Source organism: Mixophyes fleayi, chromosome 5 (assembly GCF_038048845.1).
Source record: "Mixophyes fleayi isolate aMixFle1 chromosome 5, aMixFle1.hap1, whole genome shotgun sequence".
Taxonomy (NCBI): domain Eukaryota; kingdom Metazoa; phylum Chordata; class Amphibia; order Anura; family Limnodynastidae; genus Mixophyes; species Mixophyes fleayi.
Window position 1 is genome coordinate 56,485,533 of NC_134406.1, and position 144,179 is coordinate 56,629,711.

Sequence of the window (144,179 nt, forward strand, 5' to 3'; positions counted from 1 at the left end):
CTATAGCGGTCCAAGATGAGTTTCAAGGTTGACAACGAGGTCTCTGGGCTGGTAACAAATAGAAATATATTGTCTGTGCACAGACACAATTTATGTGTGTAGGAGTGGTGTAAAACCCGGGAAGTCTAGAGCCTGTCTAATTGTGTGTGCTAGAGGTTCTATGGCAAGAACAAACATCAAAGGAGAGAGAGGATACCCCTGCTTATTGCCATTGGTAATAGGGAAAGAGGAGGATAGGAAGCCATTACTAAATACCTTCACGGAAGGTCCCTCTTATAGGGCCAGAATGGAGTGAAGTATATTTCCCTGTATACCAAATCTGAGTAGTACTCCCTTCATGTAGAGCCAGTGAAGCCTGTCAAAGGCTTTTTCTGCGTCTAGAGAAAGCAAGACAAGCTCCTCCTCGGTCCCAGCCAGGAGGTCAACAACATCAAAAATACGACGCATATTATCTGACGCCTGGTGGCCCAAAATTAAGCCAACCTGGTCCGGATGGATCAACTGTGGTAAGAGCGGGTTCAAACGATCAGCTATCAGTCTGGCATAGATTTTCAGGTCAGTGTTGAGTAGTGCTATGGGTCTATAGTTCTTACAATCAGAATGATCTTTACCAGGTTTTGGGATAGTTATAATTTGCGCTTACAGCATTTCAGCTGGGAAGCTGTCGCCAGTCAAGACGTTGTTATACAGGTTGGTAAGAATGGGACCAGCTCTGACCTGAATGTGGTGTAAAAAGCATTAAGAAACCAGGCCAGGGGCTTTGTCTTTCGGGAGGCGCTTGATGACATCTGCTATCTACCGCTGAGGCCAGGGGAGGTTAAGTCGTTCTAAACTATTTACATCTAGGAAGGGGAGGTTCAGGTGGTGGAGGAATGAAGAGATGGAAGTTTCAATCGATTGTACCATTTCTTTGTCCTCCTGCAGGTTATAAAGTCTAGCGTAGTATCTAGGAAAATGGTTGGCTATGACAGCAGAATTATGAATCTTATTGCCCTTTAAAGTCATGAAGCGTTTTTATTAGGCTTCTAGCTTGTTTACCTCTAAGTTTACGGGCCAGGAGCCTACTGGCTCTATTGCCCGTGGAGTAGAATTCCTGTCTCAATTTGGTGAGGGACGATTTCATACGAGATATGAAAAGTGTATTAAGCTGTTTCCTAACATCATTTATTTCTTTTTGAAGAGCTTAGAGGGGCACGTCTGGTTTTGTAATTCCAGAGTAGTCAGAGTGGACTCAAGGGTCCGTTGCTGTGAGGGCTATTGTTTTTTTAATCGGGCGCCTATTTGAATGGCTGAGCCCTGAAGAGCTGCTTTTAAGGTCCACCAATGTGTGGAAAGAGAAGTATCTTCTGGGTTATTAGTCTGAATATATTGTGAGAGTGCTTCTGAGAGATCGATCCTGGGTTCCAAGGAGGTGGAGTAGGTAGGTCGGTCTGAGCCAAGGTCTCGCAGGGACTTTCGTAAGTTGTAGGTTCCAGGACCATTTAATCGGGGCATGTTCAGACCATTTGATGGGGAGTATGTTAATAGTGCTGGTATGTTGGAATGTCCATTTATCTGTCAGAGCCATATTTATTCTAGAGTATGTGTTGTGGACCCCGGAGTGGTAGGTGTATTCTCGTGCATTTGGGGAATGAACCCGCCAGATGTCATAAAGGTCGTGCTCAGTTTGCAGAAAGCAGTAGAGGGGCTGATGGTGGGATCAGGGACCGCCGATCTCTGGGGTCTTAACTTTTCTATTTTGTAGTCTCCCGGAATAATCAGATGGCCTCTGCGTACTTTCTGTATCTAATTGCATAGTGACCCGAGGAAAGGAATTTGGAGGGAGTTCGGTGCGTACAGGGAGACTAAAGTCACCAGTTTGTCCTCTAGAGTTTCAACCAAGATTATAAATCGTCTGGATTTGTCCTCTATTTTTACTTGTAGGTTAAAACAGACATGGGCACTAAACAGCACGGCCACACCATTCCTTTTGAATTATCCATTAGCATGTATCCCAAAGAGTATATTGGGTCTCTCAGTTGGGGGGGGTGCATGGGACGAAAAGTGTGTTTCCTGCAAGACTATAACATCTGCTCTACGCTTGTGAAATGGGGTGAGCGCCAAACGGCGTTTATTAGGGGAGTGAAGTCCCTTAACATTCAAAGAATAAAACTAAACCATTGGTTATGGAACCGGGAAGGGGAGATTTAGAATGAAAGAGCCTGTCCTGTTTTTTAGGCGTGATGTCTGAGTGAGCAAGGGGAAAGGGGGAGGGCTAGGATGAAGAAGTTTAGGGGGAGAAGACAGAGAAAAAAATTAACTGACCCTAGGACTGGGGTCAGAGTTTTTGCCACAGAGGGAAGCGTGTGGCAAACTGGGTATCATGTGAGGGGGTGGTAGAGCAGGATCCCACCTGCGGGGCACCTGGAGAAGGAGGGAGAGGAAAGCAACAGTATATCAATAGTAGTGTGACAACAGGTGGTGGTACTAGTGTATTGTAGGCAGTAGTAGTGGTATATTAGCATAGTGTGAGCAGTATGCCCATTGCGAAGCAGAATGGCTGGTGCATCAAGAACTTAGAGTATAGTGCATTGAACATTAGACACTGAAGAAGTAAACATTCGTCAATAACACCACTAGTATCAATATTTATCTAGTTGGAGTCAGAGGCTGTAAACTCTGCAGCAAAACAGAGAACCTCAATATTTAGTCACCCAAGAGAAAAGGGAGGGGGAAGCAACAGTAATATAACAACAGGTGATGTTACTAGTGTGTTGTAGGTAGGAGTAGTAGAATAACATACCAGGGCTTGTGCATCGAAATCGTAGAGCATAGTACATTAAACATTTAAACAGTAAACATTTGTTATTAGCACCACTAGTATTAATACTTATCTAGTTGGAGGTAGAGGCTGTAAGAACTTCAGCAAAACAATGAACCTCAGTCTTTAATAACAGTCCAATCTGGTTGAGGCGAGGGCTTGCTTGGAGCAGGTCTGGGAGGAAGAGGAATGTGTCATTCCTCTAGGAGTTTAGTACCGGCTTCAAGAGACGAAATGACATAAGTGGAGTCTTTGTGGTGGACCAACAGCTTGACTGGGAAGCCCTACCAGTAGGAGATGACGTTTGCTCGCAGGGCTGTCGTGATTGAGTGAAGAGCTCATCTTTTATTGATGGTAGTGAGTGAAATATCTTGAAAAAGTTATAGATCTGTGAGCTCTGATGCATTAACAGATCTCATGCCGTTTCAAGTATGGCCTACTTGATGTGGCAGAAGTGGACTTGGCGGAGAGTGTCTCCAGTGCAGAATGAGAGCGCGGGAGGCGGTGTATAGTATACGATCAATACGAAGGTCCTTATCGTCCACAGAAGGTAGAAGTTTCTTAAACAATGGGACAACATAGTCTTGTAAATCCGTATTTGAGACAGATTCAGGAATGCCTCTATTCTTGATGCTGTTCCTGCGGGATCGATCTTCTAGGTCCACCACTTTGTTTTTCATAAAGGTAACTTCACTCTGGAGAGAGTCATGTGAGGATGAAAGGTCATTATGGGAGGCGACCAGTTCCCCCATCTTCGTCTCCAAATGGTCCGTACGATCTCAGAGTTCGGCGATGTCCGTTTTTAGACCCCCCAATTGCCGCCCTCAGCTCAGAAGACAGATTGGCTCAAAGGGCAGTTAGCATCTGATGCAAAGTAGTATGCAAAGTGCGAGTTGTTAATGGGATGTCCAATGCCCCGTCGAGTCCCAAATCAGGGGGGGTGGTCGCTTAGGGGGGACCACTGGTTTCTGGGACCATGCCAACGGGGGAGAACTTCTTGATGTATAAGGTGAGCTGGCAGCGGATTTAGTCTTTGATTGAAATTGAATTGGAGGAGCCAAGGTAGTAGGCTTGTTCTTTTTAGGAGCCATGTTTGGCTACCCATTGGATTGGACCTGCAGGGTCTGAAGGTAGGCTCCAACGTTCTGTTGCTTAGGGTGCCACACGGGAGGGATGACTTACATGTCAATTCAAAAGGCTTCCATTAGGAGGCTATTCGCCTCTCGAGGTGACAATATTGAGTCCTGTAGTGTTGTGGCAGGTGGGCCTATATGCTGTTATATCGGATATTCAGTTCTCAAGGCAACACCCCTACCAGTATGGCTGGCATCAGATGCAGAAGTCCCCGTAGGATACTGAGTGTTTGGGATTGCAGTTGGTGCCCATTATTTATGCCGGTCCAGTAGAGTAGAACTGCCTCTGGCTTTTCTTTTCTGCAGCTATTAACGTATTTAAGGGATCCCCTGTGCTGAGCCGCTATATAGAAATCAGCGTGGGGTGCCCAACACTGTTAGCATAGATTAATACAGACGTGTGCAGTCCTCCCACTGTCCAAACTCTCTCAGAGGGAGGGTGATTGCTCTCTATATCGGTAGCATGTAGCTCCGGCAACTGCACCCGCGGACAGGAAGTAACTGGTCATAAACTGGAAGCCAGGAAAGACATTGTGGGTGGGGATCAAAGCGTTGGTCTCAGCAACATTTCAGGCCACTGTCAGCGGGTCACATGGAGCTAGGAAATCTTGACCAGCGTTTGGGAAACAGGTGGAGCAGCAACAAGCCCCAAAAGTTGAAATTTAGGGGTCCCGAGACAGAGAGCTTCACAGCCAGCCATTCGGATAAGATGGCAGTCAGGCCACACCCCCAGGGGTTTAATTTTTAATCAGGATAAGGGAGGTAATGATTATAAAGGCGTTAATGATGTTGAAGGGGTTGTATTGATGATTCAGGAGTTTATAATTTTGAGGAGGTGTTAATAAATGACGAGGGTCAAGGTATCAAGTGTAAGTCTCAAAAATGCTCTGTATTAAATGGCGTTCACTAGAATGCTCTCTGTATTGTATGGCAAACACAAGGATGACAGCCGATCATAGGAATGCTCTCTGTATTTTATTGTGGCCACTAGAAAGCTCTCTGTATTCTATGGCAAACACAAGGATGACTGGTGATCATAGGAATGCTCTCTGTATTTTATTGCTGTCACCTTTGTATTGTATGGGGTTCACGAGGATGCTTTTTGTATTATTTGATGGTGACAAGGATGTTCTTTGTATTGTATATGAATTACTAATACTGGGCAAAGTATCATGCAAAAGACTATAAACCTTACAATACATTTTTTATGGCGCATCCATGGGAGTATGTTTGTTTAATTCGAAAAAGCATCTTTTTGAATTGGTCATGCTAATGTGTTTACAAGTAATCACAGTTATATTTAAAAGTGTGATTTTGGGAGGGTAGAACCTCTTAGGGCAAAGGGCACAACACGTTTTGCATACAAGTAGGGAGAGGCAATTTATTTATTTATAATGCTAGGAAGACTTTTGAACCACTGGGAGACCCAACTACTATTAAATTAATGGTAAACCTGGGAACAGCCTGCTGCTTGATTAACCTGCTCTACTAATATAAGCAATATGTGTACGCAAGCCACTGGTCTGCTGACTCTTCCTGCTTGTGTTTGCTCCACCTAATAGTACAGTGCTTTGCCTACATGTGTGTTAGCTCCACCAACTGTGACAGGCTCCAGCTGCTGTTGCTGTAACTCAGTCTAACATTGTGCATTGTATTGGCCATGACTAAAAGAAATGTGGCTAGAGATAATGTTGTGCTAACAACTCCTACTTTTGTATTACCCCATCTAACCTTGATTTGGTCCCGCCTACATGGGGCCACTTTCAGAATTTTTTCCAGGGTCACTTTTAGTTTCCAATCCACTTCTTCCACAACTGCATGTTATCGTCACGAGTCGCGGCTTCACCTCCAGCCGCCGCGGCTCGCGTCCTCTCAATGCCCCTCGTCTCGGCCGTCGTCATGACAACCAGGACGTCACTACCACCGCTACCTGGCAACGGTCGGACGCTCCTTGAGTCTCTGTACGCGTCCCGGCAGGTAAGACACTGCCGGGCGCGTGATGTAATCCAATTTGTGCTGCGACCCGGCAAGCTGTAACCCGGGCGCAGGCGCAGTATAATCAGTTATCAGCTGGATTCCATTTTCTTATTATGGAGCTTGCCTCCTCATTGGATGCTGTCAGTATTTAAGGCAGGGAAGGCTTAACCTCCGTGCCGGTTATAGCGTCCAGTCTACACTGTTGCTGACCTGCTAATTCCTGTATTGCTGTTGTGACCATTGTTTGTATCTTGGACTCTGCCTGCTTGCCTGTGACCCTGACCCTTTGGCGTGCTACCTGACCATTCTGCTTGCTAGTGACCTCTGACCTTGGCTTACGTCTGACTATCCACTACCATCTACCCAACCTCCTGGCCTACTACTATGGTTCTGTGTTACAAATTTACACTACGTCTGGAGTTAAGTCCTGCGGGCTTCTAAAGCTCTATTGGAAAAGCGGCTGCTAAAGGTGAAGACCTCCACCAACTAGTTCTGTAAGTTTGTGAACAGACCGTCAGCCTAACAGTTGCCAGGAGAGATTATTCACTCCTGGCTGTTGCTACATGCGCTGCCCAGCGCATTCATACACGGCATCGGCGACCCTGTGCACACGCTGTCTACTGCGTGCTGCACTGAGTGGCCATTTCTGTGGCCTAAGCTCCGGCTCATGCAATGACATCTCGTGGGGGCATTTGGAAGTTCCGGAAACAGAGCTCCTATACATATTACAAACACTCACAATGAAAATACTATACTATCAAATGTGTTGAGAGCACTACATAGCCAAATAGAAAAATTTGTCTGGTCGCGCTCTCCTCAGAGGGGCTGCTGGACCTTCCTAACATAGAATAGTATTATATCGCAAACCGATTTAACTTAGTCACACCAGGGTTTGGGTAGATAATGACATTCTTTCTGTACATACTATCACCCTATACTGTGCTGTGGATCTCAATCCCTTCATCAGGAAACTTTACAAGTGAATTTTAAAGTTGTCTGATGAAGGGTCCTCTGTGCTCTGAAAGCTAGCAAATATAATATTTTTTTGGGTTAGCCAATAAAGGTATCACTCCTATAATACTTTTGTCTTTTTTGACACAAAAGTATTTAACATCACATAAACTTTTCATAACTAAAGGTCACGAGTGAGATCTTTTGGGTGAGCTGACCTGGATCCCCTCCATTTATTACATTTAGTAAATTTTACTACAAAATGCCGGTTTAACTAGGGATGTGCACCGGCCACTTTTTCGTGTTTTGGGTTCTGATTAGCTTGAGGTTTTGGGTTCGGATTGGTTTTGCCAAAACACCCCACTAAAGGTTTTGTTTCTGGTTTTGGGTTCTGATTTTTTTTAAAAAAGCATAAAAAGTGCTAAAATCCATATATATTTTTTTTTTTCACTCATACTCTATTATTAACCTCAATAACATTCATTTCCACTAATTTCCAGTCTATTCTGAACACCTCACACCGCACAATATTGTTTTTAGTCCAAAAGGTTGCACCGAGGTAGCTGGATGTCTAAGCTAAGCGACACAAGTGGGCGGCACAAACACGTGGCCCATCTAGGAGTAGCACTGCAGTGGCAGACAGGATGGCAGTTTGAATAACTAGGCCCCAAAGAGCACATAATGGCAAAAAAAGAGGTGCAAGATGGAATTGTCCTTGGGCCCTCCCACCCACCCACCCTTATGTTGTTGAAATAGGACATGCACACTTTAACAAACCAATCATTTCAGCAACGGGGCCTACCAAACTACTGTGGCTGAAATAATTGGTTTGTTTGGGCCCCCACACAAAAAAAGCTATTCATCTCTCCCTGTACAAACTAAACTGGGTCTACTGAGGCAAGATGTCGTCCTCATCCTCATCCTCGGATTCCTCGCCCCCTTCAGTGTGTACTTCCTCATCCTCACACATTATCAATTAGTCCCCGCTGGACTCCACAATCACCGGTCCCTCTCTAGTCTCTGGAGGCCATTGCTGGTCTTGATTGAAGAATTGATAATTAATTTTTATGAACATCATCTTCTCAACATTTTGCGGAAGCAACCTCCTTCGCCGCTCACTGACCAGGTTCTCCGCTGCACTAAAAACTTTCGGAGTACACACTGGAGGGGGGACAACTCAGGTAAAATAGAGCCAGTTTGTACAGGGGCTTCCAAACTGCCTTTTTTTCCTGCCACTAACAATATGAAGTGTCTGACATGTCTATTTGGATGGTGTCAGCAAAATAATCCTCCACCATTTTTTCAATGGTGACAGCATCCAATGCAGCGACAGTAGACATGTCAGCAATGGTTGGCAGGTCCTTCAGTCCGGACCAGATGTTGTCTGCATCCCCGCCAGCGGGTCGTTTCGGAAATCTCAGCTGTTTCCTCGCAGCCACAGGTGTGGAAGAAAATGAAGGCGGAGCTGTTGCCATGTCACTGTCCTCTTCAGATGACAATCTCCTGACCAGCAGGTCTTTGCACCGCTGTAGACTTGTGTCTGCCGGAAACAGAGACACAACATACGCTTTAAACCGAGGATCGAGCACGGTGGCCAGAATGTATTCCTCTGACTTTAAAAGAGTGACCACCCTCGGATCCTGGCAAAGCGTACGAAGGGCTTCATCCACAAGAGCTACACGCTTTGTGGAATCGCAATGGTTTACCAGCTCCTCCCTCGCTTTCTCCAGCTGCTTCTGCAACAGCCTGATCAGGGGAATCACCTGACTCAAGCTGGCAGTGTCGGAACTGACTTCTCGTGTGGCAAGTTCAAACGGCTGGAGAACCTTGCACAACACGGAAATCAGTCTCCATTGCGCTTGACTCAGGCGCATCCCACTCCTTTGCCTATGTCGTAGGTGGCTGTGTAGGCTTGAATGGCCTTTTGCTGCTCCTCCATCCTCTGCAGCATATAGAGGGTGGAGTTCCAGCGCATCACAACATCTTGTTTGAGGTGATGGCAGGGCAGTTTCAGGCGTTTTTGATGCTGCTCCAGTCTTCGGTAGGCAGTGGCAGAATGCCGAAAGTGTCCAGCAATTTTGCGGGCCACCGCAAGCATATCCTGCACCCCCCTGTCACTTTTCAGGTAATACTGCACCACCAAATTTATTGTGTGGGCAAAACATGGCACGTGCTGGAAATTGCCCATATGTAATGCCCGCACAATGTTACTGGCGTTGTCAGACACCACAAATCCCCAGGAGAGTGTAAGTAGGGTAAGCCACCGCAAGATTATTTCCCTCAGTTTCTCTAAGAGGTTGTCAGCGTTGTGCCTCTTACTAAAACCGGTGATACACAACGTTGCCTGCCTTGGAATGAGCAGGCGTTTTGGAGATGCTGCTACTGATGCAGCTGCTGCTGTGGAAGGCGATGCATCTACCCAGTGGGCTGTCACAGTCATATAGTCCTTAGTTTGCCCTGAACCACTTGTACACATGTCCGTGGTTAAGTGTACAGTGGGTACAACCGCATATTTAAGAGCACTGAGGACACTTTTTCGTACTTCTCTGTACATCCCGGGTATCGCCTGCCTAGTGAAGTGGAATCTCTACGGGATTTGGTACCAGGGACACAATACCTCCATCAACCGTCTAAACCCCACTCCACTGATGGCGGACACCGGACGCACGTCTTCCACCAACATAGCTGTTAAGGACGCAGTTATCCGCTTTTCCATAGGAGGACTACTGTCGTACTTCGTGCTCATGGCAAACGACTGTTGTACGGTCAATTGTTTAGTGAAAGACGTAGCGGTCTTACGACTTCCCCTCTGGGAAGATGACCGACTACCAGCAGCAACAGCAGCAGTAGTAGGCGTAGCGCTGCAGGATCCTCCGGAAGAATACCGGATTGAAGAGGACTCAGTCATGCCGGTGACATGGCCTGTAGGACTATCTCCAATCGAGATCGAGGAGGAAATTGACGAGGAGGGTGTTGCTGGTGTGGATACAACGGCAGCAAGGGATTTAGGTGTCCCTGGACTGCTGACGGTCCTAGCCACAGTCCCTGAACTAAACACAGAATTATGAAGGTTCTTCAGGTGACGTATAAGGTAGGATGTCCCTAGGTGGCCAAGATCCTTACCCCTGCTTATTGCAGCTTTACATAAGGTACATATGGCAATACAATTGTTTGGGCTTGGGATAGAATTAATTCCAGACCGAAGAGGTGGATTTTTTGGTCTTCTACCCAGGCATGACAATGGGCTTTTTCCTCCCATGGACAACAACTGTTTCTTCCCTTGGTGCCTCATTTAAGATAACCACATCAGCATTCTCCTCGTCAAGTTCCTCCTCGGTGCCAGCTACATCAATATCCTCCTCCTGGTGTACAACATTGACACCTTCATTATCCAAATCTGGATCTGCACTGTGGGTGATCCTTCCAGCATATGCAGAGGGCGTGCTGCAAATGGTGGAAGGAGCCACCTCTTCCCGTACAGTGATGGGAAGGTCAGGCTTCGCAACCACCAACACCCTTGGACTCGCCTTGGGGATTTGTGATGCCATCTGTTTAGAAGGCAGATTTGTTTGCTGTGTTGTTGATGACGGCTTAACTCTCTTAAATTTTTTTGAGGGGGGGGGGGGGAAGGAGGAGGGCTTAGATCCTTGGGTGAAGCTGAACCACTAGTCCTGAACACGGGCCAGGGCCTAAGCCGTTCCTTGCCACTCCGTGTCGTAAATGGCATAAAGGCAAGTTTACGTTTCCCCTCAGATGATTTTAATTTTCTTTTTTTCTAATTTTAGTGACCTTTAGGTTTTTGGATTTTACATGCCCTCTACTATGAGATTGGGCATCGGCCTTGGCAGACGACGTTGATGCCATTTCATCGTCTATGTCATGACTAGTGGCAGCAGCTTCAGCATTAGGAGGAAGTGGTTCTTGATATTTTCCTACTTTTCCTACTTTATCCACCTATTTTTTTGGTACAGCAGGAACAGTGAACGTAGTTTGAGATTGCAGTACCTATTTTTTGGTACAGCAGGAACAGTGAACGTAGTTTGAGATTGCAGTACCTATTTTTTGGTACAGCAGGAACAGTGAACGTAGTTAGAGATTGCAGTACCTATTTTTTGGTACAGCAGGAACAGTGAACGTAGTTAGAGATTGCAGTACCTATTTTTTGGTACAGCAGGAACAGTGAACGTAGTTATAGATTGCACAGGACACAACACCACTGGACTGAGCAGGACAGAGTACAGGACACAACACCACTGAACTCAGCAGGACACAGCACCACTGGACTGAGCACAGCACAGCACAGCACAGCACAGCACAGCAAGAGAAAGAGCAGGACAGAGGACCACCTAACACACCCTCCCTCTTCCCTGATCAATACCCGAGTGAAGATGGCGGCGGCAAGCGGGAAATATAAAGAATCCGGATCTCGCGAGATCCGACGGCGGGATCCTGAAGTTCAGCCTCGTTTTCAGTTTGACCATCGGCGGGAATACCCGAACAGTGCTCGGATTGGGCTCGGATCTGCACTGTTCGGGGGGGATAGGATTGCCAGAATCCGAGTGCGCTCATCCCTAGGTTTAACATGGTGCTGGTCTGTAATGTTCAAAAACACGATTGGAACATTTTCAATAAAATATGACAAAAAAACAAAACAAAATTGGAGACAAAAAATTAGAAATCTAGGGGTTGATAGAAACAGACATATGATGGCAGATACACATATAGGATGAGACAGACAAACATGGGGGAAAAGGAAGGAGTCAGGGGTGAGACTGGTAGAGAAGGGTAAGTCAAGGCCAATAGTCAGAATGGGCTATGATTGTGACATGGAACATGCACAACCATTGTGAAGGGGTAACTGGCAAGCCCTGAGGTTGGTGAAAAGACTTGTTTAGGGTGTGCTGTTGTACAACCTGAACAATTTTTAAATTTCTACTAACCAACAATGCTCTGTACAGTCCTGGCAAAACACAGAGGAAGTCAGTCACATGCACAGCAATAGACCTGGCCAATAGTAGAATCAATGCAAGAAGAAAGAGGTGCTGAGCCTATGTAGCCTAATTGTGCACAATATGGCCCAATAGACTCATAAGGAGCTGCATAAAGACCGTGGCCCTGTGTAAGCTGATTGCACTATGGGTCTATAGGCTGCACATACCAAAGAAAAGGGAAGGGCAGCCTGAGAGCATGATACAGCAGTGCACTGAATTAATAGGATGAACAACACAGTGAGAAAAGGGGAAGGTAATAAGGCATCCACCTAATGCTTTCTCCTGATTGCCCAATACAGTCACTGGGCCGCCAGGAAACATCTCAATGAGGTCGATTGCCAATCCATCCTGGCAACTGTGCTCATCTTTACTCATAAGCCATTTGGGAACTGTTCAAGCATGTCACATGATACTGGAGCACTTGTTACAACTGTCTGATTTTAGTCAAGAGTCCTCTTTGGAATAGGCATCATCTCTAGCCCATATACAATTACTAGGGAACTCTTCCATAGACTAAGCATTGAACTATTGGGAATCCTTAGTTCAGCCCAGTTGGACAGGCAAAGTTCATCATTGTAGACTATTTTGTAAAAATGTTTTTAAAAATAAACATATATAACATGAGGGGCTTACTATGTCACCCTGTCGTTTATCAGCTTTACTGCGCTTATCACTAACAACTACTGGTGCAGCTTGACCAAACCAGCCACTTGCTGGCTACAACTGGTGCCCACAGTGGTAGGAGGATATCACTGCCACAATCAGGCGCCTTCGTTGGCACTTGGAACCATTTGCATCGGATTAGTGTGTAATTTCTACAAAACCTCTGATGGATCATGAAGGCTAAATTATCCTTAAAACTGACTTTGGACCAGAGCTGCTTGGCCGTTAGTAGAGCACTGAGGCAGAATGCTGGGCTAATAGCAGGACTGCCAGGGAACAGATTAAAGTGTGCCCTTTAATCTGTTTACTGGAACACAGCAGGAGTGTCTTTCAGAAATAACACAGGGTGATAGTAGTAGTGTTGTATATTACTCTATTTGCTACTACAGAAGATGCTATACATTACTGATGATGATTAGAGGTAGAGGGGTTACACAATATACACAGTCTGCAAGCCTTTCTTACTTTAAGCCAAAAACAGTTTCCTCCTCTGCAATAAATTCAGACACTTGAATTTACTAGACCAAGCCGAGGACATAACGTGAAAGGGAGCAAGACTGCGCTGAGCAAAGCAATCAGGGGTTGAATCAACTGTGCCAATGTATAGGGAATGTTTGCCTATGTGCAAATAACTAATAAATATAGCCAGGTATGAAAGGAAAGTATCACCTTGTAAATAGGAAGGCTTTCAACAAAGTAATATAACATACCAAAAGTTATCGTCATGGTGTAGTTCCAAACACAAGGAACTGAGAGTCTAAAAGATGGCGTTTAAAAATGGTTTACAGTCTTTTTCAGGTCACTAAACAAGATATGTTTACGAAGATAAGAATGTTGTTGTCAAGATACTTCCATCTCCCTTTCAAAGTGCTCACAGTAGATACTGATGCCACACCCTGTAGGGTAGACTACCTAAAACATGCTGTGTGTATCATATCAGAAAGATATCAGTATATTTTTCATTTAAATATGAAAGGTGCGCTACAACAATTTAATTCTGTGGGCACCAAAATGAAGTAAAAATAGTTTCCGCGTACAATGCAGGGAGGAGAAATTAGTGCCCAACCACAATTTTATTTCTATACATATAAAATCTATATATATATATATATATATATATATATATATATATATATATATATATATATATATATATATATATATATATATATATTTTACTGTTCAAACCCTTACTGCTGGCATCACACTATTTAGGTTCCCTTTCAAGCTTAAGTAGATATAGGTTAAAAAATTACCCCAGTCAGTATATAAGACAGCACCTCCTCGTCCCCTTTGTTTTTTTCAGTCTGTAGTATAGGTAGGTCAAGTAGTGTTATTTTTCTGTAGTGCAGGGTGCTTACTTTCTTTGTGGTCGCAGCAATACACCATCCATGCTGTAAGAGCTACCTGGGCAAACCAGGCTGCTACCTCTGAGCAGATCTGGGGGTAAACGTAATAACCAGCGGATTCTGCAAGTCACCGATATCCAGCGACTTTGCAGAGGAAATTTAAAACGTCAATGGCTTGCAGAATCCACTGGTTAATACATTTACTTCCTGGTGTAAGGATTTAAAATTTCACTTCAGTTTACGCACCTCAGCCGTTTGCACATGCCCTCACCACGTCATAGATCACAAGGCTTCAATATGAAGACCAGGTTAAATGAGAACTCTGAACCGTTCCCAGTTCTGGGAAAGGATTGCCACTTTCAGTTTTAGTGCAGCAGCCGAAAATCTGCACCGGAATGGAGTCGGAGTCTAACCCCAAACAGCTGAAGGGCACCCTTTAATCAGTAAGCTCCAAATTAGGGATACATTTTTGTTCATGCATTTTAAATTAGTTAGCTATTCGTAACACCATATTCTTTCAGTACTCCTGTAAAGCCTGTGGAAGGAAAGAAGGAGTGTAAAGTAGAGCAATATAGTTTGTGGATCACTTTAAGGCACTTATAGTGTGGATGAAGGAGTATTTTGTGCGTAAGGATGATCTGTGCGCTATACAAGGATTCAAGAGAGCAAGGTCACAGATAAATATGGATGGGATTCTGAGACTCCTTTGGAATGAATCTAGAAACATTAGGGTATTTATAATGTGGATTTTGTGCAAACAAGTCTATGGGTATGGATGAGGAACCAAGAATCTAATTTGAAGATTACCCTAAGAAGGGTAGAGTTTTTCCAGTACATCAACTAGTGAAAGAACTTATTTATATGTAATGTACACAGTCTAACTCAAAGAGATTAAGATGTAGGTATCCATTTAGTAACAAAGAGGCTCAGAAGTGAAGCTTGGTTACAAATGTAGATGCTTCTGTAGCTAGTATGTCGACCAGAACTACTATCCCTTTTGAAGATGGTGATCACTTAAAAGCACCTGTCGCTGGATCACATACAAATTACTTATTGTAGATATTTATTTTAATTAGGAGCGCAGTGCACCTCTGTATATCATTGCAAATATACTTTTTTTATATTGGTATGTGTGGACATGTATTGACATCTGAGACAGTATGTCATGTTTGGGTTTTGAAACTGTCTGGAGACAGGTAATCTCATGTTAATTAGCCCTGTCCATCGGTGAGTGACCAAAACGTCTGCTGAGCCTGAAAGGAGGTTGTAATTTTACTTGCTGGTAGACTCCCTATGGAAGTGATCACAGATGAATGTTAATTTTGCAAGTTAAATTGCCTTCAAATCAAGATTAGAAAAATGTTCTATCCCGATGGTATACATTCAAAGGAAAACCTCAGACGTAGGTGTTAAACCCCTACAGGCTGAATTATGTGCAGGCTGCATGAAGCACCTTGATTGGTTAGAGACTGGATTAGCTCTTGCCAGGGTATCTGAAAATCTGTATAAAAAGCACACTATTTGACCATGTATTAGTATGATACCATCTGTAAATTCTAGGAAAATCGCTAGCATCACAGACTGGCTTGTAAATGTCCTTATTAGGACACTTGAGCTAATAAAACATCATTGCTTCAAGATCCTGCGTAGGCAACTACTTACTTGCTGTATTTCCTGTGACCTGCAGATTCGACCAAATCTAATCCGTTATCCGGCTGTTGAGAGGTTGGAACCCAACATCTTCGTACCAATGCTCTGCCCACTACCCTGCAGCTCTGGTCAATGTGATAGCCAGGGGAAACCATCCACAGCAACCCTGATCTGGAGGCAAGGTCAGGTGTACCAGCAAGGGGTTACTCGATCAGCAACAGTTACCCAGGACGCAGTTTTAGGTGCCACTAAGGAGCCTAGTGTTGTCAGCAGCAAAAGCCCCTCCTACTGTGGTTAGAGGGTGCATTTTGGAGAAAGGGGATGGTAGAAAGGCAAGTCCAGACAGTACCCAGCAACACAATAGGTGGTCCATCTGGTCACAGGACCTTAAAGATAGAAAGATGGAGAGTTGTTTTAAAAAGTTTTACATTTCATCTTGAATCACATTGAAGTCAAACATGACCATGGCTTAGACTGTGTGGAGAGATTTTATACAGAGGTCCAAGAAAACTTAAACAGACAACACATGCTGAAATGCATCGAGAGGCACTCTCCCAATATATATATATATATATATATATATATATATATATATATATATATATACACACACACACATACATACATATATATACATATACATACATAGAAAAATCTAACCCCTTGCCACAAGTTTGAAGGTTGAGTCTTCCTCATCTCCTCTACATGTCAAAATAAGTGTAGGTTATAGGTCAAGGGTGCATATTCCTGTTGCACCCAGACAGTCCTTTCAGGCATTCAGACTTAAGGACTCATGAACAAATCAGAGCCCACCCACAATGACCATTGCCAAGATATGTCCCCATTAATACCAGTAAGGGACATGATTGCACACTTTGCTTAAGTATGGACCCACTATTACAGATGAATGGGTATCTCAAAAAAAAACAAACCCAAAAAAACCCCAAAAACATACAAGTCTGTATTCCTGGGGAAACTGTCCAATCCAGAACTCAGTCAACCCTATTAGAGTGGGTAGCTTTACAAAATAGTCTGCAAACTCTTAATCAGGAAGTCATGAAGTACCTTTCACACAGTTTCAGATTTGAAGAGGCTCAACAAGTTTGTCTATACCAGGCACTTTTACATGGAATGTATGAATTATTTTCCTTATGCCCACAGAAAAGCAGATTTTCTCACATCCATAAACCTTCACAAAGCATATTTTCATATCAAACATGACAGGAAAGTCCCCAAGTTCTGGACCATGGGCGATCACTACCAGTTGACCTACCTTTTGGTCTGGCAAGAACTTATACCAGGGTGCCCTGGAGGCCAAATAAAGTTAGGAGTCATGATATGGCTCTGTTTTGATTGACAATGTGCTCCAAACTCTCCCAAAACAATGCTATTATAGACCAGCACAAGCGATATCCTTTCTGTAAGAATATGACTGGATTGTGAACAGGACAAAAAGTCATCTTTTACCATCACAACAAATAACGTCTTGGGGGGGGGGGGGGGGTTCAGATAAACACCATACAGAACAAAAGCATCCTTTGTGGTTCCCTAGTGTTCAACATGCTCATGTCCTTATGAACCCCTTTGCAAGGGGTTTCTCACCACTAAGGTGGTGTTTTTAACGCAGTTACAGATGCTCAGAGTTGGAGAATTATAGGCACTGTGGCGTAAGAAACCCTTTCTGATTATCTATGCAGATAAAAGTGGAAATTTAATCCAACATGTCTGCCAAAATTAGTATCTATATTTCACATTATTCAGGAGCATGTGCTCTCATCTTTTGGTCCACAACCTAGTGATGAAAAAGAAAACTGCGCTCTGTAAAGGCAGTATCCATATATTTAATTAAGTACAGAAGCATTTAGGAACATGGAATTCCTCCTTGTGCTTTTGTACAGAATATTAGTGTGGCCCTGATCTGATCCATCTGGAAATGTCTTGTTTAGAAGCAATCATACAGGCATACAAGATGAATGGGCATAGTGAGCCACTGATACTGAAAGCCTTCTCAACACAAGCATCAGTAACATCTTGGGCAAGAAGTTCTCAGACTTCAGCGACAGCTTTGCAAAGCAGCTGGATGGATATGTATCCACATCATCTTGAGTCATCATCATCATCTGGATGTCTTATAATCTACCTTTGGGGGTAAATTTATCAAGCTGAAAGTGGAGATGTTACCTATAGTAACCAGATTCTAGCTGACATTTTGTAGAATGTACTAAACAAATAACTAGAATCGGATTGGTAGCTATAGGCAACATCTCCACTTTTTCAAACCCGCAGCTTGATAAATTTACCTCTTAGTTTGGGATACATTCTCCACACAGCCACTGAATTCATGATTTTGCAGCATATGTAGCTGTAGATTTGTGCCTTAGAGCCCTCCCCCCCCACTATATTGCTTGGGTAATTTCCATTGTAATGGCTACCATAAAGGATTGAAGAGGAACAAAAATGTGTAGTTACTGTTTATTCTTTGAAATACTCCATGGCTGCCCAGTTTCCCACCCATGCTGATGTTTAGGTTTCTCAGAGAAAGTGTGTGAATATATATTTTACACACACGTAATAAATAATATACACATTGTGTGCTCCAATGGTATTTGTATATGATATAGTTCTAGCACAATTTTGTTTTTTGTTTAGGTTTTTGTTAGCAGTTGTAAAGTACACCCAGTTTTGTATAAACTGCACCATTTTCCTGCACTCAAATTCTGAAGCTGGCTCCTAGATTTTGGACAAACTTGCTGAGGCCTAACAGATAATCTCCCCCCCCCCCAACACACACACACTTTAATTTTAACAAAAAGAAGGACAACCACCAAAGGTTAGGAGTTAAACTCTTTATTCCATTCAGAGGCATCTGGCAAGTGGAGCTGCTTGGGGGCACATTACAGATGAAAAATGATCCATGCTTTGCAGATATTAAATTCATTTACAGTATTACTTTCTACTGTATCTATTGCCAAAATACTCCAAGTTACCAAGTCTCAATTGAAAATAACATGATTACCACACGAACAGTCTAGAAATTTAAAGAGATATGACAGTATTTAAATCAGCAGATGTAAATGCAGCACCTATCTGTAACATAAAAATCCATGGAAAATAATCAAGTTATGTCTGCTTCAACATGTTAAGAAAAAGAAAGTTGGGTCTATACTTAGGCCTCAACAAAAGTTTAATGTTATTTTTAACAACTTTTCATAGTTCTGTATTTTAATCAATGTAAGAAAAATTCTAAACACTTAATGAAGTCACTCTTGTCAAGAAAAAAAAAAATATTCAGGTTTCTCTCAAACTACAACATAGGTTCTGAGTTATTTATTTTATCCAAATTAGTAAGATATAGTGGAAGAATAATAAGAAAGAAAACACTTTAGACCATTTCCAAAAAAGTAAGAAAAAGAAAAAAAAAAAAAAAGATCTAATCTGTACAACAATGATCTTTGGGAAATTATCTATTCTATGTAGAAATGCCTCTATTTCAATATGAATCTAAGAGGTAGATCAACAAAATGATGAAACAAATGGTTTTTGCTAGTTGTGCCCCTCAAATCAGTGCAGCATGGTGATTGTGATCATCTCATGCACAAAAACATCACAAAAAAAAAATAAAAAAAAAATAAAGGTTCAGAGGTAAATCGCATGGCTCTGTTAAGACCACACATACACACACACAGCAGTCTTTATGCACCATGTGTCGCCACATTTTCAAAACTGAGGTAGACTGAAGTTTATTGTAGAAACTTGAATGTGTAAATATTACCACAATCATCATTCAAATTACATTCTGAAATTAAAAGAATTTGGTAGCTTTCCTTTTATCCCTGCCTTTTGATTTCTTTATCCGCTTATACCCTTGGGTCTGCCAGAAGCATGTAGTAAGTTGCCTACTTGCTACTGGCAGCTGAAGAGTTTATGGTTGGTTGCAAAAAATAAGAAGTGTGCATAAACCCTGCTGTATCTATTTCAAACCAGAATAGACGGTTGTATTCAGCTTTAAACCTTCCAAGTGGCTTTGTGTGGCCCTTTTTTTTTTTCTTTTTTTTTTTACTGCGGCTGGATATGTAAACGTAAGCCTTTCGTTATCAATTGTGTGATCAAACAAAATGTTTAACCATCCCCCGTTCCCTCTACCCCAGTCATGGTAACCGAACATAATATGTATTAATCCGATGGGAAGCATCAATTGATGGTTATGAAAAATAAAATTAAAAAAGGAAATATATTTATATATTTTATATATATATATTTATGCTCCCATAGATCAAGTATGTTTTTTTTGTTTTTTTTTTTTACTTTTTTTTTTTTGTTTACCAAACTGATGAAGCTTGCTCTTTGAACAGAATGGCAAAGTTCAAACGGGCTGCAAATGTTTAAATGTAGCATTATTTAGGTAGTGATGGTCAAAGGCACAAAGGGTTCAATTGCATTCAACCAAGCAGCACAAAAAAAAAAAAAAAAAAAAATTAAACTAGAAAATATTAAAAAAAATAAACCAAATAAAAAACAAAAACTCCAGTCTTATAGCATCCTAAAAATATATTCCCCAAACCCAGCTGGCCTCTTTCCATCACTTCCTTGTGTCATATTCCCAGAAAAAAGTACCGTCAAACTTTTTTTCATCTCATAGTAAAGTAAAAATAAACGGCATTGCTGCTATCTGTATGGTGACGCCTTTCTATATTTTCTATTTTTGAACATTCACTGAATTTTGTAGCAAAATGATGTTGTGGAAGGCCTCAGGGAAACCAAGGCAACTTCCCCATCTTTTACTCCCATCAGCCAGCAGCTAGCAGATGCATTCTCTGACCAAATATTTCAGCTCTTCTAGCTGGCAGCTGATATTTTATTTTTATTAAAAAAATAAAATGCTCAAGAACTATTAGCTTTATAAAGTATACAAAATACCAAAACAATTTAAAATAAAAAAAAAATAAAATAAAATAAAAGCAAAAAAGGAACAATTTCTTATTGAGGTACTAAATGCCTGAGGTAGTTTAGTAAAATGCATATTCATCTTTTTATGCCCTGGCCAACACCTTTCTACACTTCCCTTAGGTTATTCATGGCAGTGTTAAGTAAAAATGCAACCAAATTAAAAAAATGCCACTTGTTCAACACTGGGACTAACACTTAATCTCATCAATATCCTTTAACACTATCCCACCAATAATCCCACCCTCTACTATTTAGTTTTTTCTTTTTACTACAACTGGACGTATAAAGAGCAATGCCTTTTCTTTTTGAACCAGATAACTCATAAGAGAAAGCTTCATTAAATAAAGTTCTAAAATTGTTGGGGGAATAAGAACAATAAAAAAAAAAAAAAAAAAAGACTAACAAGGTTTATGTTAAACTTGTGAGAATAGATCAAAAGGGAAGTGAAGGGGTCCTTATTTTTTTCGCTTTTCTTTTTCCTTTTTTTTCTCTTTTTTTTGTATTTTTTTTTTTTTAAAGCTGGGTTTCAAAAGTTTGATAGCCTAAATAATACATTCTCAGAGACAGTTTTAATTGTTGCCTGGTCCTCAAACAGGTGACAAGCTAGTTGGCATTTTGTAACCAGTTAGCAGTGACAGGCATGGGGTGCCTGCCAATAATGCAGTCTGTCTTTGGTCTGGCATCTGTCTCTGAAGGGCCATTTTCCTGAACCTTTATTTTCTTCTTGGCTGGGGCTGTCCACTTTGCGCCGTCTTCTGCTGTTGCTGCTGCTGTCTTCTTACCTGAGCCAAAATTTCCTGAATTTTTCTCTGTGCAAGCTGTACAAAAAAAAAAATAAGGCAAATAAATAGATATATACATAAATGAACCACTGAGGCGAACACCATATTTTTGCCCCATTAGAAGTTTCAGTGTAGAGGCATGTTAAGATTTAGGCTTTACATATATATATACCTGGCTTGCATAAAAGTGGCCTGTTATTTTAACCACCACTTGATCGTTTTCATCTGGGGTTTGATCACGGGGCACCACAACTTCTGCACTTGTTAGATTTTGAAGCTCATTAACCTGGAAAGAGATAAAATTATAAAAAAAAAAAAAAAAAAAAGCAACCAACAAAATCTGAACATGTTATAATATTTCATTTACCAAAACACTAAGTATACCAGGAAAAAAACGGTCTTTGTTTGACAATTACAAATCATAGCTATAATTTTCTTCTCTCTGTAAAAGACATGAACATTTGGGTTCATGCATCTTCACAATTCACCAAGATTGCAGACAAGGGCAGATCAAATTCAATGTAAGATGATTAGTGTTAAAAATATATCTATAGAGCTAGAATGTTAGGGGACACTACTTAATTCTGATGGTGAACCAATCCTGCCAGACAGTGCACACCACATGACACCATGAGATTTCCTTCATCAGGGCAGTCTTAGAAATAAACATTCACATATTGAGCCAACTCCATGGGATGTTCCCCAGACGTGGTATGAATAAAATTGTGGCCCTAACTGTACACCTGAAGTTGCCATCTTGCCTGCACAAGTGGTATGCACCAGGGCCAAAAGGAACAAACTATATCAGAGACCCTTTAGAATAGCACACTGATCTGGAATGGCCTCTAGTAGTGTCAGGGAAGAAACTTGTCTATGGGATGTGAACCAGCTCACATAGGAATCTATTAAGCGTTGACACCGTATGGTTGAATATATGGTCTATAAGGCTCCCACTTCACCCCATATAATCTCAATGTGTGGCATACAGAAGCAGGTATAGAGCCTTATTTAGAAAATAAGAGAATGCCAAAAACAGAATGAGGCACAAAACGAGATGCATCTGCTGAGAGATGCAGGTGTGTTTTTATGACCATTACGGTGTCTTCAAGTACCCGCTAACTTTAGGCGCAATAGAGTTTGAAGCAAATAAAAGTATGCAAGTTTACACCTGGACAAACCATGATGTAGGGAACGGCAGACGTGAAGACCCAACTTGTTTACATGCATGGGAAATCCTACAGCTTTCACAACAAGCTTCATGTTTACCCTGGAATTTAGAAGTTCTCCAGGATACGCCTCTTTTCAACTCAATCTGTACACAATTTTAGATATACCAGTAACCACAGCTGCCTATTTATGCTGCCCTTTAGGTCTTAATGCTCTGGTTTATGACTGCAGACAGGAGTGGGTTAGGGGAGGAGTGGAGGGTTAGGTAGCGTGGAAAGTGGTACAAGTGCACAAATTGTATTTCCATCACATTTTCCCCACTTTCCAGCAAGATTAGTCTCCCATTCTGTACTATATATATTAAAAATCTACCTCTAGCCACACATACTTATTTAATACTTATATATAACATACAGTTTTTCCTCCTTTGCCAATAACACGTCCAGCAGCATAAGATGGCACTTTAATATGAGCCTCAAGTTTAACCTCCTCCTTAGGTCCGAAAAAGTTTTCTTCTTTAAGTTTACCATAAATCCTTCCTTGTGCCTGCAGACAAAAATCAAATTATTTTACTAGCATTCCATAGCATCATAAACACAATTATAAATGATGATTTTTTTTTTTTAACTCAATATTTAATTGATATAAAGGTGTGGGGATTATTTAATTTACTCTAGTTAGCAAGCCTGTCATTTCATTAGTTTTCAACTATTTTATGCATCTGTATATTAAAAAACTTGCAAGCAAAAATTTCCTGTTCTTGTGAAAGAATATTTGGGTTTTAAAAGAAAATGTGCTTATGATACAAAGTGTAGAAGATCTCCCCTCAGTTGGTATTTGTCCAAAGCTTGTGATGTCAAAGTATTTTTAATCTGGGATTTTCAGGTCATGTGACTGTCTAGACTGAAAGCAGACAGATGACCGAGATGTTACAAAGAAGTGATGGGAAGGGGAGCTTCTGGATGGAAAGGGAGTCTTATTTTATGGAATAAAAAAGTGTGGCGATACAAGACTTTGCAGCAATGAGAGTGAAAAGTATCATTGGACTATATTGGGTTCTGCAGTAGCAGAACCAATGATATTGTTCCAGAGGCAACTAAAGTAAACATGAACAAATCTGAATGGCTGGCCTGACCCATTCTGCATAGTCCTGTGTACCCTCAGACACTTTCAAGAGCCTATAAAACAGAAATACTCTCCACAAACGTTTATGAGACTGTGCAGGAACTTCTACCATGTAGATGTCTATTGGTTACTTTATATATACACCTACTTTAAACTGGGCTTCTGGTGGTCCAGTAATGATCACCATCCTCAGTTTGGCATCTGGTCCCTCTGCTGGAGCAATCTGAAACAAACCACACACACGCCATTGTTACAATTTTAGTTGTAGAAAAGGTGAGAATAGTCAAGAGTGAGGGCAGTGGGGTACCTTGATGGAGGCTCCTGCAAAACGTGAGAGCTGCTTTATGTGCTGTCCTTGCTTGCCAATAATTGCTCCTACAGCTAATGCTGGTATGAAGAGATGCACTGTTTCGGATTCTGGTTGTTGCTGCAAGTAAAGTATGAAAGTCTCAGCCAATGGACAGTCACATGGATACATTTTGCGAGGTGGTGGGGAGCAATTGAGAGTAGGAAATTGTTTTGCCCTCACTGTATCCTCTACAACTAATTTCAAGTAGAGAATGTGGTGATACACATGTACACGACAGAGATCTTAACACAGACAGACACGTAGCCATTACTGTGTTCTTAAAGCCCCATTCTAAATACTTGTCTGCAATGCACTTACATTACCTACCACACTACCAAAGCACAAATGTATACTCATCTGTACTTGATGGGCTTAGTTTAGGAGTACTGCTGTCACCAATTCACTGTTCCCCACTACTTACCCCAAACGGTGGATAAGAAGTAGAGGTCGTAGGTGAAGGCACCCCAACTGAAGGAGGTGGCATGCCTGAAGAGGAAGGTGGGAAAAGGCCCAATGCATTCAGGTTTAAACCAGGGATCAAATGAGCTTGTAGCTGTAGGAGGGCAAAATACAAATAAATACAATCTTAGAATTTTATAAATTACTATAACATGATGCAGAACATACTATTCATCCCAAATGTCTAATTGTGTAAATGTAAACTAAAGGCTGTCTAAATACCACACACAAAAATGTGTTTTCCTTCAGGGGCTTTCAAGTTTGACATACGCAGAGTCTTCAGTTGTACTGGCTGAAGGACAGGCCTCTGCATATAGTATTAACCTTTGTTCCGAGTGACTCATTGATACACTTGTATTCTATAACACAACGCTGATACTATGACGTAAGCTGCACTCAACTATGCTCAAGCCAGTCAGCACGGAATGCTGCTCATCTGTTTAAGGCCTATTCATGACCCCATGATCTGGCAAACTCCACCACAATGTGAGGGCAGCATTGACTAAAACAGAAACAAAGGACTGCTCCTGATGGAGGATTGGCCCTCAATGTACACAACCATTCCTAGTGAATACAAGATGGACCAAGAAAATAAAAAAGCATACATGTAATTTTCAAGGGTTTTTCCTGCACAGAAAACGAAGGTCAATGTGCATTCAGGGACTGTTCTCCAAAGGATCTCATTGATACACATGTTTTGTTTGCCAAAACTTTGCTCACAACCTGGAGGATCAACTCATGCTACAAGATGGGACAAACACTTGTCCATCAGGCCTTAGATAGCTCACTTAATTTAGTTTGCATATATGGAAATCTGCATTTCATAACAAACCCGGAACACCGTAAGAAGAATACCATACATATAAAACACTAGTAATGACGTTAAAAAACGGAGTAGCAGTTGTAATTGTATTGCAGTTATAGTAAACTTTTTTTTAATACAGTATGATTAAGCATATCTTAAGTCACAAATATGTATGTAAAAATTCCCAAAAGTATTAAAGCAAGATTATATTGTATGCACACTTGTTATGTAGATAATGCTGGCCACAGAGTAAAATTGCCTAAACTATGGGACTGGTTGGTCAGACATGCTTGCTAACGTGATCAACTGGTAATAATAATGGCATGTGTGATAAACTGACCACACCCAGTTGGTTTGGGTTCAGAGCTGCAAGATGCTCACTACAATTTTGTATAATAGTCTACATGGCAGTCAATGTATTGTAACCACCAGCCAAATCTTCAAATATTCTGTGTGTAGCTCTGATCTGCACAGCTTAACTTTTTGATATACGCCCTATCTACAAGCATAATTCTTTGTATAAGCTCAGAATAAAATATTTTAAATTCTGGTTTATTAGAAGGCTCACTTTGTCCTTTTAATTTTATTTGTTGGTTTTATTAAAAACCCAAAAAAAACACAAGTGTTTACAGTTTCCTCTTTGAGGAAAAGAATGAACACTTTCCACTGTATTAGTTGAATTTTTACAGGAACTTTAAATACATTGCCAACAATTTAGCAGTTAACACTTTGCTATAGGCTGTTTAGAAGGGAAAGAAAGGTGGTGGTCCATACTAAACTATTGGGAGAGCCTACAGATAACATCCAGGGAGGAAGGGGAGCATGCACATTAGGATATCCACACAGATCAATCCCTAAACAAAGCGCTTGATACAAATCAGACATGATTATATTTAAGCTGACTGGGCAGGCAAATATACAGTAACTGCCCTTAGTCAGAAATTAAATTAAGAGGGATCACAAGGTTGAAATTGGGTCAATTCAACAGATTTGCTGCCAGCACACACCACTCGCCTAACCCCTACTATAGCATAATAAACTTGTACAAGCTTGCCAAGGAAGGGGTTAAAGAAGATTTCTGCAGCAAGATTAGTACTCTAGCAAGTTAGAATCTGGAGCATCATTCCATTCAGGGTGGATCATTTCCGTCTCAGCTTCATGCTAAACTCTGTATAAGGTTATAGGAATACATTTCCGTCCTCCCACCCAGATTATGCCGATCACTTACATTCATAGCCGCAATATCATTTTCATAGGACTCCCTAATTTTCTTCATTATTTCCTCCTCTGCTTTGGCACATGCCTCAATGCTGCCTTTTACAGTTATAGTCCGCTCAGGATTATAGAGTGTCAAATCTTGGAGTCTAGGGCCATGAAAGATAAAAATGGTAAGAGTCCGACACAAGTTACGTCATGAACAACAGGCGTCCACTGGCGCTCGAGCAACTTACGGCGATATCGTGATTTTTGTATCGGTGTCCTGCTCGATTTTCTTCAGGTTTCTCCCTTCTTTGCCAATGAGCCGGCCCACAAAGTTGTTATGAGCTAGTATTTTCAAGGGGATTTCTTCAGTGCTATAAAAGCAAACATTTTCTACAGTTAGTATAGGTCAAGCTGTAAGGCAGTGGGACTGTCTAGTCTACATTTACATGGATAAAAAGTGCACACCTAGGAGGGGATGGTTCTTAGTAACAAACACACACAACCTATTTGTGGTGTAATATAAAAAAAAAAAAAAAAAAAAAAAGGGCTGGTTGGCTTTAAATGACCCATACTACATGTGCTGCAAAATAATAGCCACATTTAACGCCACTAACCGCTGCCTCTGCATAAGATAACATTTCTCTGCATTTTGGAGGTTGGAATATGAGCATTACATGGACCACCTCCAGAACCCCTCCCCCCCCCCCCCAAAAAAAAACACACAAAAAAAAACACAATAGATTAACATTTTAAAAGTTCGGTCCTATTTCTCATTAACACTGGGTCCTGAATTATTATACATACTTCATAAATTTCTCTCTGGCACACGGGTTGGTTTTGCCAACAAACAGAATATGTCTAAGTGACTCACAAAGCCGACTCGCAGGTTACACGTAAAGTATGCTATACTTACAATTTGGTATCCTGAGCTTCCTTCTGCATGATCTCCATAATTATTTTACAAGCTGTTGAACAACCTTCGGGAGTTGAGTGGATGGTAATTGGTTTCTCTGCAGCTCCGGCATTTTCTTTACGGTGAATATCAATTCTGGAAGAAAGAATGAATAGCAGATAAGCGTTTGCCTATTCAGTGTTTGCATTTTAAACAGACTACACATTTGCCAGTTGGTATAACACTGCATGGCCTACATAACAGTGCACTTCCCAGCTACTATCACTCTCAGTTGTGTCAGCTATTTTGGGAGCTGAACCAATATTCATGAGGAGGTAGACTAGCAATACAGGACTTTGTGATGCCACCACAGCAATGATACTAAACTGTTAGGCGTATTTTTGATACAGCCCACAAAACTGCTCCCTTCATTGTGTGTAGACAACAAGTATATAAAACATCAAGTATAAAAGTTCCAAGATGTCTGGGTTTCATATATAAAATAAAGTAAAAAGCCCCTAGCAAAGCAGGCAGGAGGGACAAGTACATGTAATTTAGCTGAACAGTTTATAAAAAGGTTTTCCAGGTTTGAGAGATCTGAAGCATGCATATTGTGTGGCCATGTATATACATATAACCATAGGGAAATTAAAAAAACAAAAACAAAAAAAAAAAAAAAAAACGCAAAAAAACAACCCCAACACAACTTACTTTGACTGAGTCTGTTTAGTAATATTTCTGATGGTGGCCCCTTCTTTTCCGATTATTGCCCCTACGAACTGCGTGGGAACCAGCATGCGCAACGGAACCTCGGACTGAGGTTTAGGTCTCGCAGCAGCACCAGGGGACCCCTGCCTGGGGGGTCCCCTTTGCCCAAACCCACGCCTCCCTTGAGGATGTGGCTGCTGCGGCTGAGGCTGTAGCTGCTGGGTGGGAGCTTGTTGTGTGGCCATCTCATCAGGAATGTAAGTCACCTTAAGGGAATAGTTTTCAAGCTGATAGCCGTTCAGTTTTTCAAGGCCCCTGGTTTTGAAATGGAAAAAAGCAGGGGGAGAAAGTTACATTTTAATTTAACAGCATAGTATAAAAACAGCTTTTGTTTGTGTAAGGAGAAATAAATAAATAAATAAATAGATGTTTGCACTGGGCAACCACACAGAATATGTGTAATACCCCATTCATCGTGCCCCAAAAACCCGGGTTTTAGCCGGGGCAAGCTCAGACGACCCGGGTTTAGGCACAGTATGAATGGCGTTAGTGAATATTTCCAGGTCTGAAGACCCAGGACTTTTGGTGGGGTAATTCCCGCATGGACCCTAGTTAGCCTGCAGTATGAATGGTGATACCCGGGTCTCACAGAAAGAAGCTGATTGGGTGTCTGGGACGCTGGAGGATAGCATCATCGTTAACACTGACACACCGTGGAATAAAACACAATAAAACATGAACTCCGGGTTACTCAAAAGTGACTCGTCGGCCATGAACAGCAATGCTCTGAAGTCACCAACCATTTTGACCTCATCTTTGTGTGCAAAAAAAACCCCCCCAAAAAAAACAGTCCCCTTAAAATGACCTCAGTATTTCTCAGCCAATGAAAGCTCCTCTTGTGATGACTCACACTTATTGCCAGAGCAGACCAGTGTTCAGCATGAATGGGGTCGACCCAAGAAATTCCCGGGTCCAAGGTGCAGTGTGAATGGGGTCTCTGGGCTGGGACGCTCTTTGCCTCGGCAAAAACCCAGCTTGGAAAAACCCGGGAAATTGCAGGGGCGGCAGTATGAAAGTGGTATATCTTTGCTGCCAGCTCTTTGCCTTAACTTTTATTCCCACCTGTATTACAATAATGTTTGCAGAGTGACCTTTCCTGTGTTTTATATTTCTTTATTATAACTAATACACTATTCTTTGTATTTTGCATGTGGTAATTCAATACCTTACCTTTGTATAATGCAAACAAGGAAACAGTTTATAAAAGGCTTTAGATAAGTAATTTTAAGCTTCCATATTTGGCTTTATGTCCATAAAGAGATTTGGCTTCACACTAAACAATTTAGAAAGAATAGTATTAAAAAGATCAGGTTTTCATCATAAATCAGATTTTAAGTGGTGCACAAACCTGTATATCTAGGAAGCCATTTATATTTGAAACAAGCATGTTCCAAACGGAGGAAGAAAACGAGACCTTCACCAACACATGCCCTCAAATGCATTTACAAAAAGCATGTGAAAATCCATTTGACAACTTTGAAATAACCAAAATGGTGCACAGCCCCTTTTGAACAGTTCTCTAATGTTGGACTCTTGGAACCATTTACTTTCATAAACAGCTGAGCAATATTTTCAGGCCAGCCACAAGGTGGCAGAATACTCAATGAAATGCTGTCACTTTATACGGCAGCAGTGATAAAACGAATGGAGATTGATTATACGCTTTGCTGGCAGATTCATTGTTTTAATGCAATACGATTGGGAGACATTGTGAACATTGGTAGTTCGCGTCAGGTGAATAGTCTTTTATAGTATGGTGAGAATATTTTTATTCAGGGGCAACCAAAATTGTAGCTCTACTGAGAGCTCATTAGTTTTGTCTTTACTAAACAACAAATGTCAGTCACCTAGTGAAACCACTAGTTAAATGCATTTCCTGAAGATTTGGTTAGCACAAGGTTTCGAGTTTAGCCACCTCTAAAACAGTTATTGCAGCTTACACAAATGCCAATAAAATAAAATTCTATAGTGTGAGAATTTGATTAATAAATTAAACTACAAATTTCCCACTGTATACCAGGCAGATTTCTACACAAAAATAAGACTGGACCTTTTAAGCAACCGTGCATTCAACTAGTCTCACGTGTACATTTTATAGATATGTGTATGAAGACTTTCACAGATGTGTGGTAAATAGTCAGAAACAGGGACTATACTTACTGTCTAGCGTGCTCCTTATTGGCATAAGTTACATTCACTACTGCAGTCTCCGTGTCAGTGTTCACTAGGTATAAAGAGAGAAACGCCATTATTCAATCCACTTCCCGTTTTTGTTAGCAATTAGCTAAAAGTTAATGTCATACCTTGCTCACAGTTTTCCACTGTCCCATATTGTGCTAAAAGACTGTCCAGTACCTTAGGAACACAAGATAAACAAGTGTTAAGCATCTAAACAAACATCAAAACCATGTTTACATACAACTTCTCTTAATGTTTAAATGTTATGGGATACATTCATTTTAAAAGACTATGGCTGGGCACACTACAGATCTTTGCTCTTCATCAGTCATAAACATCAGCTGAAGAGATTATGATGACTATGCAGTCATGATCTCCATAGAGTTTACACACACTGCAAAATGGAACGTAATCGTTCTATAGTGGAACAAGATTTTTATCTTGTGTTTAAAATAATCAAATTAAACGATATGATGTGCTCTGGAGCGATAATTGCTCATCATTGCAGTGTAAACACTAATACGATATCGGGCAGAATAGTCATTAATTGGGTGATTAGCCCAATAATCGGCTGAAAACAACCCTGTAGGGTATACCCAGCCTAAATGATTTATAGATGAGTCTCACAAATTATTTCATAGATTTCTACAATCAAATAAACAACTGGTCATACATAGCTGTCTTCATAATCATTGAACAAGCATAATTACGTCTAGTGTGCTCCCTTTCTTTTGATTAGCAAAATAAAATTCAAAGCATAACACCAAAAGAATTAAATCACACATGAAAAAAGGGCTGCCCAGTAAGCAGCCCAGCAAACGTACATGTAGTGTACACAGCACTTGGTCATATCACCCTGATGGATATACCACACTAAGAAAGGGTCTCAAAGAGAAAGGACTCACATTTTCCACCTATCTGTATCAAAGTATGTCAGTGTAGACCACTGCAATTAATACTGGTAGGTGGGTATGAGCTAGATAATTATCCTCTATAACCAATTCTTAAACAAAAACCTTTATGCCTGGAAGGCAAGAAAGGCATCACCTATAGGACAAAAATGCAATGATAAGCAGGGCAAAGGGTGGATTTAATACAACGTGCAAGGCCACAGCTGTCTTAAGAAAGGCTGTACAATAGACAAACTTCTATGCAAAAAATGGAAAGATCAAGCACAAGATTTCCTAAGTACAGCAGAGGAGTCCCCTACTGGAGATAACCAGTGCCAAGCGTATTTAATACCCACTTATGGACTCAGTTTAAAAATAAGAAGGAGGGGGGGGTGTCGTCCAAGTTTCAAGCAACATGGAATTAAAAAAAAATAATATACAAATGGGAATCAGGTGCAAAATGTTTCAACTTCATTATGTTGGAGAAGCTCAGCAATAAACCTAAAAACATTTTGAAGACCTGCATGTGCCAACTATATTTTGGGATTTATTCTCTTCCACTGACAAAGCATTTCACATGTTACCGATTATGTGGTGTAAACACAATTACCCAAACTGCTGAAAACCTAGAATGTACTCAGTGCTTCCTACATCACTAATGACCAGGCAAAGGTGAAGGTGAGCTGAAGAATGTATACTACTGTTGGATCTGAAGCAGGAGTGGCTGACCTTGCATTCTTTGTGCATTGTATGGATCAGCCAGCAGCAAGGTGCTTAGCAGTAATCCAGTGCAAGGGTTTGCACAGTGTTTCACATGAAATTCCATTATCTGCTGGATTTCGAACACCACACAGACCTTTGTGGTTCGGAAAGGTGCTCAAAAAGTAACCCAAGAGTGGGATCAAGCAAAACTCGCTTATAGCTAGGTGAAATAACTAAACAAAAAGAATAGATTACATTTGTTTCTCTTCGCTAGTGCCACAAACCAATTACATTAGGTGCAGCAAATATTGGAGCTCTGAGCAAAAACAAAAAAAACAAAAAACAAACCCATTTTAACTGCACAGCCAAAAAGCACAAATTAATTCATGCACTAGGTCTGTACTTTCTTGCTTTTTTCTGTGCGGTGTGTTCCCATACATTATTTTTGTCTGTGCACTCATCATAGTTGGCACAGTACAAGGATAAACTGATCCCTAGTTTGGGGTATTTTAAATAGGGTTTTATTCACATCTCCTTCTCTAGTTCTGTTGGGTATTTTATTTAAATTAGCCCTAAAAAGTAGGCCTCAATTATCTATTTTAAGACCATATCTTCTACTAGACAAGGTTATTGGAACAAAAGCTGGTTGCTACATTTGAAGACTGCTGCATGGCGCAGGAGATGGTTAGAGCCAGTGCCTATCACCTCTTCTCCATTGGCCGTCAACCACCAGCTAGCAACAAAGTCCAGTAAACTCTGCATTGTCAACAGCAGGTTACTTGGGCTGAAGTAGTGGTAACTGGTCATATTAAATTTTTATGCTTAATATGACCATAGTTTTCAGCCCTTCTGCTCCACGGGAGGTTTCTGTCCTACCTGAGCACACCTTATATTGTAGTAAGCCAGATTCAAATAAAAAATGATTTAATGCAGCATACAATGGTTTTGCATCACTACTTCTTCCTCCCCCCCTTAACCTTCCCTTGCTTAATGCATTTTTTTTTTATTTGACCCAAGAAATTCTCTAAACTGTAGAAAATAGCTTTTCCTCACTAGAATAGTACAGTTGTCACTTAATCTCTAATTTCACAAAACATTCTCCTCTAAATGCTTTGGTCTCAAACAGAGAAAATATTGTGCTGAATAATAATAATAATAATAATCAACAACTAAAATACACACACACACATATATACATTATATATATATATATATATATATATATATATATATATATATATATATATATATATATATATATATATATATATATATATATACACATATACACATATACACATACATATACACATACATATACACATACATATACACACACACGAGAACACACTAGTATACAAATTTAACAGTTTGCATCCTAATTGTGGTTGAAAATAAAAAACCCCAACAAAAATAGATCCACATAGTAGTTACTCTAGAATGAGTGGGCTATTAATATATGTGTGTGCTTGTGTTGGTGAAGGGGGAATATTTACTGCCCTCTCACTACAAAATATCAGTCTCAAAAGATACTATTTTCCAGCCTCCAGTTCCTCTGAAATATGCACCTTTACTAAAGATTCGAGAGTGTAACAATGTAGATATTCATATCAGCTGCCCAACTTTTTGGTGTGTGCATATAGGGAAGCAGTAAACACACTAAATAAAGGCTACCTCAAAACTGAATATCATTCTTCTGAAACTGTTCCATACATAGTCAGGTCTTAAATTAAATTGATGCATTTCACTGGTGTAAAATCTGTAACTAAACTTGGTCAGATCATAGTATAGGCACGCAAAAAAACGCAATATTGCTGCCAGTAACTGACAGTGTTCAGATTTCCACAAATACTAGTGCATCTTTCATGTCTCCACCTCCATTATTAAGCTCTGTTCATTGTGATTGGATATCTTATATTTGATTGTATGACAGTCACTATCCCTTGTATAGGTATAACTTAAGTTTATTACAGTTAAAATTAAAGAAAAAAACAAAAAAAAGCTGCAGTGATGAAAACATTGTACAAATTGGGCACGAGCACATCTAAAACTGCGCTGTGTAGATTCAAAAGAAGATTCTCCCTGATCTTCTCTCCACTCCAAATATAGTGACATATTAGCTTCTCTGCATTAAGCTAGTGTTTGCATTGTCTGTTCATATCCTGATTATCAGTTACACAACTACGATAGCTAATAGATGGGAAACATGCAACTTAGTTTTAAAAGATTTAGAAAATTGATAACCTGACAATTCCTAAATAGTTACATAGACCCCATGTATAGAGTTCATCAAGTCTCAGGAAGAATTTTCCATCTATTTTCAAATGACTTTATGCTCCTTAAATAAATGAAGGAAAAAGTTAAGGGGAATTCAGGGTCAGTTTCTGCCCTAATGAACACTGCCTTACAGTAGTGTACTGTAGAGGGGGCAGAGTAGTATGTGAATATGACCACAAGAGAATACGTCTGCAGCTTTTCCCAATCAAATTAGAATTCTACATCCATATCGGGAATAAATTAAGTTAAATGTTTTAAAACCAGTGTTATTTGCTAATCAGAATTTTTGCTGTTCCACTACAGCACACACTGTATTCCTATAACTTTGCTTACAGTGGACCAGTTTCAATAAAAATGTAATTTGCAAAACACTAATTATTCTTTAAATAAAAATCACAAATTGTGCATAATAAAAAATACACCACAAACACGCCAATTAACTAATTTTACAAATTTTCAACTTACAAAAACTAACCAATTGCATTTTAGACTAGCCACAAATGTGTCATGCATGGAAAGAAATCTTCAAATGTTTCAATATTGCATCATACACCAGAACATTTTGATCCTTGGAGTGTTCCAAAAGAGTAAACAGACCAAAATAAGATTCTTTGTAAATTACCAAAAGATTAGCCTACTTTATTACTTTCTCCTGCATGATGAGCATTATCATAGTGTTAAGGCTATAGACCAATGTTTTTTCAAACCAGATATCCAGATAGGGAGTAAATATGCCATTACTATAAACAGTGTTGTAACCCTAGTTATGAAGACTGTTGCCAGTAATGAAGCAGCTGTTTGCAACAGTGTTATATCCATTGCATCTACTAAGTTACACATGGCCAAAAGGGACACATTTCTACCTATATTCTGCAGCAGTCTCAATACCAAAATATTTGCATATATTTTTTGGTCTTGAATGCCGAGGTGGGCATCACTCATCTCACTGTATATTGAAATCAGCAGGGTAAATAAAATGTAGTTTAAAGTGTATTAGTATAACTGGTCAATATTACTAGACAATTCCATTATTCTGTGTGATCTTTTTACATTTTTGGGAAAGGGACTGTTAACTAGTTAGAAATAAGTAAGTGAGAAAATCTATTCATTCAATATTTTCCATGGGGAGAAGTATATGCAAGTGGAGATCAACAATGGATTTAAAGGACAGTTAAAATGGGAAACAATAAGTGTTGGTGGGGTAATGGTTAAGTACTTACACTTTTTAAATAGGATTGCAGATTTCAAATTAAACTAAGTTGCTACCAAATAAACAATGTGAAATTGTAGTCCAGTTGTAACAAAAGTATAAAATACTTTGAGCAAAGAGCCATAACCTTAACAGTCACTCTTGATACCAGAGATTGAGCAGATCCTGCCAGTTTCTATACAAAATTAGACCCGGTATAACCATTTTTACAGGTCAGTCTTGAGATAGTAAGCCCATCTGGTCAGTCAGACTTTGTCACTCAGTCTATAGGGGGAAAAGGAGGAATGGAGGGGTGGTCTTCCTGCACAGTTTATCTGGGTTTCCTTCTCACCATAAGTAACCAACTATTACTGACCACTTCTACTGGCGTCGCCTTGCCACCAGAGACTCGCCAATCGCAAATGCGAACTGCGCAATAGTTGTAAGTGAATTCGGCTCCCACCACTGGGCTCCTTTGAGATGGCCAGAACGGCTTACTTCTGAGGTAGCTGCTATAGCTGCTGCAATGCCTCATTGCTGTGGGTGGTACCTCTTGACCGCTTACCAAGGGTCAGAGAGTTGCAGGGTAGTGGGCAGAGCTTTGAAACAGATGCTGGGTTCAACACAGGACAGCTGGGGAACTGATTGGAGTGCAAGCTCTTATCTGGTACTGGTGATCATCCAACAGTTACAGATTGACTACCACCTTTCATAGTAAACTGTGCTCTTTTTATACAGGTTTTGCAGTCCTTTCCTGGCATTAGGTATCCTAGACCCCCTGATCCTCGCTGGCACCAAAAAGTCAGATTTTACATCAGCTACTTAACATCAGAATGTTATATATTCTCTAGACTTGGAGTGAACACAATTAAGCTTTAACAAAATTGACACCAATCTTTAATTTCCCAAATCACTTACGGTCACACATTATTCAGACAGGTTCTAGGACACAGAAAAGAAAGGTAACCGCCCCTTGTATTCAGGCTAAACAAGTTTCGGCCACTCACAGAGGGAAAGGGTCTGATTAGCATGAGGCTTCCCTTTAGATCTTACAAGACAAACATTTCCTCCCCTGGCATACTGTCTATACATTTCCCAGAGAGACAACACAATATTAAGAAATAAAAATCTGTACCTCTGCAGTGATATAAAGTGGTGCACTGCACCCCTAATTAAAATAAATATCTACAATAAATTATTTATATGCGATACAGCCACACTGACCAACTACCAATTTAAACATATCAATTTCTAGCTATATATTAGGTTTTGACACAGCTGGAGCCCTAGCTTTCCAAACAGAGCAGCTATACCTGGAAAGAGACATTACAGGCAATTCTAGTCTCTGGGCGTATTGCTAACAAAACTTGCAAGTCCTTTCAGAATGCACATGGGAAATAACGCAAGGTCGTCAGGCTATGAAAGGACTTTGATAACTGATATTATCAATAATTCACACCGTAACCTAACATTGAAAACAAATAGACTAATGAAAGATCCAGTATAAATACTGTGAGAACCTGTATTTTCCATTCAAGCCCATTGAACAATTTACAAAAAAAAACAGTTCACACCACCATAAAGTTTTGTCTGGCTGAAATAAAGATTCCTTAAGAAGTGGCATTGTATACTATAGACAGAACTTCCAGGGTCTTGCAAACACTGTAGGTAAGCGTGTCATGGCCGAGATACTGCATGGCTTTAGCAGGCTGTCTGACCTTAATACATGATCTACATTGTTTAGTCTAAAACCTCATCCATCACAAGGCAATTAACCAGTCAAATGTAGAATGTTTACAGTATTATAAAAGTCAGATTGCAGAGAATAGTTATATGTAAACTATACAATTTGTTATCCAAAGTCAAATACTAGCCTGAAGGCTATTTTGTGCACTGTATTTGCTTATTAAAAAAACAGAAAAATAAAATTAGGAGGGGTGGAGTGGGTGGATGTTTTGGGGAACGGCGAGAATGAGGATTGGATGATAAACGGGACACATTTTGTACATGAAAGTTGTTAAAACCAGTAGTAGGGGCAAACAAAGACAAACAACCCCTCCCTCCCCCCCCCCCCCCCACAAACGTATGAAGCACCGAAAAGGTTAAACAGGACACTAAAGCATTTCAGAAAATACATTAAATGAATCACTTAGGTGGTTACACACAAAAAAAATCAAAAGAAAAACACAAAAATCGATAGGAGAAAGAATCTTCAGTTGTTCTGCAGCAATCTCTCATTATCCAGTTCGCTCATGTAATCGGAGGGGAGCCCAGCCAAGTTGGTAGGGCTGAGATTCAGAGGGGGCAGCTGAAAAGAAGCGTTTATTTGTTTTCCGTCTCACTAAATCTAAGCTGGGGAAAGTCACTTGTTGTCCTAAGTTGCAGCATTTGTGCACGCTCAATTCTCCCTTGCTTGTTGTGGCACAGATGTCTTTCTGAACTAGAGTTTCATTCATAAAGTGAGAATGCAAAGAGAAAGAAGTCTAAGGAGGAGGGAGAGGAAAAAAAAATAAAATGGAACCATTCATAGAGCATGAATGTTCTTAAACCTTACAACAGTGGTTCCAAACTTTTTTTTTTATGTTGTGACATCTACCAGCACATTGGACATGTGATCAAGGTTATGACCAACGTTAAGAATTTCTAGTAAATTAAACCAACCAAAAGAGGAGGAGGGGGGGGGGGGGGGAGGTTGGGGAGAAATCCGATAAATTTCTTAACAAAGTCCACCATTTCTTTCCTAAGTAACTTAAAAATCAACCATAAAATCTTGGGGCATCCAGCGTGGCATTGTGAACAGGACACTTAAGTGAAGCCACCACCACACAACCGATGTAGACAACACACACATCAATAGAAGCTACTGACAGAGGTTAGGCACATTAGCCATGTGGTTCCTTAGATATGTCCAGTCCTGCCCTATGGAAATTAACTGTTAGGTGGGACTAAATCAACTGGAGTTAACAAGACTTGCCTTAACATGGAACAATTTGTATTTTACCTTTTTCTGAAACAGTAAGTCTCTGCTGGACAGTGTAGCAATGTGTGAGAGCTTCAGGGAATGAGCAGTCCAATGTATGAACCAAAAAGACAGCCAGCTACTGATTAGATGTCAGCAGCACTCGTCCAAACAGGAGTTGGCAGATCCTTCTGTTTGCCGTCAGCTTGACAGCGTCTGTCTATCAGGGGTCCCTGGGCACATGAAGTGCAGGGGGAACCTGCTAAATTAAGCAAGCTAGTAGTAAAAGAAGGGTATGATGAAGGAGAAGCTGATTTAAGAGGGAGATAAAGCCAGATGTTAAATAGAATTTATAAGTACATCTTCTATAAATAGACCACAGGTAGGTAAACTGATTTTCAGGTGCATTACTACAGCCCTTTGGCACCAAAACTGTGTCACACTATGTGCCTGTGGCCATAAGATTGGAAATAAAAGACATCCCATGAAATCATGGATTAGACTGCTACATTAACTCAATGTTTAGGAATCACCAGGAAGAGGATCAGAGAGGAAATTATTCCTTTCAGGGCAACTACATATGACCTCTTGGAGGACTACCATTGGCATCCATCTTATAAGAAGCACTGCAGAACATGAAACAAAACAGTCTGAGATTGCTGTTCATGTAACAAGATCTCACTTCTATGCATCTAAGGAAAAAGGTGTCAAGTAGTTCTCAGTCTGCAGATTTGGGGAAAAACACTAATGGTGGAGTGAGCACTAAATCATAATCCCCAAATATCTGCATCATCAGGAAACATGCTCTTTCAAACAATATAATTAGTTATAGCATTTTAATGGTAAATATATTCATCAGTACTACATACATAGTTTTGCTTAGGACCACAATATTACAGTTTATTTTACAGATTGCAATAAATGGAAACCTTTGAAATGTTTACGTTTGATAGAGAGAAAAATCACACACACAAATTGCAGATTCAAATTGCCTGCAAAACAAATGTAGGTTATGTTTGAAATGCAGCAGAGCCTAATGACAAGAATTATTGCAGGGGGTTCAAAGTACAGCATCTCTTCATAAACCTAACAAAAGCATTTGGAAAAGTAGAGGATTTAGCCGTTTGAAAAATGTGTGGTCTACATGATGCACCATTCAAATAAGCTAAAAATAATGATTTACAAAAATAAAAAAAGTCTCTTTACAAGGCCTAGGTATGCCAGACGTTTCACCATCATAATTTCAAAATATTTATTTGCTGATGCACCAGCAAGTGCTTGTAAGCACCATACTTATCTGCAAAGCACCCGGCAGCAGTTGCAGCCGGCTAACATGGAGGCATCATTCACCGAGGTGAGTTTGTGGAACATCCCTCAATCCTGGTGAGTAAATGCTCTGTTATTGATTTTTTAAACATTTAGGGCCGTTTTTTTTAAGCCCACACTACTGCCAAAATTTATATATGATGGCTTAAGGCTCTTTTAAAAATCCCTAAAAACAGGTCAGTTTTTGTGCTATACATTTTTGCACCGCTCTAAGGTAATCAGTTTGTCTTTATATCAAGCAAGTAACAATTATATATAGGGATAGCTCAGCCTCTGTGAAAGATCATAATTAATTTACAGTTTAAACTATGTTGAGACTCAACATCTGGACACATCAAGGGAAAAGCAACATAACAATCAAGGGGAAAAAATTATATGCGATTGCAGTGAACTTTTTTAATGTTGAACTTAGATATTATCTTTTAAACAGATATAAACCCACTTGAAATTGGATTGCCCCCCATACACACTTTAGCAAGTCCCCACTGCACCACTCAGAAAGCAGCTGTGATTCTGCATTATAGGCGCAGCAGCTTCCCGTTTTATCACCACTAATCACAGTGGTATCAGGGCCTTAGAGGAAATCCCGGGGAAACCCCAAGTGCGTCTTCAAACAGACTGGGATCACACTAGACTGATGCCACTGCAATTACAGTGATAGGGCAACATCAAGCACATGTGCCACACCAATAATGGGAACGGTATATAGAGAGTTCATGAAGGTCTATAAAGTACATACAGCGGTCTAACTTGCTATAAAAACAATATAAAAAAACCTGTTGGGGAGAGGGGGGGGGGGGGGGGGTGTGACACACAACATTGGATTTCCCTTAAAAAGCAAAAGCACTTAAAATCCCAAGCATAACTTATGGTTTATGCAATGTTCCAAAATTTTCTATGAAGCAACACGAGTTGCAGTGCACAGTCACATTCTTTGTGCCAACAACAAGTTTTGGGGATACATACATGCAATTATACAGTACTGTTAACATTCAAATATAATTAAATTTAGTGTGCATGTACAAGTCTTAGATTTTTGATGTCTCCTCTTCCAATACATGGTTATTCTCATCCTCCTAAGAGGAGACTGGGACATGATAAAATGTTGTTATTTTATTTCCATCTAAAACTGGTTCCCATTACAAGGTTGGCCTAGAAAAATATATTGAACTGTTTAGGCAAAACATTGAGTATCTAAACCTCTATTTTAAGGTTGCCCTTCCCCTCTTTATATTAAAATAGCTCATGGCAAAAAGGTGCCCTAAATGTATTATAAAGAAACAAATCTTTCCTTCAGGATCTTATGAAAAATGTAAGCTCTTTGGTTAGTTACACTTTTACAACGGAATTGTGTTTACAACATTCCTGAGCTGCTAGTGACAGACCTCTTACCCTCAGCCAGTAGCCAGGGTCTTCTGTAAAAGGCTCGTCCAACAGTCTGGACTCTAAAAGGATAGTTGTGAAAATTCAGAACCAGAGTTGTTTCTTAAGTATATCATATAGGAAAGCCAATTTATTGAGTAAACTCTTGGCTCTTGGACCCTGAACAGATTGCCAAGGAGCTCTGAGTTACCTGAACTTGCTAGTCCACACCAAAGCTCAGTATGCGAGTTTATAATCAGGGAATTTTATTCATTGATAAAACCATTGCAGGGAGTTAGACTTAAACTGGCTCCTATATTCACACCTCTAACTTTTAACACCACAATATTCCTGTGTGGTTGAAGCGTTAAATGACTACACTGTCAACCATGCTCCTTTCTCTACATAACTCCATCATGATGTAATAAGATGCATAGCGGCAATTGGGAATGCACAAACTCATAGTCAGTCAACATCATTAACAATTGGACAGGTCAATGTCTGCAACTAGATCAGCACTTTCATCTACTGATGTGAGCATTCAGATCATCTGATAAAGTACACACAGATGAGCAGAAGATGAAGCCCAAATGCATTAGGATACCGAGATGGATCACAAATACACCTTTCATGAAATACATAACTAGTAACATTTGTAAACCATAGTGTCTGAAAACAATTTCTTCCCACTTAAATGCATCTACTTGAAAGCTTTCAAACAGGAATAAGTAGTCACTGAATATCCTGAAAATTAATCCAGTTGATGCAATTTTGTCCAACCTGTTTTAAGTGACAATTAGAATGTACTTTTATAATGACTAATCAAAATGAAATGAAATAGAGGTATCTATATAAAAGCTATACAATTATAAGCACAATAATCTCCTTTAACGAAGAAACGGCCTTCGGGGGAAAAAAAATTAATAATAATAATAATAATAATCTCCTACCAAAATTGTGTAAAACAGCTCATTCTAAAAAAAAAAAAAATTCCTGAAGCTGTTTTTTGTTTGGGGTGACAGGAAGGTGTCAGACACCTTTTGCATAAAGAGTTTGCAAGATTACATACAACGCTACAATCAGAGAAGGTGGTAGGGAGAAGGGGGGGGCCTCTAGTCCAAAGTTTATACTGTTTTTGTTCCGTCTCCTACTCCTATATATTCCTTCTATTACCAGCTATTATGTGCATTGTATCATGTTTTACATCAATTATGCTTTTCATTTGAAAAAAGGCCAAAGTATTAATTTGTAAAAGTGTTGACTTTCAAGAAAATAACTGCGCTAGTGACCACAGTTGTATATATAGAATAGAGAATAATTCTCATTGCTTTAATACCTAAACCTAACTCTAGGTGGCACCTCCAGTACAGGCTTCAAAAGTCCAAGGCAAGCTACGAATTCAGTTTTAATAACGCAATGAAATAAAACATACAACCAGAGGTAAATATAGCTAGGGAGGTGTGATGTGCAGGAGTCAAGAAGGGGTAAGGTCTAGTACTCTGGGCAAAGTATAAAACTAAAAATACTCTTGTAATCTGCCTTGAAAATAAGTATAATTCAAGAGCGAGTCAGAGGCCAATATTTAAATGCAAATATTTTTTTAGCAAAACGGTCTATACAAACATCTAATGAATGAGCAAACTTTGTGATCATGTAATTTGTCACTGCCGTTCATACACTTACAACAGCTATTGCATTTACACAAGTTTCCCTTTTCATCTTACAACACGTATCTTCCAAAGTAGCAAAGAGAAACCACTAATTAAACACGTGTGGGAGCTTCACCCTTTTACCCATCTAATTTATACTAAAACTTCTATATACACGTAAACACGTGTGTGGAGATCCTATTCACTCTTTGTGGTCTTGAAAAAGGCCTGTGCATGGTACCCAAGTGCAGACTGACCGTATGATATAGTCAAGTCAAACAATTTCTAATTGTTATTTCCATTATGTATTGGAGAGGTCCAAGGGGCACCTCAGCCAGGGACTTGCATTCATACAATCATATATGGAATTTATTTATATGGTATGTATATACTGTCATACACAAAAGGATGTATGAGCAAATTTCAAAATCAAAAAGTTCTATTTTCCATCTTTAACCTCAGTAGTTGCAGAGGTGATTTCACTAAAGGTTTCCAAACCATATTGGTATACCTTGTACAAAGATTTTCAAAATTAGGTTTTTTTTGAAAATACAAAACCTTGTCTTCACGCAATTTTCAAGCATGTCCAGAGCTATTTTTTTTTTTAAAGCATATTTCAAAAAAATTAGACCCATAATTTCCCCCCTGTAAACCCAGAGGTGTCTAATTTGAAGTCCTTTAAACGATAAAATTCATGATCTTTTTAACTCCAATTTGTTGTGTTGGAAACCCTTTTCCAACTCTATTGAGTATCACAAGCTTCCTATCCTCATGTTGCACGCTTGCATCTGAAATGCCTTATTTGTGTTTCAGGTCTTACCTGCGCTTCCTGTGGCAAGGAATACCCATGTGCCAGGCAAGGAATACCCATGTGCTAGGCAAGGAATACCCATGTGCCAGGCAAGGAATACCCGGCTGTTAAAATAGGAAAAAAATATTTGCCAAACCTCTTACAGCAGGAGCTATATTAACACACTGAACATTACACAATCTTTGTTGATGTTCTGAGGCTTTCATGAGATGTCCAATAAATTTACATTTTTTTTTGGGCATTTTTACCAGTAACTTGGTCAAGTTTACCAAAAACTCGAAGAATGACATTTGGTATAAAATGGTCCTGTGGGCCAAGCTGCCCAGTATCATCAGTGACCAAATGGAATAGTCCAAAACAATTTATGCATACTAATATTCCTGAATACATAACAATTGCTATTACAGTGTTTAGCTGTAGGTTGTCAATTTCCAAAGCTATCTTCAAACATTATATATTGCCACTATATGTACACAAAATTTAAATATTTAATTTAAATCTTTTAGGTATTTAGATATGCAATAGGTATTTTTGTCACACATTTGTCACAGAAATGCATCACTACTTCCCAAATAAAGCCTGGGTGGGGGAGTGAGGTACAGATGTTACTTTGCAGGGACAAAAGAATGTGACAATATGTTCAGACTAAAAGTTGGGCATTATGTCCTTTGACAACAGAAGTTTGTGTTTGGGTATTTGGGGGATGGGAGGAATCAACTATTTAAGTCTGTTGAGGTTGGAAAGTAGGTGTGGGGGGTAAAATGTTTTTCTAGCTGTGAACAAGGAATTGTTCCTTCAGCTGTTTTCACCAAAGCTTGGAGCAAATAAGTATACAACAGTCACTCAAAAACCATTAGCTCTGGCAAAATAAAAGTAGGAGATTTAATTATTTAAAAAAGGAGAACATGAGGTTAAAAAAATTCCATAAATTTTAAAACATGACTTTGGGTTGAAAGCAGGGGCAGATCAAATCTTTATTCTTATTTCAAACCCTTTTTTGCAACAGAAAACGTGCAAAAACGAGATACAGTGGAACGTTACCCCAGAAGATTTATCGCAACTCCTTATATAAAGGCATTTAACAGAGACAAACAGCAAAATTAGAGACGTAGTCTGGTAGGAGGGGTACAGAAAACAGCCCAAGTTAGACAGGACCAATAAAATAAAGCCCAATTTGAATGCAGAGGTTACACTGCTCCGATTTGACTACACACAGTTGTATTACATTTTAAAACACACAATTTGCCACATGTTACCAAACTCAAATATGGATGGAATAAAAATATATTTACTCAAGTCAGAGACAAATATATATTGGGGGCTGGAGTACACAATATAAAATGAAAAAGGTATTTAAAAATAAAATAAAAATAAATATATGAGTATTCATAAATGCCTCTGCCCCTTAAAAAGCATAAAGCATATCCAACAATATTTCTCTCTATTTGTAAAATTGCAACAAGATATATACATGTATACCTATACAATACTGTGATTGAATAGTTCGGTATATAAAAAATTAGCCCACTGTACAAAACGTGTTCACCACACAAGTGACAGAGTAAATGTCTGGCTAGCTTCTATACCCAAATAAGCATTTCCTCTGCATGTAAAATGGTGTTTGTCAGAAGGGATAGATATGTGTTTATTTGAATTTAGTTACCACAATAGCCACACAAGATAGAAAATTCCTTTATATATTTAAACAATCCCTGTTCGCCAAATATAAATAAATGTCCCATGATTTAAGAGTGTCTCAATATCACAATTAATCTGGTGTTATTTGTTGCGAATCACTAATATTTAAGAACTGTCAGAGTATAAGTGAAAACATTTTCAAAGTCTAATATTGGCAGTGGAAAATACTAGGATATAAAAATATAGAAAAAAAAACGAAAAAAAAAAAACTCGACACATTTAGAACTACAACCTTTCAAAATTAGTACCTATGGATCTACATCTTTATGGTCTGGTCATATGGTCCAATATGCGAGGCCAAAGCATAAAATTCTGTGACCGTAGTTCATGTACTAAAGACAAGCTGCATATTTTAGGTTATGTTGCATTAAACACATGTGAACTGGTAGAGAAGTAGAGTTGCAGGTTCCTAAGTAATGTTATCTATGTCATACCCATGCAGGGTAATTACAAGCCATGGGGAGATGGGGGGAGTACAAGTTACATTGCACCATTTTAGAACAGTTGGGTGGGCTTCACCTAAGAGTTAATGTTTAAGTAACCCCTCCTCCACACAACCAGCTTAACCATGGGGATTCCTTGCAGCTCACAAGAACTCTCTCTCACCAATGCTGCAATGTTACTACTCTCTTCTAGGGGAAGGGAAGGTCCAAACAGCGGTGTGACTTGTAAAACACATGCTGACTGCACAAGAGCTGCAGGTCTGTCCTTTCACCACCTGTTAGTTAAATGACTAGTTTCTATAAGCTAGACAACCCATGGAGCACAAAGGACACACAAACAGTATCCCTCCCAGTAAGACAATACATACCACTTGTACCAAACTTTATTGTGTGTGTGTATGTGTGTATGTGTGTATGTGTGTATGTGTGTATGTGTGTATGTGTGTATGTGTGTATGTGTGTATGTGTGTCTTTCATATAACCGCCAAGCAGTGGATAGAATATGGCCATAGTCTCTTTTTTTTTAATGTATTTGCCATCATAACCTTAAGGTACAGGGGCGTACCAGGCAACCAAGTGCCCCAAATGGGCCACAGAAAGTGTGCTGCTAACCAAACACCAAGGGCCAGGTACACCGTGCCCATCCAACCAGCCACCTCACACAGAGGTCAACAATAACTTGTGTAAACAACGCAATCTGAGACACAATCCGCTTCAACAACAAACATTTTTTTCCATTCTTTTATATTTCAATTATATAATAAAGACATTTCAGGATATTAAAATAAAGTTTACATATCATCGTACAATACAAATTTGTACAAAGAAACATTCTACATCCAACCTTTCCCCGACTCCTAATTGGGTGAGGTTAACTCCACGTGTCTGGCTGGAAAGAGGGAGGTGAGCAAATATGATGTGTGTGTGTGTCACAGTAACACTAAACATGATACCACTCACCCCTTTTCCTCGCCTCTTATTAATTCACCTACGACGGCCTTGCTAGGTTCCCCAATATGCCGGCTACATCTCCTGCCCCCCCTTTCCACACAGGGGAAATCTCAGTCTCCTGAGCCAACACCTTCCCTGCTCACAGAGCAGCAGTGGAACCAGTGAAGTTCCCTGCTGTGGTCATGACCCACCAGCTGATTCCTATTGGGTGCTTTACCCCACAAACTGCCCAGTGAATGAGGAAAGAAAACAAACAAACCCTAGCTTCATTTGCCCACTCAACATTTGTTACTGGCCCATTGCTGGTTTTATATAGCAGCTATATAAAATGGTAATTTGTGCACTGTGATGCATGTCGCTCAAAAAGGAGAACGTAAAACGTAGCGTACATGCAAACCATACAAAGGCCTATAAATATTTCAGAATACAAGTGTGGCATGTAGTTGCCAACAGCACTTCCACCTTTATGTTCCAAATGTTCTCTGGAAATGGGAGCGATGGTTTTTGCATTATAGTAAACTAGAAGTATTTTTTAGAGCTAGGTATATAAATTAACCCAAACTGTTCATTGTAGGAGGTCGTACAAACCCCAAAGATAATAGACTAAGAAAATATAAAAATGCTTTAGAGCGAATTGCAAAATATGTTAAAATGGATTTGTTGATAAATGAAATATATTGTTTATTAACAACGTTTAATAAATATATTTCATTTATCTACAAATCCATTTTAACACTTTTTGCATTATAGGCCTACAAAAAAACCCAAAAAACAATATATTTGTGTGCCCTTCTCTAATCTTGGCATTTTGCAGAAATTCACAATTTCACTGGATACCTGAAGGGAGTGGTATTAACACAAAGATACATGCAACACTATAGCATGAAAATGTAATGGAAATCTGTATAGACTACTGTAGACATAGTGGTCTATACAGTATACATTCCACACCGGGACCTATAGACTTCGTAAATATCTCAGCGAGATGATAGATGGGCACCATTTGCATTTATGTACACAGCCAATATTTCTGAAGCACATTATAGATTTACACAAATGCAATACATATACACACGCTTTTGTTAGAATGTTACGTAAACAGATTTAAGATCATTGTAACCATTTTGTTATAACATGCAATCGCCTCAGTATGCAGCTGTATTTTGATTTTTTTTAAGAATACACTAAAGAGTATGCAGGGAATTTGTGTCAAATTTTCAGACCAACAAACTTTTGCACATGAATCAAACATTCCGTTTGTGTGGTAAGAAGTACAAAAAAAAAAAAAAAATGATCAAAGTATGAGTTTCACTTGCCAAGTTTGGTGTAAACCAATGAGAAGAGCAGCCAATAACGAAAGAGAGAGATCAAGAGATAGGATTCCACTGCTGTTCTGGCCGGAAGCCATGTGTGTATAGAACACTAGCACATAAGTTTGTCACCAGGGGATTTCAAACCGCCCACATTGGGAAAACAGCCTTGCATTTCAATACAGGTAACAGGGAGAGAAAAAGAAGAAAAAAAGTGCCACTTTCCATTTGCTGGCTTTGGGACTAAAAGTTGAGTTTAGCTTAAGATCCAATACTGCTGCATAAACAATCCAGAGTGACGAGGGGAAAAAAAATGAAACAAAAAAAAAATAGCCAGGCGTGACTTTCCTTCATCTTATTAACACTAACCATTTTGATCTGTGTTGAAGAATTTTGAACTACACTACAATATACTGTAGTTCTGCATTTCAGAAATGTTTAAGGCAATTAGTAAATTTATACAGAGAAATGTAATGATATTTTTTTTGTGAGCAATGGTCTTTATTGATGTCACAGTTTCAGGGAGGGTGTATGACGAAGTACCATGGTAGGTCAAACCCATGCCAGGAACTCTGATCAAGGACTTACTCATTCTACAAATGAGTCAGACTAGCACAAGCATCTTCATGCCAACATAACCCTTTCATTAACAGCGTAATAAAAGGGCATGAATCTTCTCTGTATTATTGTTTGTTGTGTGTGAAGTGACACACACACACACACACACACTGATTCAATTGCAAGTAACACCTTTCCTTACATATAGATCCACAATTCTTCTCATTCATAGAATTGTAATCAAAAGGCTATCTACACAACATCAAAGCAGATCTTTAACGAGTGGTATATACACTAAATGATATTCCAGACTAACACTGTCTAGCATCCAGGACAATGTAATCTAGATTACAAACATCCAGCACATTTTCATAATCAGCTGCACATTTATAAATTATAAAATGACAGAATACCGGTATAGACATTCATGCAATTTAAGCACTAATATATATATATATATATATATATATATATATATATATATATATATATATATATATATATATATATATATATATATATATATATATATTTATATTTATATATTACACACACATATATATACATACATACACATATATACACATATATACACACACACACATACACTAAACTATGACCGATTGTGTAACTTCAGAATGTATCTCAATGACAAAAATAACTGCCAGAAGCAAAAGAAAATCGTCCCCATCTACACACCATGAAAGCAGAGCTCCTCAACTCATGGTATATTTGCCCACTGACACTTAAGCCAGTTTGAAGCGGGTACTACAGTGTGTTAAAGTTTACAAACATTTTTTGTTATTCAAACAAGTATAAACCTAAGAAAGCATTTAAGAAACTTGCAGAGCCACTAATGGGTAATGGTACAAAGTTTAAGAATTGAGAGCAAGGGGGGGAATTCAGTTGGCACACCAATGCAGTTATTACAGTAAGTGCACGTAAATACTGTTATTACGGTAGTTTTAACGCTGGCTTTGCCACCGTTCCCTTTCGTTATCACAAATGTGCCCTCTTACCGCAGTAGGAGGGACTTACAAATGCTGCCACCACTGGACTCCTTACTGGCATCCAGTACCAGGTTTTATCTGGTTAACTGACGCTGCGAGGGTACCCAGTTACTGGTGTACCTGGGCTGGAAGTCCTGACATTTTACTATGGATCAGAGTTGCTGTGCATGGATCCCCCCTGGCCTATCACACTGACTAGCGCTGCAGGGCAGCAGACAGAGCGGTGGTACCAGAAAAGCTGGGTCCAAATCTCAGACAGCCAGAAACGGTCTGTAGGTCACAGGATTTTCAGAATGGAAGACTTTTTCAAGCAGGTCTTTGAAGCAAGGGATGTTTAATTGCAGTCACACTGATTAAAGGTACCAGTGATCAAGTCAAATTGAACAAAAATGATGATACAATTCAGTGGACAAGGTCTCATTTTATAGTTTGGACATAGACCTCAGGGGGCTGGCTGACCCTGTGAGGCTGAGTTAGTTTTCGTATCAGGATATATTATGTTTCCCAAATATGGATTTACATGTAATGCAAAGCTAACAATATTTACACTACTCTGTTATGTGCTAAAACTTTATGCTTGCATTATCTGAAATGCAGCCACGTCAGACAGCAGCCCCCTGCTGGTTATACAGGCTAAACAGGCGTTTGTCACTTCACATAAAGACTTACTTAGGATTTCGTGCTATCAGCAAACACACTTCCTCTAGCAAAGTTACAAACCCAAACAATGACACTTCCATACAACACACATCCCAATGTAACACGATAACAGCATTTCAAATTATACATTGGTGCCTGCACCTCTGAATGAAATACATTTCTACAAATAAATTTCTACATGATCCAACAACAAAAAATTATTTATAAGTGATCCAGTCAATTACTAAATGGTACATATAATTCCATATTTACCAGACCAATGGGCTGCGATTCCCACAGTATACATGTCAATTGTAAATAATGTCTAGTATACAGGGCAATGGAAAGGAGTTTTTCATGCAATTGTGTTGAGAATTAAGCAAGCATAAAACATGGTGTTTCACTGCTGCTGCTTTTAATAGAAGGCTCCAAAAATCTATTTAATATGTTCAGGTCAAATGTAAGCTCATGTACCAAATGTATTTGCATACTTACATACCTACATATTTTAATAATAGAGGAGACCTGATCAAAGGATGGAGAGCAGGGATAGATGTAAACTTAAGACTATGTTGGTGTCTCCTGTTCTACCTTATTCAAGAGGTAAAAATGCTATAAGAAAATTACAAAATTCACTTTTAAATGTGGACCAGTAAATAAAATAAATGTAGATGTACAATCATAAAGTGTCACAACTCCACCTCCCTCCAAACAATAGGACATACCCCACATTTTCTAAATTTACAAACACAACCTAGGTCGTTTAAAACTAAGCCTAACTACATGAGGACTCCCTACTTGAGAGCTCAAGGTACCAGTGCCATCAAGTGGAGCCACAGACAATACGGCTTAAACCCACTGCCTAATACTGCAGCTATTAAACACACAAGTGTCCAGTGCTGCCTTGTTTTGTATATTTAAATATGCAGAAGTTTAACAGCTAGTTTAAAAACCACGTAGGAGCCAGCAAGAAATCGTACCCACATAGTGCTCTCCGGGCTAAAGCAATTTAAAAGAACTCATACTTAACATTTGTACAGTTAGATCTACATGTATGCATGCTAGGATGGATGGAGAACTTAGCAATGTAACTAAGCATTTTCCACACACATCAGTTACTTATAATCTAAAATTATCCATTTCACATTTCAGTACAAGATTACATGCAGTTTAAACATTCTTTAGCATTCACCGTAACCCAACATTGTGTTGTCAATGTAGAAACTTCTATTAAGCAGGTTTACAAAATATATCCAATACATTATTGTACAAGATCTATTTACATTTTTATAGCGCCAGCATACTCTACAGCGCAGTACAACTGGGAGCAAACAGTAATAAAAGACGACTGGGTATTAAAGATGTAAGAATCCTAGGAGACACTTAATCCGTTCTATTAGATAATCTGTGGAGTCCAACCTATGCTCCCGCCCCCCTGTATAAATATACAAATAGCAATAGTACTTTCAGCTACCAAATTGGAGGTTTAAAATCCATAATTAGCAATATAACCCCACCCCATACATGTTCCACTGTGACATTAACATTTGTAAGTTCAAAGTATTAACCTACTACAATTAAAGTTTTACAAAGAAAAACAAAAGAAATCACCTCCCACTGCAGATGAGGTGGTATATTTCGGATCTGTAGCTTCCGGCTCCTGAAAGAGAGAAAATGTATGAGACAGGATAATGTGCAAAAGACAGTAAAAGAGAGTTTAGCCGCCATTAAAATATTCAGTCACAGATAGATGATACAATTCTGCCATATGAAGGCAACTGGAAGTCAACATTTCAAGAATCTTAACTTGGAAATCAGAGATTCAGTCCAAACACTGAAAGCAAGAGGTCTAACTGGCTATGAGCTAACTAAGCACATACAATTGCTGGGAATTCCTATCATTCCTGGTCTTTGAAGTTGAAATCATTCAATTAGCTCACTGCATTTCCCTTCCATTGTAAGGGGAGGGGAAAGTTGTGGGGTTTTTTTTTTGTCCGTTTCTACACACATGCTATTCTGAGACCTTTCTTGTGAGCCATATTCACTTTGGGGGGATGGAGGGCTAGGAACAATGTAGATGAATCACATCTGGCAATGCATTGGTTAAGTTGTCTGCAAAGAGCCATTTCTTCTGCAGAAATCACAGCCAGACATTTGTGGTGGTGAAATAGTACTGTACAGTGTGTTTAAAAGATGAACAAGCAAATGCCTGAAATGCCACATTCCCGAGAATGCACATATTGAACTATACATAGAATACTTTATATCTCACATGTTCTATATCCCAAAAGTGTGGCTTTACACCTTAGCCTAAATAATGATCACATTGTATGTTGACTGCATCAAGCTGAACAATCGATTTCTTTCACATAAGACAATTTTGCACCTTGGCAAAGTCATGTTGCACTGCAGGGGGAGTATGGGAGGCAAATGTAAAATGTCGGGACAGATTTAGAGTTAGGAAGTGTGTGCCCTAGCTCAACTCCAAATCACAGTATGTGTGCGCTATATGGAAAAGCAGACAGTATTTTCTCTGCATGCAAAAAATAAAGATTGCATTTGTACTGCAAATTGGATTTGTCCAGGGGCACATCTGCACAGAAATGAAGTCTTATATGAACCTAAAGATTTTATTTACACCTTTATCACACTGAACCAGGTATATTTAAGGACCTAGCAGTCTCACACAAAAACAAAAAGACTTTAATAAAATAGAATTTGTAGATGGAATAGTTGCTGTTGTACAATTTGTGCCATGACTAAGATACATTTTCATAGCCGAAATATGCTACTATATTGTTACAATGAAGACAAATATAAAACCATTTTGAGGGACACTACAATAAAAAAAAAAAAAAAAAAAAAAGCTACAGCGATTCATATACAAGTGGCTGCGTTGTGCTATACCAGACTAAAATAAAAAAAAAATTAAAAAAAAGCACCGCTAACAATATGCATATATAGCCCAAGCATCTATCTGGCCATCTGGTGAATTCAAAGTAATATATTAGCACACATTGTGATAAGTGTGTGAAAATATATATTCTATTACAACGTCCTATAATAAACTGCCCCATTACACCATTTCGTGTTAGACTCTCTGGAGATCCCTACACTTTTACCTCACAAGTGCCAGTAGGCCATGTGGTCTGCAGAGAGGTTTCACCAATGAAGGAATATGGTGTATGAAGCCATCCAGTGACGGGAGGTGTGCACTGAATGTCGCACCCGACTCTATGGCCGATTTTAATATCTTGCCCTATTTTAAAAAAGTATTACTTTGCTAGCCATGCCTAAACTGCACAGTTCTGTAGATCTCATCTTGCAACACTGACAAGTGTTGGACCTCCACAGAACGGTTATATGGGGAGCAGATACTGAAGGTAAAGGGTGAGTAAAGATGTCAAAAAGTGGCTAGCTCCTTTACATATGTTGGTACTTAATGTTGCAGAAATAAAAACACACATCCATTTCATGTATTTGAAGTTCTATTTGCAGATTCATTGTGCATCTATGAGAGCTTTGCGTGGTAGCCAGGAATCACCTTGTGAAATCATACAGAAGTTATAAATGGTGCTACAAATCACATGCAGTTACCCTTTACAAAGAAATTCTATTTAAAAAAAAACAAAAAACACTTTTCTAACCTCAAGTTGCTTTAATTTGCTGTGTCCTGGCTATTAAATCTAATGATCACATTCCTGATGTACAATGACTGGTAAACTTATGGAAAGTGGTGGTGGAAAACCACTTTAAATAATGATTTTTACAAAATTGCGGGAAGAGAAGTTCAAACCAGCACAACTTAGACATATTTCATACAGGAATAAAACATCTTGCGACTGAGCAACATTTTTGCACAGTACCAGTTTATTTAAACCTACAAAAAAATAGAAACCCACAGACACCTAGTCAGAAAATTAGTGATCTACATTGTTAACTCAACTGGGAAAATTAAGGATAAAAACAAAAAACAAAAACCCACACCCAATTCTACTAAAGCATTCCTAGATCCCTTTTATAGTATAAAGAAATATTAATTTCCTCTGAAAGCTGCATGTTTTGAACGGTTTCTGCTGAAAACAAAACCTTGGTCCATTGAGTTCATAGACTCAAATAAAAAAAACAATTATTAAACTAGTTTTCAATATCTTGCAATAATCTGGTCACTAGGTGGCACTGGTCTACTGCAGACTATTGGTAATGCAAACTACTTCAACAGTGCAAGCAACATGGCAAACACCCACTTTTATGTGTTGGTGTGTATGTATGTATGGATGTATGTATGTATGGATGTATATATATATACATATACACACATATACATACACACATATACATACACACATATACATACACACACATACATACACACACACACATACACACACACATACACACATATATACACACATATATACACATATATATATATATATATATATATATATATATATATATATATATACACACATACATACATATATACACACACATATATACACACACACATATATACACACACACACACACATACATATATATATACACACACACACACATATATATATATGTACACACACACACAGCTTACACAAAAAAATCCTTGCTATACAGTATCAGAAACAGACTGATCATTAAGAAAAATGCTGCAGGTTTATGCTCAGTTAAAGGGAACAGAGGGTTGGGGCTGCTATTAGTAATGGCTAAAATGGACAACCGCATTTTTTTTAAGGAATTTTATCAATAATTTTTATTGAGAAAAATGTTCAAAGAGGGAGGGAGACAAGTCATAAATAGTAACAATTTTACTATTTTTTTTAAAAAAACACAAAAAAAGACATACATATTGTTCTATTATAAACAATTAAGCCAGTAACAAACCACTCTAACTTTCAAACATGTATGTGGTGCTTGGTGTTACAGAGAAAATAGTTTCCTAGGCATCCTCCAATTTCACTGTATTATTATTGAATGCACAGGCTCCCTTTTGGAAACACTTCTCCTTTCCTCTCATCAGTCTGCCTTTTGGTGGAATGTCAAGTTTTAAAGTGGCACAAACCAAAGGATCACAAAACTACTTTACTTCTTTAGGTCACAGCTTTTGATAATTCAGTGCATTAATAAAAGCTCACAGTGAGTGTTGCAGATTGCAGCAATATCTCAGTTAAACAACATGGGGGTGGACAAAACCGGTATCTTCATCAATTGCAATCCACAAATAAAAATATCCATATTGTCAGTAAAGTATGTTACAGGCTTTTTTTGTCCAACATGTCTGCTACAAACACTCACCAAATGTTACATTAGAGAAAAGTATTTGTACTATTACAGTATGTACATATGGATCAGCCACAACATTAAAACCAATAACAAGTGAAGAACATTGATTATCTAGTTACAATGGCACCTGTCAAAGTGTGAGATATATTAGGCAGCAAGTGAACAGACAGTTCTTGAAGTTGATGTTTTGGAAGCAGAAAAATGGGCAAGTGTAAGAATTGGCTTCTTTCGACAGAAGCCAAATTGTGATGGCTAGATGACAGGGTCTGAGCATCTCCAAAACGGCAGATCTTGTGGGATGTTCCTGGTATACAGCGTTGGTTCCTACCACAACTGGTATAAGGAAGGACGTCCAGTGAACCAGCGACAGGCTCATTGCTCACACGCGCATCAAAGGCTAGCCCATGCAGTCCAAACCCACAGAGGAGCTACTGTAGCACAAATTGCTGAAAAAGTTAATGCTGGATTTGATCGAAAGATGTCAGAAAACACAGTGAATCACAAATTGACCAATCTGCAACTACGCAGTCCTATATGCAGCAGCGTGCCCACACGAGCACCAGAACTGGACCATTGAGCAATGGAGGTGGCCTGGTCTGATGAATTACGTTTTCTTTTACATTATGTGGATGGCCTGGTGCATATGCATCGTTTACCTGTGGATGAGATGGCACAAGGATGCACTATGGGAAGAAGGCAAACCGTGGAGACAGAGTGATGCTCTGGGCAATGTTTCACTGGTAAACCTTGGGTCCTGGCATTCATGTGGATGTTACTTTGACAAGTACCAACTACCTAAACATTGTTGCAGACCAAGTACACACCTTAATGCCAAAGGCCTACTTCAGCAGGATAATGCTCCCTGCCACACTGCAAATATTGTTCTCAAATGATGTGAAGAACATGACAAGGTTGTTTACTTGGCCCCCAAATTCCCCAGACCTCAATCCGAGCAAGCATCTGTGGGATGTGCTGGAAAACCAATTCCGAGCCATGGAGGTCCCACCATGCAAATTACAGGAGTTAAAAGGATCTGCTGCCAACGTCTTGATGCCAGAGGACACCTTCCGTGGTCTTGTGGAGTCCACGCCTCGAGGGGTCAGAGCTGTTTTGGAGGCACGAGGGGGGAACATGCACAATATTAGGCCGGTGGTTTAAGTGTTGTGGCTGATCAGTGTATACTCTTTGCTTTCAATGTACAATGAGAAAAACCACCCACTTAAAGAGATCACTGCAACTCCCAGTAAGGTGAGACTGCCACTGGTAAACGGATTTAAGTTTGTTACAAAAAAAAAAAAACACAAAAAACCACACCCCTTCACTTCCAGGCTACATGAGTAATATAAATAAAGAATGCAAAGTCCTTGCAAGGTGCAGCCAGGTTTATCCATCTAACTGGTATTTACTGTAGATCATCCCTCCCCCGATTCCAATGCTGTCATTCATACACAAAAAAAAAAAGTTACAAATTCCACAGGAGTAGTTTTGTGCCAAAACAACAAGAGTGTACAATATTTTGGGCCTCATTTAGGGTTCAGAGGGGGGAGGAGCAAATTTGCTGCTGGACAAACCATATTGCAATGGGACATATTGGTTGCTCCTGCATGTACCACAAGTTTTGGACAGCTTTATTTTTACACTGCAATTTAGAGTTGAGCCAAGACATGCCCACTCCCAAATCTAAATCGGTTGCCACATTTTAAAATATGCCTCCATGCAGTAAAAAAAATGATTAACCCACCGGCAAGAAGCAAATTAGCTCCCAACTCTAAATGATTATATTTGAATATTACTACACAGAGGCGCTGTTGCCTTCTTACAAAATGGCTGTCCGTCTATGACCGCCTGTCTTGAAATGGACTGTCAGGCTGCCAAGCATGCATGGTTCATTAGAGGTGTGTTACGTTAAATTATACATTTACATGAAAATATACACACACAGGTTTCCACATTGTTTGCAGATAGGTTATTGAACTCTAGTTACAGTACCGGTTATCTTATTTCAGCACAAATAAAATCAACTAATAAACAAAGAAAAAACTGCTTTAAAAACACAAGTTTCACGAAAATCACCAAAACCAAAATATTTGAAAGTCACTGACATTCAAGAGCAGAAAATCAAAACATGAGATGGGAACCTAAAACATATTAGCACCCTTGATAAACATTAACAAAAAATGGCTAACAGACACAGCACGGATAAAGAGCTACATGTCATGGAAAGATATACCCAACTACAGTTCTATTGTATTTACAAATATTTTAACATGAGAAATATTTAGGTGTATGAAAATAAAATATGCCATGGAACTCAATGGGCCCGAGTCATTAAGGAGAGCAAAGCATAAAAAAGGAGTAACATTTGCACCTGGGCAAAACCATGTTGCATTGGAGGGGGAGGTAAATTTAAAATGTGGAAACATATTTATAGTTGGGGTAGGGCATGTCCTAGATCAACTTTAAATTTCAGTGTAGTAATAAAGCTATTAAGTATTTGTGTGCTAGGTGAAAAAACAGCCAGTATTTAACTTATGTGCAAAATAATAAACTAATTTGCACCCCTTGCATTGTAACATGGTTTGTCCCAGAGAACATTTACTCCTTTTTTGCCTTAATGACTCAGGCCCAATGTGTATAAGTAGCTCCTTACCACTTCACCAGGGCATATATAAATAATAAAAAAAAAAAAAAGGTGTTGGAGACCATAGGGTTTTGTGTACACCATTTTGCACCATCATTGCTATAATATATACACAAATATAAAAATCGGTGATGAACTTACCAGAAAGAGAATGCAAGGATATATTGCCCACATGTATAGTGAGTAGATAAAAAATAAAAATGTCACAGTTGGATAACTTTAATGTCTAATGAGCCATTAGCTGGTACCTCCATGGAAACAAGCTATATGGAAGGGCTGCCAGAAGAAATCCTTTACAAATGACCAGAACAATATTGACATGACTGGAGTTTGCAAACCAGCGTTTAGCATTGATTGGTTGGAATTGGTCAGCCAAGGACAAAAAACTGAACTCTTGACCTCTTCATACCATCAATTTATGTGGCATCAGAAGATTATAGTAAAACATGAAAAAGAACCTCATGCTCACCATGAAATATGGGGGTAGGTTGTAGCTGTCAGTGACATTCTGGGGGAAGGGGGAAGACCAACAACAAAAAAAAAAACTGGTTGTCGGTGCCAGAAAGCTGCAACTTGGACACAAAGGTCTTCTCAACATGCGAATCCCAAACAAGCCTCAAAAGTAACAAAGAAACGGATGGGAGAGAAATTCAGTAAAACCTGTGGTCTGAATTGCAGAGACAGTAGCTCCTCCAATTTTAGGCAGTGAGGAGATAAATAGTATTACTCGTATTTGTTTTAAAATTATTGGAAAAGGCACACTTTCTATAAATCCCTATTTTCAATAAAATCCCAAATATTACCTTAATTACACTACAAACTCTACATGGTCTTATGTAGGAGAAACATGCACCTACTGAAAGTTTGTTTAGTGGAAAAGAGTAAAATTCAGGGTGGGGAATTTGTAACGACAATTGCAAAAATGGGTGAGTACTGACCAGTATATTTGTCACTAGATAGGAGGTAGTCCAGCAACAAAGGGAGCTGTAAATATACCAGCATGCCATACACACATTTCTCCCTCTTAAAGCTGCAGTACCAACTAGAAAATATTTTCATAGAGGTGGCCCCATAGCAAGTGTGCATAAAACACAGATAGCATATTGATTGTCAAATTTGTAGGCAGATATACAGCTTAGAGTTTGTAGGAAAACTTCAATATATTATTTATGTTTTGGGTTTCCATTGTTGGGAAATGTATTTTCCCTGAGAAACGGCTATACTCTTGCAAAACAAAAAAAAACAAAAAACACAACAGACAACAGACAAAACAAACCCACCAGAAAACACCTTTTCTACTACAGATTGTAACTAAAACACATATGAATCTTGAATTCTGACACTAATTTCTAACAGTGCAGTTGTACTGAATAAAACTGAGGGGAACAGTGCACACATAGTAATTTACAAAGTACAACTATCTAAAAACCCTAGATCCAAATAAAAATAATTTCTTGGTGCACATTTCAATTTGCTAGTAAATAAATACAATCCATAAAACACATGCACTAACAACCAAGGCAGGCAAGCACTATCCTTGTACCCAGCCTGGCATAAGACAGGCAGGAGGGGGGGGGGGGGGGGGGGGGGATTAACAATATATCCAAGGCCATCCATTATGCTGCATCACTTTAGAAAATATACACAAACAGTTTTTGAAAATATGGTCACTGATTAAGTTATAATGTACCTGAATAAAGAAATCAAACCAGCTTACAATCAAAGTTAGAACAGAACCCATGTCCTGTGAATTCAGTAAATCCAACCTGGAGTTCAGACAAATCTTAATTAAGTGAATCATGAGGGAGGGATCTCATGGTAAAAATAGCTTACACCTGGTCTGCTGTCCATTCTAGTATTTCTTACACTGATGGATTTACACTGGGCCCAAGTGCTACCTGTTACTATGCGAGTAACATACAGGCTTGTTCAAGTATTGTAGGGTCTCTGAAAAGAGATAGTTTCAGAATTCTAAGCACCACATGTGGACCAGTCTGTTATATTTCTAATTTCAATACAAATCAGTTAAATTAAAGGGTCAGCAAACTTAAATTTTTTGATCCAATATGAAAACCCTCCATTTCCCAAGTATAGATTTAAATGTCCGCATATCACGAGAGGAATGGGGAGGTCTGAAAGTGTGAAGGTCTGCTATGTAGCAAGCTACACAGTTGTGGTACCAGACATTTTAGATTCCAAGAGGCTCTGAGCAGTGCCTTTCACTATGGTTAGAGACCTGTATGAACTAACAAGCTATAGCCAAATTATCTTGTTTGATTTGCCCGAAACCTTTACCAAAACAACTTGTGATTTTTACTAGTACACGTATAAATAAGGAAACTGCTTAAATGTAAACCCCACATTCTAATCGTGATAAGTATTATTGAGCAAAAAAATATATAATTTAAGTCACTCGCAAGAAAGTGAAATATTTTGGTCATGTAAACATATAATCAAAACTGCGAAATTTCAGACATACCAATAGTCACTTAACAGAAATAAAAGGTCTTGTGTCCAAGGCTTTCTCCAATGTGATCCTGTCATTTTGCTGAAAGATGTTTCATAATTTCCCCCAACACAAATTGATGGCAAGGGGCATGTCCACTTTCATTAGCTTGGTTAACAGAGAACATAAATCGCCCAATAACCACACAAGTTGCAATCAGATGCAGCAGTCATACGCCCACACATGTGGTGGTCTCTGGACAGTTTGGCCAAAAATTACCAACTGACTATTAGAATGTCTGCACAAGAGAAGCTTTACTTTAAAAGATAGACTTATTTGGTGCCACAGTTTCAGTATAACCAGAAGAAAAAATAAATAATAGTGACATTTCAGATTCCCATAATTAAAGTTTAAGGTTTTGGTTTTGTTTTTTTTAAACCACATATGTGTATGACACTTCCCATCGACAGATGAGTTTGTCAATGAACCCAAATGTGAACCTCAAAAGGGAGAACCCACACACCACTTAGGCACCGAACAGAAGGACATGAAAAGGCTGGTCAGGGATACAAAAGTGGCCAAGTTTTAGTGTGCATGCACATAATCAGTCACTGTTCCCCCTCTGCTTAAGCGACTTTGAATGCAACAGAATGCAGCTCAAAATAAAATTTAAAGAAAGACCATGCTCGGGTGATGATGCATGGTACGTTTTAGTCCACTAGGGTCAGAATACATTAAAGTTCAGAGATCAAAAAAAAAAAAATACATGACATCTTTGATCTGTTCTACATTCACTCTGTACCTTTTTTTAAAGTTCCATCACAGCTAAATTCTGTGCAGCGCACATGGAATGGAATGCAGCGCACACCAAAGAGGCAACATGTTCATGTACCTTTTAAGCTTAACCTACATGACCTTTCATTATGCTTTAAGTAGGGATTGAAAATATTGCACTTTTTTTTTTTTAAACTGCAAGCAATGCAAACAGTAATTTTAGTAGTATTGTTAAAAAAAAAAAAAAAAAAAAAAAAAAAAAAAAAAGATTCCATCAAGACAATAGCGGTCAAAATATTGGATCTTATTAATTGCAGTCTTTTATTTAAACATTATAACAAAAGACTACATTTTACAGTCATCAGTGTCTTGACTTGCCATGAGTTAGGCTGTATGAGAACAGCAATAACTTGCCATACCTTGGTATATACCAGTTACAGTTCTACCAATTGTCAGACTGGATGTTCTATTCTTGTGATCGGTGCACATACCCAGATGATCATGCATCAACACAGCCATGAGGTTATAGCTTATATGTATGAATATACTTTTTTGTTATTCCCTTGAGTCAATTACAAAATGTCACTTTTTTGTGCATAATAATTAGCCTCCCATAACAAGTCCTGATAAAAACATATCCTAGCCCCCCCCCCCCCCCCCAAAAAAAAAATAAGATTATGGGACTAAAGAATAGGTGTTATCTGGCACTCCATTGTTTACAGCCTTTAAAAACCCTTGCAATAATAAGATAACCAGCATAATCTTAACTAGAGCAGCAATGACTGTTGCAGGATGGAATAACCATTTAGATGGAGCAAGCGGCCACAGTAACCCAAACCAGGGCTGCATTGTAGGGTTTTTTTTTTTAAACAGAATACGTGGCAAATATTAATGGCCAATGAGACCAGTGATTCTCCTAAAATCTATATATATATATATATATATATATATATATATATATATATATATATATATAGTATATATTAAATATATATAATATATATATATATAAATATATATATATATACACACACACTACACACACCACATATACACATAGATTTTCATTTGTCTGTACATCCCTGCTTCAGTATATACTCTGCTCTTGAAATCAAGCCTAATTCTTGCACATTATCCCAGCTGTAGAATCCAGGCTAATTTTTGTTAAAAAATCTGCACCATTTAAACCTCAACAGCAAACTCTGCATTCTACCCTTGCAAACATTCATGTCTGCATAAGCTTACAGGTTGCGCTGTATAAAAATAAATATACACCACTAGAATGTGTTATTGGTGCAGTCTCAAGCTAGACCTTGAGTTTAAGCATATTCTAAATTATGTACATTTTTAAATTACCAATAAGCCTTTCCAATAGCCAAGGAGTTTGTAAATATATCTTCTATATATGACGGTTTGACCATACAAAAAAAAAAAAAGTTTTGGGCTTCCAATTTGGTGCTCAAGAAACAAAAGGCTGCACGGAATGTACAAAAGCCTCTCTCCAACCGCTATCAGAAAGATCTGCTAGTCAGTCAGATAATGCACTGCAGGGATTTTCCTCTGAATCACTTGTTTTTATCATCGTATGTATCAAAGATCCCCACATGCTATTAATGGCCACGTAGCACCATCCTTTAACAATGATCCTAGCAGACCCACATTTACACTTCACAATCATGTGTATGTCAACTTCCTTTACATTAAACATCAGGATGCCAAGTTTCCTCTTACACCCCTCCCCCACCACCAAGAGCTATATAATCCTGCCCATTTTGGAAGTGCAGCAGCTTACGTTGCCTTGGGAACGGTGGGGCCCAATTTATAAGATCAATGGTTTGGTAGCGTTGCAAGTGGCAGTGTTATTTCATGTCCTGTTTTGCTCTAGTTTTGTGAACACTGCAATCACCCTCAGTTTAAAAGGCTTCAAATTCCAATTTTAAATTTTAAGATTTGTAATATTTACACAACACTGGTGTTTTAAGATGGAGGATTTACTATTAAAAATTAGGACCAGCAAGATTCTGATAATTTGTAAATAATTTTTCACTTGAAAAATAAATCAGTCGTATACTTGCATACTTTAATCTTATTAACAGCTTACAGAGGAAAACAATTCTGATTTGTGGGGAAGTGAACAAACTAAATTCTTCTAACGTGAAGAAGTCAATTTACATCTGTGTCAAGATATAGATCTATAAATTTTAAGAAATGTGGTGTAACAGACCCTCCTGTCTACTCTGGTGACAATCTCACAAGTATCACATGGCTATATACATATACTCAACAGCAATAGAGCACAAGTATGGCAATGTGTACACCCGCTATAAAAAATAATATTGAGGGGGATTGTAAATCTTCAGTTTATAGGCAGTGCTTATGGTAACATTTCACAGTAAAACCTTGTTGAGGAAGTGTGGCAGAGAGAGAGGGAAAGCCACAAATGATGTAGGAGCAGGCTACAAAACAGAACTTCACTGTGGATTTTAACATATGAACTGTTTCTGTAACAATGGCATCTTGTAGACCTTAGCTCAACCTAGGTGAGCTTGTACTAGACGGTGGTGAAGGAGGATGGAAATCCAATTCATGAAGTAGTCACATGAAAAAACAGCCATTGCAACGTATTTATTTACACAGCAGACATTTGAATGAATGGTTTTGATGTAGACAAGATAAATCAGTAAAAAGTCAGCCAGCATTTAGGTGGAAGGTGCCACATTACAGCAAAATCCATGACCGCTTCAGTAGCCAGGTCACGGGGCAAGCAGAACACAGACCAGAGTCTCAATCCTGAAACACACTTGGCCCTCACACAGACAGCCACCAATATTATACTTTAATGACCGACATGTAAAGGGGTGTGAACAATTTGTTCCAATGACCCCATACCCACTAGTGTTTGTACTTCCTGTTGAGAGCATTTGAGTTGCATTTTTCACCAACAACCCTTACCCCATTAACTTGTGCTCACTGCCAGGAGTAGGGGGGTTAAATGGAGGGATTCCACTGACCTCAATAAGTGCTTGTTACACCTCATATGTCAAATGTCATTGCATTTTACATGGCATCTGGATGCCCAAAGATGCAATGAGGTTTGTTTCTTTTAATAGAAGTTATTACCTGTAAGAAACACATGGAGCGGTTCATTTTTTCTTAGGGTTTGATTCAAGCTGGTGATAATGATTAGCTTAGTGTAATATTAGCATATCAACCAGTCACAAGCCATGATGTAGAGCAGTCCTTGGACTGTTCCTAGGCTAACCCCATCCCCCCTTCCCCATCAAGTAACCAAAGAGCTTCAACTAGTACAGAAGAGACCTTTTGCCCTATAAATCTGCAACACTGATTTTGCAAAAAGAGAGACAATGAGCATGTTACAAAAGGTACAAAATTTGCTTCTCTTTTTTTTTTTAAAAAAAAAAAACAAAAACATTTTCAAACTACCACATAGATTTTAACTCTGAATTTGCGTGTGTCCGTGTGTGTGACTAGAAATGTTTAACAGTTTTTCTAGTTTACCTCAAGTGTAAGAAGTGTTAGAGAAAAGCAGTTGTGAGAAATCAAAAAGGTGCAAGTGAACGACTCCATTTAACTCTTACATTACAGTCGCAGGCTGTACACACACACACACACACACACACACACACACCACAAGGGGTTGGGGGAAGGGTTACAGGCAGTGATCGAGGTAACACTTTACAAGTGGGGGTATGGAAATTTAATAGATTCATTATGAAAAATGTAATGGGAAAGTGAATGGAAATTTGATAGTTTGATAACGAGGAAGCAGTACCAGCAAATACACCACTACTTTGACCACTGGTTACAGTGTATTGGTTACAATATTATTGGTTACAAATGACAGACACAAAACATCCAACTTAATATTCAATGTTTACTGGTCAAATGTGTAAGTAAAAACAAACTGTAAAGTTTTATCTCAACTCTGATACTGCGCAAAAAAGGTAGGGAATCATAGTATATAGAAAACTATTGTCAGACCTAGTGCAATTATTTAGTTACTTGAGTGCTTTGTATGTTTGGGAATGAGTTCCCTGTACAGCGCTGCGGAATCAGTGGCACTATATAAATAAATGGTGATGATTAATTGAGAGTGCTCTCAACCTACTGTAAAGAACCATGAAGATGGAGGGGTATTTTAAGAACTGCCAAAACTGAAATTTAATAGCGTCATTTTCAGCAGAAGACAAGATAAAAACACAACTTTTGGAGGGGTGCCTTTTTCTGCCTGGGAAACTGGAGTACATACACTTGCAGACATCCAAATCACAATGTTAAAGTATTTCAACTTATACAAATACTATAATGTAATTGATGAAGCGATTTTGTAACAAAAAAAACAAAACAAACAAAAACCATGATTTTACCCAAATGCAGCTACCAAACTGACCCTACGCGCTCTGTCTGTGTGTGTGTCTGTGTGTTAGGGAATTTAGACTGTAAGCTGCAATGGGGCAGGGACTGATGTGAACGAGTTCTCTGTACAGCGCTGCGGAACCAGTGGCGCTATATAAATAAATGATGGAATGCTAAAAAGTGGTAAGGTAAATTCTGAACAGCAAAAAACAAGACCACCCCAAATACAAATGCAAAATACATCTAGTTTGAATAGAACTATTTTATTAGGTTCACAGAAACAGCCCCCCCCCCCCCCCCTTAGTATGTGCAAATAATTACATACGGAAAAAACAAAACAAAAAAAAAAAAACAGCACAACTTTTAATTGTTTAAGTGTGAAAAATCAGCCATCAAGTTGTCATTTCAGGGTCACACATTGCCAAGCATCAATGAGAAAACCACTATCAGGTTTCCCCTTAATACTCAATATAAAATACACTTTAGTAAGACAAAGGTGTAATATACATGATTAGTAACCCCTTGAAATACTATAAAATGCTCTGTTGAGAGAGGGAGGGTGGAGCACAATGCACTCTTCTATACATTATGTAGATTTCATATAATGTAAGATTCATTAATAAGGAAAGTATGATCACAGTCATTGCACCCTAAGCAATATGAAATTAGGTGCTGTGTTAACAGGAGTGTGTTTAGGTATTTTGAACACACAAAAAACACTAAAACCATCACACACTCCTATGATGCATAGGAAATATACTGCCTCGTTTCTACAGTTTCCAATAAAACTAAAAGAAAAGAAAAAAAAAACCTCATGTATGCTTAATCTGATTGACATGACTGTCTCTTCCCTATTCAAACTTGTGAGCGGTTACAGAAGTCACATTTAAGTGGTAATTTTTCTGAGACTTCTTAAAATATCCATCTGAGCATGTAATGAAAAAAAACAAACAAAAATGGAAATAGTTACCCCTCCCAAATCATAGATCACAACAGTAGAGCTAGGTCAACGCTCACTCCAGCAGTTGAGACTTTGTTCCACAACACAATATCCATGAGACTTTGTTCCACAAAACAATATCTATGCTCTACTGTGCAAAACCTGTAGAATTAAAAGCCTTCAACATTGCAACTACAGAGAATACACATTGCTGAACTGAAAGAAAATACCATATTCTTGCAGGACAATATGTATACCTGCAAGACATGAAAAAATAAATCTATCTATCAAAACCTGAGCAATTCAGGATTTGTGAATGGAGCAAGTAAAGACTGAATTGTTGTATTAAACAAGGCAGCAACAAAAATAGTCAAATGGAGGAAGACATGAATGTATATAGATTCACTAAGCATCTAAGCTGGCATTAGAATTACAAGCATGTGCTCTGTGACACAGGAAATTTTACCACCTCCTAGAGCACAGCCACAATATGTTTTAGCAGTTTCTGTGAATATTTATCTTATAATCTAAACATAAGCTATTTTCATAACAAAAGTCTAAAAGTTGCTAGTTTCCAGGAACAGTCAGGATTGAGAGATACATAGACACCAACGGGCAAGGTGAGTGCTTTCCATTGCTCTTTCTTGCGTTTTCAGTGGTAAAACTAAAGTCCGGACCATCATGGGATAACCAGGACAAAGCAGCTATACTATGATATAAAGGAAAAGTATCCACCCAATATAAAGAAACAATAATACAGTACACTGCTATGACTATATGCACGGTCACAGCAGCGTCTTATAACTTTGGACAATAGAGAAGGGAAGTTTGACAAAACCCACGTGAAGAGTAAAATTCCATTAACCCCTTTTAGGGATTTGACAGACTTAAATAGGTGTATAGGAGGGAATAAATATATTAAGCCCAAAGAACATATGCATTTGTTGCCTTCATATCAGAGACTTACAAATGTGTAGTGTGCATTTGTTACAATCATGCCACACAAAAATGAGTACAAGAGATATTACAACACAAAAACTACATATGCTGATCAGATATTGCAACCCTGATTTAACTGACTTCCACAAAGCAATGTAAACTTTTATAAAAAAAAAAAAAAAAAATTGCCATTAACATACCATGACAGATTAACTGGTAAATGAGAAACCTTCAAGGGGACAGCATATAAAAAAAAAAATAAAAAAAAAAAAATACACAATGACCTTCCACGTGCTTATTTCTTAAGTTGCAAGATAGATATACACACTAAGGTTTAGTTTAGATTTTCTTCCTTAAAGTCATCTTTACTAAACTATATACTAAAATGGTTACACACAAAATATATTTGTGGTATAAAAAAAAAAAAAATACTGAAGACAGTCTAAAATAAAAGCAGCTACAACTATATTGCTACTAATTGCAGCAGATATTTAATGTGCAGACCGGACCACAATGAAACTGGAACGAACATTTCTCAAAGTAGCGGCCGCAAATTATGGCAGTCTCCACAAACATACATTAAGGAAAGGACTATACGTCCATGTCACTAAATGTATTTGCCACCAAAAACTGGGTACATACCTATAAATAAATGAAACAAACAATACTTTTCTATCTCTGGCGCTTGCAAACCAGAGCACGCTGAAAGTGCTTTAGTTTTAACTACAGCATTAACAGTAATACCTGCAACATATACAAATCCCAGGTATCAAAAGATGCATATGAAGCTTGTCACTAACATCTTGCACAACACAATATCATAAGTCATTTTCCCAAGAAGGAAGCAAGGATAGACATTCTGATTTATGCTCCCAGAGGGGGGTGGAAACTCTGAAAATCTTCCTCACTTTCCCTGAATGGAACACAGAAAACACTTGAAAAATCAGCAAATCCCATGTGCAACACTGTTCCACAGTCGTCATGGTGATTTGTTCCGTGGTACCATGGCTGATACTGTAAAAGGAACAATGCAATTCACTGCAATATGTTAAAGTAGCTGGCAAGCTTTCACTTTCATTTTATTTCTGCATCAATTTGTACATTTTGTTACTATAAAAAAAAAAAAAAAAAAAAAAAATCCATCTATATTCGTGAACAAGGTCTTTCCATGACAAAGTACTCTAGGGCCATTCACCAAGATAAGAGGCTGGAGAACTGCTAAGCTCCGTAGCAGCTTCAAAATATTTGGTAAATAACCTTCTTTGCTGTCTGCTGAATCAGCACAGAAATAATGGTTTATGGTAAGTTGCACTGGACAAAAGCCAACAGATCAAGGTCTTTTTGTGTATATATAAACCACAATTGTGACAAATTTTTTTTAGTGCAACAGAGCCTACAGTTAAAGTCAACCAAGCCTAAGGGAGTGAAAGGGTGAATCCATAACTAGATGAAATACTGCTTTAGTATGCTACCAAGTCTATTACATACATCGACCTGGGATTTGTCCAGGCATGTAGAGTAGATCTCACAATGTACACATTCACTGTTTTATAAAACTAATTTTTGTTCCAAAGCTATACACCATTGTACACAAGGAATCAAGAGAACCATTTTTGAGACCAAATACACAGTACCAACAGCCTGCATACAGCAGGGGGAAAAAAATTAATAAGTAAGTGATATTTTGCCTGTGTACACCACTCAATATTCACAGCTTCCTTAAAAACTACTGGCAGCTAAAAATTTTGAGCACCCAAGTTTTACCAATTGTGTTTAAATTTTAGCGTTTGCACATACATACAATATATTTCTAGAGACACAGTTATTGATCCTGCTAGCATACATAAGTATATATTTTTAAATATTTTGTCATGTCTAAAAAAAAAAAAAAATGTATACTTTGTTTTTTGTTTAATTTTCTTAATATACTAACATTTACATTTCAGACACACTTCCATCCTATGATATTTGTCTTAAAAATCTTAGTGCACAGAATCAGGCTAGCCAGTTCAATAAACACAAAAACAAAACAAAAAAAAAAAACACACCCTCTTTGCCAAACGCGACATTACCTCAGGAATGCAATGGTCTCAATTAAAGGACTAGAACAGGCTTCAGAAACCTTAACTGTGGCATGTTGTGACTTGTAGCCCTACATCTGGAGAGCCATGTGTAGCCTCTCTGGCTATGAGGATACTTAAAACAAAGATACAGTTCAATTAAATAGAACTGTAGCGGTAATCTTCAAAATACATAAAGGTAAAAAAGTTCGAAACATATGATTTTAGCAACAAGGCTTTACAATGGTGGAATCTCACTTCCAGTCATTAACCCTAATGAAAGGCAAACAGGAAATCAGTTTAAAATGGCTGACAACAGGTTCACAGAAATGGACGCTGATCATTCTTGTGAAGCTATCTAATCTCCATGTGTACGCTGCCCTTAAAACAAAGGCATTATCTGCAGTAGTGGAAAAGTGAAACATCCAATGTAAATATAGCAAGAGAAGGTTGTTACATTAGCTGTTCTCAATTATCCTGATAAAGATGTACATCCCATATGGTATAAAAGTCAAGCTATACCTATATATAAAGGAAGGCTGCCTAACATTTACAGAAAAGCATGCTATAAAAGATAAGCCTAAGTAACTTCTAGATCTGAATCAAGATTGAAGTAATTAGTGGGAATAGTAAGATTACCTCATTCTAAAACAAGGTTTCTATGTGCATCTACAAACAGATTAAAAGAAAATGTGCACTTCTGAAAAACCTCCCCCACCATTTTCTGCCCTCCCCCCACATGACTGACCTCGGCTTTTACTTGATGCTGGTCTGCAGCACTTATATGAAGTCAGCCAATGCAGTTCACAAGGGAGGACAACACAGACCCTCTACTCCAATTTAATGTATAAATAGAAACAGATCTATTCAGTCAGACTGAACGAACCAAGTCTTATTGCAGCGACTTGAGATAAAGCCATGTAGTACAGCTTCTAGCAACGGTGAGGTCTGAAGGGAAGGAATCTATTTGCCAGCATTGAGCAGAACATAGAAAGGGGGTGTGAAAAAAAAAAAAAAAAAAAAAAAAGAGAGAGGGGGGTGTCAGCTTTAAAAACCATACTGAATCACATTTCAAAAAATGTAGATAAGTGACTAATATCTCCCTTTGGCCACACAATTTTATCCAAAAATGGAACAAGCGCCGAGTAGTACAGGCATCACTATTAAATCCTACCTTGCTATCAAGTGCTAGGAAAATATATGAAGTAGGGGAGAGGATGGCTCATGACTGGTGCCACAATTGACCAATCGCATGTTTCCTGAAGCCACAACACCACACCCCTTTCAAATAAGTCAGGGAACTCTATAGCGCTGACCAGATCCCCTTTAAAAGACTGCAATAATAAAAAATAAAAAAACATAATACTGTTCATAACTCTACATTTCACTAAAGCTTTGCTAATTTTTAAGAAACCCATGCAGTGCATTCTTCTCAATCCATCAAAAATGCACACGTGCTACAGAGTGGACCAGTGAACAAGTTGGGGTAAATGAAAAAAAATCAAACAGTAACATTTACCCTCCCACTAAGCCACCCATGGTCTTACTAGGGATACATGTAGTCACCATTTCCAACACCTAGGAAACTGCACTTCAAGCACTCATATTACAGCACTGACCCACAACTCTCAAACATTCTTTTTTAAAACGTGAAATACACTGAATTTTAAAATGAAACTTTTAGCTATTGTTTCTGCCCTATAAGTCTTACCACACCAACTTCAGGATTAGATTCTGGGATTAAAACCTCATGACTCCAGCTAGCCAATCACAGTCAGTCATTCTCATTGAGTAATTTTACCACGAGTCCTAGTGAATATTTATGCAGCGTCAGGACAGTTGTGGCAATAAGACAACTGTATCCAGAGACCAGCATGAAGTAATGACCACCAACATATAACATACATAACCCACCCAGAAGTCAACTTATTGAATAGTCACAAATAAGAGCAATCTTTAAAGTATATTTCTGGCAACTTTTGAAAACTTATCCATCAATGTTTTTGTTTACTTCCGATATTACAATAGCCAAGAACAGCACAGCCAAGGTGGTTCTTCAATCTTTTAACACTCAATTATTAAAAAAAAAAAAAAAAAAAAAAAAGAGATATAAATACAGAGGCCAGAAGCAAACTCCAAAATGGCTGCTCCACAAAGTAAAGAGCTACTTGCAGAATAGGGGTTATAAACACGTCGTTAGTCAGTATTTTATTTACTGGGTGGTTACACCAATGCATGACACAGCACACGCCAACACAGACAAATATAAAACACAGATATGTACTGAAAAAACAACTCCATGTACAAATATTGCCATGAAAAAAAAAATGCAACAGCGGATTTTTTAATTGATTTGCACAGTCACCTAACGTGGACAATATAAAAAGGTTTGAATTTTTTTATATATATATTTTTTAAATGGCAATTTTAAAAGTTTTTTTTTGCTTTTCTTCTTACAGCATGCTGCTAAAGCACCACTACACACAAGCGACAGATCACCAAGCCAAATGCATTGGTGGCCCCGCAGGATATGAGCTGCTTTATTGTCATAGGACATGCAGATTGCTTGAATATAGTCACTTAAGTTACCATTTCCCTTCTCACTGTTGTCCTGCAACCATACAAATCAAATCTGGTATATTTACATAGATGGCCTAGAAATATGAAAGAATATCTGGAAAGATCATACACTAGAAATATGGGGACATCCTGAAAATCAAGCACTTCAACAAAATAAACCTCTCACTGTAAAGCCTTATGTAAAAAAAAAAATGCATAATTTGTACACTGTATGCTTTATGTGTGTAGTGTGCTGTTCTGACATTTCCTTGTCACTAGTAATTTTGAGTCAGACACATTCATATAGTAAACAAAATTCTAAAGTGGTCAAAAACAGAAAGTCAGTGACAATTTCGAGAGACAAAATGGAGCACAGCATCCAAATATAAATTGACACACACCACACCACCAACCAAACGAAACCAGCAGAATAAGAATATATACTGATTTTGATCCATTAGGTGAAAATCCACAATGGACAGATTCCCCATAAGATATTTTTCATAACTTATATGGTGTCCAAATTTGTAGATTAAAAAATACAAATTTTGTTCTTTATTCTATATAGGGGAAAAATACTGTGCACAACAAATGTGTACAATGGGCCTTTACAGCTTTCAAACACTTAATACAAGGAACGGAAATAATATTCTGAAATTTTTTGTCGTGGATTCATTAAGGTCTAAACATTACAAAAAAAAAAAAACCTGCATTCCTACAACATTCTTTGGAGACTCCAGTAGTGTAATCAGGAACCAACACTGGGCTGGAGCCATGATACACTGCACTCCCATCCCCCATGCAGCCACTATCAGGAGAACCTTGACAAGGCCCCCTTTTCTATAGCAGTGTGTTTTAATGCTTCAATAAGCCTTCTGCAGCACCATATTCCCAACCTGCCTTTCACAGCAGGTATAAAGGTCATTCCAGCAATGTGGGAGTGTCCACGTCAGATCTCCAAAGTCCCAACATGGCTTGGAATGCAGTGGCTGCTGGGCCTAAGAATTTTACTTTGCATAACAAATCAAGCACACTTTTCTATGATTGGTCTTCTGAATTCAGCTCAACTTTATGGCAACCTAAACTGACACCACCTATTGACCTTTCCTTATGCGAGGAGGATATGGATTGCCACTTCCCAACCCCCCTCCCTGCCCCCATAATGCATAGCTTGAGCTGCTCCTGAAAGAATCAAACTAATGAGGAGTGGTGGGGGGAGGGTATAGCTGTGCATTCACAAACACACATGGTATGAGCGAATGTATAACTCTCTCAATCTGCAGGGGGGAGGAGAGACATTTTCTGAATTTCATTCATTTTACCCAACAATAACTAGCAAGTTCAAAAAAAAAATAATTATATATATATATATATATATATATATATATATATATATATATATATATATATATATATATATATATATATATATATATACATATACATACACACACACACACATATACACACACACATATACACGCACACATACACATATATGTATACACATATATACATACACACACTATTTTTTTTAAAAAGGGGTGGGAGACACAGCAAAACAGAAGATGTCGACCGAGAGAGGAGGCCTCAATGAAAGACGAACCTTAGATTTTCAACATACCAGCAGAGTGGGTGGGCTTTGACTGGGTACACATTTACCATGCGAACATCAAACAAAGACCTTACCCACCACCCATACCTCATTTAACCCTACAAGCACAGAGGTGCTTAATAAATAGAAAACAAAAATGTAGATAAATGAAACCACTGCTCACAAAATAAAACACAACAAAATAAAGTTCAGTAGAATGTTGCTCACAAAGGCATAATACACAACTTCAGCTTGTATTAATATCATAAAAATCAAAACACACAGGAAGAAACTACAATAAAACTACCCTCGTGAGACGGAAATACTATGACAGGACATATCAGTGTATAAAATGTCTGTTATAAGGAAATTGGATTAATTAAAATATACACTATATTAAAGGACACTGTTTAATATGCCACTTTTTCTAAGTCTAGGTTATTTGATAACTCCCAGTTTATTTTATTATAAACTTGTTATAGTGGAAACAAGGAAATTAAAATGTTGATCCCAATTGTGACAAAATGATGTCAGGATTAACAATCACACATGATTTCTCATTTAAAAATTAGAATGACAAATATAAGATATAAAAAAAAAAAAAAAGTGAACACCATAGTTTGAATTATATCATATTTTAAAGAATATGCATTTAAATGTAATCTAAAAAGGTACACATAAGTACACACACCAGTTAATGTTTACATTTAGATTAATATAAAAGGTATATATAAAAAAAAATAGCAGCCACCCTTCCCACTAATATACGAATTATAAAAAAAAAAAAAAACACACACAAACACCCCCCCCCCCCCCTCCCCCCAAAACAGAAAAAGAAACAAACAAAACCAAACACACCCAGATCCTGAATTGGACCATAAAATGACAACAGGTTCGGTGAGAGGCCCACTCTACATGCAAAGACAGACCCACAAGGCAACAACGTGCAAAGAATGGGCAGGAGTGCTTCAAATAATCCCAATTTTCTTTTTCAGGGCTACAACTTTTGAAGTGCAAAAATCACAAATTTGCATTTCAAGCAAGTCACACATTTATATTTAAAATTTATTGATTACAATAAAATCTGACCAAGCAAACAAGAAAAAGGGTGGAAGGGAGATAGGCTAATTGATGTAGTATACACGTATCCCCCCCCCCCCTCAAAATATGTTACAAATATAGCACATTCAAGTGTAGACGTACTACAGAATAAGGTCACAATTGACCTTTAACCCAAAATCATACTATGTGTATATAATGTAACACTAGCATTACACCAGATGATGCACAAAATGCCACCAACGTAAGCAAATACATATAATATATGCTCATAGATTATAGTTTATATCACATGCTATGGTTCCTCATGGCATAAACATTTATAAATTTAATTCAGTGAAAATCCTTTCCAGTTCCACAAACATCCATTTTGTTACACTGATTTAAACAAAATGTTGACATCAACTGATTAGCAAATTAAAATTTAGGATGCCTACCATGACCAGTACTGTTAGATGGTTTTAAGATAGGGGAGTAGAAAATAATTACACTGAACTCTCCCTTTAAAACTAAAGATTAATCAGATTATTTACCTCTGCCTTTTGGGAACTGAATGTTCAACTTCTATAACTTTGCCATGCAGCTCCACTTTCCCTGAAACAAATAAATATATAAGGTTAGTGTTCAAGGTTTAAATGGGCGACAAACAGGCCACCTTACCCCCCAACCCCCATGTACTTCCCTTTCTGATGCTTTGCTGCATTCAGCAGGGAAAAAAAAGGCAGAGGAAGATGCAACATGTTTCCATCTACAAAAAAGAGGGTGTAGCTACAATCTGTATTGACACCCAGAACCTGAATAATGTATCAGATAAGATTAAAAATACATACAATGTATGAATAATTGTCTTAGCAAGAAAATAAGCAGCGTTTGATATTTTTTTTTTTTTCAAAGGAAGCGGCAGCTAGAGTGAGATCAGCAGTGCAATAATGAATAATTAAATACCAGAAATGGAGGAGGGGGGTGTGATCGTTGGCTGTAAAAGGATGAGTGAGAATGGTACGTATTGCAGCTGGGGTTGCTTTAACCAACAGCTACTGTGCTTTCTTACACAGCCCTCGATAGCATAAAGATTAAATAAAGCAAAGTATGGCTTGGTGGAGCCAGTGGTGAGGAGAAGCTTGCTCAGCGACACTCGTGATCCAGTCATGTGCGTGTTTACGCGTCTTGGTTTGCAGATTTTTTTTTTTTTTATGAATGAGCCCCACACCTTTCTGCAGCTCAAAACCTGGGAAACCAAAAGGAGAACCCCTCCCCCTGTGCCCCTACCCCCTATACACAAAGCCACGTTTGGATCACCAACGTAACCACCTCACTTGCTCAGTTTCCACTGCAAATACACATATTGGTGGCGTGTGGGCTGACCATTGGGTTAGGCTGCAGTGATACATAGACATGGGGTGTTCCCAAGGAAGGTTGTTATGGGGGTGTGTGGGGAAGGGGGGCGGTAAGAAATGTAAAAGTCACCTGTACGCATTTTAGATTTCACACAACAATAAATTAGAGCCGTCCACTAACGCTGTATTCTCTAGCAATGGAGAGTTCAGCAATGTTTATGTATGAAAGGTTAGAACTATAGGGTTCGCTCTGGAACACACGTAAACAGCTGCCTACCCACCCACACACTATATATATATATATAAAGTTAATCAATAAAACCTGAGAACGGCGATGTTATCCACGGCAGCAATTTTACACCGGCCACTTAGTGGGCCACCACCCACGCCAGTTTATCTAACGTGGAAGGTTGGGTGGGTTCAGATAGCCGCACACCAAAGCTGGCTAAGAGTAAAGTAATGGGGAAATAAATGGCTCGGGCGAAGTTGTTGTCCGGCTGTAGATCCAAGTGCCGGCTACACCTAGGACAACCGTGAGAAGTCCGTGGAGATCAAGACGACCTAATACAGCCATAACCCGTAGACTTCACGAAGTGCGTTAAGGGTGCAAAAGTAACAGCAGTGAAAGGGCACAAAACCTTATCCCAGTTATAATAACCACCGCACCATACAAACAGCAACATACGTGTTATAGTGAATGTAGAATGTACCAGAGCTATCACAACATCCTTATAATGAATTAAGGGGGGTGCGTGGGCCCTTCTGCAGCATGCGTGCTTTAAATCACCCTCCCAGCCACCTCTGCAGGTCAACAAAGTTGGGTGCGCGCCCCTGATATTGCGCAGGGTGCTGGTAAGGAACGCACAGGTCAGGGCGCACAGGGTATGTGCCCCCTGACCACACTAGTCTGGTCCCCTGATGCCCGGCCTCCCACAGCGCTTCCCCCCGTGCTGTATTACCTGAGAGGGTGTCGATGGCCTTCATTGCCCAGTTCTCATCTGGACAGTCCACAAACGCGTATCCAGTCTTGACCAGAAACTGGCCGGTGAAAGGGATCTTAGAGTCCTTGAAGAGACTTTCCAAATCCGGGGGGCTCACGTTTTCGCTGAGGTTTCCAATATAGAGCTTGTTCATTTTAAAAACAACAAAAAAATAAAATAATAATAAAAAAAAAATAATAAAAAAAAAAAAAAAACGAAATCGCCCCCCAAAAAAACCCAAACAACCCTCCGTACTGTTTGCACAGGGGAAAAAAAAGGGGGCGGTGAACGTTGCTGAAGAAAACGAGTAAATCAGGTCTGTGGTCGCTGCTGGACTACAAATATCGAATTGAGAGGGAAAAAGAGCAATTTGGGCTGTTATCCGGATGTGCCGAAAAAAAAAAAAGGAGAAAAGCAGCTTTTTGACTAGAATGGCGGGCTGAGAAAGAAAAAGGAGGAGGAAAAAAAAAACTACTTTTTGTCTTCCCCCAAATCCTTTTGGCAGGCAGACTGTGAAAATGTCACTCTACGTTAATGTAGGCACCGCCTCTAAATAAAATCGAGAGGAAGAGGGGGGAAAAATCACTTTAATATTCCGGCTTTTTGAATGAGCCACGTGTTCAAACTACAAATCAACTTCTCACGTGAGGACTCCCAGCTTCTCAATTAGATAGTAGATTTGGGGGAGAGAAGAAGGGAAAAAAAAAAGTCAGGGAGGGGTGGAAGAGAGAGATTGGGTAGAGGGACAAGGGGAAGAGGGGAGGAGAATGAAAAAAAAAAAAAAAGAGATGGAGATGAAGGGGGAGGGGGAGAGAAAGAGACGGCAGGACAAGTTTGGATGGGGGGTTGGTTGCTGGATTCCTCTATGTATGCATGTATGTGAAGGAGGGGGCTATAGGCTTAAGGGAGCGGTGCTTCGGCTACAAGAAAGTGTCTTACGCTATCTAGTAATGCAAGGGGGTGTTAATAAGCGGCTTGTTAACCCTATGGAAGGACTGCCCTGGCATACAGGATCTACGCTTACCACTCACCTGAAAGGAAGTTTAATGTATCTTAGATTGATTTTATAGGACACAGAATATAATAAGGAAGGGAGACCATGTACATCTCTCTCCGCCCACGCCCTCTCTCCCTCCTCCTCCTCTTTGGGTGTGCGTAAAAAAATCCCTCTTGCGAGAGGGAGGAGGAGGTCGTGCAGTTCCTCTCGCTGTTTGCCAATATGGCTTGAGGACTTTGAATAGGTAGATCGCTTTCAAGAGTGAACGAGGGGGGATGGAGACGTGGTTGTTGGAGGGGGTGTGGTGTGCTTGAAGGCTGTAGTATAGAGTGATCATATACCACACTGCCCTAGCCTACATATATATGTATACGCTGCAGTAAAGCTGTTCGTGTTTGGTGGCTTTCTGGGATCCTGAATGCAATTGGTTCCTCAGCGATTTATCATCATCATCATCGTTATGTGTCAATGGGTTAGACAAGGGGGCTTGCCATCGCCGGGGCCCACGTATGGTGATTTTTATTTTATTTTTGAATGTTTGTTTTACGTTACTTTCAGTCTCCTCCGTGCTGCTGACCGTGCCATCGCCGTGAGACAACACATTAGATACATTTTTAACAATGGATATGAGATGTGTGCTTCAGCTTGAGACATTTGTAACTGTTCCTTGTCCAATCAGCGTGAAATTAAAGTATTTAACACATGACTGTTCCTCTGTGTGAGTAGGTAGCGAACACTCCATGGACTTTGTTGTTGGCGCACAGAGCCATTCATAATTTTTCTGCATTTGTAAAAAAATACAATGGTGGGTCTGTGGGGGGAGGGGAGAGGGATGGGAAGAGGCTGCCTCTAGTAAAAACAAAATGTTGAGTGGAGGTGCAAGAATCTTCACTCACATTAAAGCATTTATTTCCCTCACAGAGAAGGCTCACTCCCTTGCCTCTGCTTTCATTTGTTCACTTGTTGCAGATTTAGTTTCACTATACTAAGTTCGACATAAGAAACCTGTAAGTACTAATTCTAGTTTATATGCATAGGGAGTTCTATAGGGGAAAAGTGTTACCACCAAGCAGAATTAAGCAATAGTTTTATTTTGTGTTTGTGTGTGTGTGTGTGTGTGTGTGTGTGTGTTTTTATTAATCTTGTTTTTATTTAAAGGATACGAACTGTATTGTGATTTGTATCACAGATCTAGAATGTATTGATACTGGAAACTAATAATTGTTTTTAATTTTGCTACATGTGTAGATTGTTATTAATTTGTTTTTCCTTCTTTAACTCTGTTTTTTAAACACAAACAAATTCAAACTCACGCAGTAGACAGATGCCTGTACATATAAGAGGTCACTATGTGTGCATATATTTATTTATTCAATGTATAAGTTTACTGTACATGATATGAACTTGACATATTAAATTAATAGTGCACATTTTAAAAAAAATATTTATAGTTTTCAGTCACTTAATGTATATATTTATCCCAATCAATGTGCAAACTATGAGTGTGTTTAAGTAAAATGTTTTCCTGACTGCACCTACGTATTTATGTATATAATACACACACAAGTAGATGTTTTTGAGTTTGTATTTTTTTTTATTATAATTATTTGACATAAGTATCTAAATATTTTGTTTTGGCTTTTCTAAAAATTGAATTTACAATTCTATGCCACCTTATCTACTGCTGTAAGCAAGCAAATATAGAATTCAGTTAAGTAAATTTATACCATGGTGAAAGAGGCCTGATACATTCGTAATTGTATGCATAGGTATATGTTTAAATATGTACGAGTATGTTATAATTGAGAAGGAGCTACACTAGCTTAAACTTGATATTAAAATATTTGTATTTATAAAAAGTTTTAGTTGTATTACAATCAAGTTATGTGGTTTTAGTCATATTATAAACAAGTTCTGTGGTCATAGATTATATATAAAAAAAGGCAATAATCAAATTTGATTATTCCAATATTATTGTTAAATTGGAAGGCAATAAAAAGATTAGGATGGGTACATGATAAACTATAATTACGTATGATAGAGAGGGTAGGAAAAAAAACAAAGGCGTGGTTTACAAACAATGAAGCATGTCAGTTGAGTTTTAATAGTATTTATTAGACAATACTCTATCAAAATATCTAATAAATATACTTATCAGGGTAATAAAAATGCGTTTGTATAGTTGAAGGACTACCTCCAGGCTGCTCAAGAAATACGTACTGAAATAGTTACATTATATAATGAGTGGAAGCGTCCATTTTGAAATGCAATGTATGATATAACATATGTATTAACTATAGGGTTTGACGTGGAGGAAAACATCACGATAAGAAGGTACAAGTTAAAGAGACAAAAAGTAACTTATCACCATGTTCTCTGCAAACACTATTAAAAATGATTTTTTGAGCACGTAACAATTGTCACGTTTTACATTATTTCTGTTGATTAAATGATTGTTTAAAGAGAAACTATTACTTTGGGGACTTGCACAGAGGGGAGTGTTGGACTGTAGAAGGCCGGACCCTGCAGTGCAGTGCACCCAGGATGGATAAGAGAAGTGTCACCATAAACCATGTGTGTGACATGTAGCTGCGGTGTAATGGTGCCTTTAGAAAAGGGGTGTGTACATGTGTGTGTGTGTACATGTGTGTGCGCTCTGAACTTGTTACAGCCACGCTGAACCCCACAACACAATAATAACAATGCAGCCATCGCTGTGATCGGAGTGAAGATGTGGAGATTAAACAATGCAGGGCTGGAAGCGGGTGTCACTAAATCCGGCTGTGCATCCTCTCCTGGGTTGGATGAGCAGTGTCAGCAGAAAGCGGTTGCAGCAGAAGGAGCGGCCGGCGCATGTAGTAAATGGTAGTAGCCAATGCATAGTGTAGTGCGGCATTCAGTGCCAGTATGTGTAAAGCGTCTTTTCTTAGTGGTCGCCGATTGGCTGACAACTAGCTCAGTATCCCCTCCCCACAGCCTCGTTCGCGTCCCCAGCCCTGGCTGACTGGTTTACTTCCTCCTCTCTCCCCATTCATTGGCTTTTCTGCGCCCCCTATTCTTGCGCCTCTGGCGCCAAGTCAGCCCCCAGCCCACTCCCCATACTACTCAGCTTGTTTACCGTGCTCTTATTGTTCACAGACAGCCATAAGCGCTCGCGTTCTCCCAGCGGGGGTGAGGGGCAGCCTATAGGTTGGCTGGATGCTCTCTAGGACGCTAATGCTGCCTAGGTCTGAACGTGTTAATGTGATTTCTGTACGTGTACAATGGGGACACGGAGCTGTACACCCGCTGGCCGATGCTATGACTGTATAAATAGCATGTGCCCAGGGGGTGACGGTTACTGGGATCAGCCCCATTGCACAGAGCGCAGGATCACGGGCAGCGTTGTAGAAAGGTCTCATAATAAAGTTAAAATTCCTGCGGAGGATTTGCGTGTGGTCAGTAGTCCCCCCATATAAACAGGAACACGTGGCGACCGAAGAGGTGAGGGGTCCTGGCGGAGAGCACAAAGCACTAACCTCGTCTAGTGTAGGGGATTCTGGAAGAATTGCAGCTTCTGTCTCCTTCACGTCAACATAGGCAACTTCTTATAAGTCACCCATTCTTTGTAACCACCAATCAGTACATTAAAGAGAATTAATAGCTCCCAACTTTTTTTCTTTTTTTTTTTTTGTTAAAGAAAAGCTATTAATAACATTTTTTTTAATATCACACAAGCCAGTATATAAAATTAATAGAGATATATTATTGAAGGGGCTAGTATTATCTTGATTCTTAAGTTGTTACCATTTTCTTCCTGACAGGCAGAGTTTAATCAACATTAGTATACTGATATTTATTCCTTTGTAATCTATCTCTAAAATGCACCAGCAAGGAATGTTGGAAAGCCCAGACCAGTTCATATGATGTACCATAATAAGAATGTGGTTTCAAGTTGGACCCATTGTGGGGTTTATGCAAAACAAACTTGATCTGCAATGAATATAGCAGGAGCTACATATTTTCAGCATGCTACTGTTTCCTCTAAAATGGAGGAATTCCTATTTTAAAATTCAAACCATATGTCAGCAGTGTATATAGAGAGTTTGACTATGTTGGGTATGCTTTTCTGTGCTAGAAAAATACATTTGTTGACAATCCACATTAACAGAAAGAACAGCATAAATATTTTTTGTTGATTCATTACAAATCTTAAAATTTTGCACAAAGAGCGAAAACCTGAATGTTTTGAAGATTGTGTTAGTTTACTAACAGTTACACCTCTGCATAGTTTAAGAATTTTACTTTTATAAGTGAGCTAAATTATTGTAGAGTATCATATGTGATCCATAGAGTTTACTAGCTACAAAGTTAGGTTTTTTTTTCACTCTCCTTTTATGCCACATGGCAATGTACAGGATTTGTAAGTATATGCTTTAGAGAAATGTAAATTTCAGTTTTGCACAGTTGGATGTTTAGGATCAGAATGCAAGATTATTCTATGAATCAAATAAAATATTGCTTTATTTGTTGCTAAAAAAGAAACTTGGAACAACAGGAAGCAATCTATAGATTGTAAGGTCTTTTGATGTATTGTCTCCATGTTTGTAAAGGTGGAAATTCTGAATTTGTAACAATTCCCCACACGTTCTACTTACTTTGTACCGTGCATTGGGTGACTCTATATAAACCAATAATTATTTACCATTTCCAATGGTTCACATATATTACAGTCATATTCTTGAAATTTGTTGGCAGCAGTAACTGATTACAAACTATTTTGTTTTCCAATGTTAGCGCATTTCATTCATATTTAGAATGCCAACCACGTTAACTAACTTTACAGTATATACTTATTTAATGTAGTAATAGTTTTTAGATTGCCGAAACTTATTCAGAATCAAACTCCCACCTTATGGTCATCATACTTACTGTCATTTCAAAGAATAAATCAAATTTGCATTAAACATTGTTAACTTCAATAGTAGTAACATGTGGTTATTGTAACATAAAAGGAGAGGGGCATTCATTACAGCAAAATAAGTTATACATTATAGTCTGGTAACTATGGTAATCCATAGTTCTATAACCAACAAATACAGTATTTCGGAACCTTGTGTATTTTTCAGTCTGGCCATAGGGTAATTCTGCTTTTCATTGGGTTTCAGATTTATATTTGCTTGATGACATTATATCAAAAGATGGAATGTTTATATTTTTTAGGGACACAAAAATCTATATGCAAACCATTTACCTAGGTCCCCATTCACCATGGATCAATGCATATTTAGAAGGAGATTTATATAAAGTCACATTTGCTACCAAACAAGTTAATTGCAAGTCTTACATAATGAGTATTTGAAACATTAATTACAAGGAGAAAGTTATTTTATTAGTACTTCCAGCTTGGTATTGTAATCTTATTTAATGGTGTATAATGTGCCAATAAGCCATGCATGCAACCTCACAAGAGGGAACGATAAAAGCTGCTCTGCTCAAATGGTAGTGTGAGGCTAAACATGAATGGGAGTGTCCCCAGCCAGAGTTGAACATCAAAGATGGCTGATTGACATTCCACTTGCATATTTCTGAATCTGTAATGTGGATATGCTTGTAACAACCATTATCAGGGCTTAGGGCAAAAGGACATCTATATAGACCAATAGGAAGATTTGTGTTTCACATCTACACACTCTTCAGGTCTTGTAGGAATGTGTGTTCAGAGAATGTGTGAGTGTAGTTTTTGCACTTTGAAACCAGCAATATAAAACTGAAACAAACTTTTCACTAAATACCATTATGGCACCAATCTGACGTGCACAAGTTTGCATTTTCATTCTTAGATATTCCAGGCAAACATCAACTCCTTTATGTGATTAAAACATTGTAAGTAAAAACATAAACTTAGCATGCTAATACAACACATTTGCAGTCAGAATGATGAAAACTTAATATGAACTGAGAAAGAAATACACGTGTTCACTTTGGATAGAGCTTAAATTGTTTGTTATACTGTTATAAAAGAAAAACAATGACTATGTTTGTGCTTTAAAATCTACATACATCATATACTATATTTAAGTTTTTTATTAAATGTAAACATATTTAATGAGAGTATGTATGCCAGCTAAACAGTTTCTACATTCAAAACATGCATTGCATATAATTCGGATTATTTTGTCCTACAAAATGTGTTTTACTGTGCAATTTGTCATTTCAAATCAGAGTTTGTTAGTATTTCTCTTGTGCACCCATTTATATTAGTAAAAGTTTATCAAATGCCCCCTAATGTGTGTAAATGTATACCAAATGTATACCTTGTGTCTGTAAATATTTTATAAATACCATTTAATTTTTATATATATTTTTCATTTTTAATTAGGCTGAAGTGAATCTATCTGTGGTACCCCTAGTGTGACATATACCATAAATTGTGCAGCATTGTTCTGCAAGCATATAATTACAATGATACCTCTTTGAGAAGTTAATAATAGCATTCCTATTGCTTATAATAGCTTGCTTTAGCTGTGCATGACCAGTTTGTATATATTTGTTTTAATGAAAGGTGAAGTTTTAATTATTCTGAAATTAAGGTCTTGTATAAAATGTCTCTTTGAAAATAGCCTTACGTCACATTGGTGCACATCAGACCATAGTACTTCCAATGTATGTTTGTACGTGTTTTTGCTATTTGAATAAATAAACACACTTTTATTTACTGCTGAATTAAATTGTTTTTAAACATGGCACTGTGTTAGTTTGTCAAATAAATATCCTTTTGCTAATAGCAACACACAGATACATCCTGTCTTTCAATCGGATAAGTTTAAAATGCCAACAAATTTAATTAAAGTATAAAAAGAACAGCACTTTCATATGTATATTCACTGCAATAAAATATAAAGTTATTACATACAGTCATGTTTTGACAATGAGTAAACATTTTTAAAATGTTTGGATTCCTGACTAAAACAAATAGATTTTTGTATTTTAAGAAATAATTCATAGTTTGGACTGGGCTGTAACACAGTTTAGTTAGTGAGAACTTGCAATTAATGTAATATGGTAAATTGTAAAAATATACATAAAAGTGTAAGAAGATTTAGAAATGTAGTTTTTCTAACAAACAATTTGAGTTGGAACAAAATCAGCAGAAGTAGGATTTTTGTATCATGGACCAAAAAACCATGAGCTGAATGTTTTCAGATGATCAATCCAACCTGTGATGGCCATGTGGCTGTGGGTCAGCATGCTAATGAGGGGGCCTTGAGTGCTAGATTCTGGGAAATTCTCATGCTAAAGTGAGGGTCCTTGCATGCATGTTCTGATGTGACCAAACAAGAGAAGACTTGCTATGTGAGTACTGGAATTTTCAGGTTAAACAAATAATGAGAGAAGAGGAATTAACTTAAAACCAAGTGTATTTCTTGGTTGAATGTTTGAAATAGCCAGTTTTAGCCTCTATGCACTGGTGAATCCATAAACATGTCATGTATTATGTATGTAAAATTATACTTCCTTATTTCAGTTACAACTATAATTTTACTTAAAAAAAACAAAAAACGTTTGGTAACTCTTTCTTCTCTACATGTTAAAACCCCAGTATTTAACCTAAATAATGCAACACTTATTTTCTAAAGCAAAATATATCATCACTACTAATTATCTTAGTTAAAACTAAAGTATAAAGTAGCAAAAAATCTTTAAAAGTAAACCTGTTTATAGATTAAGTTAAGCACTCCTTATTCAGTTAAAATAACTATATAGTAACTTGATGACAGCTTAACTTGATATTCATTATCTATTTGGAAGGTTAAACACTTTGCTTAGATTGTTTGACTTTTAAAGGTATTTGTTTACTTGTTACATCCAGTTTAACTAATCTTACAACTACACTACTGACTATGTAAGTGTCTGTTACATAATTTGTTTAACAATTATTTGTATGGTCTGGGACTTGTCTATCATGTGCTTGAACTATAATCATCTTTAGTTTAAATATTTTTTTGTAAAATATAACTCTTGTGCCTGAAACAATGAACTTAGTTATGTGAGAATGCATTTTCAGAAACACACAACTTCTCTTAAATAACCAATTTCAGTTTGAGCTTGTAGTGTTTTTATTATTAAATATTTGTGTATTATAAAAAGGTTTTTCTTTTGCTAGTTTGTAAGTTATTAGGCAAGACAATCTCTTGCAACTTTTTTTTAACAAGTTTTTTTATTTGTTTTAGCTATCTCCTGTGATAATTGTAAGCATTACTATACCTTCAATATCTGTTTAGATTGTTGTAGCCTAGGTGAATAATTTGGCTTCCTCTTCCTCTGGCAGGAAATTACCCTTTTAGCTGCTTAATAAGTACCTGTGCATTTTTTGGTTTTAATAGATACATTGCAGAAGTTACCAGGCAAAAAAAAAAGTACACTAATATGCATTTACTACAAATGACTAATATTATATTTATTATTTAACACTTGTTAGTTGCTAGCACTAAACACTTAGTAGAATCAAGCTTCTGCTACTTATATATCTAAATGTATTGATGTTTATAACATAATAGTTAAATTGGTTATTTTCACATATTAAGTTCATGGTAACCACACTTTATATTATACACATATAATACAGAAATTTTGTTGAAACTATTTAAATACATTTTCAGGAAATCACTTATTTATGTATTTGACAAAATAATATGAGAAAATTACTACTGGAAAGTTTGAAGATTGTCTGTTTCTTTTTAAGAGTAATGGAAATTAGTTTATTTTCTAGAAGCAAGCAAATATACTGAACAGTTTACAGATTAAGGTGTTAGATCATGTTTGATACATTTACATCAGGTGCCAGGTAAAATCCGCTGCTTTTGCATTTACGGACGTACCATCACAAACATGCACATATTTAATTATATTATGCTGTGCCACTACATGAGATTTAAATAAATGCACAACTTTAAGATCTAGAAATATGTGCGCATTTACATGTATATTTGTAGTCTTAACTGTATAAACCAGCTATCGAATACAAATATCCGTTTCTTTTTTAATATTCCTAGCTAATCATGTCACTGTAAAAGCTCATCATTATAAAAGAAAGACAATCAGATACATTTTATGGTTGTGTAGAGTTTTCACACGTGTCTTTACATATCTTTAATGGATGTTACTTAATAGCTGCTATTATTTTTTACTAGAAATCTGCATTGTTAGTGCACACTTTACAAGCTGGTAAAAATGTTCCAGCAGTTACTGTCCAATTAAACAGATAATTTGAGTAAAATAGCCGGATGCCACTTCTTTAGACAGTTTTTCTTTAATAATTGTGGATCATGAACAAGAACAGAGTTTGTCTACTTTTGAACAACTTTTTTTATACTAAGGTCTTATTTGTTTATAAGCAAGAAATCAAGCAATGTAATATATTTAATTTAATGGCTTTGGTTCCATGTATAGAGTTTGGTAATTCCATAAGTTGTACTTATTAACATGTGTTCTATGTATAGAAACAAGCTTTTATCAGAGTAACATGAGACACATTATTTCATTTAAAATCATGAAGATGTTTTTGTCTTTATTCAGATATAATAAAATAGTCCTACATAACAAAATATATTCTTCTTTTGCAACAGAATACAGCCTACTTTACAGGGGTAAAAAACTTTTAAACTCCCACCCACCTGTTGCAAAATTATATGCTATATGCCTTTATCATGGGGTGTTAAAGAACCTCAGAACTTAGCAGTATTGTTTTATATGAGTTTTCTGTATAAAGTACAAATAAGTGTTTTCGATTAAAAAAAGGGGGGAATACTTATTCTATGTATTTACTGTGTCTAAGCTTATTAAAAACACGCAAAGTCACTTGTAAGCTATTACAAAACTTGCACTCAGCCAGATAACAAATACTAAGCCATGCAATTGACTTTTGTCATAGTATGGAAACTTGTACACACACATTTGTGAATGCTATAAAATACTACAAAATAGCTTTTCAGATTGGTATTCAAGATTTAGTAACCCTGTAATTTCATTGCAGTTCAATAACACAGGGTCACATGTGACTTTAGGCAAGTTACCATCACTTATCCTGTCTCATGCAATTTCAGTACATTTCAATTGTCCAGATAATTTACTGTAAACTGTTTCTAGAAGCACAATACAAAGTAAATAATGAAGAATAGTTAATCAAGAGATTGCACAGAACAAAGGGAAATCTGTATTTGATCTTTGCTCTTATAGATACATGTCATTTCAACAAGTTTCTAAAATTTCCACTTATCTCAGCAGATAGCCATACCAATATTTGTAGAAGGTCATATTCTGCACTGGGACTCAACCCTGATTTATCATTTCCAATCTAGTTTCATGTAATTGAGCTCATTTTTGACAAATCACGACTTTTAATGTCACTCTAGTTTGGTTACTAGTTGAGCAGATAGTTTGTCAAAGTACTGTATCATTATCATGAAAGCTCTGCTATTAAATGTAAAGTAATCTATTATGTATTTGTAAACCAGGATTTTACATAATCTAATTGGTTATATCCAATCTCCATGCTATCTTATCCAATTCACCTAAATGAATCTCCACTTGGCATTTTAAAAGACACAATACAAATCATTCTTCATGGTTTGGTAAATGGCTATAAGCAGTATAAGATATGATCCTTGAAATTGGGTAAATCCTGTAAGAAAACAAATTTTAACTAACAAATGTAGATAAATCTTCAGTTTCATCTCCGTGTTTGTTACTGTAGGATATGGAAACCTCTCCATAGACAGGAAAAATACTTAATGAATAAAGACTCTCACCTTTCCTCTTTTTGCCTTTCTTACATGAAATCATTGTGGTGTCGGAAGACCTGTAAGTAATGTTCTAAGGAATGGAAAACTTTAGATCTGCAATAATGTTTGCAAGGAATGATTTGTTCAAGAATACATCTTAAAGTGTAACATTAAGATGAACAATAAATGGCAATCATCCCCATGAGTCAGTGATTTATTATAGAAGGTAAAAACACATATGTTACATAATTCTCTTGTTTTATCGATTGAATATGCATGAGTGGATTATACATGTAGTATAATCCGTGTTTATTCCATGAGGACTGCCTATGTAGTTGGGCTTTTAGAATCAGTCACCAATTCATACACCTGTTGAGATATAAAATAGTTTGTCTCTAGTTTTTTAGAAGAAAGATATATTTTTTTTTTTTTTTTTTTTTAAAAATAGCTTTGACATGATTTCACATTCTATAGGGTCCTCTTGGGCTAGTCCTCAATAAGTTCTGGATTTTGCTTGTTTGGCTACTGTATGCATTATTTTATTACTTTAATGTTTGACAATGTACAATTTTTTTCAGAAATTATTTTTCTATCTTAACATCCTATGTGGATGCCTACCTGATTTCTCTAAAGAACTACTAATTGTTCTTGTATTTATTCACTAACAATCTTTTTGTAGGATAAAAAAAATTTAAGCTCAAAAAAGTATTGAATATTCATTGATTACTATGAGTCATGTGAATGATACAGCACCCTGTGCCCCCTCCACTCCCCTGTTTCCTTCTCTAGTCCCATCATTCCTTGTGCTAGAATAGGCTGGATTCTGCAGTGGCTGGCAAATGCTGTGCATCATAAGAGTTGTACTGGTGCAGAGCCTAGCAGTCTTTATGTTGTTTACAATAATGGCTAAAGTTGTCCCGTTCACTGAGGACCAAATTCAAACAGCTCAGAGGCTCAGAAACTGGTGCACTGTGGGCTTTTAAATCATAACTGGACACCCCCTTTAACATTCAATAAAAAAAGAATGAATGTAAAAAAAAAAGACTTTTATTAGAAACTATAACTTTAAAAATAAATTAGTCCATGAAATTTCCAGCTCAACCTATCTTACAATCTAAAATGAATAAAGAACCAACATGATTTAAAAATAAATTAATTTAGTAAAAAATGGATAAAGTGCTTTACATAAGCTTCTTTTTATACGAAATACAAGACACCATAGTTAGAAAAGTGCATAATAGAAAGGAAGGTTGGGCAAGTAGGATATATAACACAGAATCATGAAGTAAAAAAAAGAGCATACATGACATTGTATGAATATGGAGCAATGAAAGGTAAGACAAAACCGACATCAGTACAGATTAGGCTGAACTTGTGGTAGAGTACAGTAAAGAGAGCTTATAGCTAGAAAATGACTTCTTTTCAGCTGAATGTTAATGTAAGCAAGGGTATTCTGCTGTTATAATAGTTGAAATGTTACATTTAGTTAGTATAGCAAAGAGGGACCCCTAGCATAAGATTTGTGGTATTAAAGAGTCCTGTCCATTCTAAAATAACTTCTGGGTTCCAAATCAGCTGAAAAACTGAACAGTATAAAGCGATGTATTACATGAAAGTACATAATCTGCCTGCAGAGAGCACAAGTCCGCCTCGCTGCTTTAACCCCTGAATAATTGTGTCTACCAGAGTCTACCAAGTCTGCTGCTGTGTGAACCTGTGCTATCTCCTTACAGATTACAGGTAGGAAAGAGAGAGATTTGTAAAGAAGAGACAGAAATGGTACTAAGTGAAAAGAGGTACAATAGGCAATGTTACAGAGCTAATATTTTACTGATGAAAATACTAGGGAAGGTAAAACTGATAAACATAAGAGGTGGAGAGGCACCTACAAAATACTACAATACACGTGTATTATAAAAAAAAAAAAAAATGTTTTGTTGCTTTGCTATCCTTAGTGTGAATTTTGAGCCCCGATTCAGTTTTCAGTGATTATAATGATGACAGTCCTATAAAACAAATTGCTTAATTTAGGCTATGAAAAACATATCTAAGCTTCTATTGCTAAACAAACTAAACAGGAACAATGAATTAAATATACCTATAATGTTAAAGCTAAGTATTTTCTATTACTATCATGAAAAATGTTTTTCTGTTGTATGTTTTAATTTTAAACAGGTATTGTTACCACAGTTAAAAAATAAAATGTTACTGTGTCTCTATTGGACCCTTACAGCAATCTACCATCTCCATTCTAATACTATAATAAAACTTATTAATCTATTGTAGTAACCCGGCTACTTGTCAGTTTTTTTCACATTAATTAAGATCATTCAAAATGATTAAATATAAGTTAAACCCCATCCCACTTTCATTGGGTCCAGCGAAAATTCAGTAGAGATCAGGGAGACTCTGTTTTGTCCATCGACAATACATTTACCAGTTAGATTAATAAGAACACAGTCATTGGTAGCTTAGCTATCGGGGACCAAATGGATGTTGAATGCTAGACCCCAGGAAAATAGTATTTTAGGATGGGTTATAATATATTCAGTTTTGGATGGAATTGGATTTATTTTTTTTAGCCCAGATTGAACAATAAGCATTGTGAGCAGGAGCAGAACATTGTATATTTGCTGTGCAACTAGCTGTGGAAAGCTGTGCATTTTTAGGATATCTTCAGAATTTGGGTAATTTAAAGAGTTTGCAGAGCAATTTTAACCTCGCCTTTAGCTGATATATGGGACTGGAAATGTAGTTATTGATCTGCTTAGTTGCTCACTGATCAACTTCTTATGGGTTTGCAGTATATATTGAGTGTAGAAACCATACAGTCCCATGTATAGGGCCAAAAGTAATTTGCTAAGCAACCCAGCAGCAACATGAATAGGACGATGTAGAGTGCCTTTTTCTTAGAGTCCTCCAAGACATTCAATAGGACAGAGTCCTAGTGCCTGAGTCATTAAGGAGAGCAAAGGAAAAAAAGGAGTAAATTTGCTCCTGGATAAGCCATGTTACAATGCAAGGGGTGCAATTTAGTTTATTATTTCGCACATAAGTTAGCTGTTTTTTCATGTAGCACACAGATACTTGATCGCTTTATTTTTACACTGAAACTTAAAGTTGATCTAGGGCATGCCCTATCCCAACTATAAATCTGTCCCCACATTTTAAATTTACCTCCCCCTCCAATGTAACATGGTTTTGCCCAGGTGCAAAGTTACTGCTTTTTTATGCTTTGCTCTCCTTAATGACTCAGGCCCCTAATCTCTTTCCAGGCAGATAATGGAATGTAGGGGACCAATATTTAAGAAGAAGATATAGGCCATCGTGAGAACAGCTGCAAGGCTTTTGAAAGTGTAGTGTAAGGTTGCAAACTCACTGTCATTTGTTTGTGCATTTTAACGCTAATAAACACATTTGACATGGTTTCAGTACTAGCATTTAGGAACTCACTATAGGCTTGTGTGGATTTTTTAAAAAAAACGAAAGCGGAATGTAGATTGAATAGTAGAAAACAATGGTAACATCGGCAATGAGCAAGGTGACACTAGATAGAAACTGTAGTAAACCGCATGTAATGAACACCTTAAACCACAGAAACAGAATCCTTGATATAGCCAGCTTCAGAAGTCCCCTTTAAGGCTAGTTTATTACATAAACTGGGGGTATTTGTATAAGTAGGGCTTTGCATCTAATAATATTATTACTTGGCTATGTATATTGGAAAAGGCTGAGGAGCCAAATAATAATATAAATGGGCACAAGTGTTCTTGCTTGTATGTAACACTTATTTACGGAGAGACTCGGTGAAGGAACCTGTGCACTTATATAATGTATATGCAAGTGCAACTTAATTGTTACCTTAATTCTATGCCATATAGTAAGCTATATCTTATTCTACTTTGTTTGTGTTACTTTATTATTGTTGTTGTGATAAACATGGGCTGCATTTAGAGTTGTGAGTAAATCCATGGTGACCACATTGAGCTAACGGGGAAAGTACGAAGAGATTTAGAGTTAGGAGGGGCACCTCCTAGCTTAAATCCGAAAAAGCAGTAAAAGTGCTACATGCAAAATCAAGCAGTATTTTTCCTGCAATCAAACAGAAATGCATTTGCACCCCAACATGGTTTGTCCAGGTACAAATGTGCACCCTGTATCTGGATTTGCACCTAACTCTATATGAGGCCCTATGTACTTTTGTTTCTCACATGCTTTTGCAAACAAGTTATAGTACTTTCTGTCTTACCAAATGCTCCATTAGTACATCTCCAGATCTGGGGTCTTCATTTCATAGTGGGTGCTGGAATTGGGTCACTAGTATGCATTAGAAGGGTCATTAGCAAACTGCAAACCTATAATGAATTTTTTAAGTGTAAAAGTGTGATATTATTGCATTTTAAAATGTTTGTCCACTTCACTGTCCTAACAATCAATCTGCACTTATTACATGTGTAATGTTTGTATATTTTAATGTAATTGTATATTTTACTGTTTATATAACATTGGTTGAAGTGTTCTTGGAAATTCACTTTCCTGTAGAAGTGCAAAGGATCAATATGTCCCATAGATTGTAAGCATGCAAACAGGGCCCTCTTTCCTCTCTGTATGTATGCATTACCCAGTATTGCTTTATTACTGTTTGTTCTCAATTGTAAAGCGTTATATAAATAAATGTTGATGATGAATTTGTGTCCAATTAAAAGCATATGAGGAGAATCGACCTCCAAGGTGGTGGAACATCCAAGTCCTTTTGCGAGAAGAATCGGCTGTGCACCGTCCAGCAAAGTAGGGAATGCCCCTGTAAATGTGTTATTTCTACCCCTTCATTTATATCAACTCATCTCGCAAAAACGAAATCAAATATTTGCATGTTGGTGCCAGCAAGGAGTGCTCCCGGTCCATCTTACCTCTTTCAATGGATTGCAAACTTTTTCAAATCCCTGAAAAAACAAAACAAAAAAACAAAAGAGATGTAATTGCATTAAAGTAGATATCTGATATTAGAACACATTTGCACTGTTGCAGTTCAAAAACAAACCATTGTGTTTTCTATAGTGGTCACTAGGATACTCTTTGTATTGTATATCAGTTACGAAGATTTTCTCTTGCACATACAATAGAGCAGAAACTGTACAACTGCAGTGGTCAGAGACAAAGCTGCTACTTGACCATTACAATCTATATTTATGTAATTATGTGTGTTTAAAAATACAATACAATAATTTTGTCAGTAAACTAGTGAGTGATGTCAAGGGTGGGTCTAAGACAGAAAACCACAACAGAACCACAGGTTGATCAAGAGTTCATAGTTTCCAACTGTCCCTAATTTACTGGAAATGTTCCTGTTTTTCAATTTTGTACATATATATGCTACAGTTCCTTACATTGTATATTCTTCTTCTCTGGAGTATGTATTGTAATATTTATTTATTTATTTAAGATAGACATTTAAAAGTTAGAAAATAGATTAAACCTATGTTCAGTTTATATACATATCACCCAACTGTCCCCATTTTAGTGAGACAGTCCTAATTTATGCCAGCCCACATCCGTGCCTGGCCTGTTTGACCTGAGTCGCAGAAATTTGGAAGGTACAATAATTCAAAGGTGTTTTTAGGAAAGGGGTGGGGGGAGCGGGGTTGGGGCAGCCTAGCACTTCAGAAGAACTACACCCACTGTGACACGGACATGCCCTTAACATGATGTGGTCATGCCCCATTTAGAAGGAGGTGTGGCCATGTCTCGGCTTGGACACTTCAAATTTTTGAAGTTATGAATATGAAATGATAGGGATTTTAGGGTTCCAAGTTCTGCCTATACAGCATTGTGTGTAATATGCTTAAATGTCCTAGCCGGATCACCGGGGGCTGCTGCCTGAAGTCACTTAAGTCAACCAATGTGAATGGAGTTGTAAGAGGAATGGAGAAGCTTTGGGAAAATGGGCTCATCATTTATTTATATAGCACTGCCAGTTATTCACTGCTGTAAAGAGTATATTTTTTCTTGCCCCATTTGAGCTTACAGTCTGAATTTCGTAACACACACACACACACACACACACACACTAAGGTTAATTTTGTCAGCAGCCAATTAACCTATCAGTATGTTTTTTTGGATTGTTGAAGGAACCCGGAGCACCCAGAGAAAACCCATGGGTAGAAGATAGAAACTCCACACTGTGACGATTATGTATTATTATTGTTTTCCCTTAATAATCAGGTATGACAATGTATATTGTATGTAACCTTGTAATGTAATCTCAGTGTGTGCTTTGCTAAATGACATGAGTCTGAACCTATGCAAGTGTCAATAATCTTTTGAAATTCGCCAGAAAGAGATAAGCAGCTCTGAGGAGTTTTTTTGGTATGCAGAGAATGTGGACCTGACCAGCCAAGCCAAACGAGCAGAGGTGAGAACTCAGAACATCCCTAGCTCACTTCGAAAGCCCTGTGACATTTGGGAGATCAATCTGTCCTTATTGACAGATAAACTCCAAAGGGGAAGGAGAGAGCTATGTGGAAAAAGGTTTAAAATCTTCTGCCTTAGACAATAACGTGTATTTTCATGATGGGGCCTATCAAGACTGAAATGTCCCATTTTTCTCAAACGTGTTCCGTCACACACACACCAAGTCTTAACTAGTAAGTAGTGACTCTGGTTTTTATTTCCTATATTATTTTCTGAAACTTACTTGTGCAACTTATTGTCTTATTAATTTTTTGTAACTAAGCCTTGAAAAAATTAAAAAGAGGAGTGGGCCAACTGCGCTCCCCAACATGTGCAGCCTTACAGGTAGAGAGAAAGAGGAAGGGATTCGACACTTCCTTAGATACAAAAGTAGGAGGGAAATTCTGCCCTGGTGCAGAAAATATGTGACGATATATAGATGGTACTGCAATCAAGATGGTGTGTCATTCATATATATATATATATATATATATATATATATATATACAGTAAAAATATATATATAAAAAAAGGGTTCTGGCCAAAACAAATAACCCACACTTCAATGGGATAAATAAATATGAGTATATTACAAGGCAGTCCATAAAATAAGAGGAAAGGAGTCAGAGGAATAAACGTTTCAGCAACTCCTAATAAGTATTCCAAATCGAACTTGCCAACAGATGAAATGTTACATAAAATAATGTAAAGTCTCGGTCAAACATAAAAAGAGAAAAACAAAATCTTGCTCCAAAGAAAGTGTTCTCAATAGTACAGAAGGAGGTACTATAATTCACATAAGAGTAGATGTTCAACGTAGTCCATTACCTCTCCAGATGCCGGGGATCATTGTAAATAGACGATCGCAAGGTGCACACCGGGTCTGGTAAGGACGATGGAGTAGCACATGCGCATGTAGATGATTCTAGACAGCCGGATGTATAGCACAGCTTTCGTCAAACAATTCCAATGAGAAAAAAAAACACATTTTTTTTCAATCTCTTAGCATTCAACGGAATGCATATATATCATAGTATGTGGTATAGATGATAGAAATCCAACGCGTTTCGCCTGGTATAGAACCTGGCTTCCTCAGGGAAAGAATGAAAGTGATAGTCAAGTACTTACCCTCAGTCTTTTTAAACATGGTGCCAGTCCACAGCAACCTTGAAGTCTTGAAAACATTTTTCGGATTAAAATACATTTAATCTAGCGTATTCTCCGTGATTCTTTGTGAATTTACGAAGCCCAGGGAGGGTCATGCTACATGTGTATGTGATTTAAGTGTGAAATATTAATAAGTGGTTTTGATGAATGTAAGGACACCATAGTAAATCCTTTGTGGTGGCAGAAAAGATGTATTCATTGCTAAGGTGACGCCAGTCACTGCCAGCTGTTCAGATTTCTGTATCTGGGACAGGCTGGGCATTCGTGACAAACTGGGAGTTTGTCACAAACGCTCTCTCCTCCCCCTTTGGAGTTTAGCTGTCAATAAGGACAGATTCCCCTTTTATAATTGGTGGAATTCGACAAATCGTCCTATGTTACAGCTTTTATATGCTAAAAGAATTATAGGTGAAATGAAATGAAGATGTTACATATGTCGGATAAAAGAAAAAGGGGGAGATTTTTTCCCTATACTTAGATAGCGTAAGGGTTTAATGCACAGTCTGGGACATTAAGGGTTGGAAGTTCGAATCCCGGGTTGGGATAATGTTTTTATGTTTTTCTATATTCCTTATTCTTTGCACATATGTTACAGATGTTACATATGTCGGATAAAAGAAAAAGGGGGAGATTTTTTCCCTATACTTAGATAGCGTAAGGGTTTAATGCACAGTCTGGGAAATTAAGGGTTGGAAGTTCGAATCCCGGGTTGGGATAATGTTTTTATGTTTTTCTATATTCCTTATTCTTTGCACATATAGCTTTATATGAATGTTTTTGGTATGTTATATAAATAATATGATAGATGTAATGGATGATTTTTTTTATAGCAAGAAATGAATATATAATAGGATATTGTTTTTTAAATAAATTGATTGTATTGTAGCCACCGTATACCGCCTTACAAATAGACAACTAGGAAAAACGATCCTACCATCACACAGGTGTTCCTATTTCTTTTATTATTGCCTTGTATGCTGATTGGTTTAAGCTGATTCAAAAGGAGCCCTTTTACCCACACTAGTATCTCTGAGGAAACCACAAGTGACTGTGGAGAAAGGCATCAGATTTTTATGTTTATTTGGCATTACGAGCCTTCCTGCGCTTATTGTTTTTTCTGTGGATTAAGTGAGACAGGTTTGGATTCAGTCATTTGACTTGACTGCTGTGCCTCATAAAGAACAATCACCCACATTGCGGACATCTGATCAAGGATCTTACTATATTCCTTCTATTCCCGAGAGGGGAGTATAACAAGCCGCTGTCTTCTACTGCTGTGAGATCGGATGATACATCACCCACAAAGCTGGGAAATTGGTCAGTTGTTTCAGTGAGTACAATCTAAAATAAGAGGAGGTTTGTGGACTGCTAACTCCGGGCGACCACTTTATACAAATACTTCAAGAGGGACCCTCCGTTCCATTATTATCGTAATTTACCATTTGTCCATGGGATAAGAAGTTTTACATGGCACAGAAAAATTATTAATCCGTATTGGATTGTTTTCAAAGAAGTTTTTCTACATTCTACTGATTACCGCGGTAATAGATATTCTTTATTATTTTATCTAAATGTGCACCATCGAGTTCTACAATCAGAGACTGTCATAAGAAACCTGTTTTCTCTGTTTTCATATTTGAGCTCTTAATTCAACAACTGCTTGTTTCTCCATTATTTTGAGAATTACCCATAATCTGATTTATGGTTATTATGTCATGTATAATTGTTCTTAATACAATGTTTTGATATTTTGTTGGTGGTATAAAATTGTCGAGAGGTTTTGTTTGTGCTTCCACCTTTTAGTTTATCTATTCCGCAGTAAGATTGATCAAACTCTTCACAATCTTTATAGGAAGCTGCATAAGTTCTTCTCCCCGCCAATATAGTGGTGGCTACATATTTTATATGATTCATGGTATTATAATAAGGAATATTTTGTTTTCATTTATTTAAATCAGCGCCCAGAGATATCCTCTTTTGTGTGGATACAGTGTTGTTGGGTTGTCTTTGTAGGCCTGCATATTCCATAAGGCCGTCTGGCTAATTTTTAAAAAACATCTCTAAAGGAAACAAAAGATACTAAGAGGGGGATAGGGTGAGGCTGTGGGGACCAAGGGCTTGAATCTGGGTGGCCTGAGCTTATTCGGGCCAGCCCTGGTTTACAGGGGGACCAGTTCCACAGTTGCTGTACTTCTTGGTGGCTGTCCCTCATACCCCCCCCCCCCCACCGCCTTATCTATCTCCCCTTCCATGCTCCACTCACCCATCACAACTGCTCAGATTGGCTGGTGTAGAGGCTGCATGGTTGTCAGACAAAGAAGACTTGCAGTGCAGGTATTTGTGATGTAAACCTGAAATCAAGATAAATCATATCAGGCCACTTTCCACCTTTAATGTGACCATGTAACCTAAAATCAAGTGAAAATCACAAACCTATAATACCATGTTTGCAATTGATGTATTACAATCAACTTGGTGGAATTTTATTTTACAGTTGGTCAATACTGAAACATAAGGATATTTGCATGCACACAGATTGCCAGGACAACCTGGGGCTATTTTTGCATAACAGAATATGGCAGTATATTCTATGTAGGGCACGCACCAGGTCCTGCAGGAATTGTGATGATGCCCACCTTCTTCAGTAAGTTTATTGGTAAGCAGCGTGGAACATTGCTTCTAATAGAGTTGTAATACATGCAACTGACAAATGCTGACACCGCTGTGTTATTGTTCTTATTAAGCCAGCCCAGCCTGTGGTTTTAATTTCAGATGCATTTAGCACAGCAGACTTTTTATAACTAAGTTACTACTGTATTACAACTTTGATAAATGATTTAATACATTGCACACCCTGGAAAACTATGTGAACACACTTGGAAATATTTCTGCAATGTAACAGAACACTTAGTATAACATATCCATCATCATTTGTTATATTTGTCATTACCTGTACATATGATACACAGACTTTACCTGAATTCTATCCCCCCCTCCCCCTCCGGTTTCCCTCGTTATACACCTTGCACATACAGGTGCACACCTTCTCTTGGCTCTTGGGAGACGCCTTTCACAAACTAGAATTGCACCTAGGTGTTTGGAAAAGCAGAAAAATCTGAATATGTGCACTGTGCAAAAGTGTATACTCTACATTAAATGCCCATTCTTCTAACACTTTTGAACCACCCCTGACATTAATTAAAATATTTTAACAGAGAAAAAGCTAACACTGCTGGTCTATCCTCATTTATGGTTCAAAGGGGACATGGTGGTGCTGTCTTTATTAGCTGTAGCACTGGTGTGTTTAAAACTTTGTTCTACATTGGCAAAGTACTCCTAGAAAAAGTGCTTCTCCGCTGAAGTGTGCCCCATTGAAAGCATAGTATAAGACCTGATTTATGCAAACTCTGGTGCAATAATCAAGTTCTTTAGTCCTTCAATAGATATGGCCACGTACTCTTCTGCACAGCAAGTGACACCCCTTAAAATGCGCTCTCTCCATCCCTTTATCTTGTTTTAATAATATTGTTTAGCTTGCGGTTGCAATTTCACTGAGGTGAGACACTGACAACATGTTGAAGATAGACCTGCTTCATCAGGAACGTATCACTGGACGTTTAGAGACATTGGGGACACCTGCCAAATCTGGAGGAATGCTGGACCCAGGTAAGTTATATTTAGCTTATTGCAGTTATCTTTTTTTTTTTTGCTTTAATGTCAAATGCCTGAACTCTGTTTTGAAGCGGTGTTTCACCTTTAACCACTTAATGACCAATCTGAACTTCACTTTTTGTGGTGTGTCCGTTAAATGGGAATACGATTTTTATCACTTTATCTAATTAAATGGGATTTTTTTTTGTTTTGTTTTTGGAACAATAGAGCTTTCTATTAGTAAAAAAATAAACCTTTTTTATTTTACATAATATTATGTATGAAAAAGGCAAAAATAGTAAAATAATACAGTTGTGATTGTTCAATTAGCTGCTTTAATATAATTAGCCCCAGCAATTTCTCGCAGTTAAATTTGGTAAAGCAATACCACATATGTGTGCTCTATTCAAGGTTTGATGTGGTAGACTAACTAAAGAATTCATTTTAGTTTAATACATTCATTAAATACAAACGACCTGTGTGCAAAGATTCTTATCTAGCATTATGGGACCTATATATCATTTACTATGAGAGACTTTATATCTCCGCTTATCATAGCAATAGAAAATCGCCTCTCGCTGCTATTTAACATCAACTTTTTACCGGGTAGCTGAATGATACTCAGCTACCCAGGGATACTGACTGGTATTGATAAGGCTAAACTTACCACCTCAACAGGGCAGATCCACTTTCTTAACAGCAAAATAGGCGGGTAAGCCTTCAGAGACCCTCGGCTATGGTCTTCACCAGCCATGGTTGTTAAATTGCCATAAACCTGGAGAAAAGGCAGGGCATTCCTCTCTTAAATCATGATTATATACAATTATCCTTTGTTCTCTGGTCATAATAATCAAGTATATATTGATATACTATTTTCTAAAGACCTCTGATTCCAATTCTATTCTTCACCGAAGCACTAATTCCGTGAGTGTCTGCTCTGCGGCAGTTCATCTTCATGTGCACCCAGATAATGGAAGGTTTAATGCTATACAGATGCGATGTGTTAAATATCAATTTAAAGTTTGCTACATCTGTAGGTCCTCTTAAGCGCTCATTGCCCCTTTTCATACCTAGCGGTGAGCAAAACAGTTTGATAATTTTACCTTGTTTTGTCCTACCGAGCATGTTGAGAAATGAAGCATATGAGTTTCACTCAGTTCAGCAGCAAGAACCATTAAACTATGCATTCTTGTTCTTGGAGCCATTGGCTTGAAATAATTTGCCTAACAAAATGTGTAAAAATTTGTCCAACTCTATTCTTGACCTTTGTGATTATTTTTGTATACTAAATAATCAACTGTTTGATAAAATGTGTTTTTGGGATAATGTTAATGTTTCTAATAAACAATAAAACACTTTTCTTTCATGGCTCCTAATAAAGATCTGTATTCTCCAATGTTTTCCAGTGATAGTTGGAGGAGATTTTAATATGGCTTTCTCCTAGATATTAAAAGGATTTTTGTATGCAATTTTTTAGAAACAGCACAAAAGGCTAATTCTATGTATCCTTACAACAACCGTCACACTCGGGACCCACAAGCGGGTACCGGTGAACTTAACTGCTCCACACAGGCGATCTCCTTGACGGGTGATGCCGCATTCTTCTGATGGCCAGCGGGATCTTGCATTTGGGTCTACTCATGCGCAGACCCGTTCTTCTATTTAATATCTCCCAAACCTCTTCCTATTGGCTCCTCGTGATTTTCAAAGTATTTAAAACAAATTAAGGCAGTCAGGTGCCTGTTCTTTGTGCTTACCTCTGTGTAGTATTAAGACTTGGCTCCCTCTGCTCCTGAGTACCTTTCAGCAGCCTATACTTTGTAGAGTCACTGGAACAGCGAGAAGTCTAATACAATCACTGTTCAGTGTAACCTTCTCGTCAACAGACAACGGTTCAGTGCTATCTTTCAGCAGACTATACTTTGCATTGGACTCCTCGTTGTTCCAGTGACTCTACAATCTACAAGCTGTTCAGTGCTGCCTCCTTGTGTACAGCCTACAGTTCAGTGCTATTTCTCAACAGACTATATTTGTATTGCTCTGTTTGCTGTTCCATTGGCTCTCCATTCAGCTATTCATTGTTTCTTCATCGTGCTCTATTTTCAGTTCCGTGTTACTATTAGCAACTTGCTATCTGTTCTCAACTCTCCTAGTGGGTCTAGTCTAGTGCTCACTCAGAGGGCCTGTGGGGCTGAGGCCACAAAGACCATACCTCCTTGCGCGGGTTCAACCTCTCCTCTTAGACTCTGCGCCTTTGGGTAGAGTAGTGCCAAACTAGTCAGACCTGTGGGATCCAAAGTTCGCCTTTGTACTCCATGACACCTTGTCACTATCAAGGACAAATTAAGTATGTTGGCCCAAATGCTTTTGCAAAGAAAGCTAAGTGACCTGTAAGGAATGTCCAGTCCAGGGTAATTTTCCCCTTGTTCATCTAGCACCAACTCAACAATGCTTAGTGCTGCACTGGGGGTCTTGGTCTTCGAGAAAATGATTTATTATACGGGACCACTGAGGTAGTAAAAGGGCCCCTCTACAGGTCCCAATCCTCCTAACTAACCCAGCTCCTCATTCCAACTGTGCTAAAAAGATTCCTGGTGCTGTTCTACACTGGACTAGTAGATTCCTTGTGGCTCTCCTACCCAGTGAGGCAGAAACCTTGCACTGATAAACTTGGAACTGATTCTCATTATAATAGGGAGACCCCATGCTCATGATCTCCTTGCTATATTGCAAACCAGCCCCGCATGCCTGGTTAAAGAACTGGAGAGTTCTTCCTTTTGTAAAAAATATTTTTATTTACAAGAGGGGCAATAAGGCAGATGTGATCCTCACCAGAAAACTCAGCACCAAGGTATGAGACATGAAGCGTGCAAATGGAGTGGGCACTTACACGTTTCAGTCCACGCTCATTTTACGGGAGTTCTCCCCCCCCCCCAAGAGTCCTAGGGTTCATGTGCAGTATCTGAAAACCAATACACACACGTATCTCTAGAGAGAGTGGTAATACTACATTGTAACAGGTCCAAAAGAGGTCACCTTGATGTGATAGATGGGCATCATCAGATTGATCAAAGTGTGCACAAAGAACCTCATGTTTATTCTAGTTCTATTATACAGTTTATATTACTGCAGAGTTTAACATATATATTTTTTTAATTATGTATGAATAGATAAATATGGTCTTGGTGCTTAAAGAGTGCACCTGCATCTTGGATTATATATGTTGTACTTTCAATCCCAGCAGTGTAGCACCTTCAACATATTCGGGAAATTAAATTGTGCGTACCATCCTCCCTTGGAAATATTTACACACACACACACACACACACACACACACACACACACACACACACACACACTTATCCAACCTCATAATAAATACTTCCAGTGGAAACCTCACAGGATTAAGTACCTGGATATTATGACCAGTTTTTGATTATGAATTTTCCAACCCTAAACCATAAGTACTGAACCAAATGTATATACGCTGAATTAGCAAGATTACAGCGGAACAAAAAATTGTATTCTGCATAGGATATCTATTACAGACCCTTCTAGTGAGGGCTCCCTCTTATATTATGAAACCCAGACTGTGACCGGAATACTGTGACCGGAATGCTGTGACCGGAATGCTGTAAGAGGATTGCTGGAAGCGGAATGGAACCGGAATGCTGTAAATAACCAGAGTGGATGGAACGGACTGGAACCAGAATGCAGACTGCACTGTCAGACCTGGGTTAGTAGTAAGACTGTAGCAGGATAGTGAGACTGCAAACTGCTGGGAACAAGGTTGACATCTGGAATACAACATTGCACTGGCAACAAGTATGGGCTCCAGGAATTCCTTTAATAGTTGTTGTTGATTCCTGATTGGAGGCTGAAATCAGCTGGACAGAAGCAGCACACAGTTGCTGAGATGGATCAGGGGACTATATCCAAGATGGCAGCTCCCATGAACTGGTTTTGGAGGTTATATGAAATGGAGGCTGTTATCACCCGATTGGCTGAGAGAAATCATGTGACCGAATCCACGATGGCCACACCCATACTCTGATTCTGGAGGGATGTCTGGAGTGGAGACAGACTGGACAGCATCTTACAGAGAGGTCTGAAACTAGCAGAGCCTGAGAACTGCAGGGACAACTTGGAAAGGCAGCGAAGAGGCTGGAACTCAGGATTTCTGAGATGAAGACCATAGACTGTAAAAAATGGTGTAGACCCAGAGGAGGAGTGGTACTGATTATTGTGGGAGAATTCTGCCCAGGATAAGAGTTCTTTCCAGTTGTCATATGAAGATGAGATAAATATGCGCAGAAAAGTTTCTAAGTCCTAATTCACCCTTTCAGTTTGGCCATTTGTTTGGGGGTGATAAGATGAAGGGTCGGGATAAATCAGGCTGGCAAAGAACTGGAGCGGAAAGGAAGAGTTGTTGAACGCAATGGAATGCTGCTTTAGCTTCTTCAGACCAATTGAAGGGATCAGACCCCTTTTTGGTAAGGGCTATGATAGTGTTGTGACCGCTTTGAGAGTGTTGGAAGAGGCCAGTTGAGAATCGCTTTGAGCTTCTCTGGGTCCATCTGTAAGTCAGAACCAGAAATAATATAACCTAAGAAGGAGATGGATGGGACTTCAAAGGTGCATTTCTCCAAATTACAAAAGAGCCGGTTAGTACAGAGTCGTGAAAGAACCTCCTTGACATGGGCATGATATGATTCCAGATTATTGGAGAAGATAAGGATGTCGTCCAGGTAGACGACAACTGTTTTGTAGAGGAGGTCACAAAAAATTTCATTGACATAATGCTGGAATACCGCTGGGGCATTACTCAATCCGAATGGTATGACTAAGTACGTGTAGTGCCCATCACGAGTGTTAAAAACAGTCTTCCATTCGTCCTCTGCACGAGTTTGAATTAAATTGTAAGCGCCTCCTAAATCTAATTTGGTAAAGATGGTGGCTCCTCTGACACAATCAAACAATTACGTGATTAGGGGCAAAGGATAACTATTTATGATGGTAATATCATTCAGACCTCTATAGTCAATGCAGGGGCGGAGACCGCCATCTTTTTTTATTCACAAAAAAGAAACTTGCTCCGGCAGGTGAGGAAGATGGATGGATAAACCCCTTCTCAAGGTTTTCCTGGATGTATTCAGACATTGTTTTAGTCTCAGGTAGAGAGGGTAGGTACGCCACCTAGGGGGTGTCTTCCCTGGCATCAAATCGATTAGACAATCCCACTCTCTATGTGGTGGTAAGGAGTCAGCACCAGCTTTACAGAAGACATCGGAGAAGTACCTGTAAAGTAAAGGTGTAAGCTCTTGACCAGAGGAGACTGTGATCCGAAGAGGTATGACAAGCTGGTGGCAGGAGCCCTTACAAGATATACCCCAGGATGTAATCTGAGACGTAGTCCAATCAATCTGGGGGTTATGTAACCGAAGCCAAGGGAAACCTAGGATTAAGGAATTAAGTCTGGACAGCATCTTACAGAGAAGTCTGAAACCAGCAGAGCCTGAAAACCGCAGGGACAACTTGGAAAGGCAGCGAAGAGGTAAGTGACAGAACCTGAGATCTGGTGTGTGACAGGTTTATCTGGTCTGATAGGAGACCCAGTATATAGGCTTGTATTCTCCAAAAACACTCTAAATATAGTGGACTGGGTTTGCTGAATATGTAAATATACTGTTTAGCAGCTCACCCAGTCAGTCTTAAGCCAAGCAAATGCCAGCACCAGGCTTTGGGTGTACATTGAAGCTCATTTACTGGTTATGCACTCCATAAATACGTTGTTCTGTATATCTCCCACCAATACAGTTACCTCCGACACTTTTCACTGTCCGTTTCTGATCCCTGCACACGTATATACAAGTTGAAACACAATCTTAACATAATGAAGCCTATGTGGAATAATCCGGCTTTCCCATCTGGCCTAGACTAGAAAGCAATTAAACTGTGGACAAGGCATAATATTAAATTCCTATCAGACATAGCCTCTCTACCTTTATTCCTCGAGTTCTGTGAAACTCAGGAACACTTTAATCTCTCCACCAGGTTCTTCTTTTAAATCTACAGATTACGTACCGTTACAATTCAATTACAGCACTGCGAACTATAAGTCAATCATAACCATTAGAGACGCTTTGTAATATCTCTGCAGTATTTACTGTACCCTTGGGTATCCTTGGTCTGATGCCAGAAGGCCGGTGGTGTTTGGAGCTCGAGGTGCCTGTGCTTCCAGAGAGCCTGCTGGTCACCTTGTACAAACCTGGGGCAAAGGAGACTGCCCGAGACTTGCGGTGGAGGCAGTCCTGAATATCCATGTATATAAATATGGAATGTATAAAATATATATCTACTATATAAATGCCTAGTGGCGTGTGTGAAAAAAAACAAACCAAGCCGCAGCGCAACCTGCTGGGCAGAGTTATACACTGACCTATATATTTCTTGAAGGAGAAGTGACAGTTGGGAGTGGTTGGTGGTTGCCGTGGGTGACAGTGGGGAGTTTTTAACACCTTAAGTAGCTTGATGAAGGATGTGGCGATGAAGATGAAGGATGAGGTGATGGAGAAAAATGATGAGGTGGTGACATGTGGACAAAACCACGTTAAAAAAGGGCACTTGCGTCGGGAAGTAACGCTCTTCCCCTGAGGAGGCCTGGGCTAGGCCCAAATGCATGACAAGAACCTTTTTAACACCTTAAGTAGCTTGATTTGACTAGAATGCATGAGTATCATGCACGGGTTAACTTGTGTATATATATATATATATATATATATATATATATATATATATATATATGTGATGTATACGAAAAGTGTAAAACAGACAGTTCACATAGGCCAAGATTAATTATTTAGATGTTACACTACGAATAGAAGATTCTTCTATTGTAACTGAAAGCTATTCTAAACCTGTTGACTCTCACAGATATGTACATTATAATAGTAGTCATCTTCATTCTTGGAAAAATAGTATACCCAAAAGCCAGTTCTTCCGTATGCGAAGAAATTGTACAGATTTGAAAGATTTCAATAAACACTCTGAAAAACTTTTTGAAACCTTTTTTGAACAGGGTTATGCAGAAACGATTGTACAAAAGGCATATACTGAAGCCCTAGAAACCGATAGGGACTGTATTTTAACCACACATCCTGATAAGGTTGCTTCTGACAAATCTATGGTATTTATTACCAAATATAACAGCTATGCAAAAGAGATCAGACGTATTATAACTAAGAATTTACAAAAGGCATATACTATATATTTTATGCTTGTGGCTTTGCGCTTTTCCTAATTGTATGTACATAGGCCAATAGTTGTCCTTTCCACACAAGGAACTGTATAAAACTGACATTGATGCAGATTTGGTTGCCAAACACATCTGTCTTGATTAGAAAATACAATTGAAAGTCCACCTTTTGAGGAATTAAGAGGGCAGGATTTAGCACTGGCGAAGAGTACAAGTATAGATGGAGATAGCAGCCTGCATAGACTGTAGAATTAGAAAGTAAAAATGAATGGACCAAGGTAGTTTGGTGGCTATCTATGCCCCCCCCTCGCCCTCCCCCTGTAGTTGAAGAGAAACAAAAGCTGCCTGCATAGACTGTAGAATTAGAATGTAAAAATAAATGGACCAAGGTAGTTTGGTATCTGTCTGCATCATAATCATCAACATCATCATTAGCGCCCTCGTCGCCTACACAAATCTCCCCCTCATCCTTTTCTATTTCCAAAGTGGCATCCTCAATTTGTGTATCACTGGCTACACTCAGGCTGTTCAGGCACACATCAGCAGAACTGCTGAAAGGGTCCCACTTTATGGGTACACTAACAGAATGCTCACGATTAGACATCCCACTGTTGGATGGACTCTCCACAGGGATTGGTGTCATTTGTGATTCAGAGCAAATATTATCCTCTAATGCCTTACTGTTATCTTGCAGCTCGGCTTTGATGCGTAACAGTAGTTGTGCACCACTTGTAGGCTCGGTAACATTTTTTGATCTGCCACTAATAGACAAAGGTGGAGGCCTCATTCTCTCTTTGCCACTGCGTGTGTAGAATGGCATGTTGGCAATTTTTTTTTTTTTTTATCGGCACTTAACTTTTGCTCAGTTCCACTTCTTTTTCGCTTCAACACAGTAATTTTTTTTTTGGTGTGTGTTTTTTTGACTGATTTCAAAAGACTGTGTAGTTTGACATCGCCTTTCCCAGATGACGTACTGGGAACACTGCCATCAGGACTGGTGAGAGAACCTGGTTGCTCATATGTGGACTGCTTTGAATCCATTCTGAGCCCAAAGCACTTGTAGTGCTACAAATTGTTTTAGATACTGCTGACAAATATGACTTTTGACAGCCAGAAAAAGTAATGCAAAAGAATGGGGGACACCCCAAAAGCACTTGGAGAGCTAAATATTATTTTTTTAGACTGCTGACAAACATGACTTTTGACAGCCAAAAATATTAATGCAAAAGAATGGGGGACACCTCAAAAGCACTTAGGAGTGCTAAATTTTTTTTGGGGAGACTACTGACAAATAGGACTTTTGACAGCCAGAACTATTAATGCAAAAGAATGGGGGACGCCCCAAAAGCACTTGGGAGTGCTAAATATTATTTTTTAGACTGCTGACAAACAGGACTTTTGACAGCCAGAAATATTAATGCAAAAGAATGGGAGACACCCCAAATGCACTTGGAGTGCCAGAAACTGCACAAAAAAAACCCTCCTCTATCCTCCTCTTACTGCTGTAACAACTGGTATTAAGATTACAATGGTATTGCATACAAACAATAATGTGTCCAAATACTGATCTGTCCCTGCGCTGATCTAGCCAGTGTGACCTAACCCTGCTCTCTCCCTCTGTCAAATGGCGATGGATTGCAGTGGAGGGGGGTATTTATGCTTTTCAAATTTCGCGAGAACCGAGCTCAGAAATAAGAATACGTCACAATGACGTTTTGCCTCGATTTCGAATCCGAATGGGCGGGAGAGTACCAAGCGTGCTCGGCTCGGTACTCGGATAGGCTAAATTCGGATGAATTCGGATCTCGGGGAACCGAGCCCGCCCATCTCTAGTTATAATCATTATCATCATCATTTATTTATGTAACACCCCCTCTGGTGTTGTTGTTCACACCTCCCAGTGACTGAATGTGAGGCCCGGCACTAGGACCCAGAGGAGACACAGCAGGAATGTTGCTTAGCAACATCAGGCTGGTATAAGTGGAACAGAACCTGTATGGAAAGGGACAGCCAGGGTCCCAGGACAGAGGGGAGAAGGTCCTGAGACCCACCTTGTAATCTGGGGAGCTGGTCCATCGCCTGCTGCCACTGGGGGCCAAACATGGGGTACAACATCATTGAAAGAATACTAGTGACATTGGGACAGATTTCAGAGATAAATTACCTCAGAATGTGACAGCATGATGGAAGGTATTACCCCCGCAGAGGATGGGTGAAATATAATATCCCCGCATAGGAGGGGTGAGAGACCTTATCCCCGCAGAGCATAGTTGCCAATTCCCATTTTGTTACTGGTGCATTCAATTATTTTGTTTTTGTGGGCGGGTTGTGCAGTGATTTTCTACTTTGAAGTGGCGCTTTGTTGGTGGGTGGGCGGCGTCAGAGGAGGGCATGGAATAAATCACATACACCTGTATAAACACATGGCAGATTTGGCACACTGTTAACCAGGTAGCAATTCCCACTGAGCCTTCCCTCTCTTTTCCTTCTTCGAAATCCACTCAATCCGTCTCTTGTCCACATCCATTTCCGTGTTTCTCTCATCTACCACCCCCCTGGCCCCACCTCCCTCTTTCTTGGCAACTTTGCAGCCTGGTTTCCCCACTACCTTTCCTCTGACCTCCCATCCATCATAATATTGACATCCCCACCGACCCTGCCTCCATCAAACTTCTTGCCCTCTCTTCCTCATTTGGCCTCAGTCAGTGGACCTTATCCCTTACCCACTCTCTTGGTCACTCCCTTGACCTTGTCTTCTCTCATCATTGTGCTCTCTCTGACTTCTCTAACTCTCCATTCCAACTCTCTGACCACCGTCTCCTCTCCTTCAATCTGTCTTCCTCCCCTACACCCTGCCTAACTCTACCCTCACTAGGTGCAATCTTGATGCTCTGAAAGCCTACTTCTTTCTCCTCCTCTCTTGAAACTCTCCTTTCCCCTCTTTCTACCCTGGCCTGCTTGGACCAGGCAACTACTCTCTACAACATCTCCCTCACAATTGCCATGGATGCTCTTGCCCCCGCCTCTTACTACCCCAACCTTGGCACTCTAATTTCACCCAAATCCCTGCAGAAGTGCACTTGTGCTGCTGAGCACCTCTGGAGGAAATCTCGCTCCCTGGCCGATTTCCTTTCACTTCAAACTTGTCCTCTCCTCCTACAGTTCTGCCCTCTCCCTTGCCAAACAACCCTTCTTTAAGTCCCTCATCTCCTCTCAGTCCTCTAATCCCCACCGCCTCTTTTCCACTTTTAATTCCCCCCCTTCCCATACCGCTCTCCCTCTCTGCTACCGACTTTGTCTCCGTTTTCTCCTCCAAAATTGAGGATATCAGTCTTGACATCTCCTCCGTGCCTCACCCTGGAACTCCTTCTGCCCTACTTCGGGTAAAGTGCACTCCCTCATTCTTTCCTCTCCCCCATCTACCTGCCAACTTGATCTCATCTCTTCTCACCTTCTTCACTCCCTCTCCCCCACTGCCTGCGCCTACTTTGCACACCTCTTCAATCTGTCACTCTCCACTGGCATTGTCCCTTCTTCCTTTAAACATGCCCTTATCTCCTCCATTCTTAAGAAACCCAATCTGGACCCCACCTCTCTCAATAACTACCACCCCATTTCACTTCTCCCCTATGCCTCTAAACTACTCGAGCGGGTTGTCTGCCTCACCAGGTACCTTTTGGACAACTCTCTCCTTGGCCCTCTCCAATCTGGCTTCCGCCCCCTCCACTCCATGAAACCACCCTGGCCAAAGTTACTAATGACCTCCTCTTGGCTAAATCCAGGGGTCACTTCTCCCTGCTCATCCTCCTGGACCTCTCTGCGGCCTTTGACACTGTGGCCTTAGACTGGCTCCCTTTCCCCTACAGAATCCTTTTGTAACTCTTTACACTCACCTACAAGGCCCTCTCCCACTCCACTGCCCCATACATCTCCAACCTTCTCTCCATTCACATTCCCGCCTGTTCCCTGCGATTCGCCAATGACCATTGCCTGTCCTCCACTCTGATTTTTTTTGTATGACCTAAATATCGATTACTACCACTGATAGCTGTTATAGCTTAGTTGTAGATTAAAGTTTTATGTGGGTGGCTTGGGTTTGATTTCTGACCAAAACATATTTAGCCTGAACAGTCCATAGTTAATGTTTATTATATTATTTAATTTATTTTTACATTTATTTGTATTTGAATCTGATTTTAATTGAATTTGGCATGTTATACAATGAACTTATGGTATACATTTAAATTATTTATTTTACAAATACTATATATACTTTATAGATACTGGCAAACCATTTAAATCTTTATATATTCACCAATCTGAAATACATTTGTATTTGTTTATGTATTACCTGCTTTTAAGCATTATATAATGAAATGATCTGTTTAAATATTGGATTCAAACATACATTGGTATGATTGATCATTTGCTTGTTACTTTGTAATGGTGATTCACTTATCCAGCTGTGCTGCTGACTACTGATTGGCTACTAGAGATATTTAAGCTGTGGCCGATGACCATAATGCAGTCAATGCCTCAGAGTAAATTATGTTAGTGAAGAAATGTGTCCATCCGATTAAGCAGCTCTGACTGTCATTGCTACCTTTATTTCAAGACTGAGGTTTCTATCCAGGCACTATGTCATTTCCCACTCAGATTTCAGTGTGAATGATCAGAAGTTTTGCTGCATGCATGCATTCAATTTAGTGTATCTGTTTCTGTGCTTCATTCATTGAACTGTGCAGGGTGTTGCTGTATGATTATATACTCAATCCTGTGAAGTTTCAGGTGCAATTACTATCGGAGTTCATGATACACTCTATATGAAGATTTCACTATCATTTTTCTAAAAGTGGACTGGCCTACTAAGATCAAGTAGTGATACCGGGACTGTTGCAGTGTTTACTGCTAAATGAACTACAAGCACCAGTGGCTTATTGAATGGCTCTTATCCTATTAGGCATCATCTATTAATCATGCTATTAATCGTACATATGATTTAAAGGCATAGCTCTCCTTTGCAGAGACTCTATTTGCATTATATACTTTTACCTTCATGGAGGTATGATTTTCAAAGTTTCATTCATATAAAATTCCATAACCTATTAAGGACTATTAGAATTTTGATGCTCACCACCTAATCATTTATGTAGAGATCAAAATAGATTATTTTTGTGATTTTACTTATTCTCCATACAAAGTGTCTGGGAATCATATGTAGTCCATATATGTTTTTCACCTTGCTGGATTAATCTCAGTGTTTGTTTTCAGTCATGAGAGATATAAAAAGATCAACCACAATATTAAAACCACCTGCCTAATATCGCTTAGGCCTCTCGTGCCGCCAAAACAGCTCTGATCCAACGAGGCATGAACTTCACAAGACCTCCTGTGGTATCTGGCACCAAGACGTTAGCAGCAGATTCTTTAAGCCTGTAAATTGCGAGGTGCATCCTCCATCATTATCATACTCATTTATTAATTTTAGATATATTAATTCCGCAGCGCTGTACAGAGAACGCACTCACATCTATCCCTGCCCCATTGGAGCTTACAATGGAATTCCTTAACATACACACAGACAGACAGAGAGAGAGAGACTAGGCATGGCCTCCACATCCCACAGATGCTCGATCGGATTGAGATCTGGGGTATTTAGAGGCCAAGTCAACACCTTGAACTGTTTGTCATGTTCCTCAAACCATTCCTGAACAATTTTTGCAGTGTAGCGGGGAGGATTATCCTACTGAAAGAGGTCACTGCTATCATGGGATACTGTTGCCATGAAGGGGTGTACTTGGTCTGCAACAATGTTTAATTTGATGGTATGTGTCAAAGTAACATCCACATGAATGCCAGAACCCAAGGTTTCCTAGCAGAGCATTGCCCAGAGCATCACACTGCATCTGCCGGTTTGCTTTCTTCCCATAGTGCATCCTGGTGCCATCTCTCCCTCAGGTAAATGACTACACACCCGGCCATCCACATGATGTAGTGGAAAATGTGATTCATCAGACCAGGCCACCTTCTTTCATTGCTCCATGATCCAGTTCTGGTGCTCACGTGCCCATTGTAGGCACTTTTGGCAGTGGACAGCAGTCAGCATGGACACTCTTATCGATCTGCGACTATGCAGCCCAATACGCAGCAATCTTTCTATCGAATTCTATCATAGCCATTATTAACATTTAAATTTGTACTACAGTAGCTCTTTTGTGGATTAGACCAGACGGATTAGCCTTTGCTATCTACGCGCATCAATGAGCCTTGGGTGCCCATGACTCTGTCGTTGTCCTTCCTTGGACCACTTTGGTAGGCACTAAACATTGTATACTGTGACACCCCACAAGACCTGCTGTTTTGGAGATGCTCTGACCCCGTCTTCTAGCCATCACAATTTGACCCTTGTCAAAGTCGCTCAGATTCTTACACTTGTTCATTTTTCCTTCCCTCCAACACATCTACATCAAGAACTGGCTGTTCACTTGATGCCTAATATATCCCACCCCTTGACAGGTGCCATTGTAACAAGATAATAAATGTTATTCACTTCACTTGTCAGTGGTTTTAATGTTGTGGCTGATAGGTGTATATCACTTAAAATATGAGCAAAAAAATAGTAGCTTAATTCCAATTATGTTACTGGTGTAGTTACTTCTGGCTCTACTGTGGGGTGCTCAGACTTCTAGTTATGCAAATAGTTTAGACTATACTTACCTACTCTCCTGGAATGTCCGGGAGGCTCCTGAGTTTCCGGGCGTCCTCTCGGACTTCCAGAAGAGCAGACACACTCCTGGATTCCAAGAAGAGATGGGGCTTAAGGAGGCAATTTGCGTCATTAAGCCATGCCCGCATCGCTCATGTACTTCGAGTGGTGACATTGAATAGAAAGCGGCCCCCCATCTGGGATTTCATGGAGGGGATACTTGAAAAGTTGGCAAGTATGGCTTAGACATTAGAGTTTTCATTTATTTTGCTTCATTTAGGACAAGTCAATTTTAATCTTTATATCTTAATATTTTCACTATACTTTTTATCTACATTTTCTTTTCATGGTATGGTTGCTACGTTCGTTCCATTGCATTATCTATATATGTATACATACTGTATTTTAAGAGTAACTTTTTACTCTATGTATTTTATACTATGTATTTTTAATAAAATGTGTACTTTATAAATATAGGCGCATTTGTGCTTGTTTTCTTGATCCACGCTATGCTTCAATTTTTGTTTTGTTGGTCTTTATTTGGAGATTAGCAGTAACCTTAGTTTTGAAGCAGGGATAGTCGATTCCAATAAAATAAAATTGATCAGCTGGATTTTTTTGTCAAAGCTCCAAGCAATAGTAATTAAATGATTTACACATTGTGGCATGAGTCTAGTGTTCTTCCAATAAAAGCCCCTTTCTCCTTAAAATGACCCATTGAATACTCTAACTACTACTTAACAGCAATAGTCAGAGACAGGTTGGTCAGGTCAGTAGGTATAGTGGATCACAAGGCAGGAGTCAACTGCAGGGAAATAGCATGAGAGGGAGACCAGGGTCGGACTCGTCCGCCGGGAAGCTGGGGCAGGGGCGGATTGGCCATAGACCTTACAGGGAAGTTTCCCGGTAGGCCGATGGCCTAACGAGGCCACCTCAGATTTTCCCGGGGGGTGCGCGTTTGGATGCGGCGGGGGGAGGCACGTACAGGAAAGCAATCTAAAATATTGGTGTTCAGTAGGCAGCAACAGGCAGCCAATTGCTAGGCTCCCACGGTGCTGTTCGGTTACTTCACTTCCTATCTGCCTGATGTGAGAAGAGACGCTGCTCAAAGCAACTGAAGGTAAGTGAGGGGGGCTTAGTATACGATACTATACTAAGGGGGGGTCCTATACTATACTAAGGAGGACTACCTATACTATGCTATACTAAGGGGGGCTGCCTATACTATACTATACTAAGGGGGGTCCTATACTATACTAAGGGGGGCTGCCTATACTATACTAAGAGGTGGCTGCCTATACTATACTAAGGGGTGGCTGCCTATACTATACTAAGGGGTGGCTGGCTATACTATACTATACTAAGGGGTGGCTGCCTATACTATACTAAGGGGTGGCTGCCTATACTATACTAAGGGGTGGCTGCTTATACTATACTAAGAGGTGGCTGCCTATACTATACTAAGGGGGCTGCCTATACTATACTAAGGGGTGGCTGCCTATACTATACTAAGGGGGACTACCTATACTATGCTATACTAAGGGGGGCTACCTATGCTATACTAAGGGGGGCTACCTATACTATACTAAGGGGGGCTGCCTATACTATACTAAGGGGGGTCCTATACTATACTAAGGGGGACTACCTATACTATGCTATACTAAGGGGGGCTACCTATACTATACTAAGAGGTGGCTGCCTATACTATACTAAGGGGGGCTGCCTATACTATACTAAGGTGGGTTACCTATACTATACTAAGGGGGGCTACCTATACTATACTATACTATACTAAGGGGGGCAATCTATACTATACTATACTAAGGGGTGCTACCTATACTATACTATTGGGGGGGTACCTATACTATGCTATACTAAGAGGGGGCTGCCTATAGTATACTATACATTTGCCCTGCATGGCTTTAGAGGTGACCCACTGTGTGTAAAGTCATCACATCTAGGTTTTCCTAAATGTTACTACAACCAAATTCCTGTAGTTCTAAATCCCGCCTACTTTTGTGTTGGCCCCACCTACAGTTATTTTGGTCCCGCCAACATGAGGCCACTTCAATAATTTTTTCCAGGGCCACTTTAAGTTCCCAATCCGCCCCTGAGCCGGGGTATCCCCCTGTAGGCCCCAACCCTGATGGCTGCCTTCTTTGTTGGTGGGGGGAGCGGATATCTTTAAAAAAAGAAAAATAAATAAATAAAAAAATACTCACGTGATCGTGGCGCTGGCGCCCCTCCTCCCTCCTCTCTGTTCCGTTTGCACTGAATGTCAAAATAGAGGGAGCAAAAGCAGTATGGCACAGGGTGATGAAGGGGGGCCAAAGCAGTATGGCAGAGTGTGAAGGGGGGCCATAGCAGCATGGCACAGGGTGATGAAGGGGGGCCAAAGCAGTATGGCAGAGTGTGAAGGGGGTCCATAGCAGCATGGCACAGGGTGATGAAGGGGGGCCAAAGCAGTATGGCAGAGTGTGAAGGGGGGCCAAAGCAGCATGGCACAGGGTGATGAAGGGGGGCAAAAGCAGTATGGCAGAGTGTGAAGGGGGGCCATAGCACCATGGCACAGGGTGATGAAGGGGAGCCAGGAGAAGAGGGGAGCAAAAGCAGCATGGCACAAGGTGATGAAGGGGGGCCAAAGCAGTATGGCAGAGTGTGAAGGGGGGCCAAAGCAGTATGGCAGAGTGTGAAGGGGGGCCATAGCAGCATGGCACAAGGTGATGAAGGGGGGCCAAAGCAGCATGGCACATGGTGATGAAGGGGGGCCAGGAGAATGGGGGGAGCAAAAGCAGCATGGAGGGTGCAGTGTGATCATAAGGGGGCACAGCACAGTGATAAAAGAGCACAGTAATGTGTGTGTGTGTTGGCACAGCGAGCTTGTGGCAATGTAATGTGTGTGTGTGTGTGTGTGGTAGGTGGTGGCTAACTAATGGGTGCTATTTTGTTTGTGGAGTGATGGTGGGGCAATTTAGTTTTATAGTGGGGACTATTAATTTAAGATGGAGGGTTTGGGGGCTATTAATTGAATGTGGGTCTGAGTTTGAGAGCATGAGGTCTATTTATTAAATGTGAATATGAATTATTTAATGGCAGTGACGGTTTCAGGAAATAGGTATATTTATTATACGCAAATGCTAATAATTTATTGCTGGGGCTGTTTGGAGGGAGGGAAATAGGTTTATTTATTAAATGGGAATACTATTATTTTAATGTTGGGGCTGGAAGAAGGCCTAAGTATTAATCATGGGTCATATTGATTTAACACCGGGGGTGATTGGAATTTTCTAAATGTACCCATTTTTTTTTACAAATAGGGCCCCCAACATTCCAAGATCCAGACAAGCCGCAACTAAAGAAACCAGCAGCCACAGGTGGTGAAAGTGACAAGAACAGGTAGGAGAGAGCAGGACAGTCTGTTAAATGTTCTGATTCTAGTGGGACAATCCTGATTTTTGGGGACTGTTCTGCCCAATCTAAGGGGGCAGGTCAAGACTGTACTCTTTATATACATACTGCATTCTTTATATATTACACTATGGTGCTAGTTGTCCTTCGTGGGCTGACCAATCCCCCATCTAGTGTCTGGTCTAGCCTCTGTTATGGCTGACCACACCCCTCTGGTGGGCCCCTAGCGTTGCAGTCCCCTGGTGGGCCCTTCATGCGCCAGTCCGACACTGAGGGAGACAGTAAAACTGATTTATGAAGTGCAAAAAATGCTATCTTGCACTGCTTCTTTATTTGTGGAAGCACACCTAATTGCCTTTGAAGCCTATTTCAAGTTAGAACTGCCCCAGAAAATCATTATATATATATATATATTTATTTTTTTTATAATAAAGACACCATTTTGTGTTGGTGCACTACAGGTCCCAGCAAACCCAGACTGCCATTTACTAGTTTGGGCATGCTGGTGCTTCTAGTACTGAACAGGTTTTGTGCAATAGTAAGGGTATCCCAAACTCAACTACTATCACATTAATTCTAACCCTGCAAATTGCAGCAAAACATAATGAAGTACCACTGCAATTTAGCATGCTGGGGCTGCTCTGGCAGAAATCTTTCTAGTTGATAGCAGCTGGTGGAAGTTTAGTAATAAAGTAGAATAATAACAGGTGTTTGAGATTTCACCCAGAGTGTAAAGAAAACCAATAATTCCATAATTTCCAAAATCCAAGCAAATTTTTAGGTAGTACATGGCACAGTCAGACCACTATTAAAATAATAGATGGCAGGACTGCAACCCTAAAATATTTTTTTTTCCACAATGCTTAACCCTGCATCTCCAGGAGAATGTCAGGGGTACCCTGGGGCCCCTTCTTTTACACTTAAATTGAGGCAGGATGCACCAATCTCTGAGTGCTGCAATAGGTGAAGATGTGAAGTTACAAGGTAAAAATGAAATGATTGTCAACTTAATTGAATCAACTGTTTGAAATTATCTCCACTTGTCCAGCACCTTCGGGACTTAGAAGATGGTAGCTCCTACCTGTTTTCAAGTGGTAATTGCAAGGGGAGCCCCACTGGACCTCTACCCTTAGAATGAAAAGATTTTGTTCATCTCAGAGAAACTCAATACAAGGTAGCTAGTGGGCCTCAATGATAGATTATACTAAGAACAAAATAGTCAAGGCTCACCAGAAAGTACTTTTTACCTGGGTTTGGCCTGTGATTTTTGTCAAAGTCCACAGGTTTCAGGAGCAATATGCTGATTCTTGCAGAGTAGCAAAATATTGCACTAGCCAATGGGAGGAGTTGGGTGAAGAGAACGGAGCTCTTTGCCAAGTACAGATTAGACACACTGGAGCTCATAGTTTGGCAGCACAATACTAAAAACCAGGATTTTATTTTACAGAGAAATGATTGAAATGAGATAATAGGGTGACTAGGATGCATTTTTAAGGGTGTTCCTTCCTGTCCAGAAGGGCACACAGCCATTACCACTCTAACACATGCAGACATATTGTATTTTTTCTTGAGCTGAAGGCGCATTAGGGGAATATTTTTTGTAGTTATTTTTTAAACATGTACTTAGTATACATGGCACTGTGTAATCTTTTTCTAACCAGACAGGCCCTCGTTAATGTGCCAGAAAGATGTTGGGCCTGATTCATTAGAGCACGCATTCTGAGCACAACTCGTGCTCCATGTCCATGGGTTGTGGACTCCTGAATTCATCAAGGAACGGATCTCAGATACATGCACTGTTGAATTCGGGTGCTGGTCTGCTGTGCTCTACTACACAAGACGCTGCTGTTAGTAGTCACGGCAGCCGCGGGCACCGCCGCGACTCTTACCTTGTTCCCGTAGGCGTCCCGGCCGTCGCTATGGCGACCAGGACGTCACTTCCTGAATTCACCTGGCCGTTGCCAAGGCAACGGTCGGACGCTAGCAGCAGTAGCGCTGCGTCCCGGCAGCTGGGGACAGCCGGCCGCATGCGCAGAGGCACTCACAAGTCTGTGGGCGGATTTATGTTGTGGGTATCAGAGCCAGCTCATGTGACATCAGAGCTAAGCTCTGATTGGCTGATACTGGTATTTAAGGCAGTGAGGTCTGCAGCCTCACTGCCGGTTATAGCGTCCTGTCCTCAGTTCTGCTGCCTGCTTGTTCTCACTCTGCTTGGTTATTATTACTTTTTGATTGACCTCCCGTGTATGACCTTTGCTTGTTCCTGGACCACTGAACCTACGCTTCTGACCCCGACCATTTGCCTGAAAACCGGATTCTGCTCCTCCGCTAGTGCACCTGACCTTTCGCTTGTCCCTGGATTTCCAAACTGTGCTTCTGACCTCTGACCTTGGTTTTCCTGGCCGCTACTGTCTGCCAATCACTCCACTCCTGGGTTCTCCTTAAGTCAGTATACGTTACCCAACCCCCTGTCGGCCCACGGCCAAGTCTGTCCCCACCACTAGGGGCTCCAGCGAACACCGGGCCTTCAGGGCAGACCCCGAGTTTCATTGTACTGGCTTGGGAGTTCCTAACAGCTGCAGGATACTTCCAAGCCCTATGTTGATTATAAATTCTTAAAAGAACGCACAGGAAAATAAAAATATATAGAATTAATATCCCATGGTAATAATAAAGACATTAATTATAAAACTTGAAAAAAAAGTGTGTTTTTATTTTTTTCCCCCCCCATGATATACATTTATTAGAACGTTATTAATGTCTACTGTCGAAGTCAGTAAATTGGATAAAGTCATTTCAATTAAAATCAAGCAAACTTGGTTGTCTTTGTCTGAAAAGATGTGTATGGCACGCTACGGCGTGGAAGGGCGTACGCAGCCGCAACATGTGGCAACAACAGTATTTACGCTTTTACATACATTCGCACCTACACACACATTTGTAAAATAGTACACATTAATGGTAGTTGCAACACATAGTTATTTATGTCGAAATATAGTAGTGTTTATGTGTAATATTATAAGTTATATGCATATTAGTGATACATATGGTTCAGGTTAAAAGAAATGTGTCATGTCTAATATCATATTAATCCCTTTTACATCAGCAGCTGTTCGGTGCATTCGGCGAAGAGATCGCACATTGCATACTCTAATTATTGATGTTAGGGAATAAACCTTTAATATGATATTAACTGTCAAATGCAAATGGACTGAATGTAATTGGAGTGTGGCGGGAAGAACAGAGCAGTTTGGCGGGAAGAACAGAGCTCATCCCCTGGAGAGACCCCCACCTTTGGATTCCTTAGATTGAATCAGCCTATGATGTGTAACCCCCTGGACCCTCCTGATACCTGGACCAATAGAAGCAAGCTATACCACCTGCATTGTTTCACTGTATCTCTGTTTGCATATAAGCAGTAGCTCTTATGTAGTGTTCAGTCACCTTGACCACAGACTTCAGACCTGAATGACTGTACACTGGATCCAGAGCGCCTGCGATAAGTAACGGCTGTACTTATTATTATTTCGCTTGAATATATTCTGCTACTTTTTGAGAATAAATATTTGTGCGTTGGAAACACAAATTGAGATTTGACAATCGTTATTGGATAGTGACAAAACGCTCATAACACTACTGAACATACAAATACATTTTACAGTTGCTGGTGATTGTAAAGTCATGTTACAGGATGCATACAAGACTGTCATCATTACTGAGCGGGACTTAGACTAACCCCAGAGCTGTTGCAAGAGATCCGGCAGAAAAACAAGTTACATTCATGGCTGTAGAGCTTGATACGTCTGTGGCTGCGTGCACTCGTGTTTGGCACGCTTCTTTTGTACATTGAGTAAGGCAAAATACCTCTTGCCCGCCTTCTTCACTTCTCGAAGGCGGAATCTGTAGTAAGTGTTTCTTGCGCTCGCTATCGCACGACCATTGCTTGCGTGTACCTCTGTGTCTCTCTGTTTCTTGGCCATAGATATCCCAAATCTGGGCATGCGCAGAGTGATTTTGCGTATGACATGCTCAAAATCGGCAGTTACGTGCCTTGATGAATCAGGCCTGTAATGTTGTACTGTACATTGATTTTTATTTTTTTAAAACCAGACCTGCCAGTAATTCTTGTAGGACAGCAGAAATAGAAATACATTTCTACATTCAACATCAACTGCAAGGGGTTTAACAATAAAAAAAAACACTGGATATCTGAACTACATTTTATACAGAAGTGTGCACAATCTAGCCACATCACTCTGACATCTGCTACTACCATTAACAATCACTTTAAGTATACAGGCCACAACCTTCCTCAGGATCAGCATACATCCTTAAATAAACGGTGCTGCATTCTACTGATCTAATGGTATACAGTTTGTTCTGCAGCACTGAAAAGTCTGGGACATCTGCAGAAATTGGAGATTAAGAATGATAACAAATGGTGCTCTGACCCTAGTTAAGCGCACATATGACTGTCTTGATGAACATAGCTTGATCATCCAAGGTGAATCCAAGGTGAATCATCAAGGCACGCATACTGATTGAAACGTGCATTTGTTTTAAAACGCACGTAAATCAGCTCTGCGTACTGCTGAATTCAACAAGGAATGGATCTGAAGATACATGCGCTGAGGAATTCGGGTGTAGGTCTGCTCTACTACACGAGACCCTGCAGGATACGTCCAATGACTATGTCAAAAAGGAAAAACATTGTTAATGTCACCTGTTAATATATAAGCATTAATGACAAAACAGTTAAAAAAATATTTTTCTTTCCCCATGAAATACAGGATGATCTTAATGTCTTCTGAACATAAAATAAATTTTTACAGTTGTTCCTCATTACAAACACATGACCTTTTACTCCAGACCTTTTACCTGCTTAATTGATGATGAAATAGCGAGGGAATAGCCCACACATGTCCATGAAATAGCTTTTGAGTCGATTGTCCCATTACTTTTGGTCCCTTAAAAAGTGGGAGGTACATGTAGAAACCGTTGTACTTCCTACACTGTTCACCTGATTTGGATGTAAATACCCTCAAATTAAAGCTGAAAGTCTGCAGTTAAAGCACATCTTGTTGGTTTCATATTAAATCCACTGTGGTGGTGTATAGAGCCCAAAATATGAGAATTGTCTCGATGTCCCAATATTTATGGACCTGACTGTACGTGTCTTGATGAATCAGGCCCTACAAGTATGTCTGAAAGCATTAATTAGCAAGTATTTTTTTTACATGTAATATAAGAAAATCCTTTATCTACTCTATTTTATATAATGTCAGGAATAACAGCATGGATAAATATTTATATGAGTAACTATGTTTGTGTGTGCGCTAGCTCAAGTATGAGCGCCTCTTGCTGTGGTAATTGTATACACTCTGTTAATCTTCTCAAAAGGATTAATACTCTAGTTAGTAGCTTCTTTAAACCCTTTCTTTATGCTGAACACTTTCTGCTAATAATAACCTCCACTGGTTATATTTACTTAGAAACATCACCTGCCCTGGGGCTTAACACACAATCAAGGGCAAAATTGTTGGGGCCCAGCAATATGTGTCCACCCACTCCGTAGGCCCGCAGTCTGCTCTTCTGAGTTAGAGAGGGACCTGGCTCCTGTGTAATGCAGAACACTTTGGGCTTTCAGCTCCAGCCCTGGGAGCCTTGGGAGCAGTATCCCCAGGCTCCCCCTCACCACTGGACCCCATATCACACGAAGAGTAGTTATGCCAATAACTTGATGCAGTTTTTATGCTCAGAAGAAAAAGGATCACATAAGTTCTCGGACAATGAGGATCACATCATTTTTAAATGGAAAACTGGGTCATTGGTAATAGGATCATATAATCTGAATAATGGGAAAATAAGAAATGTTTTCAAGTGGAAAAGAAGGGACTGATCCAGGAATACTAGTACACAGGGAAGCTCTAACTATAAGATGCACTTATACAATCCAAAATTGGGTGTTAAAACATGTATGGTCTAAAGCTACAAATGGCTGCTGCATATTTATCATGGCAGCAGCTCTTTTTTTCTTTTTCTTTTTTAACAAGCCTAACATCACCTCTCCATAACTTCCCAGGACTGCAGACATATGAAAACTCCTACAACGACTGTATATAACTATTTTACTCGGTTGCTCTCTGGAAACTTCCTATTTGACCATTTGCAAATGTGTTTCTACTCACAACACTCCACTGAAACTCCTTTTAGTAAACCATACTTGTCAACATTTGTTTGTCTCAAAGCGAAGGGCGCGTGGTCATGCTACATGTGGGATGGTCACACCACATTGGGTCCCCTAGCTCCCTTCCCCTTCCCCAAGAATACACCTTCAATGCCACATGCCCCTGCTGCTTCTACGCTAAGCATAGAAGAGGAACCCAACAGTAGGACATATCTCCCAACTGTCCTGGAGTCAGGACAAAAGTCTTGATCTAAATGACAGTCCCATCAAATTGGGACTTTTGCACCTAAATTGGGAGAGGTGCGAGGTATGACTAAAATGACTTGTTCACTGCCAAGTCCATTACTTATTAATACTCGTGGAACTTACAGTAGCTATTGACACAGTCAACGATCTTTTCTCCTCTATATCCTCTACTCTCTCCACTCCTGTGATTCCACTTTCCATTTCTAGTTTCCTTCCTATCTCTCAAACTGCACATTTATGGCCACATTAAGGTTTAGAAATAAATCTAGTTAAAGGGTTCCAATTTGCCCCTGGATGAACAATGATTTTCATAAAGGGAGAATACTACCGACCTTTGCATGTAGCACACAAATTCAGGGCAGATTTATTTTAGAGTTAAAGTAGGATGCTCCCCCCCAGTCCAGACTCTACATCTCCACATTAAAAGAAAATGTTTTAAAAAATCATGCAGGGCATCATGGTTTTGACACCTTCAAGCTAGATTTACTCCCAACTCTAAATCAAGCCTTAGGGCTAGATTTACTAAGCTGCAGGTTTGAAAAAGTGGGGATGTTGCCTATAGCAACCAATCAGATTCTAGCTATCATTTTGTAGAAGGTACTAAATAATTGAAAGCAGTTATGCAAATATCATCTGATTGCTTGCTATAGGCAACATCCCCACTTTTCAAACCCGCAGCTTAGTAAATCTAGCCCTTAGTGTCTCACACAATGGCCTAACCTCACCTCTACCAGGTAGAATTCCTCAATGCACTTTTCGATCTACACCTGGGCAAATCTATAAACTCCTATGGCTTCCACTATTCATATTTAATGTATTTCTCAGTTTTTAACTGCTATTTCAGTTTGGATATTACACCATCATCTTACATTGAATTTATTCATAATAGAACTGATTATCTCCTCCCCCTTTTCATGCAGTTCATGTGCCCAAATGCTGTTCAACTGTCAACACAATTATTACACCTACTTACCACACAAGTGTTCTGAGGGTAATTCTTCACTTCTTCTCCAATCTCACATCCAATCACTGACCAAATCCTGCTGCTTTCACTCACACAATGTCTCTAAAATACACACTTTACTGATATATAATGGCACAAATGCCTTAGCTGTAACACTCATATCTGAGCTTGACAACTATAACGCTTGTAACTGGTTTTCTCCTCTATAGACATTGCAATCCATCATCATTCAGTCATCACTGCAGTTTAAAGTAGCTCACATTGCATTGTGTTCCATTATTCTAACCACCACATATGTTTCAAATCAAATGATATCACCAATTATCACATATATTCCAATAATAAGCATTATATAGGCACAGTCATTTAGGATCAAATTACATCATTACAATATGTAAGGGTGATAGCATTATACCCAACCACTGAAGTGTAGTGTATAGAATTAATCCTGAAATCCCCCAAAGCTTACACATAGTACCAGGGCATGGCAAACTATACAAACAAATGGACCGTAACACATGGTTGTGATTGCAGTAAAGGCATAAAGATTAAATGCACACTTACCTGTCTTGTGTCAGGTCTTATAGGATATACACATACAAGATCAAATCCCAGTGGCTGGTAACCTCCGATACCCAATAACTTGTCTCAATCAGTGCAGAAAAATACATATGACAATATCTTCAGCTATCACAGGAAGGTGCAGATCTAAGTCAGAATGTAAGTAGAACTAAAAAGACAGCCTGACTCATAAGTAGTGACATCACTAGTCCCAGAGTACAAGCTAAAGTCATAGTTCCAATTAAAAGGTGATGTAATAGGACTGTCTGCACAATATTAAAGTTCTGAAAACTCACGTAGCTTTTATAGTGTATGAATCCAGCAGGAAATGATCTCAGCACAATATCATTAAATTTGAACTTGTCGCCTGGTGGGTCCAATTGTAAAGCACTACGGAATTTACTGGCGCTATATAAATAAATGTTGATGATGTTGATGTTGATTATGGTGTACAGCCCCAGAGAAATGGTTATGCAAATGGTGAACAGCCAATGCTTTTCAAACAAACAGAAACCTGCTTCACTAGAGATCAATCAATAATATGTACTGCAGACTCTTGGAACCCTGGACAGCAGCAGTAGAATCCGGACACAGGCGCACAGGTGCCGAGTCTACAATGGAGTACAGCGCCAGAACAGCGGCACTGCAAGCAAATACTATCAAGCAGCACGATGGAACTAGGTTCAGCGTCTACTCAACATCAGAAACAATTAGTAAGAAGGTTCTTTACAGTATTTAAGTTCATGGAGTACAGCACCAGAGCAGCAGTGGTGCAAACAGCCATAAATTAGGTAACACAATTATTCATTAGGTTCAGTGCATAATACATAGCAAAACAATCAGGCATATATGATTAGCAAGCAGAGATGATGATCAGCAGTTAGTAACTGGAACAAATCTATCAAGAGGCAAACGGTGGTCAGAACAAATAGTAGGGTCAGAATGGCAGGCAGCTAACAACAGACTTCAAATGAAGCTGGGTCAATATACAGATAACAGGTATAATGGACACTGGTCAGGAAGACTCAATAATCTGGCCAGATATCCTTGGACAAATCAGATCTGATAGCCGCAGCATGTGCACCGGCACCAGGGGCTCACGAAGGGGGGGGGTTTCTGGGTCTCCAGAAACCCCTCCTCCTCCGCTAAAGAAGTGCCCCTACATAGCGGCACTATACTATATAGCAGCCGCGGCGCTGTCAAAGAAGCGTCCGCAGCGGCGCTGTATTGTATACAGTACCGGCTGCTGTATAGTACAGTGCTGCCGAAACAGAGCTGCTGCGCATGCGCGGGTGCATGCGCAGCAGCTCTCTCGTTTTTTTTGTTTTGTTTTGGTTGGGGACAACCCCCCCCCCCCCCTTAAAAATCCTGCGTGCGCCCCTGGGCACATGTATGAAATCATTAATAATCCTGATATATAAAGCATTAACCCTTCTTCAGTTTCCTTTGCGGTATATCAGCTGCCATTCTAACAAATATCTGTAAAACATAACTTATGGCAAACTTCTCATATTGTGTTTTCTTAGTGTAAGTCACCCTAGGCCTCTGAATCTCAGATGCCCTCACAGCTGACATAGTTTGTGAAACTTCGCTTAAACCTCTCTTCAGACCTCCATGCTAGACAAAGTTCACTCCATATCTCTGGCCTCAAGTGACAACCAGGGCCATCTTAACAACATTATGGGCCCCCGGGCAAAGCAGTGCACCGGGGCCCCTAGATATAGCTATAGATATAGATATATAGATGTATACAGATACATATATATAGATATAGATATATAGAGATAGAGATAGATAGATGTACTTGCTCAGTGACCCTTGAAGGTTTTTTTTGCAGTTTTTTTTCTTTTGCAGGATTATTTTTTCTCATTAAGAGCGGTGCCTATGGGGCCCCATTGCCCGTGGCACCCCCGGGCAGCTGCCCATCGTGCCCAATGGAAAAGATGGCCCTGGTGACAACGGCTGTTTCTTTCGGAGGAGTCTTACTGTTGGTGCAATAAAGCAAGTGCATGGATGTCTGGGAGTTGTAGTTGTGCTTTTTATATGATAATATGTACACACACCTAAGCAGGACTACAAATCCCAGAATATGAAAAGCTTAAGCTAGAGAGCCGAGAAATGATCCTGTGAAAACTACATTTTACTTTGTTTTATTATACAAAGAGTCAATCAAAGGCTCAATTTGGATCTGTAGAAATCTGATGTATTAGTTTAACTCAAATTAAAAAAGTTAATCTCTATCTCTACAGTGGCGCACGCAGAGGGGGTTTCTTGGTCTCCAGAAACCCCTCCCCTCCGCTAAAGACGTGCCCCTGTACTATCCAGCAGCCGCGGCGCTGTCAAAGAAGCGTCCGCGGCGGTGTATACCGCAGTGTATACAGCACCACCGCAGACGCTTCTTTGACAGCGCCGCGACTGCTGCATAGTACAGAGCTGCCGAAATGGAGCTGCTGAGCATGCGCGGGCGCATGGGCAGCAGTCTTCGCTTTTTTTCCTTTTTGGGGGGGAGAAACCACCCCTTAAAAATCCTGCATGCGCCCCTGCTCTAAATTGAACACTATTGATGTTTCAAGACCTGTTACTTACCTTTTCTTGTCGCTTACACACAAATACACTCTAGTTTCCTCTTTCAGAGAAGCTTTCCATGACTCCTATTAAACCATCATCCTCCTTTATGCTTTCCTTTCACCACACTTTGTCCACACCTTATGTCACACTTCTTCCACTATTCTTGGCGGCAGATAGAACATAAAAACAGCTGCAGTATATTTATAGTTCATTTTGCAGTGCTGTAAATGGAGGGGGACAAGAGGGCTGAAAAGGGAGACGGGGAGATGTAAAACTGCAAAAGAGAAAACAAGAAACATAAACAGAGAGAGTGAAACAATTATGTGGGAGATTCCTGCACAAAAGGGGCAATAAGTGCACAGTGTGTATTCTGAGAAGAGAGGTTCGAACAGGTTGTGTTTTAATTCAACATTTGAATTGGTAAAACCATGTTTAAGATGGTTCACACGTGTTCAAGTTAAATTTTAATGTTTCAACAGATTTTCTTTGCAAGCAGCAAACCTTAACAGAAATACTTTCAGCGCAGTATTGTCGTAGTTATTTTTTTTCTTTAAATGTTCTAATATACAGGAATACTCACTGCCCATTTGGTAATCCTTGACCTAATTGCTTATAAACTGCTATTTGTGACACCAAAACGGTAGAAAATGTGGTCAGAAAATAACCACGACCACCAGTGGTGGATCTGGACTGGTGGAAACTTTAGATCAAATGATGGTTGTGGTCTAAAAGGAAGTACGTTAAAAGGCCGACCAAACCGATTGGGCCTCATTTTGTAGGCTATTGCAGAGAGTATTACAGGTCATCGGTACTCCCTGTGGACAAGACTTACATTATGAAGAAAAACTTATGCACTGCTATTTTTAGAACTGCACAAGCATTTGCACTGACTCTTACTTGCAACGCAGTGTGATTTGCATGTCAGAGTAGAAATTAAAGTATATGCTGGGGTGACATACAAAAGTGTAATGCCCTAAAGACCGTTTTAAGTATATAAAAATGTGTTTTGCCCCTCAAAACACTGTGCCATGCCGCTTTTGCACCTCTAAACACTGTGCCATGCTGCTTTTGCACCTCAAAACACTGTGCCATGCTGCCTTTGTTCTTCAAAATTCTGTGCCATGCCGCCTTTGCCCTTCAAAACACTGTGCCATGCCGCCTTTGCCCCTCAAAATACTGTGCCATGCTGCCCTTGCTGCCCCCTTCACACTCTGCCATGCTGCCTTTGCTCCCCCTTGCTTCTGTTCCTTCACTTACCTTTTCTATCGGCTTCTTTCTTCTCTTCTCTTTTCTTTTCTCCTCTTCTCCTCTTCTGTCTTCTTGCTTGCCACCGACTCCTCTCTGCGCCTCTCCTCACTGAATGTCGGATGTGACACAATGACGTCATGCCCGACATTCAGTGCAAACGGAGTAGGGAAGAGGAGAGCCGTTGCTACGGACAGGTGAGGTTTTTTTTGTTTTTTTCAAGGAACCTGCTCTCCCACCAACGAAATGGGTGGACTCAGCCTGTAGTCACCGGTACGCTGAACTGAGCCTAAAATTAGGTATCGGTTCTGGCGAACTGGTGGGAACCGGCTGAATCCCACCACTGGTAATGTCCCCTGTCAAATCCTTTTCTTTCCCCTGCTGTGGGATAATATAGCCAGATGGGCTTGGAGCGGAATATTATGAAGGGCCTATTGTGAACAGAATGCCTCTGGAAGTGGTGTGACCAGTGTCATGAGGGCATGGCCAACACCATAGGGGGTATAGCTAGTGTCTCCCTCCAACCAACTCCATCTCCCTACCCATTATCAGAGGGTCCCTAACTGGCCAAACAAAGCAAACAGATTGAAACATAACAGTTAGTTATTCATTATGAATTCAAAATTTTCTTACCTGGATATTGATTTCTACTGCCCAGCAACACTTAGCTAACATCTGTTCAGGACCGTAACAAAGGCTGCATAAGAGGGGAGACCGCCCAGGGTGTAACGCTGAAGGGGGGCGCAGTTTATGAATATTTTAGGTTCATATGGTTAAAATTGAGGGATAGGGGGACAGCAGTTTTCCTTCTCGCCCCAAGCGCTAAAATACAGCTCTGCATCTGTTTGCATTTATTATTTTCATGAGTGGCTGATTAATGAGCGCAGTTGTTAATAATATAAGGATCCTCTGTGGAAAATTAAAATGGTATCAATATATATACAGGAGTCTGCATATAAAGGCTATCAATCAATATAGACAGCAGACTGCATTTAAATGCCACAAGAGGCTGTTTATAAATGCCATTATATTGACTGATAATATATTTATATGCAGTCTCCTATCTATTTTGATTAATACAGTATCTAGTCCCAGAGCTAGATTAAGACTTTGGGGGGACCGGGGTACTTTAGACAGAGGGGCCCCAAGGTCTACAATTAATATCATATTGTTGAAACATTCTCTCTCCCCCTTTCACAAGAACATTTCCCTGGGGCAACTAAGTGAAACTCAGCTGCCTGGCGATGATAAGACTAAGAGCAGTGGTAATTGTATTAACGATTACCACCGCTCCGACACCCACTTGCCCGACAAAACAAAGACGAAAGTGTTAAAAAACTTTGTGACTATTGATAGACTTACCTTTACAGTGACTCTGCAGCTAAGCGATGCACCACAATGCTCACCGCAAGTCATTTCTAATGAAGAGGTGTCCGGCAGTAGTTTCTTGTCATCGCGACTTGGATTCCTTTAAATTTAAAGCGGAAATGTCAAGCCACCACAGGTTAAGTGTTTAAACACTTAACCCGACATAATTTCTTCTTTGAGCACTATTTGCCCGACTTGGTTTGTAAGCAGGGCGAGACAGGGCACATTAACTGATTCTTTTTTGTGGTAAGTCATGGTAGCATGCCAGGCAGGTGAGCTTGCTAAGAAACAAAACTGATTCAATAATTTTACATCACTGTGTTTCAGGGAATCTATATTGATTTGCTGCGAGTCATATCACTGAATACAATGCACAAACAGGGGGGTTATGACCTTACATTTAATTTGAACTTATTTATACTATATTGACAGTATTATGTCCACAATGTCCACAACTTGTTAACCTACTCTAGGCTATAGATGCAAGAAAGGAACATAGATATATAGGCCTGATGAAAGAAAACATTGCTTTAGAAATTCTTGATTTGAAATGCCTGTCTGCACAGAGCTCCTTCTTCACGCTGCTCAGTGCTATTGTTTTCCTCCTTCCCTAGCACAAACCCGATTCACAGAGGCATCCTTAGACGAGCATATGTGAGATACTGACCTCCCTACCCTAGCACAAGTCATGACCACAAAAGGTTAATGGAAAAGGCAGACTCTTTAACAAACCCAAATACCCAATGTACTGTACCCCTCACATTTATGACCCTAAATCAAACACTATTTATACTAATACCCCGGCATTGCCAACATTGATCATAGTAGCAAAGTCAAACTAAATAGAGAGTATATCAACACCATTTCATCTATCACACTAGTCATGACATCTCAAGCCAATTCCCAAAAGTTCTCAGGATCAACCTAAAATGTGTTCTATTCTAATCTTCCTCTTTGTGGTGTTACTTCCCGTCTCCCACTGCTATGTGTTAAAACTTTCCAGTTGGAACCAAGTGAATATATCTACATATTCTCGTTTCCAAATGTTTCCTTTTAACTCCTGTACCAAATGGGCCATTAATGGTCTTCAATAAAGAGGTGTGTACAATGATTCACAAACACTGAAATAGAGGCTGGCTTAACTATATTTCTGCATCCACTATTGCGTCCATATTGCCCATGGCGATGAATTCCCCCATCTATAGCCAATATTCATTCTACTGACCATTGCCCTCTCTAGACTATCTTTCATGGACACGGCCACACTCATTGACTCCTCCTATTTGTCATCTTCCTACCACACTGTCTTTGTCCTTCTGGACTACACCTCTTTCAAGTCTCCCACTTACTTAATAAATCCCTAATGCTTGAGTCCCACTGCCTTCCTACTAACTGTCTGTGTGAGTCTGTAACAGATGAAAGGTTAATTTCCGCAAGATTTTTCAAAACAGTCTGTGTAACATCCATGTCCTCCCTGCTGCGGCATATTCCTCTTTTGAAAGCAAAATCAGAGAACCCATTCTACCTCTCTCCACCTCCTAACCCCAATTTTCCCTCTATCCAGTCTACTCAGTTATCAACTTGCCTTGAATCCCAGGTCCCCCTTCACACTCAGTCTTCCTATTCAGGACTGATTCCACACCTAAGATTCCCTCAGTCAACCTCACTCTGGCACATAACCCCATTTACATGGCCAACCTGGTACTTCTGCCTAATCCCCCCACCATCATCCCCTCTTCTAAAATATTTTCTATAATTTGTTTCATCTCAGGGTCCAGCAAAACCCCCTGACATTTTCCTGTTCATCTCTTTTTCACTTGTCCTACAAGTGGCCAAATATGAGACTGCACCTCAGCTCAACAACCTCCCCTACAGAGCTTGGTGCTCTTTATTTTCTCCCTTCCCTAGCACAAGACTGATTCACATTGCCTTACCTGTCATCATGGCGCTTGCAATAGCTGGCTTTCCCCAGCACACAGAGTGACACTTGAGCTGTGCACCTTTACGGGTGAGGAGGGGCTTGGATACAGGGAGACCTAGAGTGCCACAGACAAATTATTCTTACTTTCACACAGTGCGGGGTGTGATGTCACATGGAGGAGGAGCTGCACTCTGCCACCTAGTGCAGAGAGGACTGATGAAGCCACCCACTGCGCTGTCATAACTATTGGTACCCAGTGGAAACCAAGATGGAGCAGTTCTCCCAGCTGTGATCATTCATCTAAGCTTTAAAATAATAAAAAAATTGCTGCTCATGGGCCTAATTACAACTAGATCAGGTCCATTATTAATGCGGAGTGGAGGACAGATCTGCCCGTGAATTACAAGGAGAAACAATGAAAGATAAAAGATAGCTATAAAGTGAGCATTTTGGAGTTAATAACAAAATAATCAGCTGATAAATAATTTGCTACATACTGTACTATTCGATCAGTAAATGGTCATTCAAGGTGCAGCACCTGTACTTCTCTGGATTTCTCTGTTCCATTTACCCGTTTATCTTGGACAGCAGTAATACATAATGAACAACTATTATATTAAGAAATGTAATGTCTTAATTTTAACATCAAATGCATTCTGTGTATAAAGTCTAATGCATTGTTTTTCAGTGAGATATGCAGGATGTAGGTATTTGCAGCAGTGTAAGCAACCAATTTGAATGGACAAAAATTCCATTGAATGGCTGTTCACATTTTTAGGTGTACAGATAGTTCAAGGGATGCACAGCTACGAATCAGCATATCAAATTTGTAGACACACACCTTGTGATATCTATTGAAAACTTCTGTGATGTTTCATATTGTTTTAAGAAATATGTTATCTTTATATATGTTGAATTTGTTTTTTATTGAAAAGTAATTTGTTTTGTGAATTGTATTTCACACCTTTAAGGTGGCTGATTTGACAGTTATATTGAAACTCTACAAATACAGATAAGTTGTTAGTTTCAGATAAGAAATAGAAAGAGAGGGGAAGAACAGACCAGCTTTAGACTTCACTATAAACTTGTATTATACTCCATAAGCCTAACCATTAATGTCTTGGAAGTAAAAAGTCTGCAAGAAAATGGATATTTTATTTTTTTTATGAAGTTTTATTTTTGCAAGATCAAGTAACAATAATAAAATTAACAGATGACATTGATAAAAAAGCAATAACAAGATGCGTAAATGAATCAGACCCATGGCCAGCATAGGTTTAGTGTAAATCAAGTCATGAGAGAATTCAAAAGGATTCTAAAGAATGACCCAAGGATTTTCTCGAGAATGAGAAGGACAGAGTAAAGAATAGAGAAGGTATGACAGAGAAAGAGGGAGTTAAGAAGAGGAGTGGCTTATTCCAAATATAGAGATTCAAAGATATGGTAGAGAAAGGAAATGGTGGAGAGGACAGAGAGCAAAACAGAGTCATGAAAATGGGGAACGAGCCTGAAAAAAGGAGAGCCACGAATAATGCTGGTCATACATTTCTTGAGTCAGCCATACACTGTTGATAATGGTCTGGAGGGAAGGGGGAATTTACTGCCTCCAGTCCGCTGCAATTTGGCAAGTGGTCGCCGAGAGAATGTGTCTAATCAGCTTATTGTGATGCCGGGTCGCCAAGGAGAAAAAAATTGGGTTCCAGAGCAACATCAATCTGGAGAATACTATGAATCAACTGTTTGATTTCCACCGAGAAATGTGTCCGTTTCGGCAGGTACACCAAGTGTGGAGAAAGGAACCTTCGTGACAGCACCAGTGCCAACAGTGATCAGAAGAGTCTAGCAGAATTTTCTGAAGTCGCAAGGACACATAGTACCAATGATATAACACCTTATAGGTGTTCTCTTTAATTCTAACACAAATGGAGCTGGAGGCAGTATTCTTGTAAATCTCAGAAGATTCGTCATCCATTAATGTTTCGCCAAAATCACGTTCCCAGGCTAGGTCATGAGGGGCCCTAAAGCCTGCAGTAGGTGGAGCGAGAGCATAGTAAAGTGTAGAAATGAGACCCTTTGTAGAGGAATTACATAGGCAAAGAGTTTCAAAAGTAGTAGGGGGGTGAGCAGAAAGGTGAGATTTAACTAAGTTATGGAAGTGTCTTAGCTGAAGAAATTGATAGAAATATCTTAAGGGGATGTGGTAGCGGTTTTGAATGTCACAAAATTGAGGAAATAGCATGGAAGAGGGGAGAGGAATAAGACAGCTGATTCCCCGTGACTGCCATTGCTGAAATACAGAAGGAATAAGTCCTGCAGTGAAATCTGGAGAGTTGAATAGTAGAATCACAGGAGAGGTGTTATGTTCATTTTGTCGCTTACCAATAAACATTGGCCAATGCGATTTTTGAAGTTCCAACGCACAAAGATATTTAATTGTAAAATATAGCAGGATTTACAGTAAGCCATGCTAAAGCATTAAGTATACATTACGTATGTGCTTCCCCTGGGCCCAGGTTCAGATACAGTCATGTTGTCTGTTGTCAGGAAAAGAGAACAATGACCCAGGGAAGCTTGCTTATATGTAGTTTCAGTTAACAAAAAAACACTGATGATGTCACTTTGCACACAAATAACACTCAGAGAGGTCTTCATTCATTCATTCAGTTCAGTCCAGTATAATGCAAATCATAGGTCAATTGAAAGGATTCCTCTGATAAGGTGTGGCTAGCTCACTTCAACAGCTGAGCACATGTTGTGCCTAAGGGAACTGACCTTATCCAGTTTTTACCAACCTATTTGCATTTCAAACACAATGTTATTTTGAGCATTAATCCTTTATCTTCCATAACTAGCAATCCCAGGAAGTGATCGCTTCATCGATAGTAGTGGATTCCTCATGGTAATGTGCAGATCAAAATAACACTAAACATGATATATTTCCTATATCCTGAGCCTTAGATACCTTTAATGTATTATCATTTATATATAAATAATTTCTAATACATTTTACTAATCAATAACTGTGGATTGGAACCTTAATAAATATGTACTATTTATAGGTGTAAGTGTGAATGTAAATGTTTGTTATTAATCTGTGCGATTGTGTCATTAAATGTGGCGTACTAATCGCAATTGCACGGTAAAACAATATTAATTAATTTAGTTTACTTCATACAATTATTTGACTTCCACAGAGGGATGGGGTGAGAGGCCATACTTTTGGGAGGCGGAGTGCAAATAGTTAAGGAGTGTGAGATGACAGGGTGGAGCATGGCGCGTTTTGGGCGACGATCTCTTGGAAGCCATAAGAGAGCTACAGGTTAAAGCAGTCCCAGATCCCCTGCCTCAATACTAGACTAGACTCGAGAATTTACAGTGCCAGACCAAAGAATACATTGAGCAACCTGGGTGGAGAGGTAATATCGGGGAAAGTCAGGGATCCCCAGACCTCCTCCCCACGAGGGTCTCTGGAGAATCCTATGCCGAATCCTGGGGCGTTTACCAGACCAGATGAAGCATTCTTGGGAGAATGTTCATTTTGATAGCGTTGATGCGGCCGATCCATTAGATGTAGGGGTGCGACCAAGCATGGAGGTTTTCTTTAGTTTGAGCAAGAATACAGGGGAAGTTAGCTTGGAAGAGGTTGTGGTATTGTTTGGTTATAAACCCCGAGGTATTTGATTTTTTGAAGGCGCCATTGGAATGGGAAAGAACATTCAAGCTGTAGCTTGTTTGGGGCAGAAACGTAAAAATCTAAAACCCCAGTCTTGTCCGAGTGGATCCTATAGCCTGAAAAATGGCCATAAAGGTCCAGCTCAGCCAGGAGTGAAGAAATGGTCGGGCAAGTGATGGACATGAGGACATTGTCTGCGTAAAACGCAATTTTATGAGTGGAAGAGCCCGCAGGGATGCCAGTTTTCCTTGGGGTTGGACCGGATCCTGACAGCCAAGAAGGGCTCAATAATTAGAGCAAATATTAACGGAAGAGGGGGCAGCCCTGGCGTGTGCCGTTGGAAAGCGAGAATGGCTCCGAGGTCAGAACATTCACAGAGACAGTGGCCGAAGGAGAGTGATAGAGCTCTAAGATGCTGTTCAGAAACTTACCAAAGAACCCCATTGCCCCAAGAACCCTCTCCATAAATGACCAGGAAATGCGATAAAACTCTTTTTCTGCATCTAGCGCCATGAGTAGAGAGAGGAGTTTACCGGTATGAATCATGTGAATCAGATTGATATCCCTCCTAGTGTTGTCAGGGGCCTGACTCCCGGGGATGAAACTCACCTGGTCAGGATGGATGAGGGAGGGGAGGAGAGGGTTCAGTTTGCAGGCGAGAATTTTAGCATAACTTTTTAAATCTACATTAAGCAACAAAATGGGCCTGTAGCTAGCGCAAAGAGAATAATCTTTCACCGGCTTTGGAATAACTATAATGCTGGTGGCAGTGTTGAAGGAAGCCGCCTTCAGCACGTCGTTAAAAAATTCATTAAGTGTGTACCGAGATTCGGAGCAAACTTTTTGTAGTACTGTGGAGTGAGACCATCAGGGCCCGGGGCAGACGAGGATTTTAATGACCGCCAGGACCGCAGGCAGGGTAATGTCTCAATTCAAAGCTGAGAAAATGGATATCTTTGTGCTGTCCTGTCACTACTTTGGAAGCGATAAATCAGACCCAGTGTTCCAACAAGCATTTCCTCCCAATAAATTGTATTGCTAAAATATTTGCTTGGCTTCATCAAGCAAAAATACATCTTCCAGGCAACAAATTTTCTCCCACTTACTACAAAATTCACCCGCAAGCACTCAGACATCCCCATATGCCTCCCATATGCTAATCAGATCTCCTCACATGCACCCACATGCCCCTCAGACCTCGCCACATGTCCCTCAGACCTTGCCACATGCCAGGCAGAACTCACCACATGTCCCACAGACTTCGACACATGACCCTTAGACCTTGCCACATGCCCCTTAGCCGTCCCCCACATGCCTTCTCACACCTCCCCCACATGACTCTCAGACCTCGCCCACATGCCATCTTACACCTTCCCAGCATGCCTCCTCCCCCTCTGTGATGATTATGTAGTATATCTAAAGACTGATTTTTATTTTCTGTTGAATTCATGTATGACAATGTGAATATTTTATGTAACCTTGTAATGTAATCTCAACGTGTGCTTGGCTAGATGACATGAGTTTAAACTTATGCAAGTGTCATTAATCTTTTGAAGCTAGCCAGGCCTCGGATAGATAAGGGTCTTGGAGGAGTTTGAAGCTCCAAAGTTGTAAACCATCTAGCTACTCAAGAAGGAGCAGAGGTGAGAACTCAAGGCCATGTGAATATTCCGATCTCAGGACATCCCTAGCTCACTTCGAAAGCCCTGTAATATTTGGGAAATCAATATGTCTTTATTGAAAGCTAAACTCCAAAGGTGGGGGGCGAGGGCTATGTGGAAAAAGGTTTAAAATCTTCTGACTTGACAATAACGTGTGTATTTTCAGGGTCTATCAAGACTGAAATTTCCCATTTTCCTCAATTGTGTTCCCTCACACATCACGCCTTAACTAGAAAGTAGTTACTCTGATTTTATTCCTATTTTATTTTCTGAAACTCATTTGTGTAACATATTGTATGTCTTGTTATTAATTTTTGTTATTAAGCCTTGGAAACATTTTGGGTCCACAGGTGAAGGCTCACGAGGTTGATGGTGGTCTATGGGCCACCCATTGCCCACCACTGGTATAAACCGCTTGTGTTTGTTTCTTAGTAACATTTAAACTGAATGTTTCTGTAAAATCCTGGAAAACTACTCAACCGGTATGCACTACTTGTATACCTAGATCTCTTTGTCATTGGAAAAGAGCCAATGAGCCCTGCAACAACCGGTATGTATGATATTCCAGAGCAGTGCACAATTATAAATGACCTTAGAGAGGGATACCATCCGCCTCTGTCCTGAAACACATCCCAAACATCACTCACACAAAAATAAACAATACACCAAGCAGTTGAGGGCAAATTGCCACATCTTTTTATTTTCAGTCACTAATTTTTACCACTTTAATGGGAGGGTGTAACAGGACAAATCATTGCCTGCCAGGCCATGTCCACCACTAACCCAGAATCCAAAATCACGTTAACAGTGCTCTTCAACTGGCCACCTGATGCTTCCTATACTGGTGAGAAATTAAATCAGTGTATAAATAACTCAAACCGTGAGCCAGAGAACCTCTCCAGGACTGCCACCTAGCCAATCCTGGGGTTCCCCTAAACTTACATAAATATATAAATATATATTTATATGTTACCATCCAGTCCCAGCTCAACCAGGGACAACCTTAACCACATTATGGGCAGTGTCAAACAACTAGTTTCTATTTTTCTCTTTTTTTTATTTTTTATTTAGAAATTATTTTCCTTTTTCTCCTACTCATTTACTTTTTTTTTTAATAAAGTGTCAGTGCTTTACAGAACATACATAACATTACAATGCACACATGAAAATAAAAACCAACCTAACTACAGACCTACCCCTTTCTCTCAGCTAACCTATGTAGGGTGGGCTAGATGGTGTTACTTTCTGAGACAGGATCAAATGACAGCTATATAACCTACTCATGCTGAGCATGCATGGCTCACTTCCTCCCCTCCTGCCTCATGCGGTACCAGCGGTGCATCATTCCACTCACACTGCGAGACCCGCGGCATTCTCTCTGTTGTGTTCATGACCTATCCAGCTGACTTCCCTGGTGCTGGGTACAAAATGGTATGTGTTATCACAAGTCAGTATATAATCACAGATATTCTGCTGTATGCCACAGAAAATGTGGATTAGATTGCAATTATGTGCCTGAAGCAGAGGCCTTACCTATAAAACAGATTAAGATAGCAGTTTTCCAAATGCTAAATAAAATAATTTAATGGCACATAACATGTAAATACAGACAATACACGTTACAGAAATGCCATTAAAATAAGAAATAAGAATTTCCTCAAATTGTTGCTTAATCTGGAATGACTAAAGAAAAGTTTTGGATTCAAAGCGAATGTTTGATAAATTTTCCACCTTCCATTAGAAATATAGTAAATATAAAGCATTTCATTCTAGCTATCTCCCACCCGCTCCTCAGTCACTCTTCTCCAAAACAGCTCCCCTACCTACTCTCCTTATGAAACCTCACTATCATGCATACTGTTCTATCATGACATTATGCATAGTTAAAGACAGGGACCTTCAGATTCTAGAACTGACAAATGACAAACACATTTTAGCAACCCCCAAAAAATCTGCCAAATGTTGTATTGATTTTTTTTTAATGTTATATTTGTTGACTAGGGTGCAAGTGAGTGGGAAGAGCCTACAGAGGGTTCCTTTAAAATATTATGGAGTTAGAAACAGTTTTCTGACCTAACCATATAAAATTGTAGAGAATCAATAAGTTATATAAATACAGTTTAGCTGCTACACCCCATGTCTACTTATGAGAGTCTATGTTAAAAAAAAATTTAATGTGTATTTGTCAGAACAAGGAGAGGTCCTGTGGATCATGAGAGATGGGTAAATTGCTTGTCTGCAAATTAATAGTACTAAGCATAAAAGGGGCATTCGGCAAAAGGAATTATGAAGTTGTAGAACGTGCAAGTTTATGGATCAATACATTTACCTGCTGTAATAAATAAAAATATACATGCACTCTGATTGAAGCATAAGTAAAATGGTAAACAGAAATCTGTGAATATATTTGTATATAAAAGTTATAAATTAGAATAACTTAGAATAAAGGGAGTTAGGTTCTAAACTGTGCTCATACAGTAGAGATAGCATCATTATTACATTACTAGACTAGCATTCCTGTTAACGTTAACCAAGATCTGGATTATACATTTCTTTTACAGATATCTTTTTGAAATGTTTCTCTGACAATCAAACATTTAATCCCATGTGATTGGGTTAGTTTTGTAATTAAATTACATTTATTTTGTCTTGGCATTTTAAAGTATAGAAAGAAATTTCATTTATCTACCTGTTTGTCCATACTGGAAATAAATCCTATTTTTATTTTAAACATGTATGTCATGACTTATGAACTCTTTATTACATATTTCTAAAATATTAGAATATATAATAAAAGTAACATGATAGAAGACAGATTACAGTATGTACAGCCTCTTACACATAGCATTATATGAAAGACAAATACCTATAAATACTATATAGTCTTTGCAGACCATTTACATTTATTTTTAAAATGCTTAGTTTGAAAAGTATTATATTTTTAAGTATAGTGAAAAAAACACATTCATAAGGTAAATTAAGCTGAAATAAAATAAATAATACATATTATGATAGCGTTTTGTACTGTTTCATGTACTTTGAAAAGCAAAAATAAAATATAGTCATCAAGATGCTTAATTGCTCTTTACTTTTTAAATATCCATTTCTGAATATCTAAAGTAAAATAAATAAAAATGCAGATGTTTAAATAAGATTATTTCACATCACTGTCTGCAAAGTAAACTTGAATTTACCATAATAATCATTTTTTAAATGTTCATATTTACTTTAATAGTACTAAAATAAATTCCCAGAAAATATTTTGATAAGTGCAGGCACAATCAATGTTGTATTTAGTTCATTTTTAACTTTAAAATATACAAATCTATAAGAGATCTTTGAATTAATAACATACCAGATTTGTGCTATGTTTTGATTTTGTTGCAAAATTTGTTTAAAATGTAATATTTTAAAATAATGACATTTGTTTCACACATTTATATGGATAACAACTATCATTTAAAACAAAACAGAACTGCTAATCATAAAATATGGATTCAAGTTATTTATAGTAAACTGTCAGAAATATTTTGAAGTTATCCTCTTTTCTCACAAAATGTTTCAACACAATATGAATATTACAGCACACAAATATTATGTGAATCACTAGAATATAGCAACTATAATATATTTACCTCTACTTACAAAATAAATTATTTTCACCAGCAATACAGATGTTAACACAAAATGTATATTAGTTTCCTCTACAATTTTCCAGGGACCACATTTCCTTGTAGATTTTCTAGTAAATCGGAGGGAAATCCCTGTAAAACAAAGCAACCATTCCTCCCATAATTTTATTGTTATACTGTAGCTCTAATCGAGCATGCAATTCAGCTAGATATCAAAAGTCTTTAACGCAAGAATGCAGCAGCTCAACAATGCTGTCTTGTTTTTATGTAAGTTTTGATTTTGCTTATATTGTTTTAACTATTTTGTTGTTATGAAAAGCTGCAAAATTACTGGCTGAGGATGAGTATTAGTCACACATGAATAAGTGCATCAAATTATTTTGTTAATCAATAATAAAAAAAAATGCTGCACAAATATTTTTTTAAACTGTGTCTGACTTTCCAGTCCCAAGTTATGTTTATTTGTCTCTGGCAAATTAATCTTATTATTATGCTATATAATGTACACATTAAGAATTTTCGTAGGGAAGTAAAGTAATTATTGTATAATAATAATAATAATAATAATAATAATAATAATAATAAGTAGAAGAAGAAGAATGTCTAGTGGTCAGGAACTCTTAGGTTATTTACAAACCAGGAAAATGTTTACTGCATTGCAGCTATTTGCAGGGATGTAAATTGGGTAACGCCCCCATTCTGTGTTTTGACGTAGGTCTGCATAGACACACTTTACAGGCTTGCTCCATGACACAAATCTTTAAAATGTTTTTTGTTCATCTAGAATACTGGTTGTGGCGTTTCATTTGTGTCTTAAATAACTCATGACAGCAAGAGGACATCAGGGGGTAAATGTATCAAGCTGAGAGTTTTCCCGTGGGTTTGAATAGTGGAGATGTTGCCTATAGCAACCAATCAGATTCTAGCTTTCATTTTGTAGAATGTACTAAATAAATGATAGCTAGTATCTGATTGTTTTTTCAAACCCTCCAGAAAACTCTCAGCTTGATACATTTACCCCCAGGTCTTCTTTTATCTCAAGTGTCACATTACATCTTGATTTTATGTTTACATTATAGTTACACTGGTTAGCACTGGTTTGCATGGCCAGCCTTCAGGGGCATATATGGAGTACTGGCTATAAACCAGTTGAAAATGTAAGGACTAAAGGAACATGAAATTAGATGTTAAAATTTACATTGCGTTTTAATGTATTAATGTGTGTTAATAGTAAAATGTAATATACGGTATTGCTTTTAACTGCACAATAAATTAACACACTTTTAAGCATTTACAAAATGTGGGTCATGTGTTTGAGTTCAAGCCCCTAACCACTAACAATACTCATCACACACAGTGCCGCTTTAAATTTAAGCTGCGAAGACGCCAAACTCTCGGGAGTTGAAGAAACCGGAGGTTGATACATTTACCCCCCTAGGTCTTCATTAGTAGATGAATCATATTAGATAATTTCTGCCGTCTCTTCAGCCACCATCTGTGATGAGTGCGAGCCAGCATGGCTGCTTTCAGGGGTTGCTCTCCTGTTAACACTGCTAAAAGAAGAAAGACAAATGGGGTTGGATAGAGCTACGTTGCCAATACAACGTTGCACAAATCATAATATGGACACTCCATACGGTCATTACCACTTTTCTTTATGCTGTGGTCATGCACTTTGCTGTATTGCTTCCTGAGGCACTTCAGTTTGTTGACAACCTGTGAAAAGTTCACAGGTTGTAGCCCTCTGACCTACCCCTTGAGGAAAGTGCTGATCATAAAATATGGAGGCAGCAAATTGGCGTCTGAAAACCTGGGGGAAGCAGAAAGGTACCAAGATAGATTGCCAGAAGAAGGAACAAGACGAACCGGTATTAGGAACAAGGGATTCATGGAGCACAGGACCTAATCATGGGACTGAGAAAGGGCCAAGAACAAGCCACAGTCAGGAACACAGAAATACAATATAAAGGTGGAGCAGAAACTCGAGGAATGAAATTTGGGCCCTGGTGAAATCCTCAGTCAACTGACTGCAGGCACCAGGGGATCTGGAAGGTGCTTGTCCACCACACATCACAGGAGCAGTGTAGAAATGACTCTGGATACCGAGTCCAGTAAATGCAAGGCAGATTCCAGTTCTAGTGTGTTAATAGTACCACCTGACATAAGGGTGGACACTGAACACCCCTAGGAGGACTTTTTATGGATGAGTTGAGATAGTGACGTGCATGTATATCAGCGGCTTTACCCAGGTGCATGTCTCGGGTCCATAACCTTTACAGTCATAGAAGTATGTAAAGATACTGGGTTTATCTGGCTCAATGCTACCCACTTCCCTCTGGCAGGCCACCCAGGGGTGCCTTTTTAGGCCAGGAAAGCCTATCCAGTACCTTCTAAGGTTCTTATTAGTCACACAGGCAAATTCAGTTAGAAAAGTACAACAGTACATTTATTGTAACAAAAACAATCACTAGAATATTTATGTACACACAGTAAATAAATGGCAGGCAGGTTCACCACATCATCTGTCCCTTACTCCATGGATCTGCCGATGTATTTCACTGGTAGAGCCACGAGTCACCCTGCAGCTTCCAGTCATAAATTCCCAGAATGAACATCACCTTTCCCCCTGGAGTGGCTCCCTATATCTTGGGTCAAATTTCCACAGTGTTTTCTCCTCCCTGGGCAAATCCCTTTGTCTCTCTTTCTCTCTCTCTCTCTCTCTCTTTAAAGATTGCTAGGTCCTGGATCAGGAGCTTGGAGAGGAGAGTGGAGATGAGCTGTACTTCCACAGAGGCTCCCATGCC

At 39.2% G+C, this 144,179-nt stretch overlaps 1 protein-coding gene across 2 annotated transcripts; it reads right to left on the minus strand.

The window, feature by feature from the left end:
• Positions 1–19,549: 19,549 nt before the first annotated feature.
• IGF2BP3 (insulin like growth factor 2 mRNA binding protein 3) lies at positions 19,550–78,056 on the minus strand. 2 transcript variants are annotated; one of them, XM_075212228.1, is made up of 16 exons: positions 77,984–78,056; positions 76,932–77,097; positions 75,169–75,229; positions 51,575–51,623; positions 30,315–30,366; positions 30,172–30,235; positions 27,955–28,266; positions 27,265–27,399; positions 26,600–26,722; positions 26,377–26,512; positions 24,306–24,437; positions 23,843–23,962; positions 23,684–23,758; positions 22,825–22,956; positions 21,416–21,529; positions 19,550–21,279 (listed from the first exon to the last, which is right to left on the minus strand). In XM_075212228.1, exons 2-16 carry the CDS (start codon positions 76,954–76,956, stop codon positions 21,175–21,177), a joined length of 1,635 nt encoding a protein of 544 aa, XP_075068329.1. In that variant the 5' UTR covers positions 76,957–77,097; positions 77,984–78,056; the 3' UTR covers positions 19,550–21,174. The 2 variants fall into 2 exon arrangements, with proteins under 2 accessions (XP_075068329.1, XP_075068328.1); XM_075212227.1 differs by lacking the exon at positions 77,984–78,056 and having other exon boundaries at positions 76,932–77,963.
• Between the last annotated feature and the right edge of the window lie 66,123 nt (positions 78,057–144,179).

What these genes read in the sequence shown, in the direction of transcription:
- IGF2BP3 (XM_075212227.1), bottom strand. Translation starts at nt 77,106, where the DNA reads ATGAACAAGCTCTATATTGGAAACCTCAGCGAAAACGTGAGCCCCCCG. An exon ending in GAAGCTCAGGATACCAAATT is followed by an intron (nt 26,723 to 27,264) that starts GTAAGTATAGCA and finishes TTGCTTTTATAG; the next exon opens with CACTGAAGAAATCCCCTTGA. An exon ending in ACAAAAATCACGATATCGCC is followed by an intron (nt 26,513 to 26,599) that starts GTAAGTTGCTCG and finishes TCATGGCCCTAG; the next exon opens with ACTCCAAGATTTGACACTCT.